The 144,179-nt window shown below is 40.5% G+C and overlaps 5 protein-coding genes and 1 long non-coding RNA gene across 8 annotated transcripts in view; 4 read left to right on the top strand and 2 right to left on the bottom strand.

The window, feature by feature from the left end:
- Positions 1-678: 678 nt before the first annotated feature.
- Positions 679-52,800, top strand: LOC116313558 (leucine-rich repeat transmembrane neuronal protein 4). 2 transcript variants are annotated; one of them, XM_031731301.2, is made up of 3 exons: positions 679-1,179; positions 1,704-3,244; positions 52,474-52,800. In XM_031731301.2, exons 1-3 carry the CDS (start codon positions 1,128-1,130, stop codon positions 52,690-52,692), a joined length of 1,812 nt encoding a protein of 603 aa, XP_031587161.2. In that variant the 5' UTR covers positions 679-1,127; the 3' UTR covers positions 52,693-52,800. The 2 variants fall into 2 exon arrangements, with proteins under 2 accessions (XP_031587161.2, XP_039476468.1); XM_039620534.1 differs by having other exon boundaries at positions 1,704-3,293; positions 52,474-52,502.
- Positions 52,801-98,292: 45,492 nt separating this feature from the next.
- On the top strand, positions 98,293-108,538 carry anapc5 (anaphase promoting complex subunit 5). 2 transcript variants are annotated; one of them, XM_031738019.2, is made up of 17 exons: positions 98,293-99,031; positions 99,128-99,207; positions 99,989-100,098; positions 100,215-100,452; positions 100,537-100,603; positions 101,391-101,492; positions 101,593-101,783; positions 101,884-101,965; positions 102,060-102,152; positions 102,378-102,559; positions 102,811-102,946; positions 103,100-103,174; positions 105,312-105,433; positions 105,531-105,638; positions 105,856-106,003; positions 106,117-106,279; positions 106,387-108,538. In XM_031738019.2, the coding sequence occupies exons 1-17, from the start codon at positions 98,834-98,836 to the stop codon at positions 106,608-106,610; spliced, it is 2,319 nt and encodes a 772-aa protein (XP_031593879.1). In that variant the 5' UTR covers positions 98,293-98,833; the 3' UTR covers positions 106,611-108,538. The 2 variants fall into 2 exon arrangements, with proteins under 2 accessions (XP_031593879.1, XP_031593880.1); XM_031738020.2 differs by having other exon boundaries at positions 98,297-99,031; positions 106,390-108,536.
- A 1,677-nt stretch (positions 108,539-110,215) lies between these two features.
- On the bottom strand, positions 110,216-121,208 carry ggt1a (gamma-glutamyltransferase 1a). The gene is given in 11 exon segments (XM_039621019.1): positions 110,216-111,269; positions 115,787-116,106; positions 116,469-116,596; positions 116,730-116,917; positions 117,057-117,193; positions 117,606-117,755; positions 117,851-118,011; positions 120,126-120,318; positions 120,656-120,745; positions 120,831-120,961; positions 121,036-121,208. Coding segments are annotated over 11 exon segments (1,818 nt in total). The 3' UTR covers positions 110,216-111,122.
- On the top strand, positions 119,349-122,997 carry LOC120443103. Its single transcript, XR_005615140.1, has 3 exons — positions 119,349-119,631; positions 121,905-122,025; positions 122,153-122,997. It is a non-coding gene; the product is annotated as an uncharacterized LOC120443103 (long non-coding RNA).
- A 2,776-nt stretch (positions 122,998-125,773) lies between these two features.
- On the top strand, positions 125,774-139,736 carry lrrc75ba (leucine rich repeat containing 75Ba). The gene is made up of 4 exons (XM_031738024.2): positions 125,774-126,580; positions 129,348-129,476; positions 130,371-130,483; positions 137,397-139,736. The coding sequence occupies exons 1-4, from the start codon at positions 126,299-126,301 to the stop codon at positions 138,001-138,003; spliced, it is 1,131 nt and encodes a 376-aa protein (XP_031593884.1). The 5' UTR covers positions 125,774-126,298; the 3' UTR covers positions 138,004-139,736.
- Positions 139,737-140,777: 1,041 nt separating this feature from the next.
- The window catches only part of LOC116318850 (glutathione hydrolase 5 proenzyme-like), an 8,324-nt gene continuing 4,922 nt past the window's right edge, over positions 140,778-144,179 (bottom strand). Inside the window, exons 10-12 of the mRNA XM_031738006.2 lie at positions 143,107-143,213; positions 142,854-142,964; positions 140,778-142,761 (exon numbers count right to left, since the gene is read on the bottom strand). Coding sequence (XP_031593866.2) covers positions 142,615-142,761; positions 142,854-142,964; positions 143,107-143,213 — 365 coding nt within the window. The 3' untranslated portion in view covers positions 140,778-142,614. The remainder of the gene's footprint in view (positions 142,762-142,853; positions 142,965-143,106; positions 143,214-144,179) is intronic.

Below are 144,179 nucleotides of genomic sequence, written 5' to 3' on the forward strand. Positions count from 1 at the left end.
TGTTTCTTAATCATCTACTTGAAAGAAACACATGTGGTGAACCTCAAAATATGTGCAGACTTACAGACAAAGAAAACTAAGTAGTATAAAGGCGCAAATTAACTACCTCCAGCGGCCAAATGGTTCTTAAATAGCAATAATATTCAAGCAAAAGATAATGGAATATTAAACAGGACTGTGCTGTATAATGACTGCCTTTGCCTGTGACTCTTAAGAATTCATATGTGCCCGAAAAAAAGAGAAAGAAAATCAGGGCATTAAAGTTACATAACATTTCTCCGCTCATTATAATCTTAAATTTGGTGGGGTTTAATTCTAATGAGCGCACATCTTGCGGCACATCTTCACAAATATCCACACAAAAAGCTAACTGGCTTCCCATTCCCTCGCCTATAATTGATATGCAGGCTGCGTTTGTGATAACAATGAAGTCTACTTTAGGTTTTTCCGGTTGCGGAGTGCCACTCTGCGGCCAGAAGAGGGCATCTCAAGTCCTGAAACCGAGCACCGGCGAGCTCCGTAATAATCTAACACCAACATCATTCCTGTTGCTGTACAATTGATTTATTTTTAATGCCACGGTTAACGGCTCTAATCCACAGCAGCCTGCGCCTTTTTCCCCCCCCCTCTCTCTCCACTGTCCACGCCTGAAGCGGGATATAACCAACTTATCGGCTTTGGACCACAGTTTATCCCTCTCAGATTTCTTCACTTGGTCGTTTTCCAGTGTTTTTTCTCCCCGTCTCTCTCGCTCTGCCACTTAACCTAGATTCAACAATTGGCGACTCGGTGTTTAGACTGTGTTTTTTTAATAGCCTCCCACGACAGGCGCTAAACTGTCACTCTGAGGATACGAGCTTGAGCGCATCCATCCGAGGGCTTTCGGGAGAAAAAAAATATGCGTTATCGAGCTGATGTTGTGCGGTAATGTAGGAAACTACAGACGGGGAGGCTGATGCACACCTTTTGGAGCTGCTCTCATCTCCGACAGGTGTGCGATTGCGAGCAGAGCGGATCCGGCTTCGGCGCAAAGTGCCCGTTTTATCCGCGCAGACGGGCGTCCTGGTTAAGTGTCCAACTATTTGGGCAAAACGCCGAGTGCGTCTAAACATGTGGACCGGAGACGCATGCAACAGAGATCCCTGAGCAAGAGGAAGAGCCGACACCGAGCAAATATGGGTATGTATAGCCAAAATCTGTTCCGCAGGGTGCTTAAAGGGTTCATTCCTGCGCAGTCTTTTTTGTCGTTTGCCTAACTACAATTCACTTAGTGCTGGTGTCGCTGGCGTCTGTGCCCCCCTGCGGTTTATGACTGATGACTGCAGGCAGGGGAATCCGAAAGGAGGCTTTTCTCTCAGCAACTGTTTGTCACATTGTGCATCATGCGTGTGGTTTATCAATCACCTTTTCAAGAGCATGACTTTGGCTGATAATAAGTGTGTGTGTGTGTGTGTGTGTGTGTGTGTGTGTGTGTGTGTGTGTAGGTGTGCCATGAATGCTCCAGTGCAAATTAAGTAGGCAGGAAATTACCCCCCCCCCAGCAAATGTCTCAGAACATAGTGATAATATTTATTTGCTCGACTCAAAAATTTTGCACATTCTATTTTCATCTCTTTTATTCCCTTCTAGTTCATGTAGTCTACATGTTCTGTGTGTTACATGTTCTGTGCTCATAAACCTCTCACTTTCCTGTGTGTCTGCAGGACTTTTTGTGCTTTTCAGATGGCTTGTGTTCACAGTGGTGGTGCCCTCCTGGCTGCTTGCTGTTCCAAGCGGCATCCGTGAGCGTCCCTGCCCCCAGAGCTGTCGATGTGATGGGAAAATAATATACTGCGAGTCCAATGCCTTCCGTGACGTGCCAAACAACGTGTCTGTCGGCACACAGGGCCTGTCTCTGCGTTATAACAGCCTGGTGAGCCTTAGAGCCCACCAGTTTGCGGGCCTCAGTCAACTAGTTTGGCTCTATCTCGACCACAACTACATCAATGCCGTGGATGGCCAGGCTTTCCACGGGATAAGGAGGCTCAAAGAACTGATTCTCAGCTCCAATAAGATCACACAGCTGAAAAACAACACTTTCCACGACGTCCCGAATTTGCGTAACCTCGACCTTTCCTACAACAAACTGCAGGTCCTCCAGCCTAATCAGTTCTGGGGTTTACGGAAGCTACTCAGTTTACACTTGAGGTCAAACTCCCTAAAAACAGTCCCGATGCGCGTTTTCCTCGACTGCCGTAACCTGGAGTTCCTCGATATTGGCTACAACAGGTTGAGAAGCCTCACACGTAATGCCTTCGCGGGACTCCTGAAGCTCATCGAGCTCCATTTGGAGCACAACCAGTTTTCTAAGATAAATTTCGCTCATTTCCCTCGCCTGACTAACCTGCGGGCTCTCTATCTGCAGTGGAACCGCATCAAACTGCTAACGCAGGGCCTGCCGTGGATGTGGACTTCCTTGCAAAAGTTGGACCTCTCAGGAAATGAGCTCCAAGTGTTGGATCCGAGCACATTTCAATGCCTGCCCAACCTTCAGACTCTCAACCTGGACTCCAACAAGCTCACTAACATCTCTCAGCAGACAGTGGATGCTTGGATCTCCCTCACAACCATCAGTTTGGCCGGTAATTTGTGGTACTGTAACCCCAACGTTTGCCCTCTGGTGTCCTGGCTCAAAGCCTTCAAGGGTAACAAGGAGTTTACAATGATATGTACCAGCCCTAAGGAGGCACAAGGAGAGAAGGTTACAGATGTGGTGGAGACCTACAACATCTGTACCGCAACTCCGACCCCTATCCCCTCAACGACATTGCCCCTCACAACGGCGTTTCAGCCTGAGCTGAAACCGCTCCCCACGCAGTCTGCAGTGGATAAAAAGCTAACCTGGAACAGGACAGCCTCTCCAACTCCTTCCGAGGCCTCCCCCACCATCCCATTACCAGACACCGAGTACGTGTCCTTCCACAAGATCATAGCCGGTAGCGTGGCTCTCTTCTTATCTGTGGCTATAATTCTGCTGGTTATCTATGTGTCGTGGAAGCGCTATCCCAGCAGCATCAAACAGCTTCAGCAGCGCTCGGCGGTTAAGAAGCGCCAGAAAAAGGCACGGGAGACCGAGCGCTCCTTTAATTCACCACTGCAAGAGTACTATGTGGACTACAAGCCTTCACACTCAGAGACTATGGATGTGCTGGTTAATGGGACAGGACCTTACACATACACCATCTCAGGCTCCAGGGAATGTGAGGTATGACCGTTGCCCTCCAAAAATCCATTTCCACTGCGAGGCATAAGAGGTAAATTTTCTAATGATCTGCAGGGTGAAAAAAAAATTGTTTTCTCCTCTGCTTCTGTCTGTAATAGGATAAGGACGCAAAGGGCAGTGCATGGTGACTTGTTTTGCAATATGCTGGGTTTGTTCAGTTCCATTCGATTACCCAGCTGTTGTTTTGAGTCATGCAATATTATTGCTAAAATATGATACCCATTAGCTGCGAGTGCAGCGGCAGCTCCTCCTCATGGGTAACTTACAGTAAGATGCATTACACGCAAAGTGGCTCCATCTTTCACTCCTGACACAAAACATCTCATTGATGAATCTGTGTATTCTCAGACTTTATATTTATCCAAAACGGCTCGCCGTCCTGAACGAACCGGTGTAAACCGATTGGATCAAGTCACTGTGCAGATGGTCCTCTCCTATCCTGTGTGCTTGCTGCCACAGCTGTAGCGGCAAACGTGCAAATCGTGTGAGTCTTGATGTTTGTTTGCGACTGTCTGAAGTGTGCCAATATTTACAATCACACCAGCTGATTGTAAATCTCATTTTCTTTGCTTTTTTTCCCCCCTAGCCTTTAGCAATTGTGTGCTTAGATTTTTTTCCTCATTAGTTTAACTTACAAAGTTCAAACAGTCGCCACAGGCTGGGGAACACTATGAAGGCCTGCAGCCAAATAAAAGATAAATTATGCATTTGGGCTTGCATTTTTCCCCGGTTTTTGTGTAACGCTGCAGGAGGGGACTGCATTATGCTACTTTTGTTTAATCTCAGCACTATAAAGAAACTGTTTACTCCTGTGAAACTTTTACTCATGGAACTGGCTTTAAGATCCTTGCACTAAAACCAGACTTCCTCCACGTGACGGATGAGGCCCCTGCGTGGCACTAAGGGATCGGGACAGAAAGGCTAATCAATTTGCTCGTGTTTAATTAGGCACTTTTTTGCCCATGTATTCTTTGTTTTCTCTCCGAATGCTCTGTTTCTGTCTTCTTTTGTCCAGCAGCTTTTCTTTTTTCTTCTTTTTCATTTGGCAGTGTGGTTAAGTGTGATTAACAGAACATGTTTTGCTGGGAAAGATGTGGAGTCGCTGGAATCTTTGCGAGCACCTTTTTGTCAGAATAACCAGACATGCTGTTTAGTACGGGAGACATCTTTCTTCTCCATTGTCTGTGTCAGCGCAGCTCGGAGACAAAGTTTTATCTCACTGCAGCACAGCTCATTTTCTATACTCTACATGCACCATGTAAAGCATTTTATAAGATGTTTCACGTCAGTGGATTGTGCTGTAGCACCAGTTAGGTTCTTGCTGTGCCCTTTACTCAAGTCACTGTAAAAAGGCCCGCACAAATATGTTTCATTGTTTTCAGAAATGTCACTTAATACCAGGTGCGCGGGTAGCTAAATCAGCTCTTTGTCAGATTATCTGTGGCAGAGCATTTCTCAAGCGCAAGGGAAGCTGGAGGTGAGATGGTCGGCTTATCAATCTTGTAGCTTTCATGTGCGAATGTGGCGTGGGAGCATTAAATGGCAGACCTAATGGGGCTTCTGCTAGCTGGAATAACTAATAGCCCATCAGAGGTAAGGAGCCGAGACTTCCCTCAGCTTTGTTATTCCTTGCCCTCTACAGCTCAAGGGAGCAGCATGAGTTGTTAAAAATGTAATGGGATTTTTTTTCTCTTCCATTTTTTTTGTTTCCTCTGTGCGTGTTACATATCATGCCAAACACTGCCATGCAATGTAAGAACACATGCTAGAGCCGGACACCTGTGAAACCACCTGCAGGTTTGTCGTGCTTGTTTAAGTTGCTGTGAAAATGTGTCCACTAGATCATCGTGTGCGTTAGCTATGAACGCTGCTGCCATCGTGCTCATCAATAGTGTCATGGGCTATTTGCATCACAATACAGGCAAAGTCTCTTCTGACACACGAGAAGTCTTTTTTCAGTTTATATTGAGAGGCACAGAGTGCAAAGTGGCAAGCGAGATGAAGGTGGGAGAGATGCTGTAAAAGGCTGCCCGAGGACTCAAACCTTCTTCTCAGGAGCGTATTGTAAACGCCAGAATCCGCTGCACTCCCCGCACATTATTTTAGCTATTCCAGATAGCAAGCACTTAAGCTATTAGCTGCATTTTCAATTAGGAGAAAGAGCTTTGTAATTGAAGCCTGTTATCTTCTGCACATGCCCAGACCAACAGACGTGGAGTTAATTTGTTTCTATAGATTTACTCCAGCACAGCTCAGCAGGTTGGCTTCGACACTGCGAACTGAACTCGCAGGCTGTGAATTTTGATGAACACTTTGAACTGTGCGATTCTGTGGTCTTCCTGTGGCACATTATTTAAAATTTAAAAAAAATAAAAACCCTCTCTCTTCCTTGTATGCTATCCACTTCTGAGCTCATAGAGCAGCTGCAGTGGTAGCTGTCCACCCACAGATAATCCCCTGCAAAGTTATTTCAGAAAATATTATGGTGAGAATCCCACCGTCTCAGCCAAAGGCAATTCTTGTACTAGGGTGGAATCTGCAAGCATTAATAAGGTGAGGAGATCCTGCTCAGAGATAATTAAGGTGGCCTGTGAAAAAGGCGAGCGAAGTGAGGAGAAAGAACTTGCCGGTGCGACGGACTGACACCGCTGTTGTCCAAAAGACAAGCTTAAATAATAACTTTAAAAATCAACTCATTTTCCAGCTGGCAGGGTTTGTCAACATTCGGATGCGTTCGAGGCCAGCACAAGCTTCATTCATGCATGAAGTTGTTCTTTTTTCCAGTTAGAGTGTCCCCCTCCTGGTTATATTAAAAACTAATGGCTCCTGTGGACCTAATCAGTGTTTTCCTGGGACGAACTCTGTATCTGGGGGCGCATTTTGTTCAGCAAACATTTGTTTAATTTGTGGGCGCCATAATACGAGCCCGGCCTTCGAAATGTCAGAAATAAGTATCAAGCATGATGGATGATAAACATACACTGTCTCTACTTGCCAAGATGGCAGCTTGCACTTCATCTCTGCGTAAATGCACAGACGGCTGGCTGCCGTCAAGTGAAGAGAGTTTTGACAGTCTTTGGTATTTGTTTCCAAATAAAGGCTAGAGACATCAGTAAAATGGACCAGTAAAAAAAAAAAAGTATGTGTCATTTTTTTAACACATCACTTAGCAAACTACAGGTGCAAGAAATCCTTTGGATTCCTGCATTGATTAGTCATGAAATATGGTGTTCACTTCATCTAAGTCACAGTTACAGACAAACAAAATTTGACTACTTAACTAATATGACTGGAACGCTTTTCCTGTCTTTATTGAACACACTGAAAAATCCTCTACAGTGTCGGGTGAAAAAGTGAGCGTGCAGAGGTTTATTTAGCAATAACAACAAGTTCCATCAGACCTTTGTGATTGATGCTGATGAGAGTTGAAGCACAGTGAGGAGGACGTTGGGTGATTCCACCTGTTTTAAAAACTGTTTCAGTTGATCTGATTACACGGCCCAATTCAAGTCATGCATACTTGGGGACACAGCGTCTTAATTTTACAGCGTCTTCTTTAAAAATCCTTAATTTTGTTGATCCTTTAATGATTCGATAGCCCCAAACCATGATGCTCCCTCCACCGTGCTTCACAGTTCATACAATCACACATGCAGCCAAAAAAAGTTTCAACTTTTGTGTCCACACAACAAAGTGTTGTGTAAGAAACTACAGCTTTGTAGATCAGTGGTTTCATTCTGTGGTGTGTTTCATTCTTATTCGGTGTTTTTCCTATAGTGGACACATGAATAAAGACCTTGCCACTTGTAAACAATTCTGCAGGTGCTTTGCTTTTAACCTTAGATCCCTTTTCACATCTTTCAGGATTGCATGTTGTGCTCTTGCTGTGATCTTTGCAGGACCCTTAGCGAGAGCCGAAAAAGTCCTGACTTTCCTCCATTATCTAGACAATTTGTCTGTCTGTGGATTGATGACCACCCAGGTCTTTAGAATTGGTTTTGTAACCTTTTAACGGCTTCATGCATCTTTATAATGCTTCTTCTAAGATCCGGTGAAAGTTGTTGTGATCGAGGAACGGCTCACACCAACCAGTCTGTCTTCAGAGCAGACTTTGTCAGTAAGCAGTCTTCGTATGGTCATATTTTTAGAGATAGGAACCTCCACAACCCACACTTCAAATCCAATCTCCTTAATGGAAGTAGAGGAGTCATTAATACTGAGGTTACTTATTGTTTCCAGCGAATTATTCCCGAACGTGTTCCTTAAAGACTTTGATTTTGTGTGTTATTAGTTTAGTCAAATTGTGTTTGTTTATAATTGTGATTTAGATGAAGATCAGGGCATATTTAATGAGTAATCAATGCATACATTATTATAATCCTAAAGGATAAAGAACTTTGAGGGTTTACATCAGTGAGTGCACACCCGACTGTGCACACTGATCTAAACCTCTCACACGATAGACAACACAACACTATGAAAAATAAGGCATGTGCAGTATAGCAAATGAAATGTCTTTGTTTTTTTTCCTTTTCCTTAAAAAAAGGCTCTTTATGCCATTAATTTTTATTTTGCTCAGTTGTCTTCTTGTTTGGTAGAATTGAAAATTACTGTACCTGCAAGACTGGGTGGCAATGATCCATGGACACACAGAAGTACACTACTTCGCTTTTATCATACCTGATGATTTCGTGAAAAATGGGCTCCAGTCAACTCCATTAAAACTCAACTGCAGCAAAATGCAGTAAGAAACAGACTATTAAGTGAATTGGCTGTAATGGCTATTATACAACATCATTTTTCAGTGGCCTGTGGTGATGTTAAAAAAAGAAAGAAAGAAAGACTTCTGTGTATGATCAAGAATATTAAGCAGATTTGAGGTGTTGCATTTTAATTCTGTATACATGTACACATTGCATGTTTATTTGCTGCGCATATAAGGAATAGAATTACATATAATTCTATAGAAATACATAGGGTTTTAAAAAAAATGAAAAATTTTTGTTGCTAAGATAAGGCAAATTAATTGCATTGAAACACAACAGAATACAAATATTTTCATGTTTAAATATTTTCATGTTTTATGCTTGACATCAGGGAGCTTCATAATATGAATGGTACCGCTGCATACACTTTCATTTTCACATTGTTTCTGTCATAGTCTGAGTCACTTGTAGTTTCGCTGTGCTTAAAGCAATAAGGTTAGCAAGCAGATGCAGACTTTCTCTATCATGCTTCTACCCTTTCAGGCTGCGTACAGGCAGCCCTACTTTATTATTGAAGGCTGTTAGGACAGCGTGCAGCGTGAGCTCAGGATGAAAAAGGGTACAGTGGCTTTTAATCTTTGTTACATTTAATAGTCTCCTAAAATCAAGCTGGAACTGAACACCAGTGTTTTTTCTTAAATGGTAATGCTTTACCTTACTTAATTACTCCCTGGCGAAAGTAATGTGTTACACTTCTCATTACTTTACTTTCATGTTACTCCATAAGATGGTCTGAAATACACTGTCACATAATCACTAGTTAACAATATAACCCTTAGGCTACAGTCCCACACACTGACACAAATCTCTTCTCTAATGAGGACATACATACGACCTTTCTTTTAATGTTTCAGTGTTTGAACACAAAGCCGACAACACAAAGAAAAGTTGAAAACCAGCTCAAAGAGAGACTTTAAAGAGCGCTCCACTGACATTCTACTATAGGAACATGCACAGGTAGAAATGGAGGCTTCAATCCTACGAGCTCGACTGCCCCTCACTGCCTTTGTTACCTGCTGAAGGTCAGGCTCTGGCTGCTGTGCAATGCATTACATTACTGTGTTACGAAAATATAATGTGATTACAGTAACAGTAATCAGTAAACAATAAAAGTTACAGTAATATAAAGTACTAGTCAGCGCTATTCCAGATCAACCAAACCTTCTCATTTAATGGTTTTTCTTTATTTTCGTGACTATTTACATTGTAGATTCTCACTGAAGGCGTCACAACTATGAATGAGCACATATGGAATTATATTGGAAACAAAAAAGTGTGAACTAACTGAAAACATGTTTTATATTTTTATTCTTCAAAATAGCCACCCTTTGCTTTGATTACGGTTTGCTCACTCTTGCCATTCTCTCGATGAGCATCATGAGGTAGTGAGTTGAAATGGTTTTCCAACAGTGTTGAAGGAGTTCCCAGAGATGCTGAGCACTTGTTGCCCCTTTTGCCTTCACTCTGCGGTCCATCTCATCCCAAACCATCTCGATTGGGTGTTTTTTGGCCCAAACAAATCTCTTCTGCTTGTTGCTTTTACTTAGTTGTGGTTTCTTAGCAGCTATTTGACCATAAAGGCCTTATTCACACAGGGAACTCTGTGTGGCATTTATCTGGGCTCTAATCTGAGGCGCTGTTAACTTGTGATTTCTGAGGCTGTTGACTCGGATGAATTTATCCTCAGCAGCGGAGGTGACTCTTAGACTTCCTTTCCTGGGGCAGTCCTCATGTGAGTCAGTTTCGTCTTAGTGCTTGATGGTTTTTGCAACTGCACTTGGGAACACATTCAAAGTTTTAGACTGACTGACCTTCAGTCCTTAAAGTAATGATGGACTCTCGTTTCTCTTTACTTAGCTGATTGGTTCTTGCCATAATAGGAATTCTAACAGTTGTCAAATAGGGCTGTCAGCTGTGTACCAACCTGACTTCTGCACAACACAACCGATGGTCCCAACCATTAAGAAAGTCCACAAATGAACCCTGACAAGGCACAGCTGTGAATCTAAAATATAAAAAATATTTAGAGTTATTGATCAATTTTTTCTTTGTGATATAATTTCATATATCTTGCTTCATGTATTTGATGTTTTCTGTTTGTTTCTACAATGTAGATATCTAAAAAATCCAAAAATTTATAATATAGATGAAAATGTAGATGTTAATAATGGTAAATAATCTATGTATGATGATGTTTGTGCAAACTTTTGTCCAGATTGGCCCACCTGTTAAGGAGAGAGTACATACAGACTTATATAAATGGTAAATGGTAAATGGCCTGCATTTGTATAGCGCTTTACTCAGTCCCTAAGGACCCCAAAGTGCTTTACACTACATTCAGTCATTCACCCATTCACACACACATTCACACACACATTCACACACTGGCAATGGCAAGCTACATTGTAGCCACAGCTGCCCTGGGGCGCACTGACAGAGGCGAGGCTGCCGGACACTGGCGCTACCGGGCCCAATACACCAATACACTACAATCATTATACCAAAGAAGATAAGGTGTCAGATCTCTATAAATGAAACAAAGTAAATACAGATCATTTTTAATTTTTCTTTTGCTAAAAAGACTATACCAGACTATATATTTACATATATATATTTCCAAACTCTGGTTGCTTAACAAACGTAGAGTCCCATCAAATAATACTCAGTGTTTATGCTGAACCAAGCCATCATCAAAACTAACATCTGCCTAAAACGTTAAAAGCATTTCTCAAATGAACCCGATCTTACTTCACTGTTAGCTGTAAACGTACCTCATTCTGCATTTACTTAGAGACTTCATACCAGCCTCAAATATGCCCGTACAAAATTAAATCTGAAGCACACATAGCTGAATAGATGCAGCGTATCCCACCTCGTTCCAGTCAAGGTTGTGATTTCAAGCTGAGTTAAAATGTTGCAGTGGGATTCATTAGCAAAAATGCACATAATCAGACCTCAGACTTATCTTTAGTAAAGCACCTCTCAGGCTGCTGTGTGTGTGGGGTGAGATCTCCTCATAAAAAAAAATACTCTGCGATATGTATGATTCAGACTTTTGACAGATGTTCCTCTTGGAGGTGTGATGTCTGCTCGGGTGAGGAGGTGGAATACATTACAAAAAAAAAGAAGAATACTTAGCAGCAAGCCGAGGCAACGTGAGATCTGTGTAATAATAGCTTGTAATCTAACATGGACTGTTAAAATGAATACGGCAGTTGTGTTGTTTCATAATTAATCTTAGCATCTCTTCTTTCATCCGATTGATGTTTTCGTGATTTTATTACTCTCATTATGATGTGCTAATAGCACATGTCTCAGCCAGCTAATAGCTTAATCTGGCACAACCGGAAAATATGATGTTCCTCCTCCACGCTCCAACACAGACAATATTGAATTTCACTCTGGGTTAGATGTACTTATTTACAGAACACATGCGACGAACTGCTGTTTGTGTCTCTGGCTAATCATTAAAGATTCCTGCAAAAGCTTTAAAGCCAGAGAAGTGGGAGTCTCCGCTGAGCCCGCACCGAGGAAAACTAAATGAAAGCCATCGTTTTGTTGACCTTCACACCTTCATTTTTAACTGAGGCCGGCGTTAATTGACAACATCATTAATTGTGATATGCACTTGATATTACACGATAACCTAGTCCTTCATTTCACCCCAAGATCAAATGTCTTGTGTGAGCAAATCGGTTGATTTTGTACTACTTTGGCATGACTGAGCCGTATGTTGTAATGAAACAAAGAATGGGAAGTTTTGAAATGGAATTAGAAGCCCCCTTTTTTGCACAAACTAATTTGGGAGTAAATGAAAAGACCACAGAGATAAGTCAGACTAATTCATCCCTCCCCATCACACAATCTCCAGTGGTCCTCGCCTCCTGGAGCCACTCACAAACCATGATGAATATTTAATGCGATATTAAACTTCTCTGCTGTTTTTTTTTCTTTTTGTTCAAGGCCATTTTTTTCATTCAGTAGTGATTAATTAGAAGTATGTTTTGATCAGAGGAGCCTCTTTCCATGGAGGCAGAGGATCTCGCGCCTCCTCCTCTGCTTTTGAGATTCAAGGGGGAGCCCAAAATATAAACGAGTAATTGGTTGGAAAAAGAATATTACTAAATCTTAGCATCATTTCTAACATATTTCCCCTCTCTTCTCTGGAAAGAAAAAATCCATTATTGCAACTCTGATTAAAATTCTTCAACAGCAAAACCTGCAGGGCAGGAAAAAGGTGAAAGATCAGTCTGTGTGAAGAGTTGGTGGGTGGCGGAGGAGGAAGCAGGCTCCTGTTGATGCTCCCTAAGGCCGCGCCTCTTATATCAATTTAATGTACTTTGTCTTTTTTTAACGCTCATGCTGTTATTGACCAAATGAATGTTTCAAATAAACAATTTCACATTCTTTTTTTTAATTCTTCACGATTTTTGTGTTAAATTTATGCTGTTACATAGTGGATGCTGCCATACATGTTCTAATATACAGCCTACTGTGTGTTTTTGTGTGTGTTTCTCTAAGATACAGTATCTTGTGTGCCACTGTGTTGCTACCTTACCTACCCAAAATAACAAATCCCTGTAATAAAATAACAGCAGAGTCAATTTCTTGTGAACAAAGCTCTTTCTCAGCTAAAGTCTTACTGACAGAATAACATAATTTGTCATTTCCTTTGTTTTTTTTTTTTGTTGTTGCTTTTTTTGTACTTCACTTGTACCCCACGCATAAAGCCCGAGCTGTGTCCTTCTGTCATTGAGTGTTGTGTGCTGGGTTATTCTTTACGCTTCCTTGCTGGCTACAGCTGAGGCATTGCATTTGTGGCTCATCCGTCTGTGTCATTCTCTTGAACACCTTGAGGGTTTCTTTGAATTTGGAACAAACGTTCTGTTGGACTCGAGGGTGATCTGTTTAGAATTGGGTGGTGAAAGGTCACTGTGACCCAACGAAACGATGTTTTTGTCTACAAAATATGCTAATTGTGAAATCATTTTTCATCAAATATCAAACAGGATAAAAAAAAGGCATTTTCTATCCACAAGATAAAAGTTCACCTTTGCTGTGATATCATGATGTTGAATAAAATGGCACAGCTCTGGATTAGACGGCTTGCTTCACTGTACAGCCATTCCAGACTTTCATCCTGAGGAGGCTGTGGCTCAGGAGGTAGAGCAGGTCACCTACTAATTGGGCAAGACACTAACCTCAAGTTGCTCTCTCCAATGGTGTGAATGTTACATAGAAAGCACTTACATAGAAAAAAAAAGTGCTAGTATGAACGGGTGAATGAGGCAAGTTGTTTAAAAGCACTTTGAGTGCTCAGTTGGAGTAGAAAAGCGCTTTATAACAACCAGTCCATTTACCATTTACAGGTACCAGGAAGGATTCATACTGTCCAGTTCTGTCATTGTAAGAGTGCTAACTGGCTGCTGTCTATTGATTCATATTCGGTACAGGTGTAGCAGATAAATCCTCCGCAAAAACATCTCTGTGTCTGAAAAATTACTTAATCAGGCGCTCCGTCCGAGTGTCTTTGTTCTGACACGGTCAATTTCATCTGGATGTGGTCAACATAGTTCAGCTAGCTGGGTTTATTATGAGGTGTAGCATTATCTGCTGTAGTTAAAATTGATTTCTTAGTCAATTTGAGTCTAACTGTGCGTTAAAGTGTTTACTATGCTCGCCATCTTAGCTTAGCTTGTTAGATGTCAGCTTTTGCTAGCAAAACGAAGCTAAAGCATTTCAGTAATTTACCTAGTATTTGTTTCTTCTAATGTTATCAGTCCCATCCACTAGCTGCTTACATGCTTCATGATCCGGCAAACCTCTTCGCACACCATTTGCACATTTACTCTCAGCATAAATCAGTTGTAATCCTGTGTCTATTAACAGCACCGATCAGTAGCGCGTTGTTGTTTTGGTGCCTCGGCTGTAGTCATGCTCCGGTGTTTCATCAGAGGACAATCATTTTTCTTGCAAGGCCAGCCTAATAAACCGAAGGCTGTGTCTCTTTTCAGCCTTATCTGAGCAATTAATACAAACGCCTTGAAGGATTTACTTCCTAAAGTAGGTGTAATGCTCCGGTATTGAGGAATGTACTTTTCTTTCCAGGACTCATTTTGTTTGAACTCTTTCATGTGCTTCAACGTTTCCACATTGCTATAACTCCAGGGGGGTACATCTAGTTTTGGTGTCAGACACTGTGAAAGATTGGCCCACAATTTTACACAGGCATTCAACAATCCATCATAAAAGAGAAATTCATTTTAGAAGAAGCAGAGAAACCAATTTCTCCAGTTGACAGCCGCCTCAATAGACCACAATGCAATGCAGCCTCATGACAAGTCATGTCTTGTTTTTTTATTATTTTATTTTTACTCTCCACCTACCTACTGCAGCTGAATCAAGCAACCTGACCCTCAACTCCCTGGCGCTCGTCAAAAGGCATACAGGGAAATGCAGGAAATCACTAGCTGATGTCAAAGCAGATGTGGCAATTTGAGGGAAGTTCAGTACCCGAAAGACAATTTACATCAGATCTGCGCTTCTGGCATCCACAAAACATTACAGATTGATGATACATATCAGTGTAAGTCTATCCAAGGGTGGATTTTTCCATTAAGTCTTCAGTCTGAGTCAGAGTTGAGGAACAAAAGAACTACTTGAATTCCCAAGGAGTCCAGATCAATGTCTCTTTTCAAAGAAAAAGAAAGTATTTGCACATATCAGTAAACTTCTAATAACTTCTCAAAAAATCTGAATCCCATATCGAGTGTCCTATTATCATGGCGTATCTATCAATCAGCAATCACACGCCCTGGATTCCCTCAGTTTAAGCTTCTCCTCACTCAGTCAGCGACACTTCTGCTTTAATAGGATTTGACAGCTTATCTAGCACTTTATGAAAAGTCGGGCACCGCAGACAGAATGAATAATATAACATGAAAATATTAGACATAACATTTTATGCCGTTTTATGGTCACAGCAGCCACGTTAATTTTTCATCGCAGCTTGAAGCAGTTACTGCGTGTTTAGCCCTTCATTTTATTATGATTCATTTAATTAGAGCTATTAAGACAGTTTGACGGAGACGCTGTAGTTCTGCCTACTGTGTCACTTTGATTCCCTTGAAAAGAATTTGAAAGTGATATTTAAAAGAGAATGAAATGATGAAATGTTGACTAGGCACATTAGTGCTTGCCCTTCTAAGTTGTTGGACTGCAATTTGTATCTCCACGCTTCTCTGTAGAGTGACACTACAGTTTCTTTTATCATTTTCTGCTCAGTAGAATTTTGATGTAACGTTCACGTCTACCTCAAAAATAGTGTTTTCCCAGAAACTAAAACCTCTTCATCGTGTAGCTACAGCATACCAGTATGTTCTCACTCTGTCTGATGGGACACGGTGTGTCAGTCAGCACAAACTGAAAATGATGCAACACTTCTGCCATCTTCCTCACTTATAGTGAAATATAAATATCAGAACATTCACAGTGGCTGCGCTGATGTTCAGCAGGTAGGTTTGTCGTGTTTACCGCCTGAGTTACTGATGCGTTTAATGTATATGTGTACGCAGTTTTTATCCGAAAGTAGTTAGTGAAAACAAAAAAAAGAACAAGATCCAAGAGTCATTAAAATTAATTAGCAGGGTTAAGGTATGAAGACACGCTCCCTAGAAGCAAGTCAAACTTTATTTATACAGCACATTTCAGTGTGCTGTGCAAAGCATGAGCTGCCACACACTACATACTAAGTAATATCTAAGTACAAATAAGTAAGATAGATTCTATTAGATAGAAATTGTTAAATAATTAGTACTACAATAAGATCATAGAACCTGTAGGTCCAAAAGATAAACAAAATAATTAAAATACATTTCTACTGAAGCGTCAAATCACAACAGCAGTGGCCTCAAGGTGCTTTTTATTGTAAATCAAACAACCCAGTTTGAGCAAGCACTTGGTAACAGTGGGAAGGAAAAACGTCCTTTTAACAGGAAGAAACCTCCGTCAGAACCAGGCTCAGGGAGGGGTGGCTATCTGCTGCTATCGGCTGTGGGTGAGGGGAGGGCTGCAGGGTAAAAGACACACTGTGGAGGTGAACCTGAAATTAATAATAAGTATTGATTAAATGCAAACATAAGGAAAAGTTACGGTATCTGGACTTAATGTAAGCCATCATGAGAGGGCATATCTGCATTTTAATTCAAATTTTAACTGCAACCCAACATAAAAGTTTCACTAAAAATAGGAATGTCATTTAACCAATTAGGGGGTGTTTTTATAGTGCTCTAAAGCCTTAGATTAAGCACTTTTAACCATTTGTTGTCTTGGTTCTTTGAAACGTGACTTCACAAGCAAGGGGTGGACCTATCCAAGGATAAAAAGACAGAGCATGCTAACTTGTCAATCACAGGTTAGCCACAGACTCTTTTTATTATCTACCTCTGTCCAAACGGAAATCTAATTTACAAAAATAACATCACATTGGATTCAGTAAGACTTTAAAACCCATTGAAAAAGTGTTTCCTGAGGTCATGAATGAAGTGGGACCATTTTCTCATAGACTGCTACCTCCTGCTGGCCATGGGAAAGAATGCCAGTTTAAAGCACCTCTGCTTTGCTTCACTTTTCAGACCCACACATATATAAATATATATATATATATAAACACACACAGATACATCTCTTACATAAGGTGTACAGGCACGCTGCTAGAGTGGGCGTAGCATGTCTGTAGAGAGCAGGGGAGCAAGAACCAGCCTTATTAAACAAATCTATCAAATTTTTGATCAAACTCATATGAAATTTTGCCGAAGCGCACAGCTGTTGCAGCACATGGAGCAAATTGACTCAAGGAATGAAATGTTGCAAGTGTCAGATTTCATTTCGGTGTAATATTGATGTTAAATGCTATGGAGATGTTTAAATATTTGCTGCCGTATAATCTGCTTTGACATGTATTGTGAACAGGTGGAGGGAGCGGAGGGATTCATCTCTCCGTTTTCACTCTGGCTGCCAATGCTTCTTTTCAAATCAAACAAATGGGTCAACCCTTTGTTCCGGCAGAATATTTTTACTTGCCTTATCTAAAAGGGATATAATACACTCTGATCAGCGGGCTGTTTCTGCACTCTAAATTTAAAACGCTTTCTGGATTTGTGTAGGCAGACAGCAGTCAAACATTAACCGAAAAATAAAAATTTACTCCATGCTGGGCAAAATTATAGTTAATTTTTGGTCATTCACAGAAAAGAAAAACAACGCTGTCTACACAATGCAGGATGTGGGGCAGATATTCCTGTTGGGATTACGTGTGCTCCGAGTGAACAGAATTTAAACAGACCTCAGCTGATTTCTGGATCTCTTTCCTTTCAATTCGACATTCCCCAGGTACCTTACTCCATGTTTTAGTACTGTGTTTTTTCACCAACATCCTCTCCCAGCCATGTTTCCTCATACAGCGAAAAGTAAACAAGCCAAACTTAAAGTAGGAAGACAAACTGACAGAAAGAACTTATACTTTTAAATTATATAGGGTGAAACTGCACGGCCATGTGCTGGAAAACAAAATCAAGGCAATAAACTGGGAAAAAGCGTAATTAGCCAGTTTCCTTGGAGATGAGCCAGTTTTTCCATGCCAATATATTCAGCAATCAAATTAACTTGAGAACGACACATTGACATAAAAATTCAATTCTGTTGTAACGTTGGTAGATGGGAGAGATTATGGGAAGAATATTGAGAGCCAGTGGAACTTGGTTTCTAGAGTGAAGCCATCATTTATGCCAATCATCCAACGAACTGAATGCAATTAATGGAACTAATTCAGTTTTGTCAAATGAGCCAATTTAAAGAAGGAGAGCTGAACAATGTTATCTCCTTGTGCACTTTCTGAAAATGTTGAGTTGATTCTGTACAGCCAGTTTGTGTCCATGCACAGAAAACCTGTTTGCTTGTTCACTTTAACTCTTCTCCTTTGGTAGACGGCTCAAAATGTGGTATTATGACAAAAAAAGATTGAAAGATCGCCAGATGTCCATTGTTTGCGCCTTTGAAGGGGTGTTTTAAGCCCAAACCACAATCCTTTCCTAAATACAAGTTTAAAGTGACAGCAATGGAAAACAGTTGAGGCCATCATGTAGCATACATGTCAGCCTATTCTTGTCTGATATAGGACTTTAGGTACTCAGCAGTCCTGGATGTTGCTTTCTGTGTTTCTCATTTCATCATGTGCCAAATGTTTACAGTTGGTGAAATGTCTGGACTGCAGGTAGGTGAGTTCAGCACCCGGACTCTTCTCCTACAAAGCCATGCTGCTGTAATAGCTGCAGTATGAGCTTTAGCATTGTCTTGGTGAAATATGCAAGGTCTTCCCTGAAAAAGACGCCATCTGGTTTGTAAATCTGTTGCTCTAAAGCTCCATAGGCACTAGTGCACTTTCATACCATTAGAGATGCAGGCATTTGTAGTGAGGACTGATGAAAAGTCGGATGCTCCCTCTCCTCTTTAATGCAGGGGAAGTGGTGTTCATCTTATGCAAAAAAAAAAGAAGAAGAAAAAAAAAAGCCAAATTTCTATTTGTCTGACCACAGGACACGTTTCCACTTTACCTCAGTCCACTTTAAATGAGCTTTGGCCCAGAGAAGACATTTCTGGATCATGTTCACACACGGCTTCTTCTTTGCACGAAAGAGCTTTAACCTGCCCTCTTGTAGATGACACAGTGAACTATGTTCACAGACTGTGATCTCTGGAAGTGTTCCTGAGCCCATGCAGTGATTTCCATGCCAGGATCATGCTGCTTTTAATGCAGTGCCCCCGAGGGCCTGAAGATCACAGGCATCCAATACTGAATTTTAGCCTTGTCTCTTGCACATAGAGTTTTCTCCAGATTCCCTGGATTTTTTGATGATATTATGTACTGTGTCTCAAAAATCTTCAAAATTGTGTAGACACAATTCAAAATTGTGTAGACACAATTTTGGGGGAATTGATGAACGTCTGCTCATCTTTACTTTTGACTCTCTCTAAATTCTCTAATCACATTACTGACCTGTTACCAATTATCCTAATTAGTTCAAAACGTCCCTCCAGCTGATTCTTTTTAGTACTACTTACTCTTCCAGCCTTTTTTTGCACTGGCCCAATTTTTTTTGAGATTTGTTGCTTCCATCAAATTCAAACTAAGCTAATATTTTCCTTGAAACAGTACACATTCCCATTTGATATGTTTTTAATGCTCGATTGTGAGTAAAGTCATTGCATGTAATTGGCTTTACATTCTAGCAAAAGAATGAATAATAACAGAAGTAAACAGCAACATAAGACACAGCTTTGTCTAAAATTGTGATCTAAGTGGGTGAAAGTCCTGTCCTACTGAGGTTTGTATCTGATCCGATATCACGCAGGCCATCGACATGACTTTATGACAGCAGCTATGTGGCATTACCATAAATTCAATAGCTGCTGATTATAAACTGCTCAGGAAGTGTCCTTAACCTCCTTTATAAGTGATACATATATTAATACAAATCATTCGGTGACCATGGTAACACATATGGCTGTCAGCATGTGAGCGCGTGGATTCACTCAGATCAATCAAGACAGTCAAAGGTTGTTAAAATGGTCGTGAGCGTGCATCCTACTCTGTTCACTTTGATACTTCATCAGCTCCAGTCAGCGAAGCAGCCGCATGGAGATCCTCTGTGCATGGAAATCCTCTGTGCATGGAAATCCTCTATGTGCTCACCTCATTTTCCTCTAATTATTTTGTTTTATCAGTTCAATTGTTGCTCACAATGAGTTACTCATGAGCTCCTAGTGTCACCATGGAACACAAATTAGAGCCTTCCAGTGCTGCATGATCCGCTTTCAAACCATTTTATTACCGGTCAGCATTACAGCAGCTGTTATAATGTTATGATGGTTATAATGTGATTTTGAAATGTTTTTGAACAGAGCGCCTTGGAAATATTTTGCTGGCCTCTCTCCGCTGCTGGAGCCAGCGTTCTTTGTTCTCTGGAAAATACCAGCACTGGAAAGCACTCCGATTTCTAGGCTATTCTACCGGAGTGAACCCCAAATGTGTTTGTGGCTACACTTTGTTTGGATTCTCCATTCAGTTGCAGCTGCTGTTTCACGTCCGGCATTGTACATGTCCTCCAGTTAGAGAGAGATCATTGTTTGGGTTCACCATAAGAAAACTGAATCTTCTCCATCAAGGCTAAAATGAGGCCCACCGTAGTTAAAAGTAGATTTTGGGCAGTCGTTGCTTCTGACAGACTTACTTCTCCTCATGTAGCAAATAGATTCAATCTCCAGAGTAAAGAACAAAGCGTAGGGCTACGTGTTCTGCAGAGCATCCTTAGTACAGATAGATCTGTAGAGTTTAACCCCGGAGGAGGGGTGTTTTCATCAATTTGAGATCAGGACTTTGTATTGATCCTGCATGCCCGTACATGCTTGACATTACTGAAGACTCCCTGTTTTTGGTGACTCTTGTATCTTAGTCAATCCCTATTTCCATAAAGCACAGAGGTGCGAGCTCACAGCTGTGGCAGAATGGAGAGGTCATGCGCTTCTCTTGCTCCTGAGGCTTTTTGTTTTTTTCCCCCCTTTCTTTCCACCCACCTGTCAAACAGCTTTTCTCCTCTGTAATAGTTTGACTGTATTGCACAGACACTGCCCTCAGTTGCAGTAGATTTCCAGCATTTTTCATTTGTCTTTTTGGTCCCTTTTTACTCAAACCTGATTTCGCGGTGTACTGCCAAAATCTAATGAAACAAAAATGACCACGTTTAAATGACAAATGTAGCCCTCCATATTAAAGCGGCTTAATTCAATCTCAAATGTTTTGCTAAGGATATCATGGAGTGATGGAAACTATTTTCCTGCATAACATTTTTCTTTGCCCACAGTACAATTTAGTGGTAATGGGGTTTTTTTTCTTTTCTCCAGTGTGCCCATACAGCACTACATTTTGTAAAATACCTCTTTATGTTCTAACTTGACATTTCAGTGCCACAACATGCTTGAAAAAGTTGAGAAATAGACTCCATGAATTTAGATGTCTCGAGTGAGCTGAGAACAAGGCTGCTGATATGAATCGTTATGAGCAGCAGCATTTAGTCCAATCTGCTTCACGTCGACCCACATGTCAGAGAGATGCACAATTCGCATTCATGCTGCCTTCGCCTCTCTCCAGAGCACAGTCACACACACACACTGACAATGTATAACTCATCAAGAGCTGCGGAGATGGCAGCAGTCACATCTGACTGCAAAGTCAAGAAAATTTTTTTCATTTCATTGTGGAAATTCTGAACAAACCTTTTATTATGTACTGTCTGTCAGCAGTTTCCGAGTCAGGCGACTGGTGTGTTGTTTTTTTAAAGAACAAAAACATTTAGTGCAAACCCAAGGTCCTTGGAGCAGCCCCTAAAGCTTGTTTGTTGGCAGAAGGGCAAAATGACAACCCATCAAGTTTCAGTTTGTTTGCTAAATGGAAAGATTTTTCCAGGGCCTTGAATTTCTCTCTTGTTCAAGAATGCATTTCATTTTTATAACTGGCTGCACTCAAGGAAAGGCTTCATCAACCTGGGTTCAATGTTACCTGGTAACGTTAAAATGCTGAACAAAAGTCTTGAGCTACTCCTCATTTCTTCATATTTTGCTTCCAAGCACCCCGACTTTCTTTAAAATAGTCTTGAGCAACAGTTCTCCAGGCTTTTTTAAGGTCTTTTAAAGTTTTACTTTGGACATTTTCTCCTTTTTCACTCATTTTCAGTCCATTTCTTGCACATGAACATTTTCACTGGTATGTTTTCTTTGTTTTCTATTGTTTGTTAAGCCACTCTCCTATTAGTCGTTTAATTCAATTCAATTCAATTCAGTTTTATTTATATAGCGCCAAATCACAACAAAAGTCGCCTCAAGGCGCTTCATAGGTACAGAGAAAACCCCAACAATCATATGACCCCCTATGAGCAAGCACTTTGGCGACAGTGGGAAGGAAAACTCCCTTTAACAGGAAGAAACCTCCAGCAGAACCAGGCTCAGGGAGGGGCGGGGCCATCTGCTGCGACCGGTTGGGGTGAGAGAAGGAAAACAGGATAAAGACATGCTGTGGAAGAGAGACAGAGATTAATAACAGATATGATTCGATGCAGAGACGTCTATTAACACATAGTGAGTGAGAAAGGTGACTGGAAAGGAAAAACTCAATGCATCATGGGAATCCCCGGCAGCCTACGTCTATTGCAGCATAACTAAGGGAGGATTCAGGGTCACCTGGTCCAGCCCTAACTATATGCTTTAGCAAAAAGGAAAGTTTTAAGCCTAATCTTGAAAGTAGAGATAGTGTCTGTCTCCCGAATCCAAACTGGAAGCTGGTTCCACAGAAGAGGGGCCTGAAAACTGAAGGCTCTGCCTCCCATTCTACTTTTAAATACTCTAGGAACAACAAGTAGGCCTGCAGAGCGAGAGCGAAGTGCTCTAATAGGGTGATATGGTACTACAAGGTCATTAAGATAAGATGGGGCCTGATTATTTAAGACCTTGTAACTGAGGAGCAGGATTTTGAGCATACAAAAGACACCTAACTCAAGCAGAAAACAGGCAACTTTAAGAGCCAAGTTTAAATCGAATCTTTAAGCGCTTTGTTACTTTCCAGTGAGTGTCTACAGCCATCTGTAAAACACGGTGGAGGCTCTGTCATGGTTTGGGTCTGCATTTCAACTGGTGGAGTGGGAGATCTTGTCAAAGCTAATGGAATATGAACCCAAAAAAGTACCATCAGATTTTGATCCACCATGCAATACCATTTGGAAAGCATCTAATTGGCAGCAGCTTCATTTGTCAGCATGACAATTATTTCAAACACTGCCAATGCAGTAAAAGCAAATCTGGATAGAAAAACATACAGTGGAATACTGTCAGTGATTGATCAGCCTCATCAGAGCCTGGATCTCAACGTTACTGAAGCAGTGTGGCGTCATCTTGATGGAGAACGAAACAAAAAGAAGTCGACATCCAAAAAAGAGCTTAGCAATGTCCTGAAGACTTGTCATTTCTTAGATGCAAGCTGCCAAACAGAATTCAGGCTGTGTTGAAGAATACACGCAGTCATACCAAATATTGACTTCCAAGCTCTTTAAAACTGTACAAACTCGGATTTTATATATTGCAGTGTGTGCAATATTTCGTTAAATTGCTGTGTCTGCTTCCCATTTTTCTGGTAAAATATAAAGATGTGAGGGCTGGCTCAAGACTTTTGTACAGTACTGTACAGCTGCAGCAAGGGCCACTTTAAAACCCATACATACAAATTATCTTTCAGCCATTCTGCTGTCTCAGGACTTGGCTTTAGTGTACATTTTGTGGTGATGGTTCTAATATTACATTATTTAAAGTGGACTACTTAATAGCCTCCTGAATTTTTGAGCAATTATACAGACAAGAACACTCTGACTGTAGTGGTTTGAGTGAGAAACTGCAGAAAAGAATATCCTAAAGTTGAACTTCCTGATATTTCGAAATTACTTCCATTAATCATAAGCCAACAACCATGGGCTCTATTTACAAGAATCAATGGTGCAGTTTATAAGGTCTCTAAAAAACCTCAGCTGGTCCATGCAACATGGTGGAGCAGCAGCAGAACACCGAGCTCTGCTCACATCATTGAACTTCTCACCCTATTATGCAAAGCAGGCTGAGCCGTTCTGCAAAGGAATGCCATTGGGCTACTTATATTGGTAATGGTGAGGTTTAAGTCCCTGATAGCTGAGAGTGAGGCTTGAGCTTTATTTGTAGCTCTGCAATTTCTATAAGTCAGCAGTGACTCAACAGTTTTTGACCACAGTCATTAACCTAACCAGCTGCTCTTAATGATGATAACATCACCAGACATTTAGAGGACTCGTTTCAAAAAAGTGTGGATTTATTTTATTTATTTTTTTAGCTTTTTATACTCTTGGTAAATGAGCTCCAGTTCTTCGTGGATCAATAAGTTATTAGCAATAAATAGAACGAAAGATACACAAAAAGACAAGACGCATTTTTCACTCTCATGCCTCGATCCTCCTCCAGAAACATATTTCTGCTGCTGAGGTGAAGTGCGTTATTTCTTTTGTAAAACAAAAAAGCTAAGGCGCTCTTCGAGGTCAGCTGGGCTCACCATGCTGGTTTATGCAATTACACATTTTTAATTTGCTTACCGTAGCAACTTGTTTGCATTTAATTTGCTGTTTCATATTACAGTGTAGCTGTTGTGCCTAAACACATGCCTACTCACACATTTAGCAGAAATGAGGCTGTATGAGAATCCAATTAGGGCACCTTTTCCCCTTGTCCAGTTGTGCTTTTGCTTGAGTGTGTAATGACAGAATTACTGAACCTTCTAGGCACATTGTTGGATAGATTTTTAATAGGGCTCTATGAAGGGGGCAGAAAACACTGTGTATCTTTGTGGTTTTGGTAAAACTAACCCAGTGTCACAGTTTGGTTCTGTGGCGGGCTGGATGAGTACCCAAAAGCAGGACTCATAAACATGGAGAAGATGGACTTAAAAAGGTGACTTTATTGCGCTGTTGACACTTGAAACATAAACTCATGAACTAGAAACTAAGAACTTAAACACTAGGGAAACCAGAAAACTAGGCACAAAGTAACTTGGAAACGCACAGCAGATAGAGTGGTACGACACACCTAAGGCCAAAGGAAAACACAAGGCTTAAATGCACAGGCAAACGAGAGGATGGGGAACAGGTGGGAACACAGCTGGGACAAATCTGACATAACGAGACAAAGGAAGCAAAGCAGAATACACTGACATAAGGCAACGACTATCAAATTAAAACAGGAGGCGTGACATCATGTAGATGCAGACTTAACATGGAAACACGACAGACTCTGGGACAGGAAATACAAAAGAACTAGACATGGGGCACAGGAAAAACATGGGAACAGAGACTAAACATAGGCTAAACACTAAGGGAGAGAGGACTAAGATCACTGAGAACTAAAGAAACCCAAAAACATGAACAACAGTATTCAAAGAATCTATTTCCAGAAGCTGAAACACAAATAGTGGGTTGCAGACCAAGTACCGTGACACCCAGCTTCATTTGCCCACTTACTGCAGTCTGTTTCAGATGTTGTCATAGGTGTCCATCAGTGACCTCAGTGGACATACCCTGTCAGAGCAGAGAATAAACTACTGCAAATGTTCACATTTTGTAAAGTTAATTTAGGTTTTTCCAGCTCAGCTCTCATAGAGCAAACCCTGCAGAGATCACCAGTCCATCGCAGGGCTAACACAGAGAGATAGACCTGTGTTCGCACTGGTTCACACCAGTGAACCAGTTCGATTTTTTTTAGATTCACCAGTTACCTTAACATTCATGTCTTTGGAGTGAATAAAGAAGCTCGAGTACCCAGCGATACTGCACGCAGGCAGAGGGAGAACATGCCGACTCCACACAGAAAAGCCCCAGCTGGTTCCTACTGTGAGGTGATAGTGCTAATTACTTAACCACTGTGCCTGTATAGATAGATGGATGGATTCTAGTACATTTTGTCCATATAGTGATAAAATCATAACACACTAGAGCTTTACACAGACTCTAACTCCTTTTATTCATTTATTTCACCAGGCAGCTCTACCTATATAATTAGTCTGGAGAGACATGGATGCACACTACAACTTGACTGGGTGGCTGACACATCATCACAACTGTTAGGTGATAACTGTCATTTCAAATAACTGAATGAAGATTTTAGTAGCAGCTTGTAATGATGCTGTAATAGGTGTAATAAGATGGAAACAAGAAGGTAATAATATGCAAATAGCAATTTATTATCACCTGATTAGCAAAGTAATTTCTAAAAACTATAATGGCCAAATAATGATCTTCTGAGTAATATTACATTGAAATGTATGTAATTACATGATAACAGGGGATAATAATGTGGAAACAAATATATGTCTGTGAGGTAAAACAATTACTAATACGTATCAAAATATTATAGTAATAATATGAACCTCCTGACCATTAAATTGTAATATCTGTGGATTTTTATATACAGACTTGTGGTAGTAAACTCATAATAATAAGGTAATGTTGTTTGCTTTAACCGTGGCTCCACAGTAGAGTGGTTTACACTGCTGCCTTACACATGAAAGCTCCCCAGTTTGATGCTGGAAGGAGACTCAGATCCCATTGGGGGCTGCGTCAGGAAAGGCATCTGGTGTAAAACTCTGACAAATCACATATAATGAGCCATCTGCTGTGGTGACCCCATGTGAATAAGGGAGCAGCCAAAAGAAGCTTCATTGATTGATGCTTTGACATATTAGGATACTGTTATCATATTATAATGCTGGAGTTATGCCTGCATTATGTCCTTAGCATTCTTCTTTCCTTGAAGGTAACAGGGTAAACATTATATGTAATGTGTGACTTATTTCCTGGAACCATCTGAACATGTGGTAGTTTCAATTGTAATAACCAGGAATCAGGGCTGCAACATACAAAAATGCCTGTTTCTGTCTAATTCAATATCACCGACATATTAAAGCAAACTCAATTACAAGACGTGTAATTAAGAGATGATAACTTGCTATTTCCATACAGAAATCATTGGAATATTAGCAGAGTAATATGGAGCGCTGTCTTTTGTCCTGTCTTCCTCCCCTCACCTTGAACTGGTCGCGGCAGATGCCTGCCCCTCACTGAGCCTGGTTCTGCTTGAGGTTTCTTCCTGGTAAAAGGGAGTTTTTCCTTCCCACTGTCACCAAGTGCTTGCTCATAGGGGGTTGTCTGATTGTTGGGGTTTTTCTCTGTGTTACTGTAGGGTCTTTAGCTTACAATATAGTCCATTGGGGTGACTGCTGTTCTGATTTGGCGCCATATAAATAAGATTTAATTGAAATTATTGTTATCTCCTTGTTTCCATATTATTACTACATAATTCCTAGGCTATAATAGGAAGTGCTGCCAACATTTTAATCCAATACAGGTCAGGTCATTAGCAACAGGTTGCCAGAGACCACAGAGGTGCCTTAAAATGACTTGAGCCCAAAAAATGCTTACGAGTCAGTTTTGTTACCAATCTATTCATAGATAATCCACTATTCAAAATATTCAGAAAGCATTTTTTCAGCTAGCAGCTGTGCAATAAATATATTCATACCAATATGTATGTTGTTGGAATGGATTTTTTATATTCGATTATTAATAACTTCATTTTAGCACAATAAAGGGACATTGGGAATTTAATGTCTTGCTAACCACTGTATGCGTCATAATTGACATTAACAGGGTTTGTGTGGGGACAGTATTAATCATCCGCACCTACATTTGACTCAGTGTCTGATCTTTATGATAAGAGCATTGTATGGAATAAACAAGACATCTACAGTACATTCACATTGCTAGCACTATTCTTTTTGCCTTTAACCTCTGACATTGCGCTGTTTAACAGCACTACACGTGGCATGCCTCATTATGTAAATTGTTTCCATGGTCACTAATAGTGTCTTTTGTTCGCAACAATAAACTTAGTGCACGTACAAACACATGTAAATGCTTGGCTGAAATTATACGCTTCCTACGCTACACACATGAATGTCATTGCATACACATCTTCGTCACACATACACAGAACCCAGGCTAGACACATTGATGACTCTCACACTGTAGGTGTGAGTGAGCATGACTAAGTGTGTGTCTGCAGTGGGCTGGTGTTTGTCCACACTTTTTTTCAGCCTTCCGCCCAAAGCACACTGGGACAGGCTCCAGCCACTGGACACGGATGAGACTTACAATGCAGCACAATGAAAACAGATGTTTACTGTCGCTGTGAAATGGTAGCGATGTCCAAGCTAGGTACAATGGCATGTTGAGGAGTAAAACATGGACAGGGGAGAGCAGTGTGGCACAGATATAAATTAATGTTGATAAATCACTGAATATAACCTTGATTGATGCACGGGTGGAATGCAGCTAAAAAGGTAACCGGGCAGATTCACTAAATGGTTGAAATACTTAAAAAGAGATTTCGGTGTGCACCACTGTGTGCTGCTCAGTGCTTTGTACATGAAATTGGCTTTATAAGGTTGGTAGTGATCGATCTGAAGATGAATAGAAACCGAAATGGAAGCCAAATGTCTGCTCTGTCTGAGAAAGCGAAGATGAAAACATTTGTGTACTGTGTCCATCATCTCCTGCCGTGCCCACGCTTCTTCACACAGCTCAGTCATGAAAGTGAAGCACGGCCAGCAGAAAAAAAGAAATTGTACCTCTTTGTTAATGGGGCTTTTCTTTGAACTGAGCTAGCAGAATTTACTTGTTGTAAGCAAGTGTGAGATCGTCGGAATGGGGTATCTGAGGATATAGCCTTAAGTTCCATTTGAATAATATATAAGCCATATAAAAGGTTGATGACAATGTCAGGTGTAAATGGGGTACTTCTGTCTGCACAGCTGAGGAAAAAGGAATCTGTTGCTGACACCAAAATATTCATCAGAGATGCAACTGATGGTGATAAAGCTTTAGGCCTGGCTTTTATACAACAGGACTCGAGAAAAGATGAGTCAGTCCACTTCTTTTGTATTTTTCACCTTTGCTAAACATACTGGAGCTCATGAAGAGCCAAGAGTGCTGGGCTAATTAGTCCTTCTGAAATGATTGATATGAAGGTTGTGGACACCTGCCAAATGAGTAAAGCCTAGGATGACTCATGAGCTTGGATTTTGCCTTTAAGTTTTATGCATTGTTGCACAGTACAAAGATGTGAGATACTCAAACAAACTGTTTTTGACTTCACAGAGTCCTTGATGGCATGCAGGGCTTACTTTATTATGATGGCTCATGCAGAGATAAACGGAGTGTGGAATTTTATATATATATATATGTGTACAGTTCTCCCTTAAGACAGTCTGGGGGAGTTTGTTAAATGAAAATGTTTATACATTTATCATATTAAGGCAAGTTAGCCCAGAAATAAAGCCAGTTGCATTCTGTTATTTTTCACATATAAATGAATAAATTCATTTTGCAGACCTGCGTGCCCTCTGCAAGATGGCACTAAATACAAAATCGACCTTGAGAAATGAAAATGTCAAACTTGGAATGACATTTTTTACAGTACGGTGTGAAAAATTTCATATAAAAAAGGAAATAGGCGCAGTGATTTACTGAAATATGCAAATATACATGGAAAAACAGAGTTTGTACAATTCTAATGAGCTCAGAAGTCAATGTTTGGTATGACCACCTTTATTTGTCAACCTCTCTTAGACAAGGTTACTTGTAATTTCTTTAAGCAGTCTTCAGGAATAGTTCTGCAGGCTACTTGAAGGACATTCAAAGCTCTTCTTGACCATTTCTGGTCTCAGGTGAACTGTAGATCAGCCAGATGCATCTCTCAGATCCTGTATCAGGTTTCTTCTGGATTTTTTCCAATTTCTAAGGACAAGACTGTCAAATATTTTTCATCTGCTATAGATAGTTTTCAGCCCTGTCACTTTTACTTTTATCTACCAAGTGTCCAGTTTCCTCAACATTTTTTAAAGGGCACACTCCACACCATGCTGATGTATTCTAAGCTTTTGATTAATTTTCAAAGAAAAACTTTGAGAGACATTCAGAAAACCTGGAGAACTACTCCTCAGGACCACTTTAAAAAAATTATAAGACAGTCTGACTCCTCGAAAGCCAAATATAAAGAAATGAAGTACTTTAACACAGTAATGTGGAGTATATAACAGCTTTCTGTGCAGTCTGGTATTAAATATAACAAATGATTTTAAAATGAAATTTGAAACAAACACTGGAAAAACTTGGACACAGTAGTTTTAATAAGCCTTCATTGACCATTGAGTGTTATTGGTTTAATGAGCTGGTCAGTGGTAAAGTGACTGCTGTAGAGTATGAACAGAGATTGTGAAATGATCTTGGTTTAGGTGAAGTCTAGCATGTAGTGACATACAGTAGCAAAAACATCAGGGACTCAAACCTTTTTGAGTTAAATTTGGCCACTGTCATCTTCGACCAGCAGCTGCTCTGCTACAAACACTCCTGCTACTGGGAATTTCTGTTGTAACCACCTGGACATTTGCACTTGATCACTGGAAGTCTCAACTGTGTCATCTCTTCATCATAATTTGTGTTTCAGCAAAAAAGAAAAAAAAAAACTGCTAGGAGACAAATTTGGCAAGTGAGGTGTGTAGTGAGCGACAGTCATGCTCCTGCTGGTGCTGCTAACCTGATTCTTCACCTTCAGGCTTAGGCACGGTAGACTCTTAACTAAAGCCTGCTGTTCAGTCTGTGGTTTGTATCCAGAGACCCAGTTTTCATCAGCAGTGGTCGTGGGCAACAAGAAAGTTGGGTTGGTCTGATATAGAAGTTCATGTTTAATGTCTGGACTAGTTTGAGAGCCATTTGTGACATCTTAAATGCACATACAGATGATATTGTGGAGAAATCAGCCAAAGATACATCTGGTAAAGTTTTTGTCTCTGAGGTCCGAGAATTTCTCCAGTGCACCTTGTGGTCTAAAGCAACATTTCCCTCTCCTTATATCAAACCGCTTGTGGCAGATGGCTGGCCCTCCCTGGTTCTGCCAGATGTTTCTTCCTATTAAAAGGGAGTATTTCCTTGTCATTGTTGCCAAGTGCTTGCTCACAGGGGGCCATCTGATTGTTGGGTTTTCTCTCTATTATTGTTGGGTCTTTATCTTAAGATATAAAGCACCTTAAAGCAACTGCTGCTTTAGATAAATAAAAAATGAAATTACACCTAACAATGTTTTAGGTTGTAACCTGGAGAAGCTGGGGTATGATTTTTTTTTAACATATTGTATTGCTAGTGAGGCAGTTTGACACTTAAACTGAATAATTCCAATGCAAAAGCAAAGTTTGGCCAAGGTAGTTGGAGTGCTGTGCTGGGAATTCTCTAGAAGCTGTCTCCTTCAGTTGTCATTGTTCTGTTGCTATATTTATTCCAGCACTGAGTCTGAATGGAGCCAGTTATAGGGTTTGCCACCTCTGTGTGATTACTTAAACACAACATTCAGCTTAGTCCGCTCTCCATTCTGCAGTTTTCCTCAGTGCTGTAGAGCATTTTATCGTCTTTACGCTCTGTTCTTTTGGGGAATTTGAAGCTTGCAGCTAGCTTTAATGTTTCGGTCCATGCTCTGCCTCTTGCATGAACCTGGTTTGCTACTCTGTACATATACAGCACTCCCAAAGTTACAGCTGTAAATATTTTAAAAGGAAAGTATTTCCTTACATGTACTCCCTCGCTTTAGATACTAATAATATGCACGTGATGTTATGCACATCAAGGAGTTTAGCTTTTCGTGTGTGGCTTAGTATAAGTATTTGTACTACTACTCGTGTAACATCTGGGCAGCTTGTTTCTCAAACCAGTAATCTCTTCTTAGTGCTTGTTGAGCATCTTTACATGTGCTCTGCTCCGTGTTAATCACTGTGCACATATAATTTGTTTACACCAACATACATACATACACGCAGACTGTATTGAGCTGGCTCGATGACCAAACAAGTGTACTGTATGGTCAATATAAGTTTCACAGTCGACACTGTGCAGAGGAGATGACAGGATAATTACAGGTATGTACGGTTTGCTGATAGCACAGTGGGAAAGGTCAAGGGGTCAGCAGATCAATAGATTTCTTTCTGTCAGCCGTGTGAATATTCATAACAAGGGCCGAGGTGATCATTTGTTCACACAGTGAAAGCAGTAAATCAGTGGATCAAAGATTCATCTTTAATTCATTGTTTCGTTATCTGATTCACAGTTCCCTTCATTTCCCTCGTGGGTGATGCTTCAGATAAACATGCAAATGATCACTAGTTTGCATGCACGTATTTATGTAATTTTTTTGTCCAGTATCGGACATCCTAAAATCTTTTATTTCAATAAAACATTCAACCTTATCCCATTAGGCTGTATTCCTTCCTTTTCTTAGCTATTTACTGTATACTCTCCAATTTTATTTGGTGTATCTGGTTAGCCTTTCTAAGGTACACAGGAAAAAGAAAACATTTCAGAGAGGCCTTTGTGCCCAGGGTAAGGACTAACAATCTCACTGCCCTATAAAATGAGATCTGTGCCCTTATTTGCACCAAGGCCCCACAGCACAATCTCACCACGAGGAGGGAAAACGCCACAAGGCTGGCAGATCGCATCCATGGGCAAGAGGTTCAATTACTTCAGTTGTCATGGAGCAATAAATGACAAATTAAGTGGCTGGCACTGAACACTGCTTGAAGGAGGCTGTGTCAGAATTCTAATGTCAGCTGTGTCTGACAGTGGGTAAAGAGATAGACAGCGAGAAAGAAAAAAAACCTTAAAGTTTGGCGAAGGAGAAAAACAGACAACTGTTTTTCAGTAGGATATATTCTCCTTGACCTTGATTCACGATATTAGGCGTGTTGGCTGCTTTGCTGCTTGAAAGATGGTTCGTGGATGTTTTAATTGCTTTTTAAAAGACCTTCATGTTATTTATAGGTCCAGTAAACAGCAGGGTGTATTGTTTGGCTGTGTTCATTTAGTCTAACATCTTTGTCTGATTATATCCTTTTCAGATGCCCGTGATCTTTGCTACGACAGACTGGAACAGGCATTGTAATCCTGTAATTAATAGAGTCTGCATAGAGAATTTAGACACCGGCCTAATGCAAGTTCTCTGTAGTGCCAGTTTTCATCACGCTGCAAATCTCAATAACTCTAAAGCCACACCAGCAGCATTGTGAAGCTTTAATGAACCTACACACTGAGAAACAAAATCTGTGAATATTAAACGGAGACATTATGCCACTCTCCATGTGTTACTACTGTGAGGTGATACATGTAAAGATTGGCCTGATGGCCGTGTTGCATGAAGCAGACATGAAAGCAGCACACACTACTTCATTAGATGTCAATGCAAAACACAAGACGTCTTCATAGTGTATTAGTGGATGACAGAGAGTACATATATATATGGAGATGTAGGTGACCCACACCTACCCCACATTTGCCTTATTGGTTCAAGAGAAGGAAAAGAAACACCCCCCTTTGTGATATTCGACTGCTAGCTATGAACTACAAGCCAAGTGCGTGTTTATATGAGTTATCGCAAATTACGTTTAACTGATTAATTGCATTTATAGTGTAAATATAAAAATAATTTTGGAATACACTTAGCAGCAAGCACCTGACCAAATAGCAAATTTGAGATCATGATTTACTTTCTTTGAAACTGCTGAACCCTCAACCTTTGGCAACCACTTTTGATCACAAGGCGACTGCACAGGTCAACTTGGGTTGATTGGAATCACTCTCAGATTAGCAAAGGCTTGCCATCCAATTTATAAATGCAGATAGACTGCCAACTCACTGCAATGAGTCTGAGTCATTTTGCTGCAATGGGGGCAACTTGTCTGCTATGTGTCTCTTTGCAGTACAGGAGCTGACTCAACTTGTAGCCAACTGGTTGCATTCTGGTTATTTTCCTTTGTAAAAGCAAGGCTGCCTGCAGAGCGCTTGTGTCAGTTTGAAGCAACAACTACGTGACGACTCATGGTGGAATTTCAAATGAAGTTGTATCTGGACCCTGAATCCAAGTAGGTAATGTGAATTTCCATTTCATGTGATGTAGATGGCAATGGATTTGCAATGGATTTTCAACAGATGGCAGCAGATTTGCAAGTTAACTGAACTGTATCATAAACAGATTACATGCAAACCAATGTGACCTAATTCAGTCAGAAACTGGTGGCAACCTGACTCTGTTTTATCGGGATTTTATTGCTGTTTTATCAAACCAAAGTTGCGCAGACCTGGTGCCCATTTTTGAAGCACCCATTTCAAAGCCAACAAGCCGGCTGGTTCAGTGCACACAGCTGCAATAAATTTTGTTTGCATTGCAGCCTCCAACCACTGTTTCCCCAGTGTGACTGTAGCATTAGCTGTTAAATGCTAAAGACTTAACATTTCTATTGCATTCCATCAGGTAACATTGGGTTAAATTTGTAAACTTGATCGTTCTACTTGAAATGTCATTTGCATTTAGACAAACAGAAACGGCTAAAATCTGATTTATAAATATTGGCTGAAGGATTTAACTGAAGTGGCCATCTAAACAGTTCATTCAATAATACAATGAAGTGAATGTAATAATTTAGTATAAATATAGGCTTTAGTCAGTTAGACAGACTGGACAGATTATTTTAGGACAATATCTACAGAGGTGTGAAAAAATGTTTTCCCCCTTCCAGAATTCCTTTTTTTTGTATGTTTGTCAATATTAGACAAAGATAAGACAAGTAAACAAAATGCAGTTTCTAAATGAAGGTGTTTATGATTAAGGGAAAAGAAATCCAAACCTATATGGCCCTGTCTAAAAAAAGTGATTGCCCCCTAAATCTAATAACTGGCTGGGCCACCCTTAGCAGCAACAACTGCAATCAAGCATTTGTGATAACTGGCAATGAGTCTTTTACTGTGCAGGAATTTTGGCCCACTCATCTTTGCAGAATTGTTGTAATTCAGCCACATTGGAGGGTTTTCAAGCATGAACCGCCTTTTTGTTTTGGTAGACAGCAGAATTCATGGTTCCATTTACCACACAGAATGTCTTTTTTCAGTTTGCAGACTTATTTGAATCACCTTCAATATAAGACATTGTTCAGAACGGCTTTAATGCTCGGCCGAACGACGGGTCTGCCATCCGCACTGCCGAGCCACTGGCTTGCCCGAAAATAAGGATTTTTAAACTAAACTATCATCGGAAGTTTTGAAATTAATGTGATTGCTAAACACAGCGGATTAATGGTCAACCTTTAATCTGCTTAGTTTTTATTTCCCATTTTGAGCAGAGGTAAATAATCAAATGACTGAGACCAAACTGAACCACTAGGTCTTGTAATCAATTACATTTTCTGTCTCCAATCCAGCTGGGCTTAAAGGAGGGGGGTGGGGCAAAAGAAAAAAAAACATAAAATCATTTTATATCACTGCAGGATACAGACAGACCCCGCTGGCATCCTTTACACCCACCTTTCCGTCATCTTATCGCTGAATTTAAATGTATGTTGTTCGGAAAACATTGAGGTTGCTGACCTCTACTCCCTCGCTCCCTTCATTCTCTCCCCTCGCTTTTCTTATGTGATTTATTACTGGCCGTCCTGCTGGGTACATTGCATCCTGCTCAGCAGATAGACAGTGTAACTGAGTCATGCTGCAGCAGTTTTGTCAGGGTAACAAAACATTTGCACTGGGACTGTGAACTTACATCCCCAAGGTGACCTCCAGGGACATCCTGTTGGGCTACTCAAGGTGACAGCTGAGCACTTGAAGCACACTGAGCAGAAAGGGAATGTGCTGCAGTAAAATGAAGGAGGGCATCACACGGATGAGATTCATTCATCTTAATAAAGAGGACCATCAAAGTGATGTGGCTGCAGAGCTCCTAGTTAGACAGAGGAAGAAAGGCAGGGAGACAGAGAGAGGAGGGAAGAGAAGCAGACAGGGCTATGGGTAAGGCTTTCCAGCTGTAAACACAATGTTCTTTCCCCGGCATCATTCCCCTGAATAGAACAGTACCTACCTGTTGGCAGCATACTGGCAGAAAAGCTCGTTTTGCTGAAGTGCTGCAAAGCACATTTTAATTTGACACCCCAAATGCTTGGTAGCACAATTATTCTTTTAAGTGAAAATCTGTCACACTTTCATAAAAATAAACGTGTTTTGCTACTCCACATCAGTGGCTGACATACAGTAGCACAGCAGCGATTCAAAGAAGAGTCGAATCACAAAGGCTGTTACATTCCTGTTTTAAACACCCACGTCTGTGGGGTCTTTCCCATAAGATATCTTCTGGCATACAGGGAATGATGCATTTTATGCTGCCAGCAGTGTGTCTGTAATAAATACCGGGTATTTATCTCAAGCAGGGAACAAACTGGGAAAATTGCATTGCCTACAGATGCTACGGCTACACTCAAGTTCATCATAAAATAGAAAGGCAAAGACGTCACTTATTGATTGACAAGTAATCTCCTGTAAAAACAAAAGCAGAGTGACAGCTTGAGTGGTTTTCCTTACAAGAGTGATAGCATGCAGAGAAAAGTGTACCGCATCACCTCCTACCTCTTCATGCAACCAGCTGCTTCCCCCTCCTGCAATATTTAAGACTGATCTGCTGACAAAAAAGCTCCAAATATCTCTATATTTTCATGTAGACGGGCTCTTTTTTCGTAGGCTTGTTTGTGTTTTGACAGAAATCTGGTCGTTTAGCCCCGTAGAGGATTATGCCTAATATTCCAAAAGCTGTCTTGTGTGTCTACATGACCAATTTAAAACCAAATTAATTTTGGTTGATGGCCCTTTTTTCAGGGGCTTTTATTTGATGGGGCAATGTAGAGTAGATGGAAAAGTGGGAAGAGGGGGTGATTTACATTTGAGCCCAGACTACTGCAGTGAGGACCACGGCGTTCAGTGCGGGGAGAAAAGAGCGTGAAGTAGATTAAAAAATTAAATTTGACATCTTTCATTTTGAATGTGTTCTATTTAAACTGTAATAATAGCGTTCGGGTCTGGCTTGGAAATGGGTGATCTACAACATTCATATTGTGCATATTACTTTGTGCACGTGGGGTTGTGATAAAATCATTGTGCATGCATGTCACGGTAAGTAGAGTTAGTACAGTTGGTCTTACACTGGGATTTTTTACACAGGTTTTATTGCATTTTCTAATGCACACTTAAAGGTCACTAATGAGGTTACACTGTCTTTACAAGAGAAGCCCACCGACTGTGACTAACATTTTCAGAACCACTTTACTGTACACAATAAAAAGAAAAACTTGGTGGCAGCAGGATATTATCTTTTTTATTTCATGCAGCCTTCATGATAAAATCTTGTGCTTCTGCTGTCATGGTTAAAAACAAAGTACACAGGATTTAAGTATGCGGGCATTTATAAAAAAAAGTATGTAAATCCTACAAGGTCCTAAAATTAAATGAATACAACTTCAGATGAACAACAATGCATGACACATTACAGTGTGTCATTATTTAATATTATCTATCAGATACACCCTATGCATCATCTGGAAGAACTACACTTTGCAGCAATATCTTGAAGTAATCATTTTCTGTATGACTTCATCAGTAGCTCATATTGGTGTGAAGGAATCCAGGTGCATTCTTCTTTACTGTATTGGTTCAGTTCATTGAGGTTTGCAGGGATATACACATCTCCACTTTGTCTGTTCAAAGGACATTGTTCCAGAAGTCTTGTGGTTTTGTTCAGTTGCAACTTTGCAAATCTAAGTCACGCTCTCGTGTTCTTTTTAGAGGGAAGAGGCTTGTTCCAAGTAAGCCGTACTTATTTAGTCTTTTTATAATCGTCTAACTGTCATGAGCGTTAATGTTTAACATGCTAACTGAGGCCTATAGAGTCTGAGATGTAGCTCTTGGGTTGCACAGTCTTGGGTTTTCTCTTTACATCTTTACAATACAAAGTGTCTTGTACAGCATGACTTACATTGTGATTTGGTGATATATAAAAAAAACAAATGTAAATGAACTGGATGCTATTTGAACCTTAAGCCTCAGGCTGCATAGTCAGATGGCTGATTGCATGTTTCCTGTTGTTGATTGATCTCCCTTTATAGGACAAACCATTTATAACCATTCAATACAGTTTGTAGCTGGGGAAGTGAAAGATGAATGGATGGATATTTTTGGTAGACCCTAAATTTTACCATTTTTTCAGAGTCATGTTTCATTTGCATAAACATATGCATATGTTCTTTAGCTGGCACATGGGGAAAAATAGCCGCTCCTGTTTCTGTTGTAATTTGGACAAAACAGGCACAAAGTTCTCTGAAGTGGATGAATCATGATACCAAAAAAGAAAATGATAATAAATCCAGATTTCAGAAGAGCTGTAGAGAAACGTTACTCAAATGACACCCACATTCCAGATGTGCCAGTTTGTGTTGTTTACTATCTTGCATGATACATGCAGTATGCCAACAAAAAGAAATATTGAAAAAGGAGAGAAAAGAAGGTTCAGGGGGGTTGAAGTTATGTGAAGAAGCTTGCCTGATCATTTTATGAAACCTTTATTCTTATAAAAAGAGACTGCAAACAAACAGAAACCTGTTTAGAAACAAACTGTTTTTTTTATATGTGGAATAAAAGCAACTCTGTTACAGAGGATTGATCATTTTAAAATCTGAAGCAGATAACAGTCAGCCCATCGGCCGGCTAAGATGAGGTGCAGGCTGCAGAGGTCACACTTCTGTCTTGCTCCATACTTACAGATTTATTTTTATTTATTTATTTTTTATCTTTCAAACTCTTCAGTCTTCAGCCTTAAGTGACAGCAGTGCTCCCTCTGGAGCCACAAAGGGCTTTGGAAAGTTTTTATTTCCACATAATGCAGTAGTGCTTTCAAAGACCTGTAACCAGACTTTGATGTGTAAAATCAGCGGCTATCTCCTCCAAGCTTACGGCACTTTCATCTGCCGCACAGAAATAGAAGAGTTAAATAAAACAAACTACAAACACCATGTGTCACTAGACCCATAAAGACTGATGCTCATCACAGGGAGCGCTATATACTATAGTATTTTATCTCTATCGCAGTCAACAATCACATGTTTATCAGGTGAAGACAGTTTAATGAGAGTGCAGTTATCGCTGCTGTGTGCAGCTGCATGCATGGACAGCATTTGTAATATCCCGGGCTTTTAGGGAAGTGGCATGAGCAGCACCAGCGACACGGCATTAAAACAAAAACCAATCTTTGGGATCAGTGCCGTGGAAAAGACAGTTTGAGACTTCTGAAAGTGGGGCAGAACAGTCCGTTTGTTTGACAGGAAGAAGAAAGACGCTGTAATGCGATTCCATGCAACAGCTATTCTATCACAGAGCTGGCCTCGTGCCTCTTTGCTTCACTTGTATCCTTTAGCAATTTTCACTTCTCATCGACGCAGATGAATCTTTGCTGGGCCTTCAACCCGATCGTCCTAGTGCAGATTGTTCCTCTGTGGAAATATCACAGGAGGCCAACAGCTGGCTGCAGTTCATTTTTTGTCACCTCACTTTTTCAGCCACATCATTATTGAACAAGTCTGTTCAAGTTCAGAGGAGATTTCAGACTGTAGCACTTAAACAGATGGCAGTCCTCTAGGCCTTTTCTGCAGAAACAAAAGACTGACAGAGTTAAACCTAAATGTAATATCTTTTTCCTGCAGTTGTCTTTGTGCAATCAGTTGTTTCCCTGTGCATAAGTTGGTTCTCCAGCCAAGAATGAGGCGTATTTAGAGCAGTGGAAATCTGTGTGTTTTTGTGCATCTCCTTCGGTATGTTCTTCCTTAAAGATTTGATATTAGTGTGAAACTAAAGCGGATATTCACACAATGACCCAGAGCATAAACTATCATGTGTGGCATACAGAGACCCGCATGCAATGGCACATAATCTTCCACAGCATTAAGAGTTAGACATACAGCCTATCCTGTAGAGTTATCACCATGGAAACTGGACAGAAGTGAAAAGCCTATACTACGGTGGATGGAGCAATGGCATGACAACATCCTAGGCCCTACTCTGTGACATACACAATATGGAAAAACTTTATCTGCCAGCCTCTCAGAAATGCAAATCACTGGCCGTCTTTCCACTTTAGCATCCTTTATTTTACTTCAACCTCAGCACTACAGTCTACGCAGATCAACCTGAGCTCTCAGAAGGGGTCAGTCAGGTATTTAAAAAGGGTGAGAGCGGTAAGAGTAATAACAATTCATAAAATATTCTTCAGAAATCCTGTTAAGCTCAATATATCAAACGCTAATGATTATTACCTTGTTCAGACTTTGAGCTCTCATGGTTGAATGCTTCAAGAAAGTCAGCTTTCACAGTATATGCTTAAATCACCGCAGCAACATTTTCTTGGTAACCACTGACTAACAAAAAAATCCATGTCTTATCAAACCAGCTGTCTATTTTGTGCTACTGTACTGGCTGCCCAAAATCTAAGAGCTTCTTTTCCTCTGCCCTTCTGTACTTTTGAAAAATATATATACTAAAGCCACTACAGGGATTTAGATTGGCAATGGATGAAATGACTGTGGAGGCCCATTGTTTTGGTTACAGCCCTCAACTTGACTTTGCCACCTTTGGTAGTGTATGTGTGCAGCAAACATTTTGTCAAACATCCAAATAACAGTTTAGGCTCTAAGTGAAGCTAAAGCATTTTGACAGCGTGCCACCAGTAATACAGTGGAATATGCATAATTTAGAAACCTATGAGTAATAACGCTATGTTTACAAGAGCCTCCGCCACAGAGGCCTAGACACAGGTAGGAGACAGCCAGGCAACCATCCGCTGCTAGGGAAATATGAGCATTCCTCACCTGGTTGCGAGTGATTACTGGAAGCTAGCTGTACAATCAATTGCTAAAGCAGGCCTAAAGACTGGTCATGGACACCTCTCCACCCGTCCACCCCGCTAATACCAGTCGCTGCTGAAAAACGATTTCCACTTCTCGTTTGCGATGCACTTTTTCAAGTTTCACTGTGGTTAGTTAGCAAGTTTTTGCAGAAAGGCCGGTGTCATCCATGCAAAATTCAAGCGTCCAGGGGAACTTGCTAGCGATCAAAGCAATCACAAGGAGGTTTTTGGTGCAGCACCCTCTTTGCTAATCATTGCACACACAGCCAGTAACCTCTGGCAGCCCCTTGCACACAGTTTTGGGAATAGTCTAAGTTGCTTGGAAAGAAAGCGGCTGGCATTCTTCCGAGCTCCTTAGACTAGCATGACCTGGATGCCTGAGATCCTACACAGACTGTTTTGAGAATACATGGCAGGGGGTCCCCAGCCATTCTCCAGCCCTGTGTGATTAGGCTTTTGAAAGTGCGCCACCTGTAATATAGTAAAATGTGGATTATTTAGAAACCTAGCCTGTTGACACTAGCTAACATAAATATACCATTTTATATAACATTTTAGCTAGCTAGAGGCATCTTGCTAAAATTTAGGACCTCAGTTTCATGTTATGATATGTTTGGCTGACAGTTTTTGCATGCAGTTAATGTGGTTTTCATAGCATTTTTTTTTTTTTTTTTTTGCTGTTTCCACTGACTCCTGGCCAGGAAATGTCATGTAATTGAATTTGGCGGCATGTTTCCTTGATTGACAGGCATTCATGCCTCCTGCTTAGCCATGGTGGTTGCTAGCTGTATTCCTCCCATATCCCACAATAATTTTCCAAATTCTGGCAATCTGAAAACCAGCCTGAAAAAGGATCCCTCTATCATATAGTGATTTCTGGCAAATATAAAATGTGCCTACGGTCATTTGTTTAAACAATCAGAATCTTCAAATGCAGAACTTCCAGCATGCGGCTCATTTTCTAAATATAGTCCAGGAGAAAAATGTAACAGGAACAGTTTGCTCGAGACTAATTACTTGCCTTATGGTATTTGTCAGTATTTTCCATAATTAGCGGATAGCTTGTTAGCTCGTCTGCTTCATGCTGTTGTGTCTCCCTGACGATTCTAACATAAACTGGAAAGAAGAGTCAAGGAGAACAGAGTATCATTGCAGAGGAAAAAAAGCCACCAGGAGGATTATAGAAGTATTTTTTTGCTTTTAGTTAGTCTGATGTAGGCCCCAAACCAAGGCTGAGTTTAGGTTTATACCGATCCCCCTTTTTAATCCTTAACCCCAACCCCTATCCTCTCTGCATGCATTTAACTCTAATCCCCAAATTAACCTCGAGCCCAAACCTTCACTTATCCTTTTTACAGAAGTTACGGCTGAACTCTGTGGCTTGTTACTAAATGCAGTCGCTTAATTGGACTATCGGTGTAAGACGTGAGCAAATTACCATATCTCTTATGTCCTGCAGTTCTTGCATATCAGCAGATTCCCATAGAGTTAAGATGTTTTAAATAAGCGGAAGGCAGGACTTAACTGTACACACTGTATCTGTGCAATCTTTCAATCAAACAAAATTTGGCCCAGCTTCTCTCCAGCAGCCATCCGCACAGTCAGTAAGCATTCAGTCTGAACCAAGGTGACTGTAATATTGCCATTGAATACACTAGTCTTTTATATCTTTCTTTAACTTACTAAATAATCTGTGCTTTGCAGCATTAGCTCTGCTTTTCACCTGGCCAAGGCAAGGCTGATAAACTATAGATCCATCAGACAATGAAATAGCTCGGCTGTGCCACACTGAATCCTCTTTCTTTAAGAATTACTGACTGTATGCATCCTGACAAACTTCTTTTTCTTTTGTTGATATAGAGCTTTTTCTAATTTTAGTTACCTCCCTCGCTTGTTTTGTTATTTCTCCAAGATATATCTTATATATGAAGATGGACTTACCTTAGAAAACTGGCATCACATTTTAAGTGAATATTTGCAAATGTTACTTTCTGATACAGAGTAACGTTAGCAGTGTTCACCATGCACTCTTGATTGCACTAACTGATGGAACAGCAGCTCCTATAAATCAGGGGTTCTGTTTTCACCCAGTCCAGACATGACCGCAGTGTCCTAATGCTTTACTTTGTTAACCAGCTACGCTGCTACAGTAGGTGCTAAATTCCTCCGTCTGCACTTTGATGTCTGGAAGAACTTGTAGAGATTTATGACAAAAACATATGAAAGTAGACCAAATCAATCAAACTCCCATCATCAAGACCAACTTCCCCATGCATCCATTCTCCAGAAAAAAAAAGAAGAAAATAATTATTGAAAGTAATCATAGATGTTTTACATTCGTTTTAACTGATGAGTAAGCCTATTGCATTTGCTTTAATTATCACCAGACTGCATTAAAATTTTAGAGACCTGTCTAGCTGAATTAAGTCCAAAGCAATTAAAAGAAATTAGTATATATACCCCAGCAAATCCAACTTGGTCTCTATATTATTTCAAATGAAATAATACCAGCTCTGACTTGTGGCAATTATACATACAAAAAACAAAACAAAACAGCAGTTGGAGTTTCTTGTTGCAAATGATATCCATTAGAGGGTCTGGCATGCTAACAAGGTTTACTTTAGGCCTTTGTTCAAATGGTGAGAAAACCCTCTGCTGTGATTTTTCTTTCCCTCTCACAGCAGTGTATAGCCTTTAATACATGTTACAGGATAAAAGCAGAGTTTATCCTTACTGCATGTGTGATATCAGCTACATAAATTAAATATGAATCTTTAGCAATATTTTATTACACTATATGATGCATCGCAGTTTCAAGTAAAGAGATGTGACCTTAGAAGTGAAATTATTATTTTTTTTATTATTATCATTTTAGAACTGGGGTTTTTTAATGGCTGTTTTGACAAGCAGCATCAGTACATACTGAATGTGTGTGCTTGAAAGAGTGTGTGTGTGTGTGTGTGTGTGTGGATGTGTGCGAATGTGCACTTAGGAAAGTGTGTGGGAGTGTAAAGAGAGAGAAAAACAGTCAACGGGGGAGAATGAACCAAACAGTGTAGCACACATCCCTGCTTAGTGCATGCCTCTCGATGAATATGGATTCATCTATGCATCTACATTTTCTTGGCTTCCATATTCAGGTTACTTATATCTACATATATCAGAAAAGAGTACGTAGTGACTCATAAATTGTCCCTCCAGTAAATAACAGTAAATCTCAGCAGGCATTGCCAACATTGATGAGCAGAAAATGGGATGAGCAGCATTAGGAGGAGATAAATCCCCACATCTGAAGGATTATGGTTATTTTGACAAATGCAAAATGCTTTTCAAATAGAAATGTAATTACATGGTCAATATTAAAGTCAGCAGAAGATGATCTTTCTGGAATTCTAGCACACGCAGTATCAAATTGTAAAACTATTAGTTGCCTTTCAGATGGAGGTCAACGTCTGCTCTCCTTATTGCTACTAAAGCCCTATATGGAGGGTGCTAACCGCCTGCTATCTTGTTCAATATATGTTACATGATTTATGAAATGAAACGTTCTCCAAGGACAATTTAGCCTCTGTCCCTTGTATGCACATTTCTGACCTTCATAACAACGCATTTCCGCTGCTGTACCGTATGTCCTGCTTAATTAAGCTTACAGACTACTTGTTATCAGCTTCATGTCGGCAATGCTCATCCTAAAATTATTTTCCAGTTCATCCACGGTAAGCAACAATCAGAGAAGGGGAGTCTTATGGCCATTAGGATGCCATTCAGCAGCCTTGGGTGTGCAGCCTAATAGACAGCAATGATAATAGAGGCTTGTCTGTGCTCTCTCACCGCAGCGTTGACCACTGAGTGAATTATCCAGCTGACAGAGAGCAGCAGCACAGCTCGGGCGGCGGATGTTGTTAATATGCCAATGAGAGCTCATGCCTCCCGTGCCAGTCTGAGGCATGCTGGCATGGTGCAGCTGCCTATCACGCAAATGGGAATTATTTAGCTGCAGCTTGACCTACATTCAGAGCAGTGCAAAAGGGGGACCACCTATGCGAATGTTTTCATTAGCATCACAAAGCTAATCGCTCGGGAATTAGAATTAATTGCTGTGTACTGTTCAGATCACTGGCCTCTTTAGCATCTGCTGCAAAGTGTTTTCGAGTGGGTCAGCAGAGCGCTCTACTGGAGAACTGTGACATTTGTAATGCAACACCAAAATCACGAGAAAGTCTGAAGTTACACTGAAAGTTTATGATGCTAGGAGGCTGCTTAGAGTCAGGACAACGCTTTGAGAAAATGAAGCTCCTGGCTATAGACAGCTAGCTTAGATGAGCATGAAGACTTGCATAAGGGGGAAGTCTTTAAAGCCCACTGATTAGCATGTTATAGCTTGTTTTGTCCATACAAAAATCAAATGTTACACACTGTTTCCAGTCTTGGGATTAACTTTAACTTAGAAATTTAGTAGACAAAATCCTCTGAATCTTCTTAAAGAGTTTCTTTGCATTTACTAGTTTGATTTTTTTTTTACTAGCTATTATTATTATCATCATTATTATTATTTTTACCATCCTGTGGCACTTGTTCGCTTCACGCCTGTATTAAAAGCCAAGACATGCATGTTAATTTTGTTTTGTTCATTTTTCCTGTTTTCAGCGCCTCGAGGCATTGTAAAACCTACACAGGTTTTTGTGTTTTTATTTTCTCTTTTGAGCACATTGAGTAGACTTATAATGAAATGCGCTATATAAATAAAGTTTTCATTGCCATTGTCAATTTATTATATTTATTTTCATCATATCACGTAAGTAGTCAGAGGGCAAAAATAACCAAAGAAATGAATATTAGATGCATATATTTATTCTACTTTGCAAGACACATATTCATTGCACGAGACAACAAAAGGCAGTTACAGGCACTATTAGCCAAGCAAAATTTAGTTACAAACAACAACATCCATATAACATAACAAAAGACGGAATGGCAACAATGTACATGTAACGCAAGTTCAATGTTCATTGTGAGAGCAATTGCTACACAAAACATATATAATTAGTAAGAAGACAATTCACAGACACATGTGAATGTACTGGTAATGTTTGAGATCAGCTGCTATACATAATACATTTAATTTGTAAGGACTAGAGTGCCAAAAAAATTCTAAAAGCTTTTTAGATTTTGACAATTCTGGTAATCTAGATTAAACTGACCATGTAGGAGGAGTTGTGGAACAGACATACATACACTAGGATTATCATAGTAATATTATTATTATCATTGTATATTTTGCTGTCCCACATATAGTAGATTTGACCTTAAACACCATGGATTATAGCGAGGAACAGAAAGTCTTCTATCTGAATCGAAGTGGTAAAGCAAAAAGGGCTTTTTTAAATCAACTACATTCATAATACCTTATTCCCAAGAACCATATTCCTGATGTTTCTTTGAAAACTGTAGCTATTCCAAATATTTTGGCATCTGTGTAATCCACTCTACATTTCATTAGCAAGACAGTGCTAACTTTACAAAAGCACTAGATGTCACACAGACAACTTAATACCACACACAGAGCAGGTCTTGGGAGAAAACGGCCGCAGGAGCTGGTAGTGAATAATTTTTCATATTGCTTGAGGTGAGGATTTTAGTACTCATGTTTTGCTGAGGGCACACACAAACTGTAGAAAAACCACACCCTGTAGTCATTTATTTCCCCCAACTTTTTGTTTAGGTAATTTCTCCGTGTTTTGTTTTTTCTTACTTTGTCGTTTATTTTTTTTCCTCGTTTCTGTCTCATCCAAAAATTTCATTTTCTCTCTTATCTGAAGCGTTAACCACTGCTCTTTTTTGTGTTATCAACACTCAATACCCAGTACACAACGCCACACAACTAAACTGAAAGAAAAGAAAATAACCTAAGAAAAAAAGGCATTATTGTTTATTCTAATAGCTGTCACCACTTCAAGCCCAGAGCAATTCCCACAATAGTTGAGAAGATAATTTCTTAACACTTTAAACTCTAGAGGTTTTCAGTGATAAACAATGAATCATAGCTGAGAGGAAGATGTGGGGGAAAAAATAGAAAATAAATACGGGATGTAATAACCCGAGGTATAAATGTACCTCCGTACAATATAAACAGCAAAGAGTACCTGAATTAAAGGTGTAGTTTAGGTAACGGCCTCTGCGGAGGACACTTGTCGTGTTCGCTTCTCCTGAAATTCACTTCAGGGTAAATAGGTCAAGCTGCAGTTTAAACAGTTAACATAAAGTGAAGACAAGATCAGGCTGATGCCAGATGTCCGCTCTATTACCTTGGCCGGTAGCCAGTGACTCACTGAATAACAGCGTTCACTTGTCAGGAGGAAAGAGAGCTATTCTTAGATGCCTATTGTAATCAAGACATTTGAATTCATTTGATACTTTTCTGCTTTCGTAGAGCACAGCTAGATTGGAAGGGACTTTAGGAGCCGTTAAAGTTGAGGAAAGGTGACGATCATTCCTCAGGCGAAATCCAGCTATATGCAGCGTTCAGCTCTGTTGGCAAATGTCCAAGCAGAGGTAGCCAATGACTCACCTCTGTAAGAGCTCCAACTATAACAGCCAGCGTTTCCCCAATATTCCTGATTAAACCTGAATGCTAAGTCAGCTTAGATGGCCAAAAAGGGTTTTACTCTTTTCCTCTGTGTAAAGACATGAAACTGATCCTGTTTTAGATCAGCGCTTCGGAGATATTAAAGATGGCCAGTGAAGAGCAGGGAGAGGGCTCTGTGCTCTGTGGAAATGGAGCCCGATGTTCCGCTGACCTCACAAATGTTCTGTTTAAACACAAAACAGCATTTATCCCAATTTTAATGACCGCCAGCTGCAGCAGCTTCATCAGACCTATGAAGGGAGATGACATTAAGTTAAGTGACTTTGTTTTGACATTTTGTATTTGAGTTATTATTGGACGCTATTATCCACAGAAGCTGACAATGGGTGAAAGAAAAGCTGTTGTCTTTAACAAAAACAGCAGAAGAGAAAAAAAATCAGCTGGTTAATTCAAAGTGGCGTTAGACAACTTCCCCCGCACTGCTCCCCCACACGCCGCTGTCATAAAGTGACTGAAAACAGAGGCAGGTTTTTTTGTTTTTTCCTTTGATGTAGTAGAAGTTATGTCAACTGAATATCAAGTCTTCCAGCTTCCTCTATTGAATGAATGGCTGTATGAGATTCACATTTTCAGGTTTTTCCACTTTCCCTCTTTGTCTTAGTTGCCTTCCTTTTTTCGTTGCATGTTAAATTCAAATGTTACTGCAGTTGGTCTGATGCCTACCATTTTAGCAACATGGAGAAAGCTATTGTTAGCTACTGGGAAACAAAGCAGTACCTCTTCTGCTTTGGCAATTAAACCTTCTTGTTTCTGGGAGACTTTTTACCAAGCAGCAGGGACAGTTGCTCAGTGAAAATTCTGTTTAGGCCTCAGTTACACCAGCCTAGAGTCTGTTTGACGTCCCCCTGGAACCGTGATTGTCACAGTCACCCATAGTTTGCATGACTTTGACTTGACTGCAAGCATTTGCTAATTAACCAGGGAGCAGTAGTGAAACAACACAAATCGAAAAAGGAAAATATTTTCTTTCAAAGTAAAAGTCTTACTGCTGAAACCAACAGGATTTTCAGTTTCACTATAGCTTTGTGAGCAGGTAAGTATTTGCAGACAGGCCTTTTTCTTTTAGTGTTGCATGGTATAACTCTTTGTGACTACAGTAAGCAACTTAATGCAACCGCTTGTCAATCAGTTGGGGAATACATATTTCACCAGCTGATGAAGGTGTCACTGCACCACTGTGGCTTTAGCAGCTGATTTCACAGTGCCTGCCAGTAGCCTCCAACAACCACTCACAGTCACGGAAAACTTATATTTTCCTAGCAAATGGTGGTTTCTGAAACAGTTGCCAAATGGTCTCCAGGCTTGTGTGACTGAAGCCTTCTGTAGCCTGTTAAAACCCAGATTGCATTACGCTGTAGCCATTCACTCTGCAGTCAACATTTATTTCATAACGACAAGTTAAAGCTAAACTGCCCATTTAGACGTCAGTACATTGTACACAGATAGTGACCTTTGAGTTAGAGGACAGCTGTTTGCGTGGCTCACAGCATGGTTAGTCATTTCACCTGTTTTGTTCAGACTGAAATATCTCAGCAGGATTTCCTGATTTCTTTCCGGTTTTGAACAGTCTGTACGATACTGGATAGTAGACATTAATTTTCCCAAAATACAGATTGGAAAATCTTTGGTGACCCCTCTAAACTTTAATTGCACCATTAGGTCAGATTATCAGTTTGCTATTTCATTGCTTTATGGCCAGGTACATGTAATAGTACTCCAATAACCTCTGTATAGTGCCAAGTAATACATGTTAACTAACATGATAAACTAAACAGATAAACAGTGAGTTTTAATCCTGCAAAACCCCAGAGAGGGTAATCAAATACACACATGCCAAGGAGGTTTGTAGCATTAATGTAGCATTTTTTCATTTTAGCTCACAACCATGAGCACAAATGATTACATATTTGTCACTTTGATCACTAACAATCGTTAGTGATAAGCTTTCAGTTTCACAGATTTTATTCAAAGTGGACATCCTGCATTGAATTTCTCTTGCTTCACCGCTGCCTGAGAGTATATGCCCTAATGTTTTGCATTGTTTTAACACATGGCGCTTTATGGGCTCGTGCAGCCGCTTAGTCTTGTTGAGGAGTTCATATGAGAGGGTGCCAAAATATAGGGTAGAGTGAAAGATATTCAGTAAAAATCATTAGGGTGATTCATACTGTAAGTGCGAAATCCAAGCTTCCACTACTTGACGTGTCACATCTCACTACTTCACTCACTGTTTCAGTGAAAACTATTCTCAATGATGAGTGTTTAACAGTTACAAACGGTTCTGCTGAGCTTAACTCTGCAGTGTCTGTAGAACGCCCACTATAAGGATTCATAGATGAACTGTATAGCATGGTAATGTGTGGCTTTATTTCTACTTTTTACAAGACGAAAGCCGTAGCTATTCCTGATGGTCATTGAAAAAATACTGTGGAGGGGCTTTAATAGAAAAAAACGGAGCCCATGAAATGGAAATCATAGCCGGATTTCTTGGCATTTCATCCCACGAATAGAAACTTAGTGAGTGCACTTTATATAAGCTGTAGTAGGTGACAGTGTGAGTGAAGTGCTGGAAAAGGCTGCAAATGATTAAAGTGTTTGAGGAGGTGGCAATAAACAACAGGGAAAAGGTTCAAATGCAGCGTGGTTGTTTTGAAATTGTTGTGGGTTTGTTGTAATGTATGTGTTTATTCTAATATGCCTATGTGTTTTATGATGGGTGGCATATAATTACCTATGTCTATGGTTTTCACTGAGGCATCTCCGCACTTGCTGTACCACGCTGCACCCTCTGGTCAAGCAGAAAAATGAATCTGACTTTGGCGCCATTTGAATGATCACTAAATTTTATATCCCGCCCACAAAGATGCAACTTTAAACCTCTGTATAAAGATTGACTTGTAAACTCATACACAAATTTAGACTGGAGACAGTGAATAAATAATTCTATCGGTATGACAAAAGAGGAGTCTCTCTCAATGCTTAGGTTTGCATTTTTCTTTTAACTATTTGCATTTCCCATTGAACGTCACAAATCCTTCACAAGCCCCAAACTGTTTAAGAGGTCATAAGAAGCTTTCGGGGTGGCTGTGGTGCCTCGAAGGAGATAGAGCGGGCTCTCCGCTAATCGAAAGATCCCGAGGTCCTCAGTGTGCATGTCGAAGTGTCATTGGGCAAGATACTCAGCAGCCCTCAGAGTCTCATAGGTGTCCGTGAGAGAGCAGTGCATGAATGTGTGTGGAAATGGCTGAGTGTGGCTTGTAGTGTAAAGCACCGCGTAGCGAGAAAGACTGAAGAAGCATTTTGTAAATGGTGCCCATTTACCATTTCTCTTTCAGGTCTTTTTGTGATGTCTGAACTACTGATGCTGTTAACAATGATGAGACCTATATGATTATAGCACTATTCCTTTCTAAAGGTGTATTTATTTTGTAATTACAGATCTGTACAGGTCCCTGGTGGATAGGCGCGAAGGCCAAGAAAGCCTTTTATAGTCTCTGCAACTGCAGCTCAGTTTGTTTTATGGTACCTTTGGATTTCATGTGGAATTAACTGGTGAAGTTAAACACAGGAGGCAAGAAAGTGTTGTAGAGGCAAAGGTTGTGGGTGCTCTGCCAATTACTTCTGCAAAGAAGGAAAGGGCTATTGGTTTGACCAGCTAACCAGGAAAAATTTATATCCACTTCACTGCTTACGTGTTTGACTTTTACTATTGTAATAATTGGAGAAACAAGTTCACGGTGTAGCCTTTCCCCTTTGGCAGTCTGTACCGAGAACTCACAGATCCGGATCCCCTCGCATTTACCTCATTTTGCATTCAGAGCATTGTTGTTCATGAATTTTTTATCGAGTCCTCCGTGTAGTGTGCAAAGTTCAGCTGTTGAATTAGACAATGGAGTGTTTTCAACTAATCTTCCCATTAAAGTGGAGAACAAACCGAGTCGTATCGTTTCCGAAAAGGAAAACATAACCTTTAGAAAGCCATTATTTGAAATTTAAGGGTCTGAATGGTGACGGCACTCTGAATCTTGACCCAGCGAGATAAAGAGAAACCTATCTGAAAGCCATTTCTGCATCAAATCAGCTTTAAGCAAATCCTTTTGTGATCCAATAAAATAATCCAAGACAGCATATTTTACAATAGATGTGCTGCCCACAACTAAGATTACAGCGAACTGTGATTTTTCTCACAAGCACTTTGAATATATTCTCCATTCTTTATCCTACACGTGAGGAAAGATTACATTGTAATGACTGATAATGGGATTTTATTCCTGAGGATATTGTGAAAGTAAATGAAAAAAAATGGTGTTATGTATGTTTACATGAATCTAGGTTTAGAAGAAGTATTAAAGCTGAAAGTTGTTTTGCACGTGTTCTTTCTGTTGTTATGTGAATGTTTCTGTAGACTGAACAATCACATACAGTGGGGGAAATAATTATTGATATGAATATATACTGAATTATAATAAGAACCAAACAGTTGTCACCTTCTTAAGAAACTTCTTGCTGATGGTGTTGTGCAGGTCTATAATCTATAATCATTGACAGCTCTTTGGTCTTACCCATAATGGTGGAGTGGTTGGTGACGCTGTGTACAGCCATGCTTTATATAAATGATGTAAATATAATGAGTTGAGATCAAGAGTATCTGTAATTTATTGATTGATTGATTGTAATTGAAGTTTCATATGGGCCAATCTATCAGAAAATTTTGGTTGCATTGTCAGGAATCAAATACTTATTTCACTCATTGACATGATCGTTAAAATGAAAGTACCATAAAAATTATTTCTTTTGATCGTTTTTACACTTACAAATTCAGCAGGGGATCAAATAATTATTCCTCCCCACCGTGTGTGTATATATATATGAATATACATTAGGATATTAATATCAATATTGCACAGGCTCTGATGCAGCTTTATCTCGTTTAATTGACAGAATTCAGACCGCAGTAGCACGTAAAACGAAGAGGGGTCTTTGAATCAGCAAAGTGCTTGTAATGTAATAAGCACTCTCTTCTAAATGGAGCCTTGACTCCATTTAAAAGAGGGCAGAAAATATGTGTGCACTCTTGCTTAAGGCTTTCATCTTGCATATAAATCACTCCTGAAAGTGGGTGTTTGAGCGCCACAGATTTCAGGTCTTGGGGCGCATGCTGTATTACCGGCCAAGGCTGCATTAATGACAGAGCTGTGCCATGGCAGCATGAAGTAAATTAAGCCAATTCCAAATATTCTAAGGATTTTTTTTCTTGCTGTTTTAAACGCCTTACCCTTACATGTGCTTCTTCTTTCCCTCTACTTTCTGTTTCTGTCTAGGTACCGCGGCAGCTGAGTGCTCTGACATTGTACAGGTGTGAGCAGTCGGTTCTGGATTACTGCCATACCCACCTGTCGCTGCACCTCAATGTGGGCATGGAGCCCTCCACTCAGGCGCAGGGAGGTCCAGGGCCAGCATTGTACCAACCCAGCCTAATGGCTGCCCTCCCCTCAAAGCCTGTGCTGCCTTGCCCCCAGACCCACTCCCACCACCACTGAGCTGTGCACACCACGAGGCTCTGTCTCCAAACGTCAGCTGCACACAATCACAGAACTGCTCATACGAAATAAAAGGCTGTGTGGGAGGAAGCTGGGACTGGTAAAGAAGCAAAGGAGACAATTAATTTACTGCAGAGCATCCTGGAACCAGGGTAATGAAAATGAAAATATTTCTCAGTGGAAATAAAGGGGTGCAGCAGTTTTGATTAGTGAGCTTCTGACCTATCTGACCCTCAATGTCCTCAATTAGCAAAGGAGGCTGAACTTCAGCATGACTTTCTGCATTCTGCTTTGCCTCTTGAGGAGTATTAAAGATAATAATTTCATGATTTGTTAATCTTATTAAACATATTTCCTTGACTTCTCATAACGTGGACACCCCTCTGCTGTGCAGGTAAAGTAATCAAAATGCAAAACGTTGTAAACAGAGCAGGGGGAAACAGCATGATAAGCAACTGAGTAGCTGAACAAACGAAAGCTCGGCCAAGCTGAAAGGGTTTCTACTGTTTTGGTTTCTTTTCTTTTTTCTGATCATGCTGTCAGCCAGAGGTCTCTCTCAAACTCAAGTCCCTGTAGCGTTTTTCATTTCGAGAAATGAGCCTCTCCAATGAAATTACCCAAGACAAGAGAAACAAGTCCGAAAATAGCGGACAGTAATTGTTTTATAAAATGTACAGCCCACACATCTTGCTGGCAGTCAGTTTAATTTACATGGTGACTTTTGAATTGCTTAATGATTTGTGATGTTGATCACGTTCTTATTCATTTGAGAAATAAACAGAGGAAAAATAAACACCAAGTACAGAGCTCGGTGCACTGGGACGTTCAGATGTTTACTTTTCATCCTTCATTTAAATCACTTATGTGGCTAATGGTTTTTGGTTTTTATAATGTGTTATTCAGCCAATTATCTGATTGTACACTTGCATATCTACACGTGTGCTTTTTACAAAATGCTACAATATAATATATGGCAAATAAACTGTGGTAAATGACCGGAAACAGTGTCATTCATCAAGTTCAGCGGTATCAACCCAAACAACTGTCTGCTGTACTTAGCCAGCTGTGTAGGTGGTTTAAACTGCAGAGCACAGAGCACAGCACAGGCAGGACTGTTTGATAATGATGTGTGTTTGGTTTTTGCCTTATTGATCAAGACCCTGATGGTAACTTCTCTTGCTTTTCTTCTTCTGTGACTGTGTGGTATCTGATGTGATACAGTAAACTCGACTCGCTGAACTCATACACTTCTAGGCTATATTGCTTTCAGGGAAGGAAACCGTGTACAGATCACCCAATTAATATCCTGAATATTGTTCAAAGCAGCAGTTCTATGTTCTTAACATAGACACAATTTACGATGAAATTGGTAAAAGGTTATTGTGATATAAAAGTATACATAAAGTTTTTCTGCTGGGAATTGACCGTTAGCTAAACCTGTCCAGTAAACAGCAAACATCAAATAATAGTTTATCTACAATAGCTATTTGCAGCAGTCCTGCCGAGCTTCAGATTTCTGCACATTTTGAACTGCTAACCTGCAAAATCAACACTCACCATTTAAGGAGATTATTAAGTATATGATGTAAATGTTAGCATGCCCAGCTTACAGCAATAAGCAGTTATAATACAGTTGTAATAGAATAGAATAATCCTTTAATTGTCCCACAAGGGGAAACAGTTTTACACACAGTTTTACCTCTGAGGCCAATGAAAATTAGTTGACTAAATTGTTTGGGGTTTAGCGTCCTACAACTACCAAGCTCACTACACAAGTCCCCAGAAGTTGGTCCTGAATACTGATTCAGCATATTGCAGAGTAATATTAGGAGCTCAGTCCTTTAATTAAATCTACGCTACACGCCTAGCTAACTATGCCAACCGGCAAAAGGAGTAACAGTAAACATTTAAATAAACACAGGAGGGGCCGCTTAATCGCATGCACGCTATATGGACAAAAGTATTGGGGAGACACGCCTCAATGTATTAATTCAGGTGTTTCCAGAATTTTATACAGGTGTATAAAATCAAGCACCTAGCTATGCGGGCTGCTTTTTAAAAAAAAACATTTGTGAAAGAATAGATTGTTCTGAAATGCTCACTGAACTCGAGCATGGAGCTGTGATTGGATGTTGCCATTGCAAAAAAGTCACTGTCCAAAAATTTCTGGCACAACTTCACCTGCTTCCAAGGTGCATTGAGAAGGACAAAGATCTGGTGGCGTGAAGACTCCAGCGACACTTGAAGCACTATAGAACAAATTTATTAGCTGACCAACGCGTTTCGGCTTGTGGCCTTCATCAGGGTCATCACAAAATACCAAACAGTTTGTGTTTAAATAAATAAAGAAATCCAAATGAACCAATCACACATAAACAAGCTGACCAGTCAGCATTTAAGGGGGTGGTACTAGCCAAGGCATTCTTATTACCGACACATAACATAGTGACATTTTGTCGCGTCCCGAGGCATCACATGGGAACCCAAAAGGTAACCTTCAACGTCCCTATGATACGTGCCCGATTGTGGATGGAATTCAATAGAATGACGCTCCTGGCGGTAACACACATTCCTGCCGTGTATTCGAGCCCTAGCCCCAATCCTACCTTATCCCTAACCATAACCATAACCTTAATCATATCAGATAGTGTTTTCCAAAGCGATTCATGATGAGAAAGTAAAATAAATGTACATGTGCAGATTGAATCCAAACAGTTCTCATGTTTCGTCCTGTTTCCGAACGCGTAACATATTGATGATTTGTCACAAAGTGTAATATGTTACACTTTGGGAGTGAGAACGTGTTGTACTGGCTGACTGGTTGGCTCTGGCTGAACTTTCAAAAAGATTTAAAAAAATTATCAACTCCATAATAAAAATTTGAACTAGTTAACAGCAATTATCATTACAATAAAAGGTTTTTGGTTTTTGTTTCTTTTAAAAAGGTCTTTGAAAATCTAATTAAAAATATAAAAACAAAATAGCATAATTGGCAGAAACTCATTAATAGACCTGCTTTCATACCTGTAGGAAATAAACTCTTTAAACAAAATATCCAGAATGCTTCATGGTGAGCTTTATTTTTTATTGGCATTGACGCATTTAAGCCCAGTCAAAGAGGTGATAACATTAACTTTATCAGGAAAAAGAGAGATCTACTTTAAGTTTTTATTATGGAATTAATAATTTTTTCAATTAATTTTTTTTAAGTTCCTGTGATTGCTATCTGTAACTTTTAACTTTTTCTGTGCACCTTTGAGAATGAACTACTTTTGGATATGTGGGGTGATTTCCCCTTTAAATTTGTAGTGGTTCAGTCCAGAGCCTATTTGGGCTGTGGTTCAACCAGTCAGCCAGTACCGCCCCCTTAAATGCTGATTGGTCAGCTTGTTTATGTGTGATTGGTTCACTTGGATTTCTTCCTTTATTTAAACACAAACTGTATTTTGTAATGACCCTGATGAGGGGCACAAACTGAAACGCGTTGGTCAGCTAATAAAGTTATTCCATAGTGCTTCAAGTGTCGCTGGAGCCACCAAAAAGTCACTTGTGTGAAATTTTTTCCTACCTATAGATTTCATAAGTGGTATTATTGCAGAGTTACAGAGTGAGGTTGCCAAGTGCTGAGCTGCATATTGCGTAAAAGTCTCCAACACTATGCTAACTCAATAACTGCAAAGTTACAAACCTCTGACATTAGCATCAGCATAAAAACTGTGTACCAGGAGCTTCATGATATAGCTGTTCATGGCCAAACAGCTCCTGTAGGTATAATGTGTACAAGGTAGCTCTGTCCATTTGTCCACATAGTGTATATGTAAATTTTGGTCTCCTGTTTTTGAGTTAAAGAAGAAAAATGCTTAAGTTTAAAGTATAATGTTGACTATGTTTGAACTGCATCTAAATTACATTTTAAGAAACTCATCAAAATATTATATACCTATTAAATTTTTACTAAAGTAGTTTGCTAGCAGCAGCTATGAAGATCTATTTATTTTAGCTGGCCAAGCCATTGCTTGCAGGGGCGTCTTGTGTGCATCCATGTGAAATTAAGAACCCAGTGAATGAAAAATAACAGCGATGATTTAACAGTAGATTAGCCCCTAAACTCTAATGCAACAGTAATGGATGGGGATAGGGCTTAGCAAACGGTCAATTGTTGAGAGGCTTTTTGCAATATTGATTTAAAAAAAATGTTTTTGAACATGTGACATCACAGATTAAATTGTACTGAGAAAATTATATTTATTATACATTTTGTTTTCTATGTGTTTGAATAGAAATGTCCAGGGATGTACAATATTCTGTCATTATCAATACTGTATCCATCTCCAGTCATGCATAAGCTGTACTCTGAATATTTTAACGCTGATTGTATAAAACAAGTCATCTGGCATCATGATGAACAAATGAATGACGCATTGATTGTGTACGGCGGCACACGTGTATGTCCGATTTTCAACAGTTCCTCAATAACAGACATTTTGACCATGCTCCGCCTGGTGTTCCTCTGTTAAAAAAAGAAAGAAAGAAAAAACAGGCAGTGCAGAAGATATATCTGCTTATGACAACACGCTCTGACACACGACAGATTCATGCTGCTTGAGGATTTACTGCTCTGTAGCCTCGCACACGGAACAGTTTAATGACACTGATAGACTGCGTATACTGCACTCGCTTCAAGTGTTCAGAAGAGCGTTGAGAGAATCAGGACAGTGAGGAGCAGTAGATGCAACACAATAGCATCAGACCTAAGCGTTTGCATGGATTTACACTAACAGGCTGATGACTCATCATACTTCAACCACCACTGACAACCACCTCTTGAGCAGCTCTGTCTCTACAACTTTACCCGCAAACTAGGAAGATAATTATCACACACTTCACGTCTTAAATCAACTGTGTGACTCACAGAAAGGGAAAAGAGCAATACAGGATATTTTAAAGTTTGGAGTGTGTAGAACTAGGAGGGCTGATAGATGATTTTTACAGGTCACAAGAAGATTTAGGCATGTGAAAAAAAAAAAAAAAATCTTTTTCTAATATAGAAATGTTGTCATCTGAAACCTTGAAACGATTAAACTTATATGAAAGTATTGACTGAAATAGGCTGAAAACAGAAACACTCAACTGTTCCCAATTTTGTGGATGCACACCGAAGCCAGAAGGCCACTAGAGAAAATCATTCTCTTTTAAAAGGACAATGCCGATGCTTTCACCGTACAGGAACAACCACGCGCTCCTTGCAGATGCTGACTGGCTTAATTTCTTGGAAATGAAAAGTGCCAAGGCGATGGTAACATTTTTGTTTTTGTTACTTACTTTTATCGGTTTGGACAACACGTGCGTCCTTCTGACAATCTGTTGGCACTTTCTTGAAAAGCAGGCACAAGCTATTTTCTCACCTCTTCTGAGCTGTCAGACTGAGGTAGACAATGTAACACTTTATAGTATATGGGCTTAAAATCCCTTCATCCCTCATCCTGTTCCATTGATTTCATCCAGCGATCATATTTCCGGGGGGTTCAGGATGTCGTCGAGGGAGATTTCCACATTTACAATTCTCATAAAAGCACACTAAAGTAAAGGGTAGAGAGAGTGTAAAAAGTTACGATAGCTTCTTCATTCAATCTATTTTTTATACTGGTTTTTAAAATCGCCCCAAATAGCTCTGTCGACTTGTTTACTCAGATGTTCTGAAATCAAATAAAATTGGGCCAGATGTTTTTGCTTTTGGCATATTCTAACCTAAATTCCTCTCGTGGATTCTGAGTGGTTGCTGCAACACAACAGATTAGAGAAAAATTTACCTTTTCAAACTGTAACAGATGCACGGATCATCTCGAAGTTGCACAGTCAAAAGCTATACATGCTTTTGTTTGTGACTGTTCTCCAGGTGTATTTCTCTTCAAACAGGGCTTTGTCTCACCCACAAGTTTAGGATATGTTTGAAGTATTGAAGGATTTGAGGTCAAACTGAAGTTTCTGTCTGTCTTCAGCCGCTTGCACGTTGCCCCGTCATTTAAGAATTGTGTTGCAACTGCTGGCGGGCAACACAGCTGTGAAAGCTCTTGATTTCCCCGGGGAGTTACATTGCTGCTACGCTCACAGTTTGAGGTTACCTTTACCATTTCAGAAGCCCAATATGACACTGGTATTTTTTTAACAAGATGCCAAATCACAAGGCAATTTGACTACGTTCCTGATACATTTTATGGTCAAAAGGTGTAGCCACTAATGCATCCAAGAACTAGCAGCATTGTTTGTCCCATTTTAAGTTGCTGAATACTAATTAAAAATCTTTGGTTTGCACATGCCTTGTAAAGGTAGCTGCCTTTTACCTTATCTATACAGGGAGTGCAGAATTATTAGACAAGTTGTATTTTTGAGGAATAATCTTATTATTGAACAACAACCATGTTCTCAATGAACCCAAAAAACTCATTAATATCAAAGCTGAATGTTTTTGGAAGTAGTTTTAGTTTGTTTTAGTTTTAGCTATTTTAGGGGGATATCTGTGTGTGCAGGTGACTATTACTGTGCATAATTATTAGGCAACTTAACAAAAACAAATATATACCCATTTCAATTACTTATTTTTACCAGTGAAACCAATATAACATCTCCACATTCACAAATATACATTTCTGACATTCAAAAACAAAACAAAAACAAATCAGCGACCAATATAGCCACCTTTCTTTGCAAGGACACTCAAAAGCCTGCCATCCATGGATTCTGTCAGTGTTTTGATCTGTTCACCATCAACATTGCGTGCAGCAGCAACCACAGCCTCCCAGACACTGTTCAGAGAGGTGTACTGTTTTCCCTCATTGTAAATCTCACATTTGATGATGGACCACAGGTTCTCAATGAGGTTCAGATCAGGTGAACAAGGAGGCCATGTCATTAGTTTTTCTTCTTTTATACCCTTTCTTGCCAGCCACGCTGTGGAGTACTTGGACGCGTGTGATGGAGCATTGTCCTGCATGAAAATCATGTTTTTCTTGAAGGATGCAGACTTCTTCCTGTACCACTGCTTGAAGAAGGTGTCTTCCAGAAACTGGCAGTAGGACTGGGAGTTGAGCTTGACTCCATCCTCAACCCGAAAAGGCCCCACAAGCTCATCTTTGATGATACCAGCCCAAACCAGTACTCCACCTCCACCTTGCTGGCGTCTGAGTCGGACTGGAGCTCTCTGCCCTTTACCAATCCAGCCACGGGCCCATCCATCTGGCCCATCAAGACTCACTCTCATTTCATCAGTCCATAAAACCTTAGAAAAATCAGTCTTGAGATATTTCTTGGCCCAGTCTTGACGTTTCAGCTTGTGTGTCTTGTTCAGTGGTGGTCGTCTTTCAGCCTTTCTTACCTTGGCCATGTCTCTGAGTATTGCACACCTTGTGCTTTTGGGCACTCCAGTGATGTTGCAGCTCTGAAATATGGCCAAACTGGTGGCAAGTGGCATCTTGGCAGCTGCACGCTTGACTTTTCTCAGTTCATGGGCAGTTATTTTGCGCCTTGGTTTTTGCGACCCTGTTGACTATTTTGAATGAAATGCTTGATTGTTCGATGATCACGCTTCAGAAGCTTTGCAATTTTAAGACTGCTGCATCCCTCTGCAAGATATCTCACTATTTTTGACTTTTCTGAGCCTGTCAAGTCCTTCTTTTGACCCATTTTGCCAAAGGAAAGGAAGTTGCCTAATAATTATGCACACCTGATATAGGGTGTTGATGTCATTAGACCACACCCCTTCTCATTACAGAGATGCACATCACCTAATATGCTTAATTGGTAGTAGACTTTCGAGCCTATACAGCTTGGAGTAAGACAACATGCATGAAGAGGATGATGTGGACAAAATACTCATTTGCCTAATAATTCTGCACTCCCTGTATTTGTTTTAGTTTAGGTTTTACTGAGTCATGACTCGGTATTCAAATTAGTTGCAAGGTTTTTATTAGCTTTTAGCATCTGGACAGTTCAATTGGACACCTGCGACCTAAGTATTTGTTTGTTGTTCTCAGTGAATGCACCAGTGTTAAACGGGAGTTGAAAACAGCAACAGCTGAGCCTCAGCTAAAGAGCTTGGAGGTATCAGGTTATGCGTATAAACAACAAGAGCCAGAAGATGGGATAAATAGCTTATGAGTGAGAACACCGCAGATGTCATTTTAAATATGAATCGTCTTTGAATGAATAGGAAAAAACAGACAAAATAGAATACCTAAATAGTGATAGTTATGTTAAGGCTGGTGGTCTGAGTGTGGAGGATCAATGCAAGGACAGGAGAGGAAACCCACAATATGATGCAACTAAAGCTGCCCAGAATACAAAGTGTAAAAGTGAGAGAAAGATGAAGACAGAGGCAGCTTGTTGGAATATGAAAGTGATGTATGTATCCATCGAAATCGTAAAACTCCTGATCCAGCACTTCTGTTAGCTAAATGTAATGTACAAATACTATTATGATGTATAAATAGGACAACTACCAAAATTAGATGTGCAAATTAATCTATTTTAATTTACATGCACAAAACATATGATATTTTATTGGTGAGTGCCCATGGTATGAACCACGCTTAACAGAACTTCTAATAAAGCTGTAACCTAAACTATATGGACAAAGGTATTGGGCCACCTGTAGGTACCTTTACATGCATCTACACCTCGGAAACCCATGCCACGAAGCTCCCGATGTACCATTTTTGTGCTGACGTTAATGTCAGAGGTGGTTTCAAACAGTAGTGCATTGAAGATGTTAATGCACTGTGCACTTGAGCACTCTCCTACCCTGGTCTGTAACTTGTAACTGTAACAGGGCTCGACACTTAAGTGGCTGATTTGCTGGCTTCCTAAATGCTTCCACTTTGCACAGTCCACAGGTGATCATGGAATATCAAGGAGGGAAGAAATTTCATGAAATTACTTGTTGCAATGACAGCATCCTATGAAAGCAGCACAGTCAAATTCAGTGAACTCTTTAGAATGACTTATTTTTCCAAAATTGTTTGTAAAGACAGACCATGGGGATACGTACTGATTTTATACATCTGTGGAAACGGTCCTGAAAATTCCTGAATTTAAAGATTAAGAGATGTGACCCAATACTTTTGTCCATCTAGTATGCTTCTAATGTGCACAGCTATTGTCTATGATAATAAAATGATATCGTGTGAGCAGCAGCAATTTTTCAAAGTGTCTTTCGACCCTCTGCTACTTTTGAAGAAACTTAAAACTACAACTCCTTCCTCCTGTTCTCCCCAGCCTAAATCCTCCACCCACTCAAATCTTTTCTGCATTGTCCCTTTCCCACTCTGGCCTTGTTATGCAGAGAGAAGAGACCAAATCCTAATAAAAAATGCATTTTCATCACTCGAAATAATGCTACGCAATTCACATGAGGATGTCGCATTATTGGTCGAGGCTTTAATATCTAAATCCAATATGCAACATAGGCTTTTCCTTGATTCGACAGATTTCCTGCACAGAACAGGGCTTCAGCCGAAGCCCAAGTGGGAAAAAGACACACTGATGCACTAAAGACAGGGTTAATGCAGGAGGAAGCCTGAGTGGAAGCGCATTTGGTGACACTGGTGATTGAAATGCACGACTTCCTTAAAAAATGTCAGTAAACAATGAAATTAAATTTAAAAATCTCAAGCTGTAGCCACAGCTGTTCTTGTCACTGAAAGCCAGGATAATACATAGTCAATTGCTCCTATTTAAATAGTTTCAGACTCGGTCTCCCTCAATGCCACATTCAGCAGTGAAAATACGAATCAATTATGGTAAATAGAGCCATAGTTAAGCTGGTATTGTGCTGTGTGCTTTGTATTAAAGGCTGACTGCCACTCACTTTACCAGGCACATGCTCTCCTTAGGATTATACTGGCAGTATGTGAATGTGAGAAATCTCCATCAAGTTCATAAATGTGTGTAATCTAGTTTCACATTTAGCTGCAGTTCAGATGAAAGACAATTAGGCCAGCTTTCTCTCTACATTCTGCATACTGGTGAAATCTACACTCTCTCAAAATTGCTGGTTCAATGCAGGTAAGCGACTACTGGGACAAAGTTATACTCTTATTCCTAAACTTGCACTTACCCCTTTTGCTGATCAGGGCTTTTAAAGTATTGGCAGCATGCTACAAGCCTGCCTCATTTTGCTAGAGAAGTACTAAATAATGTGGGAACACAGCCTGCCTTAGCAGGTTAATGTCATCGCATGCTGCTGCCTTTTACCTACTGGAAGGACTGATGAAGTGGCTTGTAGAAGTACTTGAAAATCCAACTTGACCGCACAAATCAGACATAAACCAAGTTAGTTTTGCTTATAATCCTAACCTTGAACTACTGCCGTGAGGCAGCTTCTTTGTTCTCAAGCTACGTTTTTGTAAATGGCTACAATGTCTTTAAGTGTTGCAGATTGTGTCACCAGAAAATGAAACGATTCTGTCAACGTATAATATTCCTGTTAGTGAAATCGTGGTTTGTGACCAGAGTATGGACCTTTCACTCTGCTGCAACCAGGCTCACTGTCTCCTTCACTCTCTCATTCACCGACTCTCATTCACTCCTTGTCGGTGGCGCGTCTCAGCTCCCAGTCCAACTGCCGCGTCACGCAGTCAGGCACAGAGAGACCAGCAGGCTACCAAACTAATCTTTGCAGGGAGCAGAGTGAACCTGACTGAACAGTTCATGTAAGGGAACAAAACGTTCATGAAGGAAGACGTCAGTTTAGTGGAAGGAATTCCCAGGAGTACTGGATGGAAGCTGGAGACATTCGTTTAGCTACAGTAAATGGAAAGAAACCATCATGAAGCATTTTGTATTAATTATTTAGAGCTTTAATGGCGCATCTCTGTGACCATATTGTGTCTTAATATGTTGCATTTCTGGTTAGTCTCCCTTGCATAATAATTACACTGGTCACCATGCTCTGCTTGGTGCACAGATTGGTATTTGTACAGAGGAAAAAGGTTGCTAGGCAATCCACTGAGATCTAAGAAAAGGTCTGTATGAGATGTGGCGAAGACAGAGAGCTGGCAGTTGCTGGGTAAATTGCAAGTAGACAATCAAAGTCATATCACACTGAGCTCAGGAGCAGAATGAGAGGAGCAAGCCGCTGAATGAAGCTGTTTACCTCCTGTCCTCGCGCACAGCAGCAACTGGTTGATATAATCAGGTAACCTGAGCAATTAAGTCCACTCCATAAGACTATCAGTGACGGTCTTCCTTATTTAGGAAAAAAAATAGAGTTTTATAACACCGCTTTCAGGATATTGTCTGATTACTTCCATGACGGACATAGTTAGAAAGGGCTTAGGATGTGGCTTTGAGCAAACAGCTTTGATTTTTGAGTGAGACAAGAGAAGGAAGTGGCATAATTGGGTTCACACTCTGTGGAGACTGGCTGACTCCCAGACCTCCCCACCCCGTTTCCCGAGCATCTGAAAAACACCCAGAATAAATAATGGCCTGTTGATGAAACAGTGCAAAAGTCTTACACCTGACCAAGTTCACCCCACTGACATGGCACAAAAAGGGCCAGAATGAATTCAGCCTGTCTTTCAACTTAATACACAGGTGTAGCTGGGTGCCCTGTGGGGGACGGCGGGATTTATGGCTGGGAAGACTGTAGCTGTCATGTCCCTGCAGCAGCGGCAGCAGCACCACCACCACTGCTCAGCATCTCTGCCAAGGCGCAGTTTACTCTGCCAGCACTAGCCTTGCATCCCAATGAGCTGCATGCAGGAAATGGCTAATGTTACAGCCTCTCATCATGTATCCTGGGATATGAGCTCAATTAACTCAACATAAGCACTGTCAATGGGGATCAAAACAGATACAGGCCTCGTATTCAGCCGCATCCATAATTACAGTTTATGTAACAAACTGGGAGCCAAAAAGAAAAAAGAAAGCGGCACAGGACCTGTGTGATTGATAGCTTTGATGTACAATTTCTTTGTTTCACACCTCTCCTTTTTGCCTGTAATCCATCTTTAAGTGACTATACATACGGGCCGGGGCATTCAGGGGGATCTCGAGGAGCCGGGAATAAAACCAGAGGACGCTCCATCAATTTTAGCTTGCTACACTGATTTACATCTCAGTGGCAGGAGGCAATTCATGACTTGTGGAAAATCCGGTGTTTTCCCCCCATTTTTCCACATGACTGGGAATCTATCATGGCAGATCTAATCAGGAACTTCAAGAAAGGTTATGGAAGGTTCTCTTCTGATCGCGTTCGATCGGGAGTTTGTGTATTTAATCACAATTAGGGAGGGAAGAAGAAGAAGTAAAAGGGAATATCTGTTGCTGTAAAAGCTGTATTGACAATTTTAGGTCATATGAGATTTGGCACTGGAAGGCCTTTGTAACCAGCCAGGATTTCACTCATGACTTATCTCTTCCACCTGGCAGGAGGGAAATCCATCAGAAAGTGTCTGCGATCAGCATCGTTTTAAGCTGTTCTGTATTTAAGCTTTTGTCCCTTTGAAACCAGAACCATGTCTTTGTGTATTCAACAGGCTAACAACACATTTTCCAACTCATTTAGAAATGAATGATGAATTTTTAACAATTGAATATGAACTTCCTTCTACTTTAATATGGCTTTATTGCCACATGCTGACATTATCTGACTGGCTCTGTAACACAGTTCAGAATAAAAGCTTTTGGAAGAGAGAAGCTGCAGATGTATAGAGCAAATTAAATGCAACACATTTACAATATTGTTCTTGGAGTACAAAGAGTAGCGAAGCTGCTACTCGGTACTATTATCCATTTATAAATGTGTCATTAGACTCGAACGAATAAGAGACACGCTTTATTTGTAGCCAGAATTCCAGTGTAAAGCATTTATTTATTTCAGGATATGAGGCCGTTGCCCGCCATTCTCCTGTTCTTATTACATTTACTCATTAAATTAATCTACAGCTTATCTCCTGTTTATTATGTCGAAGAGAGCTGTACAATTAATCTAGAACCGCCTGGATATATAAAAAAGAACTGCCAACGAGCCAGCGCGGCTGGAGATTATTCTTTTAATTGCTGTTAAGTCCGGCCGTTCCAGCTATTGGTTTGTCTTCAGCGCCGTCCCGAGAACACGAATGTTGCATCGCTGAGTAGAAATTAGCTCTCCTTAAAGAGAGACTGTTTAAATGTTGTTTTCTCATCTGTCTTTAGATGCCGGGGCATGTTGTTTGCTTGTAAAGCCCAGGGGCATTGTGTGTACTGCAATGAACTGATTTATTAAATTGTTTGCCTCGGAGCAGCCACAAATATCCCCCATATTACAGGGGAGCTGGAGACTGTTGACTGGTGCATCGGTGCCACAAAATGATAAATTGCATCAAGAGCAGCCAAGAAAGATCCCTCACACATACACAGTAGCTGCCCCACCCCTCCACGACACAGGAGCCCAGACACTTTTGATTCTGCATGACCGTACATACAGGGCTTAAAGAGTTTCTTGTCAGTTGAAAGAGAAAAAAAATGATGAAGGGACAGAAAGTGTCATGAGAATGCTTCTTTTTAACCGTCTTTCCTGTCACACGTGCTTACTGTAGACTATATAGGGGATTCTCTGTCTCTCTCTCTCTCGACACACACACACAAACAGAAGATTTCACATTTTCACAAAGACAGCCTATTAAATCTTACATGTCGTCTGTTTTCTGTAAGTAATTGTTTCATATAACACAGGTTCTCCTGATGCTACCAGAAAAAATCTGCAGCTGTCCTGGGGTCTGTCTGCTACTGAGCAGTTGTTTTTATTTTTTATTTTTTTGCAGTGTAGTGGGCCATATTGTCCTGCCGGTGGAGGCAACTGCCTTGGGAGAGTATTGTTGCCACGGGGGAGGGAGATGAGGGGGCGTCAGTGTGCATCAATCTTTAGGCAGGTGGTGCATGTCAAAGTGGCATCCATTTGAATGTCAGGACACGGGGCTTTCCAGCAGAACACTGCATTGTAATGAGATGATCATTATTATTGATATTGTCTCATTTTTTTAGGTGTTGCAATCAGTGTATGTGTAAGTAAAGTGTAAGGTTCTTTTTTTCTATTTCACTACAACACAGAGGGAAATGTTGCATTTGTGCACTCCACTATTCACTTGCACTATTATAGCACCAGTATGCACTGGTAGAGAAAAACTACATAATACATATTGTAGTATATCCACCACACATGCAGATTCTTGTGCAATTATTACATTTTACTAACAATACACACTTTTACTTGGGAACTATTTTTTTTAAAGCAGGACATGAAACAGTGTTTCTATTTCTGTAACAGCTGTTAAATTACAGAGGATGTCAATGCATCAGCTAACACTTTTAATTTGACTTTTTAATTGCAAGATATTGATTTAGTTAACAAGAGCAAATTTAATGATCTATTTTTTAATAAAGCAGACTGAATCATTTAATTGAAAAAAAAAAGTGCTTTATAACAATGTGGTGAGAAGAATTATGGTGGAGCCATATGTTCATATGTTGGTCTTCTCTAGTGAGAAGGAGGGAGAGAACATGTCCGTTTTACTTGACAGGTTTCTGTGCTGCTGTGTGTAAAATGCAGAAAATATGGATGCTGTCAGTGTGTCCTAGTTCTATAGTGCATGGTTTTTGTGTAGAGTGTACACAGCACAGCTACCACACTGCGGCGAGTCGACTGTTTATGTAGCTGCCTTACAAAAAATATCAACGTGCTCGTTTCACATGAACAGAAAATGGTGCATTGCATGCATTGATTGATGTCAAACTGGAACTTTAGAAAGCCACAATAAATTTATAGGATTTTTATTCACTGTGATTTATAATTATTTCCGTAACATTTCAAAGGTGGGTGAAGCAACCTCGAGTCTGGCATTTTGGCCGTCACCATGGTGTTTACTTGGTGCCAGAAAGGATCATCTAGGAGGAGGGGGTGGATTGCTAAATTATCGGCTAACTTTGTGAGCAAGATGTATTCATAGATGACACATACCTGTTAATTAGTGTCTCTTCTTCTTGTTTCAACTGCTCCCTTTAGGGGTCGCCACAGTGGAGTATCCGCCACCATCTAACACTATCTCCAGCTTTCTCCTCTGTCACACCAACTACTCCTATTCTCCTTCACTACATCAGTCAGTCTTCTCTGTAGTCTTCCGTCTTAAACATCCTTTGTCCAATACGTGCACTATCCCTCCACTATCTTAAGTATGTAAAGTATCCCTTTCACTCTTGCTGCTGCCCTGCCCTGCCACTAGTCTCACCCTTACCTGCACTCTTTTTTTCACCTGTCTTGTGCACTGTCTGTTGCTTTGGATGGTTGTCCCCAGGTATTTAAACTCATCCACTTTCATAACCCTTACTCCTTGCAGCATCACAGTTACGCCTGCCTCCTTCTCATTCACGCACATGTATTCTGTCTGGCTTCTACTGACCTCATTCCTCTTCTCTCCTGAGCAAACCTCCACCTCTCCAGGCTCTGGCCTGGATGGATACAATTACCCCATAGCAAGTAATCCTGTGTGTCTGAGTTCCAACTTAGTGACTCAAATTAGCTGAGGTGACAGGTAACAGACAGCTAGCAGCTACAGCCACCTGCATCAGCACCAGCCTGACACTCAAAGTGGCCACACCCTTAATAAGTCATAACTTTAAGCTGTGATGCAGTTTAAACGGATCAGATCTCCCGGATATAAGGCAGTAAACATGTTTATATCTGCTCTAAAGTTGGGCATTTGAACACTGGACTTTATAGTAAATAACTATAAATAAGATTTCTTGTTTCCAGCTACTTTGTGAAGCTCCTTTATTGCTTCCATTTATTTCAATTTTGGGACAATGTCCCAAATACTGGCACTTTTTACTTATTTACAGATTAGGAGAACATTTTTAGCCCCCCTATGAAATGATTTGTTAACAGAGGAAGGGACATAGCATTTCCAAATATACTAGTTTGGATATATTATTTCTATTCATACAATAACAGAATTATTATCATTATTATTATTATTATTATTTATTTTTTTATTTTTTTATTTTTACCAGGATTGGTATTATCAGCCCCCTGAAAAACAGACTTTTTATTCAGACATAGCACAAACCAGTGCTGTGCAAGGATGCACTTTAACTTTGTAATGTTCAAAGCTTGTATAATCAAGTTAAAACTGAGGGTTACCGTCCAATTTACACACAATATAAATGCTTCAGCAAAGGTTTGAGCTGTCACTTGAGAAAGCATCATGCCCAAAACAAAAGAAATCAGTTTAGACTGATTGAATTGTTTAGACTGAAGAAGAATTGTTGATGCTCACAAGGCAAGAAATGGACTGTGATAACAAACAAAGCAACAAAGTTATCCCAGCACTTCCAAGTGTCATGATGGGAGGGAGAAGTATCATCAAGAAAGAGAGCCACACAGAACAGAACAAGTGTGGCAGAGGTAGGAAGCATTTCAAGCATTTCTGTAAAGAAAATTAGTGAGAGATGTGTCTAAAGACCCAGAGCAACTTGCCAAGACTCTGGTGATTCACTTAGCCAAGCTGGGAATTGTAGTCTCAAAGAAGATGATCGCTAGAATCCTGCACAGGAATGGACTGCAAGGGTGCTGACCAAGAAAAACTCCACTTCTGCAGAAGAGACACCTGCAAGCCAGACTGAAGTATGCTAAGGACAAGCTGGCCACACAGGCGCTGCTTGTGTTTGGAGAAAGACTGGGAGAGGCGTACAACCCAAAGAACACCGTCCCCACAGTGAAACATGGTGGTGGGAGTATTAGACATGTGGTGATGCTTCAGTGTATGTGAAACTGGGAATCTTGTCAAGGAGGAAGGAACCATGAAGAAAAAAAGATATGTGAAGACTGATAGAAAAAGCAGTCAGCAGCAACACTGACTCTGGTTTGTCATGTTGTCTTCCAGCATGAAAACCACTGAAAACATCCTGATGAAGAACTAGCTCAATACATCATAACATTACTGACAGGCCTCCACAAAGCCCTTTGAAAATCTGTGGGGTGAACTGAAGAACTAGATCCATGCCAGAAGACCTTCAGAGACGACCGCAGGCAGTTATCCAGCAAAAAGAAAACACAGCTGGCTGTTAGCATTAAGGGTGCTAATAATTTTAACCCTGGTAGTTTAATTTTTTTACACAAAAAATGTATTTCTCTGTGCAAAGTAAAATAATGTAAGCATCCAAAACAAAGCTAGGATTTTGGGGGAAAAGGTGCTAACAATTCCTTGTTCTGTTTAGCAGCACTTGGGAAATAATTTTTTATGAGGTGGGCTAATAATTCTGTTTGTCTTCTACATTGGACAGTTTATAAATTTAAAGTTGCGACTTTATAACACAGAATTAAATGAAAATTAATGCTGAAAGTAGGATAAGGACTTTAACATGCTTCTGATTAAACATTTGGAGGTGATAAACAGTTGTCTCTATGCTAGATTTTTATCATATAAATATATGCATTCATAGTGAATTAAGAAATTCCTAATGCATAAACTGAATTGCGTGTGCATGTATATGTATTGTCAGCATGAGCCTTTGTAGTGCCTGAAGAAGAGATCTGTGGATGTGCAGTTCATAAACACTGCACGAATCAGCATCAAAGATGTCAGAAAATCTCAAGGATTACCAATGTGTGTCCATAACAAACCCAGTAACTGTGAATTGCTATGATGTTTGCTCAGGTGGCTGTTAAACCAATGTGTTCCTCTCACACGGGTTGTTTTTCTCTCCAAGCATACACTTAAATAAAAGTATCCTGGGTAACCCTTTACATATTTTCTTAACTGAAATATGAAATGAACTCTTTTTAAACAATGGAAACCTGCATTCTTTGCTATCAGAGGAAGAAAATCAAGGCTGTCAGTCCTTCTCAAGTCTTGTTACATTGTATCATCTATTAAAATGTTCCTACACACCACAGAACCTCTCACACCTGTCAGCTCCAGAGATCACCCACACAATCTCTGCGCTTGTCGGTCTACCCTGAGTAACAGCTCATCAGCTACCAGGATACGCGGACAACTACTACTCCTCAAACACGCACAGATTCGCTGCCTCCGCCTCCACCGCCCGCTCACCACCCAGACCTATGCACATCCATCATAATTATGCACAGCAGGAATTCAAATAGCTTGCCTTACTTCAGAGCGGAGGAACACTGGACCAATTTCCCTCTACTTTATGCGGCACAAACAAGACATGGAAATCTATTTTGGTTATGTTTGTTTATTGGAAATGCTTTAGTTAATTTGAAAAATATGAAAGAAAATGTATTTGTGCTTCCCGCGGTTCCTTTATCCATTTTCTCAAGCATCAAATGTAAAAATAAAATGAAATTTGAATTACTTGGAGCCTATATTCAGATACCATGCAAACCCATCTCCACTATGTTTCTGTCATAACCTGTGTGCGATAAGTCACCTTTTCTGTGACATTTTTCACTCATCTAAAGAACGGCTTCAAGCTGTGCCTCCCTGCCAGCATCATATCCACTTTCTCAATTGCATCCGAGACTCAGTTGACCTATGGGCAATATACATTAATCTCCAACTGGTGCCACGCAGGCTTGTGTGGCCTCTCCCTGGGTGTACGTTATAGGGGTTGGAAGTAAGGAAAAGAGGGAAAGCAGAATAAAGAGAAAGACGGATGCAGAATCAGAATCAGCATTGCTGTGCAGAAAATAGGCCACGCTCTCTGCTCCGGTCTGTGTTTGCTGAACAGTTTCATTTCTTTTAGAATCCATTTACTTAATTACAGCCCATTTGGACTGAAAATGAACAAATGATTTGATTTACAGGCTTCACAGACCACCCTCTTCAGCTGGTTAAAGGACCCTATGTTTTCCCGGTCGGGCTGAGTGTGTTTATGTTTCATGTGTTTTGCACATGGCCTTGAATATACAGCTCTGTTTTAGTGCAGGGGATAACAGGATCAGCCTAGTGTAGACTAAATGCAGCTCTGTAAAATTAAATCCGTTTGGACTGTGCAGTTTATGCGTTTGGCTACTGTGACTACAGTTCTGCGTTCAAGCCTTAGGGTGACAAATTTGGCCACAGTGCATCACAGAAAACAGCCAGTAATGAAAAAACGGATTATTGTGTTTTTCTTCAAGATGGGATTATTCTCAATCTAAATTAGTGCTAATCCACGTTGATGACGCGATGCACGAGATGCAAATTTTGAGAATGCTTTAGATAAGGTCATGTACTTCTACGCCACAACAGACATATATAAAATAAAGGAAAATGCTCACTTGATGTAACCTTAGGGACAAGGAGGGAACAGAGAAGGAAGAAAAGTGGGGAATCGTAAACGTGAATCACAAATCATAAAGTTTTAACTCCTTGAAAGTGGAAGGTTGGATGAAACTCGGGGGAGATTAAGTGAGATTAAAAATGCTTAATACCTGGCAGCTCATCATCGGGCAGCTTTCCATGAAGCTGTGACACGAAAGGTGACATTGACACAAAGAGCAGAGCTGTGGATGACACTCATGGAGTGTCATGGAGGAGCAGGGCTTTTTTTTTCTTCTTTTAAGTCGCTGCAAAAGTGGCTAATAAAGAGCAAATATGTTGATTATTCAACTGCTTTCCTTCAAAAATACACTCCTAAGTCTTAGCTGATGTATTTGGTTCGAGCTACACAATTGTGGAGTGTTCTCACTTAAAACTGCGTTTAGTTGTTTTATGAATGCTCGGTGAAACCTGTAATACCAACTATACTTCAAAGGTGTCACTGATCTCAGTGGGTTGCACAGTACCTTCACACAGTGTAAATGCAGCCTCTATATCTTACGGTTTCATTGAATTGGCCGCAGCAGGCCCATGTTCAATTTCCTCTCGCAGTAATGTTCCCTTGAATTAAATGGGTTTGTGAAATTGCGAATATAGGAAACCATTTTGGAGAGATAAAATTATTTTGGTACAGTGAGAGCAAAGTGAGTATCCTCTTCTAAGTGATTTCAGGGGTACAAAAATCAATAGCTCTCTAGTTGCATTTCTGCCAAGTTGATGGAGGTGGTTGAGTGCAGGTGCAAAGATAGATCAAGTTGGAAATCAATCAAATCCGAAACATTCCATTTGAAAGGTGAGAAATGTAGGGCGCTGAAGTGAGCAAGAGTCAATTTTTGAAACTCTAAAGGTTGAGTCGTGTTGGAAAAGCGTGTGCCACCTTGTCTAGCAGGGTAGGGAGGTTACATTTTAAGTCACAGGTTAAGTTCAGTATCATTCATTGTATCCAGGGGAATTCTTTAACAAAATTAAATATTTGTTTGTGTGTTAATGTGATACCGAGGCATTTTTAGGACTATAATGGGTTTTTGGAGATGTGTTTAAGTGCTTAAAGAGTATGTAAATTAACCAGACGCTAAACTGCCACACATAGAAATGTAATTTTTTTTCTCCCAGAAGTCGCAAAACAGATTGCTTTTTCTCCTCTTCTTTTTTTCTCTTTGTTTTGATGTATTTCATCCCAGAATATTGCCTTACACTGTGCTGATTTCCTTTATCACTAGACGTGACCTTTCAGTGGGTTGAGAAAAACACCAGCACTTACCTGTGAAATGTCACAGTACTATCCTGGATGTCTTTGTAATTGTATTTTGGGGAGGAAAAACAAACAAAAAAAAGTAAAAGTATGGTAAGCTCAGTAACTTGCAGGGTAGCAGGAAGTTTTGTTATGTGTGTTCACACGTACCATACTGTTCAAAAGACTTGAGCAACCCTTAATTTCTTTGTTTTGTTTTTTTGCTTCAACGAGCCAGACTTTTCAGTCATTTTTTCTAAATGGTCTTTGAAAAATAATTCTGGAAATTGGCTGCTTTTTCCAAGGAATGTTTTTTCTTTGTTAAGCCACTTAAAACTGAATCTTACTTCAAGCATAAAAAAGGCACAGTACCTGACTCAAAGCATGAACCAATGTTGTGCCTATACATAACAGACAAGGTATTTTGTTTCTAGCAGCTGGTCATCAAAAACATGGATAGAAAAACAGTCTGACAGGTACAGAAGAGTATTTTTGTACCACAAAAGAGCTATTAGGTGAAAATTTGGCAAATCTTGACATGTTGTGCAGTTTGTCCTTAAAAAAATGTATTGAATCAGGAGAAGTGGATGACAAAAGAAGAAGTGACAGTCCTAAAAATGAAGTACAGCAGGTGAACACTATCTGAAAATCATGTTCTTAAGACATAGGAGGGGAAAAAACCCAGCAAAGACCTGACACAGGACCTGAGAGACTCTGGACCCGAAGTTAGCCCATCTACTGTTTGCCAAAGCCTCATCAGAAATGGCCTCAGTGTACGAGTGGCTGAGGGGAAACAGGGAGAAAATGCTGAGATATGCCAAATTACACATAATTACAAAATTGCACTGAATCAGTGGAAACAGGAGTTACGGGGGGATTAATCCAATTTTGACATTTCTGGCTCAAATAACTGTAAATATATGTAAGGAGTAGGTCTCGTGCAGTTTGGGGGAAACAATGACTTAAAAATAAGCAATACAATAACTCGCTTTTTGAGCTCCAGTAGATTTTTCTTTGTGTACAGGCTGTGATCAGCTGACCTGTGATGCTACCCCAGTATACACTGCTATTTCTGGATTTAGTGAGCTGAATTCAACTAGATCTAAGCAGGTGTTATGTGAGCTATAAGGCTGATTTACAATCCCTAGACAGTCTAAAAGGTGAGTGAATGTAATCAGCATCACTACCTTAAATATAAACTAATGTCTGAAAAAAACCTCTCCCTCTTCTTCGGTAGTGCTAGCTAGATGCTTAAGTACTATGACTGCAGCTTTATTTAGATCTGCACTATGAACACATCACAAAGAGGAGAAGGGAGAAAAGGATGTGCTGAAGGTGTAAGTGGGCTGTGAGATGTCAGTGACGGCATGAAAGCTGCAACACGCAAAAAATATACTCATTTGACAAGAAACTATCAGATTTAATTGCTCAATAAGTGAAAGTGCTGGATCATGCCAACTTTAACACCTGTTTGTAACCATTCTTGTCCGTCTGGGTTACATGAAAATATGAAAATTGTGTCCATTTACATAAATCAGAAAAAAATGAGCTGAGAAAAAAATTCAGAAGATCAAAATATAAATTCAGTTTGATATGTTGCTCTTGTAGTCAAATCTACATGTTAAACATTTAATAACATTTAAAAACCATCAAAAATGCACTTTCAGTTCTGGTCGTGCAGGCCTGTACGTGTCTGTTTACGTCCCTCTGTGACAGTACACCAGCAGTTTCTAAAATACTCAGACTAGCCCATCTGGCACCATTAACCATGCCGGATTCAGAGTCACTTAAATCACCTTTCTTCCCCATTCTGATGCTCAGTTTGAACCTCAGCAGGTTGTCTTCCATGCCTAAATGGGCAGAGTTGCTTCCATGTGATTGGCTGATTAGATATTAGCACTAATGAGCAGCTGAACAGGTGTACCTAATAAGGTGGCCAATGGGATATAAATGAGACTCTTGTTGTCATGATGAGATACTGAGACACTGAACAGAGGGGAATTTACACTAATGAATAAAAACATAATTAAATTTATGGATTTTGTAACACCACAAACCGACCTATTACAATGTTCAGAAATCAGAAATACAGAGATTGTAACATTTAAAAAGATCAGGCAGCCCAGTTAAGAGAAACAGCAAACAGAGCAGGACATGATGTGTCTATAAGTGCTGTTTAAATACATGTTTGAATCAGTCAGTTTAAATGACATGATTCAATGTTATGTTGCCATATTGTTTTTAGTCCTAACAAAGGTCTGTGCCTGATGTCGGGCATCACCACTTAGTTCCTGAGGTCAGAGATACTGAACCAGTATGTACATGACAGCAACGAATAGCTGTTTGTGGGGGTAGCCATAATTGCACCGATAGGACTCATTACCTGTCCTTCCCAGGTGAGATTATCAAGTCAATGGTCTTGAACTAATGACCAGAACATTGAGCACAGACCTCTGCGAGCTGCTCGTTGCCTGTGCGGCACAGAGAATATCAGTCTCAGATCGAGCACCAATGAGCTTTTTCTGCAGCTTACGGCTGCAAAGGTATGGTCACATTAACAGCATCTCTAACAACAGAAAGTGAAAAATAATGACTCACAGTTACATTTTTAATCATCAAGACGCATTCTTTTTTATCAGTTGTGTTATAAAAGGTTAGGCATGTATATGGATTTGAAATTTTTAGAGAAAGAAATAAAGTGAAATGTTTCCTTTACTCATAGGAGAATAAAGACTCTGCAGTCCCACTCAGCTCTGCAACAACATGTAACCTGATGGGCAAAGTTAGGAAACAGGTGGTGAAACATACTGAGAATTTTCTACCTAAGAGCCGCACTCTGACTTAAGGACTAAAGTGACAAAGTGAATATTGGACCTATATTTGCCATATATGGAAGTCTGTAGGGGTCATTTAAAAAATGAAGTATATGTCATAATAACTGGATTCATCTGCATCTCATCAGTGTTACTATTGCATAGTTAGCAACATAAATAACATTAAGCATACACTAAATCTCAAAATGATGGTTCTCTGTCTTCCAACAATTGTGAGTGCATCTTATAATAACAACTTACTGCCTCATAATTACAACTTAGACTCTATTTATGAGATACTATATCATATTTATGAGAAGCTTTTTAATAAGTCTGGCACAATATCTCATAATTAAGATTTAATTACAATTTACAATTTTTAAATGCAGATTTCAACTAGATGACAAGTGGACAAACAATTACAAGAGCATTAGCTAATCTATAATCTATCTATATATCTATCAGATGCATGGATGGATAGATAAAACAGTTCAATTCAATTCAATTCTATTTTATTTATACAGCGCCAAATCACAACAATAGTCACCTCATGGCATTTTATATTTTAAGGTAGACCCTACAATAATAAATACAGAGAAAAACCCCACATCATATGACCCCCTATGATCAAGCACTTGGGCGACAGCGGGAAGGAAAAACTCCCTTTTAACAGGAAGAAACCTCCGGCAGAACCAGGCTCAGGGAGGGGCGGGGCCATCTGCCATGACTGGTTGGGGTGAGAGAAGGAAGACAGGATAAAAGATTAAAAACAATATGATTCAGTGCAGAGAGGTCTATTACCATATACTGAGTGAGAAAGGTGACTGAAGAAGAAACACTCAGTGCATCATGGGAATCCCCCAGCAGCCTACACCTATAGCAACATAACTAAGGGAGGATTCAGGGTCTCCTGATCCAGCCCTAACTATATGCTTTAGCAAAAAGGAAAGTTTGAAGCCTAATCTTAAAAGTAGAGATAGTGTCTGTCTCCTGAATCCAAACTGGAAGCTGGTTCCACAGAAGAGGGGCCTGAAAACTGAAGGCTCTTCCTCCCATTCTACTTTTAAATACTCTAGGAACAACAAGTAAGCTTGAAGTGCGAGAGCGAAGTGCTCTAATGGGGTGATATGGTACTACAAGGTCATTAAGATAAGATGGGGCCTGATTATCGAAGACCTTCTATGTGCAAAGCAGGATTTTGAATTCAGTTCTGGATTTAACAGGGAGCCAATGAAGGGAAGCCAATATCGGAGAAATCTGCTCTCTCTTTCTAGTCCCTGTCAGGACTCTTGCTGCAGCATTTTGAATTAACTGAAGGAGACATCTTGATCATAATGAATTACAGTAGTCCAGCCTAGAAGTAATAAATGCATGAACTAGTTTTTCAGAGTCACTCTGAGACAGGATATTTCTAATTTTAGAGATGTTGCGCAAATGGAAGAAAGCAGTGAGTGTTTTGCCTGCTAAAAGTTTTTAACAGATAGGTAAAAGTTTTTCTTTCCCACTGTGGCTTGCTCATAATGGGTTGACTGATTGTAGGGGTCTTATTTGTAATTTAGTATGGTCCTTACCTAACAATATAAAGCATCTTGAGGAAAATCTGATTTGGCGCCATCTAATTTGAATTGAATTAAATATGTAAAACAGGCTCTGGTAGGTAGAGGCTCTGTCATGGTTTGGGACTCCATTTCAGCGAACGGTGTTGGGGATCTTGTCAACATTGGTGGAATTATGAACTAGATTTTTCATCATGACAGTGATCCCAAAAACACCGTCATTGCTGTAAAAGCATAGCTATACAGAAAAATACACAGTGAAACACTATCAATCAAGGATCGGCAGTGTGGGATCATCTTGACAGAGAACAGAACAAAAGGCAGCCAACATCCAAAGAAGAGCTTTGAAATGTCCTCGAAAAAACCTGGAGAACTACTCCTGAAGACTACTCAAAGAAATGACAAGAACTCTTGCCTAAGAGAGTTCAGGCTGTGCTGAAGAATAAAGGTGGTCATACCAAATATTGACTTTCAAGCTCTGTAGAACTGTGTAAACTCTGTTTTCACCTCAAATATTGTAATTACATGTATTGCACATGTTTCAATAAATCTCTGCACTTATTTCCTAGCAGGGTGTAACTGGAGATCTTTGCACAGTGCTTTATATATCACTTCACATTTTAAACCTTGAGTTTTATTGTGATGCTATATAAAAGCTTGCTGTACAGGGGGAAAAACCCAAAGTAAGTAAATTCATAATACAAAATTCCCAGTGGAAAGTTCTCTCCCTTTTAGACATCAGAAAATCTAATAAAAACTGTCAGTGTTAGTACTGCACCTAAACAACTTTTGTACTTACTTTGAAGGCACTGAAGGCACTGCATTAGCTTTAAAAAGAAAAAAGGGAGGATTCAAGTTTATTCAGTCTTGCACATCTATGTGCTGTCTACCAGTGACTTAATGCTTTTAAGCACATTTGCTAATGGACTGTTGTTCAAATTAGACATTGCTCTTTCCTTTAGATATGCTTTAAGATGCTTTATAAAAAAAAAAATTCCTTAAATATCATCTTACATGTTAGACTATCCAAGCCCTCACCCATGGTGCCTGGTTTCATGAAGGAGTCCGATGTATGATGGATGATATGAAAGATACAAAAGAGCAGCTTTTGTATTTGGTAAGGCTTTAATAGCGCCACATCTGCTCACCTCAAAATAAGAGAGAACCGTAATCTCACACCTGCTGTTTGCCTTTGCTCAACTGCTCTGGCAGATAAGTCTCATGGACTGGCGCACAAAATCCACACATCCAGGCATTTACGCATACACACAAACTGTCAGTGTGAATCCAGACATCTGAGGACAAACATCTGGAACTAACGCTGAAGGAGAGTTTCTCTGATTTGATTGAATTATTTCTGCTTCCGAGAAGAACTCGGTAGACATGTTAGCGGGGGGGGGGGGGAGAAGGGAGTCGACTCGGCATCTGCAATACATCACCCTGAAGCAGCAGTACATGAAGTGTAGCTGTCCTGCTTTTGAGGGCTAAAATAAATATCGTGTTTCCAAAGCAATCCTGTTAGCACTGCCGAACTCCACTCAAGATTGGCAGACGTGCAGACTGGTCTCAAAAGCAGTTTGAGGATTACCCAGCTCGAGCCTTATAGGGACCGCACTTGCCTGGCTGCTGCGTTTTGGCCAAGGCCGAGGATTTCATATTCAGAGACGGAAAACATGTCAGTCTGTTCACAACAGCGAAACAACTGTGGCCTGTGACATTCTCAAACTAAAATCTGTGTTGCGCTTGCCACACACATTAAACGCCGATATGATGAAAGACCGAAGAATAGCAGCAACTCAATACAGCACGAGCAACATGTGCCATCCAATTGTAGTCAACACTCTGGGGGCTCGCAGTCTCACATGGCTTCTGAAGGCTGTCAGTGTTTGATATTTACCCGTATGTTTACATCTGTTCCTCTTGTCTGTGTGGGTATTAGAAGTTTGTGTGTGTGTGAGCAGCTTGAGACCCACTTTTCACATGTTGTTCAATCTAGCTTGGTGTTGCCCAGAGAGGGGCAATAAGTGGTTCAGAAAGCAGTCAATATCGCATCCAAGGCTTAGGTTGACTCATAATTCTCTCTCTCTCTTTTTTAAAGTTCTTCCAGCACTGCTGAACATCGCGACTTTAAGTCATTAAAGGTAAAATGCGGCTGATGAATTATTTCCCCCTCATCGGCTTGCACGGCATTCATCAGAAAGCAGAATACATTAAAGCTAATTGAGCATTTTTGCCATTTGGGCTGTATTAATTGAAAAGCCATCACTGCCAGCCATGCACCAAATGACCACATTAACTGTCAACATTATGTTTGACATCCTCCTAGATGAAGTAGTGCTTGGGGAGCTCTCAGTGGGCTCTTAGAAACACCACGCGAGGGAGAGGAGCCACGCTTAGCTCGTGTGTAGGTGTTCGGGTCCAAAGTCCAAGAACAAATTGCAGCTTCTTTGCGTCACTGGCGCTAATCGCCGATGGATTGATTTGCCGTGTCATCCAGGATCTGTCTCTGTGCTTGCGATGAAGCAGCACAAACCTTCGTGATGGATTGTTTGTTCAAATGGCATCAAAACAGAAAATAGAAAACAAGCCCTCTAGTCTATTTAAAGACGAGCGCTTACAAGCCGGTTTTCTCTGTTTGCACCTCATTTCTGTTTGCGTTCTATCTATCGTGTCATATCTCGCGCCCGCAGGATGTTTTCACCTTTGTTGTTCCTCGGGTCTTACCCCGCTCGAGCATTTGAGCTTGTGTTTCAGATACGGTAGCCTGGGGAATAAAATGCAGATCCCTGTCTCCTCTGGAACTCTGTGCACTCAGTCATGCACAGCTTGTGCAGTGTGACACATGACGACAGGAGTACTTAATTTTAACATAAAGGTATATGCCAGATCCTTCCAGATACTCTTTGACTTGAGTATTTGTTCAAGGATTCTTTGGCATTCTGCTTTGTTGTGTGCACTGGAGGCAGAATAGCTGAAACGCTCTATTTAGAATTGCTTACTTTCTTTTCTTTCTTTCTTTCTTTTTTTAATGCTTGAAAATGAAATCAAGATGAATAAGCATCCAGACAAGAATTTCTTGACAAACAGCAAAAAGCAAGTAAATCTTTAAGAATAAAATGGAATTGTTATTATAAGTCATAGCACATTAAACATCAGTCTTACCCCAGTGATGCAGTCAGAGCAGTACAACACTAAATAAATACAGTACAAAATAAATAAATAAATCAAATGTTCCACATAAATCTTAGAGTTAGGGGGGAGTGGGGGCTGTATAAAATTAGAATATACCACACTCTGCTTTTTATCCTGGCAGCAAAATACTATGCACAATATACTAAAATCCAGTGTCTGAAACAGTTGAATGCATTCGAACATAATATATTTAGCGACAGAGGCTTATAGTCATTCTGTAGTGTGTGATGTCTTGTGTAGGTGTGTCTCTGGTGTTCACTTAATCTCACCTCCTGGAGCTGCCAAATATCCCCAGAGAACCCTTCATCTGAATAGGCCTCAGAGACCTGAGTTCGTGCCTCTGATTAGGCTTTCTCTGCTGAACCTAATTTCCAAGTCGGCTTCGCTGGTAATGGTGAACAGTAACAGGAAAAAATGGTGCTAATATTGTACATCGAGGTAGAGAACTTGAAGGAGGAAACATTGCCCTAAATTATCAGCAAGTGAAAGGCTTTAAAAAACAAACAATTGCCACTCCTTGCATTCCTTTTAAAAGCAGCAGTTCAATTCAGTTTTATTTATAAGACATCAAATCACAACAGTCGCCTGAAAGCACTTTATATTGTAAGATAAAGACCCTAGAGTAATACAAAGAAAACACCAACAATTGGATGACAGTCAGGCGCTTGGTGACAAGGGGAAGGAAAAACTCCCTTTTTACAGGAAGAAACTTACAGCAGAACAACCTGATCTGAAGAAGCCCTGACTATAAGCTTGATCAAAAAGGAAAGTTTTAAGCCTAATCTTAATATTCGAGATGGTGTCTGTCTGCTGAATCCAAACTGAGGGCTGGTTCCGCAAGAGAAGGCCTGAAAGCTGAAGGCTCAGTCCCCATTCTGCTTTTAAGTACCCTACGTACCGCCGGTAAGCCAGCAGTCTGGGACTGAAGTGCTCTGTTGGGGTGGAGTGGGGATGGAGCCTACACTTGGAACACCTGGTATTCCCAGATGGTCTCCAGTGCAAGTACTAACCAAGCCCGACCCTTCTAAGCTTCAGAGAAAGGATTAATATCTCCTTCTAAACTCTGTTTTTATTTATGCTAAAGATCCAGCATGTTTTGTGCTTGCAGGCATCAGTTACACTAGAGTTCAACTGATTAAAAAAGGAAAAAATTGTGAATGTAGTCTTTACTTTCTTACACATCCAGTATTTAGTATTTGATATTGATTATGTGTCAGTTGACTGTGCAGAATGTGAATGAGGCTGTGTATAATACGAAAAGTTTTTAAGGTCCCCACTTGGGCTTATGGTCCTGCAAATGTACTCTTTTCAGTTTTATTAGCTTCATTAGTCTAATTTCCTGACACAGCAGTCAGCTGCTTTTTTCTGACCTATGCCAACTGGCCGGCTCCAAACAGCAGGCGCTGATCAGGATCATCCCTGACCTTACACTCGCCCGTGACTCATACTAATAGCTTAACTTGCATGATTTATTGTGTTCTTTAATGCCAGATAAAGCTGATGAATAAATAAATAAAAAACCAAAAAACAGGAGGATGCCATCGTGGGCTAATAGACTTGCTTAAAACTTCAGAAACATAGAGGTCCACAGACAATTTTCCAACAGCCAGATTGTAATCCTATTATATCAGGCACTCTGCTCAGACAAATGAAATCATCTGCTGCAACTGGAGGGAGGCCAAGTTTACATAAATAAATTAGGAAACAGATTCACTTCCACCCCCTTCAGTGATTGCACCTGGATTCCCTAAACAGAAAACAGCATAATTTAACTGATAAGGGCCTCTAAATAAATTGCACCCAAATTATATTTGAATCAGAAGGGTCTTTATGTTTTGTCCCTTTAAACTTTGCAACGTTCTATTTATTGTATGCAGAAAGTAATTCAGAGATAAATGTTCTTTAAAATTAATCATGCAAATTTATACATTTTGAGCTGCAATTACTCCAAGTAGCCTCGGGATTTGCTGCAACATTACTTGAACATACACAAGCGACAGACAGCTCTGAGCGGAGCACTTAACTTTGTTTGAAGCACTAATTATTGAAAAGGGGTATTTTGCTCCAGAACAAATACCCTTGAGGCTAAAATCCACAGACTGTACATGAAACATCACTCAGTGGGTTGAGAAGTCCTGTTCTAAAGCTTCGACTTCAGTTTATAAGTTTGTCTGTTGCCATCTTAGTTTATTGAAACCAGATGTGATGTGTTGTGTGAGGCTGGAGCTGACTGAGAAACAGATGGACACTGCACACTCATACTGAAGTGGCTATAGCTTGCCAGTCACAGTGAAAAAACAAACAAACCCTGTTTTATTCTTGATTTTGTTCTAAATGGAAGCAAAGTTTACCAAATGAACACTATACAGCATTTGATATGTATGAAACGAGCACACCATAAACTCTTTAGGAAACTATTTATTCAGTCATAAATCAAATGAGCTGTGGAGTTATTTTCTTCTGCACAATCTGATTTCCTTTTGCCATCAGTGGAGTTAAGAACTTCATTGGCATGTCTGCATTTTCAGATTTAGAGGCTATGCATCACTTAAATCTAACCTATAGTGAGTGAGTTCTCCTAATCTAACTGATTTAGAAGAATTTTAAAACACACCAGACGATACATAAAACATGTATGCTGCCACAGCAACATAACCAATTGGTTTGTGACTTTACCTCTTTGGCTGTTGCCATCTTGATTTTCAGTAGCCAGAAGGGACCATATTTAAACTTAAAGGTAGCCTTATAAACTACCAGCTGCTTACCAAGCTGCATTTGTAACCTTTCTGGCTGAAATGCACAGACGAAGAAACCTGCTACTGTCACAGTCTGGCTGAAGCAGACTGTGTGGAATGAGGAGGTGGACCCAAGAAAGCATGGAAGCAAACTTCATATTAACTGAAAGCGAGCAGTTTATTAAAGGCTGGTTTTAAACATACCAAACAAGGGCCAAAGGCAAAACTAAACACTAATCTAAACTGGGTGAATTAAGGATAAACATAAAAAAGGCATGAAGACCTGAAAACATGACATGACAGGATACCAGATGATCAGACAAGGAATGAAAACACACAGACTAAATGGACACAGGAGGTGATCAGGGCAAATGGAAACACATGGGGAAACAGCTGACTGGAATGAACATTATGACACCACAGAGGAAGTGAAACTAAACACAATGAACATCGGACACCAGACCTTTTCAAAATAAAACAGGAAACATAATGAGACGCAGAAACACCACGAGCTTGACAACATAGGACACGCAGACATGAAACACATGAAGGGCGAGGGAGACTTAAACACAGGGGTTGAAGACACAAGGGAATCTAACAAACAATGAACTATAATGGCAACCTAGGCATAATAAAAATGAACTTCAACATAAACCATAAACATCAAAATATATTAAAACTCAAAATGCTGGGTGGGTCAAATGACCCAGCATCGTGACAACTACTTAGCATCAAGAAACTGACTAAGAAAATACTAGAACTTTGCTCAACAAAACTGTAGTGCAGACTTCTGTGCACATTATTTGTCAGAAGCATATCAACAAAAACACCTCATACCAACTGTCAAGCACAGTGGTGGAGGGGTGACAACTTGGGACCTGAGCACCTTGCAGCCACTGGGTTGACCATGCAAAAAATATGTGAGTCAAATATGAAATGTGATTTTTCTGTCAGCCAAAGTCATGTAACAGGCCAATGATCTCAAGTACAGCAGCAAATCTACAGCAGAATAGCTGAAAAAGAAAAGAATCAAGGTGTTTCAGTCAGGCCTGCTGAGGCTTGATGTCATCCATCGTGCGATGTTGTGCATAAACAAATGTCAGCAAATCTCAATCCAGTTAAGTAACACTGTAAGAGGAAAGAAGAGTGGGCCAAAGGTCCTCCACAATGATGTGAGAGAGAGTCCAGTAGAAACTTTATTTTTAACATAACTGTTTGTACCAGCTCATCTCTTAATCAAAGGGGCCACACAGCGCTAAACCTTACAAAAACCAGACGGGTATGCCCCACCCCCAAAATGAAATGTGCAAATGTTGAAACACTAACCTTTAAAGAACAAACAATTGGCTCTAGATGATTTAGTAAAAAAAACAAAACAAAACAAAAAAACACAGCAAAGATAATGAATAAATTAGTGAAATAGTACAATTAATAGAACGCCTGGATAAATGGTTTACAAATATATAAAGATTTAGACAACTAAAAAAGTATTGAAAAACTGATAATGAATAAACTGCTGAACGTTCAGGATAGCTGAGCTGAGCTTTGTTAAAAGTCTGTAATTCTATCCACTTTAAATCCAAAATGTTAGAAAACCTCACCTCACAGTGACATTACGTATGTGAACGGGGGTCCAATCTTGCAAAATAGATCCACGTTGATGCACGGCATTAATCAGCACGCACACTCTTGCAAAGTGTCAAAGAGGGAGTACATAACAATGTCTGAAAGAGTTAATTAGCTTGAAATTCAAGGTAGCTGCCTGTTTCAATGGCGAGCTGTCGCAGCTGAGGCTCTTTAAGTGAGGATGGAGGGCTCGGGCTGTTTGATCACTTGTTATCCAGGTGCACTGCTCCAAGGTTGGTGCGTTATTGCATCTCGCCTAATTATGTAAAGTCAAAACCAAAGTCTTTTCACTTCTGAATTCATTAGGGTTGACAAGGACCCTTCCCCGTTGCTATTGTCGGTAAAGTGACACTATAAAAATTCCGGGACTGTATAACAACTACAATCCCTGTAGTCTTGTCTTGTTGAGCTTTGTTCAAAGACCTTGGAAGTCAGTGAATGCCCTTGATGGCAGGGTATCAGGCTAGCTTTGGAAAGAAAATAAAGTTTGCTCAGTTACTTTTGCTGAGTTCCTCTTTCATTTTTCAACTTTTACAGAATAGCTACCAGTTAGCCACGTTTTAACACATTTACTTGTCTCTAGCTGTATAAGCGTATGTCCTTGGAGAGATGAGTAGGTGTGCAATGATAGGCTCTGCTAGCCAAAATAGCCAGTTATATATACAGAACAAGCTAAATCGATGAGTGCAAATTTGAATTAAGATAAAAAGGGAAACATTTCTTTATTCTGGGCCTGAACATATGAAATGTTGAATCAAAAAACAGGAATTAAAAAGAGGGCTTCACTGACACTGAGAATTCCTATTAGAAGACAAGAAAATTAAAGATCTTTCATCAAAGCCTGAGATGACAGCGCTGTATCATTCACTTCTGGGTGTGCCTTTTTTTTTCCTGCACGAACCCCAGACTAATGCTTATCTGCAGTTCTACACTGAAATGCTTGAGTTTTCTCCATTTATTTAATCTCATTATTTAGAGCGCCCATGGAGAACAATTTTTAACAATGAAGGAAGAAAAACGCAGCTCCCTTTATAGTCCCTTGTTGCACTGGCAGTTTTCCTAAATTCAGAAGTGGATTTCATCTGCAGCGTAAACACTATTGTAACTGAAGCACTTGTTTTGTTCCATTGTCCTGCAACAGCCAACTATATCAAATGTGAAGTAATGATCCCAAGTGTATTACATTTTAATGGTGTTATTACAGAATAAGAGTACAATTAGTTCATCAGCAGAAGGAGGAGATAATTTCCAGCAGCTCAGCTCCATTTAATGGCAGTCTCAGGGATGCTGGCACAGCAGAAAAAGACCTTGCACCGGAGGACTGCAACCGTGGATGGCATTTCGAAGTATAAACAGCTGCTTTACATATATGTTGTGACTGAGTAGGCAATTTACCTAAGGAGTCGCAGAAAAAACTGATGTAGGAAAAAAGCTGAAACATGGTGATTATCTAAAAGGACAATGTATCTACTTCTTAATTCATGAAAAGTGTGGTAATATGACATGAAAAAAATCACTCCCAATCTTTAAGTGTATTTAAGAACATCAATTACAAATACAGTGAGCATTTCTGCAGACAGTCTTAATTCGTGTGCTGCTGCTTAACAGCCCATTATGCACTGTAATAAAAAAGGGAAGTTGGTTGAGATCAGATGATATATGGCTTCAGTAACCCCCATCCCACGACATCAATTATTCGTTGACACTTTCACGGTTGTTGGACGATCCTTAATGAAATCCGGCGGGTCATCCTGGAGACTGGACAGGTGAGACAGTATGTTATCTTGACATAAGTCATTTCACAGATGAACACGATGATGTCGGAAGAGTCAAGCTGGGAAATACTCCAAAGCTTTTATCTGTAGCACACGACACTTTTCACCGCTGGAAATAATCTGTTTGGTTTAGTGTGCCGCCTGGGTAGGGTGTGCAGGTGGCAGCGCAAATAATGCCCGCTGTGAATTCACTGAAAAATTACCTGCGCTATTCATACATGGGCGCTGTTGAGCATAACAAAAACTTGCATCGGGAAGCTGGCAGTTTGAAGAGTTTGAAGATCATTTAATGTTTGATTCAGCTGCGTGGACATCTGCATTCTTACAAAATCAGACAGTGTTAGTCTAGGATGGCAGTAACGTGTGAAAATGTGTATAAAGACGAGATAAACATTGTTGATAGCTACAGTTTTTCCATCATGGTTTTTTTCACCAGCAAGAAGATCATCCTTACGAAATTTCATAGAGCATTACTCGGTGTTTTTATTTATTTATTTATTTTTCTTCTGACAGCCTGACCTTACATAAACTACTGTCTTGCCAATCACACATACAGACAAACACACAGATAGATAAATAGCTTTTTATGTTTTTTATTACCCTTTATATAACCCTGCCTTAACTTTTATGGTTTTCTTATTGACAGAAAGACTTTTTATCAAAGACGTATTATACCCAGAGGTGCCACTTGCCACTAGGCAATTGCTTGGGGCCCCAGACCAGTGGGGAGCCCCAGAGGGTTGACAGACTTCAAAAAGCAGCAGTGGAAATGGGCAAAGTTTGCAGTGACAGTAGAAGAGGCCTGATCTCCCTAAAGGGGCCCAACCTGACTCCACTTGCTCCCATTGCATGTGGTGTACACAATCCTGTTTAAGTAAACCTAATGGCAACAAGGATAGACACTTTGAAATAATGAGGAGTTATCCTTTTGGGAGTGAGCAGGAAATAAGTCAAAAGAGGAAGAGGAGAAAAAACAGCCAGACAGTCTGTTTTTATATATTTTGTTTAGGGGTTTTTGTTATCAAAAGTTTCTTCATATTTATTTTTAAGGACATTTATATTCAGATTATCTGAACTTTTGATCATTTTTTTTCCATTAAACATTTTGCAATTTTTATCATATTCTTATAACATAATGGTGATGAACTGGTTAGAGAGGCCACTTGTGAATTGAATTGAATTGAACAGGATGTGGTGTTGGTCTTTTTTAGAGCATTTTTATTAAAGTTATCTTGCAAATAATAAAAGTCGCTGCGCAGTTAACTGTATTAAAAGCCCACTCAAGATCATAATTTAGTCTATGTTTCTTATGATTTACTGATGTAGGCTGTTTTTTATTTCCCTGTTTCTGTTTTTTTTAGATGCTTCAGTGGAGTACAGTGTTTATCTGGTTAAATGCTTGTTTAGCAAGAAAAGCTTCAAGTTTAAATGTAAAACAAAGTGCATGAACGCTATGAGTGTCATTCTGTCATTTCAAATCAAAATAAAGACTGAGCTGAAGTCCAGCTGTGAGAATCTTGACAAAACTCGAATCGCTTTGACTTTCACATTCCTGAAAGAGATTAGCATCAGTGCCTGAGCTGCTATGGTTGCATATAAGAATGCCTCATGTTTACTTCTCCTACTGCTTTTAAAATTGCAAGACAGGAGATACTAATCTGACTCAAAGTTCTTTTATTACCACGAAGCATCTTGTAGCCCTTTGATGTTGCTGCCTTGTTCCTGTCTCCTCTTAAAAATGATAAATGGTTTTGCAATGTATTATATAAATTACCTTGAGTATTGTGAGACAGGGAGAGAGCAGATCTGTGGGTGGGAGCTGGATAAAGGTGTCCTTGAGGTATTTCATGCAAGAAAGATTCACAGTGAATTAAAACAAAGTAGACTACTCCAAATAGCAGTTATGCTTCCAATGATTTTCCCGCACTTTATCTCATGACTCATTTCCATAAACTTCTACGAATACATGAAATGTAGAAATAGGCTGTTTTGTAGGCTTTTATCCTTTGAAAGAGCAGATAAATATGAAAAAGGTCTTGCCTTGGTCTTTAACCATCATTAGAAGTTAAGAACAATCAAAACTCAACATCTTCGTACTTTATGAACTTTATGAAAGAAAGTCCCTGGAAAATATTTGGCTTTGGGCTATGATAAAAATGTGTTATCATCAGGGTTAAAGAGGGCCAGAATCCTCCTGGAGCAGTGATCTGGCACTTTCAGTTAATGTGTAATTAAATTTGATAAGCAGGTTAAGGCATATTACTGCTGAATGAGTTAATTTTTCCTGTGCTGAGCCTGGTATTGCTTCCAGTATCTCCACACGGAGACACTTGCTCAAAAATAAGAAAATAAGACACCCTGCAGCCTGCTTACACCATCATTACATACTTTTTTCCTCACACCTGTGATGTGTTCATGGTGCAGACGTAAATTTCAAATGATATTTAAATAAGAATTTAACAAATGTCTGGAAATTTGTACAATTTATCACAAAATGTGTATTTGAGCTAAATGTACAGTCGTTATATTTACCAGGAAAAAAATGTTAATGTGTGACACAGATAGATGGAGGAAAATGTAAGAAAGAGAGGACAGGAGATTAAGGAGAAAGGTTATTTTTAAAGGCGAGGAGCACTCAGCATGTGAAATTTTATAGACAGGAAATTTAACTCTCATGTGCAACGTCCTCATTTATTTTAAAGTTTTAAAATCAGATATTGGATCGATTCATGATGTTTTGCTGGATTATATTTTAGTGACAAGTCTTGAAAACAAATTCTAGTTTTCTTTAGTTTGCAGTATTGTTGCAAAGTTTACAGTGACGCACTGTGCTTGACTGCATACACCTAGGGTATTGTTACTATGTTACATCAACGGTAGAAGACATCAATTTATTTATAAGGTGATGCTGATTAGATTCAGTCACAGATGAACATGTTTGGCAGTAATCAGGCCTCAGCTTTCCAAAGATGTGATACAACACAGTTAATTTATGCTACAACTTGTATGAGTGAATCGAATCAGCATTGTCGCCCTAAATATACAGTAATGTCTTCTACCTTTGATGTAACCTAGTAACAGTACCCTAGATGTATCCAGTCAGGAAGGACACAAACACTTTTTCACACCAATGTATAGTTCGCCTAACATCTGCTCATTTAATCATTCTTTTCCCCCACACTACACCAGTATGCCCAATCGTTACCCCACCTACCCAGTCCCCACTCACACACACTCTCTCTCTCTCTCTCACACACACACACACACACACACAGTAGGCAATTAGGTCATGAATTTCAACTCACGACCTGTCAAACTGGTTTAAACTGTGGTTCTGATTATTTTTAATGGGTAGGGATAACTCTCTCGTTTCTACTTACTACATATCAACCAGCTACCACACTTTTTAACTCTTCCTTGATAAACTTTTTGTCTTTTGTCTTTGTGTCTTTGGCTCCTTAGACCATTGTTTCAAATTTAGAAAGTCTTGAGGGATGGCTATTATGAGGAAAGGAAGCCCAGAAACTTTACCAGTGGGACACATCGTTGTGTGCCTCAACTTTCGGTCTTCTCCTCAAGCTAATGCGCCATTTTTTTTCCTTCCTTGGTTAGGTTTAGGGATTAGAGATCTGATCTAGATTATCATATTAAAATTTGGGACACATCGTCAGTAGTTGACCTTGGATTCATCGGGTGTTTCGGCCATTATCACTAGACACCCTCATCCAAGGAGGCCCTGCCAGGGTTGATCAGGCCCCGGACTGTGTCTCTGGGTGAGATTTCCTTTTCATTTTGCACTTACAGAACCTTAATTAGTATTATTTTATGCTATGTGAAAAGACAGTGTTTGCAGTTCATATTCCTTGTGTTACATTTTTGTTAATCAGAGTTTCTAGTATTGCGTTGAAAACAGGAAAAACCTCATCAACTGTCATTTTTCCAGTATAATCGGTGCCAAATTGCATATGCTGTGGTTTACACGTTTGCCTAACAAGTGAAACATCCCCAGTTCGATGCTAGGAGGAGACACAAATCCCTTTGGGGTTGCATCCTGTGTAAAAATCTGCCAAATCAGACATGCAGAGCTACCCGCTGTGGCAACCCCATGTGAATAAAGGAGGAGCCAAAAATCTCTTTTTTGTTCTTTCAAGGTAACTGTGAGAAATTGATAGAATTTATAAAGATTTAGCGAACACCAGTGACAAACAAAATGACATCATGTCATCAGGCATCTGTCACAGTCCCCCGTGTCCTTTCCAGTGTGAATCCACCATCTCTGTTTCTCTCCTCTACTTGCCCTATTTTCCTCTCTCTATCATGAGTGTGGTTGACTGCACTTACCTCCTCCCAGAAGTGGGCGTCGCTGTCCAGGACGCCTGCTGCCGCACCTGTGTCTCATTTGTCATTCACCTGCAATATTTAAACCTCGCTCTCCTCTCCACTCATTGCTAGACTGTTGAACTACACAGAGCAGTAGTGTTGCACAAGCCTCTTAGCTCATAAATGGTTTGCAGCACGTCTGCTAACCTTACCTGCTTACTTACCTCCTCTGTCCTCATTTGATGCAAATTCCCTCTCAATGTGTCAGCTTGCTAAAGAAAGCTCACTTGTGCTCAAGCCTGTGGAAGTCGGATTCAAACATACAGGAAGGTGGATCTGAAGAAATCTTGACTTCACTTGACTGGAATTTTTGAATTTAACATTCCCTAAACTGAATACCTGAACTAACTACAAATACTTACCTGTTGTGTAATCATACAGATCTTCACTGAAAGTGTTTTTTGAACTTTTCTCCAGCTCCTCCAACTGAGTCTTCTAAGTAAACCACAACAGAATCCCTGTAAAAAGAGCATCCCAGCTGTAAATAGGTTTATATATTTATGCTTCAAAAGCCAATACTCAGAACCCCGCTGTTCTGATCAAATAGGGTTTAACGATGTGTGCATGTTTTATCTTGATTTGAAAGCATGGTCTGAAAAAAATAGTCACAACTAACTGGTCAATGCAAAGCAATTAGATTTTTTTTCCTGCTTAAAAATGTCTGTGAACTTTTTCAGTAGATTTCAGTCAGCCATCTAGGTTTATAGCTCAGTCACGAACAGTGGCAACTGTTACAAGATATTTTCGTGGTATGAAAGCACCCACTCACACACACACACACACACACACCCACACAAACACACACAGATACACAAACGAGGACAAACAAAACAGGCTTAGCAAACCAAACACATTTTCCGGAGAAGGAAATCCACAAACACACACAAACAACTGACATGTCTCTCCCTGTGGATACCTGACGTGATGAAACAGGACCAAATGCACTGCTGCAGACTTCACTCTGCCTTTCAAGCCTATATTTCAGCACTATGGACAGTACTTTAGCACCCTGGACAAAGGAAGTCAAGGAAGCGCTCAAGGTCCATTCAAAGAAAGTAAATCCCTGCAAAGAGGCTGAAATAGGTGGTTATTGCATACATGGAGAGCTGAGTGTCACTTACGGTCCAGTGAGCCGAGTGCCCTCTCACTGTAGGTCAGTAAGCTTCAGGTAAGTTTTGTGTCTCTTCCCAGATCCATTAAACCATCAAGTTTCTCCCATATTTTTTTCTTTCATTCATATCAGATTTTTTTTTGTGGAAATGACACAATCTAATGGAAATCTGCAAAGGTGTAAAAATGAGGAAAGAAAGTAATAAATACACCAATGGTTTTAAATTCTGAGCCTCCCATATGATATAAGTAGAAGTGATAAAACCTAATATTCACTGAGTGTTCGTGGAATATATTTTTATTCAGTCTCCTCAGTGTGTTATTAATGTACAAGTCAAACACCCTCAAGAAATCATAGAGGGCATGACCACGTCTTAGATGAGAAAAGGGAGAGAGAAAAACCTGCAATAAAATCGAAGTAAATCCCTCTGATGCCATTTGGCAGACGGTTGCTTGATATACCTCAGGCTGGATATTAAAAATCTCAGATGGGCTGTCCAACTGACAACTTAATCCATTTAGAGACACTGAGTAAGCAGCAGGAAGCTGAGTCAGGGTCAGTGTACACAGAGGTCTGTCATTTCTCACACGAGGCACAATAAGTTTAGCTTGCTAATCTATTCCACACGCTTACCAATTGCACAAAAGCAGCGGCTTGTTTTGATAGCAAAGCGATTTAAAGGTGTTATGGCACGAAAGCCTGCTAAGGCTCGAGGTTACACAGGTTCTTACAAGGAGGAAAAGCCACAGCATGCCATCAAAAAAAAAAAAAAAAAAACAGAGACAACGAGCAACTTCATGTGAGAATATGTTATGCAAAATCCTTGAATGGTGAAGAGCAGACACGATATGACCTTTTGAAAACAGAGCAGTTCAATATGTTAATTAAGGCCATGTTCAAAGCTAGCACCAGATTGCCCGGGGGGCACGGCAGTCTTGGTGACTTTCTTTTTAGCATCCTGAGGAAAATGGAGGAAGGTGAAAATGGAATACAGTGCGGTGGCTCTGTTATAGATGACATGTCATCAGAAATGACTTGCATTAACGAAGAGGGGGGAAAAAATGACAGCCAAAGTAACATCCTGCTCTGTGTTGTTGTGATTTAAATGATGTTTTTCAGCCATGAGAGATAGCATAAAACTAACTGTATACTCACAGCTTCTTAGTATAGCTTCTGCCATAGAATTTCTACATAAAGGCGACGAACAGCTCAGAGAATAGCTGCATGCAGTTTAACATTAAAGAGATCTTTTGTCTGATAGTGTTTGCGAGCTAATATCAAGTTTTTCATCAGATTAGTTTTGCATGCTGCCGAGCTTGTCTATAATACTGACGCCGTGCTGTCGATTAATGGCTTTCTTTCATGAGGTTAAATGAAGATTTTGGTGGTATACTTTGACATTCTGGGAAGATTGTTTACTGTGAAACCTTAATACCACTCAAACAGCAGACTGAAGAAACACAGCTGCAATCACCATCATCCGACCCTTCTGATAAGGGTTTAGACAATGAAATGAAATGAACGGTTATCTGATCATCAAGATTTTTCTATAAATTACATTTGCATACCAGTTTAGTGACAGATACCAGATTCTAATGAAAAAGTGTAATGTAATCTGTCTGAGTTCCAGGATTTTTTGTTAATAAAGCCACGCCATGTTGATTCCACCCCAATTTAATCTCTGTCTAGTATTGCTACATTTTAATCACTTGCTGTTATGTAAGGCTTTTAAATATATTCAGCATGCCATAAAGATTTGAGGAACTCTATAACAACACTGAATGTGCTCCGGCTGAATAAATCCAGCCTAATGCAAGCATTTAAGTTCAGTACCCAACATGTAAAAGGTAAGAGCTGTTTTTAAAGCTGGGGAGAAGGAATCATTTCGTCGCAATAAAAAGGAAGCTCTGTCAGAAAAAAAACAAACCCTCTTAGTACAGCAAAAAAAACTGCAGGAATTTCTTAGAATTTTATTCCTGGAAAACATCTGAAGCGACATGTGCGTAATGTCTGCTTAATGGCCTAACAAGGAAGCTACAACTCTCGTGTTTCACAGACTCGTGAGTCTAGAAAATGGACCAACTCCACAGGTATCTTGGATTCTTTGACTATTTTGGCTATTTTGAAAAAGAAATTGAAGGTTGGTTATCTTTGATTTTTCTAGTGAGACATCCCAAGCATATGGACCAGTGAGCCAAAGCTTGGCTCAGGAGTTATGTCTGTAATTTTCTGGATTGGTGTTGTTTACATCGTAATATCTGACAAACTAGTTAGAACTGGCTGCGAAGACAGCAGTTGCTCTGCTGTAATGTGTACTCAGCACATGTAGCTGCGGATGCCACTTGATGAGAGAACATGATGTTCTTGAAAATGAATAAAATATCTACCTTATTAAACTTTCTCTCAAGGCTTCAGATTATGTGCTTTCACTCAGTTTTAGTCAAATGACTTGTGTGTGTTGTGTGCAGAGACAGCAGCCAGTTAGCAAAGCTTAGCTTAGCCTGTTTATGCTAATTAGGCTATGGATACCGCTAAAACGGAATTTGTAAGCATTTACTCTTTTTTCATGTACTAAAGCAATAAGATGAGTAGGTTAATTTGTGAGTCATGAAGTCAGAATTTTATTTACTTATTTTTTTGTATTTGCGCTAACTGGCTACTTAGCTTTAGATTTATCATATGAAGAAAGTTTTGCTCTCATCTACTAAGTCACCACTTTAAAAAGGTGATTTAATTAGATCTGTTGGTTTCCTAAGGTTAGTACAACAAACTTTACAGATAAACTTTAGAATGAACTATCATGAATTCAGATCAATAATACTCACTGACAGGAGGTGTGTTTTGCTCCAGGTAATTGTTCTGACTGTATTGCTCTTTTAATATGAGCTTTTCCAATACCTCACAGATTTTTCAGCTATTGCTCAGAAAACCCAAAAGTTAATGGCGGATTCTCCAGCCCAGAAGAGAGAAGACACGACACAAGTTTGTTTGCGCTCTTCCTGAATATCAAATCCCACAAAATGTGCAGTCATGCAGTTGGTGAGGTTTGCTTACAATGACTCATGTATTGACACAGGCATTCAGAGCCAATTTATTTAAGCTTTTCAATAATATCAACTCTGACAGGTGTTATTGTCTGTCTACTGACTTCGTCTCAACGGGATCATGACACTGAGACATGGGAGGGTGGGGTGGAGTGTAAAAAAAGGGGGCACATTCCCCCTACTGCCTTTCTCCCCTTCTCATGGCAGTTCCTGATGAAAAGAAATTTTGAACCAGTCTGCAGAAACTGGTAGACCATTAGTGCCCTCTTCTGGAAGAGGCAGCCCAATATATAGATATGTGTCTTTTTTTTCTCTAGTATTTTCATTATTCATGTTAATCTTCTTTCCCTCCCAGTTTTCTTTTCTCACACAGTCTGTTCACAGCTCTACCAAAAGTGCTTCCTTTGCCCTAAATTAAACAAATAAAACAGATTTAACAGCAGTGTTTCTGCTGGAGGTCTGGATTTGTACAGCTTCCATTCAGTCAGCGCTGCCTGTCATATTAATCTTTCATTAGCTAGACAGTGACAAAGATGCTATTTCTTTTACTGCTGATCAATGTAAATTATAAATACTTAAATCTCTCGAGCTAAAATACGCAGTTAGTAAAAGAATAGCATTTTCATAGCCAGTAAGAACTCCAGAGTTTGACGCATAATGTTAAGAAACAGCAAAGTTAAACGGTACTTTGGGATTTACTGACGTAAACGTGGCCCAGTAACAAAATCAGGAAAGTCATTTTTTAAACTTTTACTCACCAGTTAGCTGAAACACTGGTTATATTCCAGCTAAGGTTCACTCCAACACCAGATGACCAACATATTGCTGGAGGATGTGTGAAGAAACAGACAAAGCCCTCTTTAGCACAGCTCTGGGGCCAAGAGCCTGCTCCAGTGTTCCCAGGACTGTCATAGCCATCTGCCAAATAAGACATGTAATGTAATCATTTGAGAACAGGCTACTCTGCTGCATTTTAAATCCGCTTACATTAGGCGCTGTAATAGTTATAGTGAATTTTAGATACACATATGCTACTATCTGCAAATAATGACATTGTACCACCATCACCACCACCAACACCAACACCAAATGGTTAAATGTGCTGACAAGTGCCACCTGCTGCTTTTCAGCTAATCAGGACCAAATTATGCTGCATTTTGCATACATATCAGGACAGCTATGTTATCTGATTTTGTCCCATTTCATAAATGCAAAGAATTATAAATCTGACATATAGTACTATGTAAAAGACAGTCCTCGTTGTTTTTATATTTTGGAAGGAAAATGGTAAATACAATTTATTTGCAACGTGTAAATACAAATACAGTATACGAGGAAAACACAAAGTTTAATTCTAAGACTGAAAGTCAGTACCTCCTATAATCACCTTTATTCTTCAACACAGTCTGGACTCTCTAAGGAAAGCTTTCTTACCATTTCTTTAAGTAGTCTTCAAGAATAGTTCTCCAGGCTTCTTGAAGGACATTCGAAGCTCTTCTTTGAATGTTGGCTGTCCTTCTGTTCTGTTCCCTGTCAAGATGATCCCACATAGCTTTAGTTGAGCTTTGGGCTCTGGGGAGGCCAATCCATGACTGACAGCGTTTCATTCTGTGTTTTTCTATGTAAACCTTTTTTACTGCGCTAGCAGTGTGTCCAATTTTTGTGAAGCTTGGGTCCCGTGTTGGGTCTTTGCTGGATTTTTTCCTATTTCTTGAGGACATGACTTTAAGATATTGTTCTTGTGTTGTATAGGTATTTAAGCCTGCCACTTTTTTCCTCCGCTTACAAGAACACACTGCAAAGCACGATGAGATATGCCTAGTTTTCAGCTAATAGAACACTGGAAATCACCTAGTTGGTGAAAAAATTCTCTTTTGTGCAAACTTTGGCATTTTTCATAAATTAAAGAAATGGAAACAAATGATGTGTTTTTGTGACAGGCTGTGAGTAACAAAGTGCTTAAAGATACAGTTTAAAATTTGTTATTTGCTAAGATGTCTGTTAAGTGTAGACTAGGGCAACCAACTGTCCTCTTTTTTTGCACTTGTTGACTTGTAAAAGCCTGTAAGACATTTTTTATTTCACCATTCATTAACCGCACAGAGAAGGCATTGTTTAAATATGTTAACGTTTTCTTTAAGCAAACAGTATTATTAAAGTTCTTAATGACTGGGCCAAGTGTCCTGTTTTTTGGAAATCAAAATATCGTCACCCTAGTGTAGACACAACACAGGTTCATCCCTTGACTTAGGTGCCATTTTATGCTTGAATGCTTTATAGTTCAGTGGCTTAACAAACAAACAAAACAAACAAAGAAAATCAAACACATATTCCTCTGAAAATGGACACTGAACTGAACTGAAAATGAATGAAAAATCAACCAATCTCCAAAGAAAAAGCTTTAAAGAATTACACGAAAGTCTGGCTCCTTGCTAGCCAAATATAAACAAATGAGGGCTGACTCATTTTTGCACAGTACTATAGTCAGACTGGAAATCAGTGACAAAGTTTAATATGTTTTGTTTTTAATGTACAGAGAAATTATCTGACATAATGTATCCTCTTTAACGGTAAACCAGTAGGCCCTATATGCCACACACCTCCCCTATTTGAATTTGACTTCTTTGTGTTTTTATGTAGTCACTCGTGTCGCCTTTGGCAGAATTTCCAAGACTTATTAAAATTTAAAATACTATAATATTCCATATTTCACTTTGAAAAGTTTTTCTTGGCCCCGGGGATCCGAATTCAACTACCAAGACCCTAACATATGAAAAAAAAATGCATATTGTTACCACAGGGGGCAGTGTAGAGTCATAATGATCCCTTCAGGTGACGACTGTGAAAGCGAAGGTGTGCTTCAGGCTACAGTTACGAGAGTAGCTTCATAAATCAAACGGCACCTCGTATGCTGTGTATTGTTGTCTGTACTCAGAGTTGTTCCTTTAACGCCATTATTTCCCGTTTTGTCACTGCCGCCATAGCCTTCCTTGAAACATGAAAATAAAGTTTTATTTAAAAACAAAAAAAGGAACAGTCTCTATGACGTATTTTTAAGGCGACAGAAGGAGGGCGGTTTGAAACCAGAGAGGGAAAATATTTTTAACACGTTTAAAATACGCCAAATTTACTCATAAGATAAAACATCTGCGTGTTGCCATTTAAAACAGTACATCTGCAGGCTAGCCGTGCATAGGCTCTGATGTATTTTTACTTTTCAAACGACTTAGCTAGCGTTACATTAACTCGGTACGCCCGGTTGCTGGCTAACTAGCTAGTCACCGCCGATGTGATGTGCGGCTGCCGACTATCGTTAAAATTCCTCTCTGTTAAATGTTGACCGAGCGCACGTCAGAATCGATGTGAACGCTTTGAAGATGGCGAGTGTGCACGAAAGTTTGTATTTTAATCCCATGATGACGAACGGAGTCGTCCATGCTAACGTGTTTGGCATTAAAGACTGGGTGACTCCGTATAAAATCTCTGTGTTAGCGTTGCTGTATGAAATGACTGCCTCCAAGATAACACTGCCAGAGAGAAGGCGACTTAACAAGCTCATCCTCCCCCTACAGCAGGTTGGTTTTTATGAATGTCGGAAACTAAAACTACCCTAGAGCCTATCCACCTTGTTGTTGAAGCATTGTTTACCTTGGCTCACTGTGATCTACCAGGGTCCAGACCTGACTCTCGGCCAGTTCCTGAAGACTGTGGAGGAGTGTTGTCCACAGACTGCATATGCTGTCAAATTGAGGTAGAAATCGATCTTGTTCCATTTGATTTCATTCTACCATTTGTGAAAGAAAAAAGATGATGCTTTATGTTCACATGTAAAAATCTACACGCCAATGTCCTACTCAGTTTGTTGTGTGGGCCGTAATTAGCTAATTTTGATGTAAGTGGGCAGTGTAAAGAAGTTTAACGGAATTTTTAATCCCTGATATATCTGAGTATAAGGAAAGAAGTGCAATTTTAGCAGTAGCGCTCAATTTTTCTACATGATAAAGGAATGTTCTAGTGAATTAAAAGAAATCTGTCAGCACAACTCTTTTGGCTTTAATTGTAAGAAATAAATGTGTAAAATGGAAGAATAAAGCTTGGTAGCTCATTGCCCAGATGGCCCTGTAAATATAAAAAAGAGGATTTGTTAGGCCATAGAAAAAATCCTTTTTATTGTGGCTCATTGTAAGAACTACAAAAGAAAGAAAGAAAATATTCAAAAGCAGATAATGAAAGAAACAGGATTTTTTCTCTTTATCTGTTATATCATTACTTTTGGTTTAATATGAATGACCATTGCTGAGGTTTTTATCAGTAGGAAAAGCTATAAAACTTAGAAAAATACAGTCAAAAGTCCCACATTTGTGCCCTCCTTCACATATTCCAAAGCCATCCATTGGGCTGAATTGGAGTCTTTGCCATTTAAATTCTGGTCCCTGGGCCTTAGATTTCACTTCCCTTGGTGTAATATTAAAACGCAATAAAGTTTAAATGCTGATGTTGTAGTGGATCACAGTGTTGTTTCTCCTTTAAAGGCTCCATGAAATGGCAGATGGAGAGCTGAAAGACATGGAGTACTTCTTTTCTACTCTTCCCACTCCATTCACAGCTTTTGATACCGAAGCTTACAAAACTAGTGTAGTAGGTGAGTAATTTGCACCTTATTGCAGTCCTGATTATAACTCAGTGAAAATCTGATTTGAGAATTGTTAAAACTCATTGAAAAGTATTGTATTAAACAATATTTTCACGCCTTTTCAGGTCTTTTTATGCGACACATGCTTCTGGCCTACAACAAGCTTTCTTTCAGTCAGGTTTACAAGCTGTACAAATCCCTGCAGCACTACTACCACAGTCACTATGCCAAGCCTATGGACGGCCAGGTGCCGGCCTTGGTCGCAGACGACTCAGAGATGGACCTGACCAGCATTGAGGATACTGTAGGTGACAGAGTGGACAAGGAGGAGCTGGACACCCCACTGCACGAGTCAGAGCTTCGGTGAGTGAAAGTGTTTCAGCTGTGCCCTCAAACATTTTGGCATTGTTGTTTTTGAGTGGCGTCACCTCCTAATTTGTGTTGCAGAAGTGACAATACTCCAAGCAGAGGTCCCCTCTCACAAAAACAAGCAGAGTACTTTCTTGCCAGACAGGTGAGTGTTGATTATAAGTGGACATGAAACACTACATGTATTAATGCTAAATTAAGCCCTACTCTAAAAACTACATTAGATTTAGCTCTGTCTGTGAAGCCAGATTTAAGAAATAAGTGTTGAAAGTTACTTTTTTGTTTGGCTGAAACAGGAAAATCCACCTGTTAGTCATGCTCGGATGTGTTGATTTGCTGATTTATGTTTGTAGCTAGCATAAACTAATCTAAGTCTCTTAGCAGCAACCAACCAAGCCAGTGACGTCATGTTCTGCACTGGCACTAGATGGTGCTAAGCATGCTCTAAATACAAAGTTAAGGCTATGATAGTTTTTTAGAGTAGGGCTCCATGGTGTAAAGTAGCCGTGTTTCATGTCCACTTTAAGGTGGGACACTACACCTGCGTACACACTGTAAGCAATTCGCACATCTCCTTGAAGATGATTGCTGGTTGCTTGCACACAGTCCAAGTTCCAGTTGCATAGGTGACACCTTAATGTATTTGCTAGCAGGTCATATATCAATCAACAGTATTCTTCACTGTCATTGGTAGTTGTCTGGTAGGTGAGAAGGGTTTATCGTGGGCCCCACCCACTTCACGTCACCAGCACATTTTTTAACCATGATTAATTTAAGTCGTCAAGCTTTCTGTGGCCTCATCGTCACTGCAATCTGCTACCAATGTGTATACAGCTTTAGAGTCTTCATATCAACAGATTGAATGCAATAAATACATTTTTAAAATTCAGTTATAGTATTTACAGACGCCATGTTTAAACTTCTTTCTGCAGGCATACCTACTCAAGAATGATGAGAATAAAGCTCTAAAGCCCGCTGCTCTGCAGGAAGAGCTCAACAACATGCTGAAGTTTAATCCTGACTTTGCTGAGGCGGTAAAGTTCATCTCCTTAACTTTTCCTTACTATATAAACAGATCAGTCAGCGGGTCGGTGTCTCCTTCATTAGCTCTGTTTTCTCTCTCTCTCTCCTCAGCATTATCTGAACTACTTGAACAGCATGAGAGTCCAGGACATCTTCCTGTCGGCCCACAGTCTCTTACATTATTTTGATCGCCTCATCTTGTCTGGAAATGACGGAAAGAGCAATGGGGACGAGGGCTACGGTCGAAGTCTCCGCTACGCTGCTCTTAACTTGGCAAGCTTGCACTGTCGCTTCGGCCATTAGTGAGTACTAATGGAGGAGTTGGAGGAGTCCAAGTACATGGACAAGTTCCATAGAAAAGAATAAAAAAACAAAGATGTTTTCCCTTTTCTCTCCTGTTAGTCAACAGGCTGATCTGGCTCTACAGGAGGCTATCCGGATTGCCCAGGAGTCCAATGATCATGTGTGCTTGCAGCACTGTCTGGTACAACGGTTCCCACTTCATTATCTTCACTTCAGTGATTGTGCCATGATGGATTGTTAATTACGTCTGAATCTAACACGCTCTCCTCCATCAGAGTTGGCTCTACACACTGGAACAGATGAAGGGTTCTGACAGCACTGTGCTAACCGAGGATTCAGTAAAAATGGCTGCCCATTTCTGCCTGCCAGTGAGTGCAACATGAGGTGTCACATATGAATTCCTCTATTAAAGTGGTTTGGATCTTTATTATTTGTAAATTGCTTTGGCCCAATTTTCATAAGGAGGTAAATTTCTCAGAGAATGCTATGCAGAAAATAATTGGGTAACACACGAGCAGCAAAATATTATATTTGCTCACTGAAATTGACTTATTATTAGATTTTAAAACGTTATTAATCCTCTCCATTTACAGTATTTGGCATCTCTGGGCATTCAGTCATTGGTCCAGCAGGGGGCGACACAGGGTAAAACGGCACACAAGCTGATGGATGCCCTGAAGGACACAGACATTCTTCACTGGAAGCACAGTCTGTCGGAGCTGATCGAGATCAGCCTGGCTCAGACTACGTCCATATGGAGGATGTATGGAAAGAGGTCAGGCTCTTCACTTTGCCACCGTAACACACAGTTGCCACTTCTGCTCACTTTTGACTGCATACTAACACGCCAGCTTCTTAACCATTCATATTAAATCAAATCAGTGAAGTGGCTGAAATGCCTGATGTTGTACGCATGGATTCATATTTTGGACAGCCAGACATCTCCCGCACAAATTCGACTTTTCAAGTGCAGAAAAACATGGTTTTTTTGTAAGTCATTAACGCGGCCTCCTGCGTCTCCTGCAGCACGATGTCTCTGCAGCAGGCCCAGCTGCTTCTCAACATGAGCAGTCTTGAGCCAGTTAACTTCGGGGTCCAGCAGAACAACACAGAGGCCTTCGCTGTGGTCCTCTGTCACCTGGCCGAGCTACACGCTGAGCAGGTAACGCGTTTGATTTCATCTAGTCTGCCTGCTGTCTGCCCTGCTGTTGCGTATCTTAGACATTAAAGAAAAATTGACCAGGTCTGCTTTCGTGTTCTTGGCTGTAGTTCAAAACATAACTCACGATCTCATCTATCTCTGCTTGTGTTGCAGGGCCTGTACGGTGCCGTTTCAGAGATTATTCAGCATCTGAAAGAACAGTTTCCTCCTCACACACAGCATGCCAAGGTACATTCTCTGAACCACACTGTGCTTCTCAGTGTGGTTCAGAGAGGACAAAGTCGAAAAATAAGAGTTTTAAGTTTTCAGACCCAGAAAAACTTGTTCCAAAGCCTTGTTAGATATTTTTATTTTCTGGAAAATCACTGACACGTATCACAGAGTTTACTTGCTACTTTGTACATAAAAGGCTGTGCATGAAAGGTGGACATGGGCAGAAAAATGCCTGTATTTTTTCAAATGAGCCCACAGGAGGTGACGACTTCTGTGGGGGGAAAAAAAGTGTGATTGTAGTTATATCTGTGGGGAAAATATCGCTTTGGCTCACTTGATCTGTGACTTTAGTAAATGCTATCATGGTGTGTTTATAGAATGCATTTGCTGGTTTCAAGTCTTTCTGAATATAACGAGATTTTCTTGCAGTTTGTCCCCTTTAGTATCAGAAAGGGTGATGAAGCTGAGTATGCTTTAGGGTGGGCTTCCTCGTGTTAGATGCCTGCACTGTTCTTTAAATTCTCAGTCACATCCACCCGTCACTTGTCACGTCTGGTTTAAAAATGTCAAGGCAACAGCCAAAATGCTGGCTCGAAGCATTGAAACAGGAGCCTGCTTACCAGATGATGGTGTTATGTTGACTACCTCCATCTTTTTTATGTAGTCTGTGCTTTGGAAACAAAAAAGGGAAACAAATATGTTCTTTCAGCTTCTCAGCTTTACCATTAAATATGAGATTTAAAGTTGGATGAACTTCACCAGCCCACATTAATAATATAAGTCTAGCCTAAAGCGGAGAAGGCAGATGTAGTTACTCTGATTTTTAGCAGTAGTTCATGTGGAGGATTGTTTTCCCCATGATAATTATATTTTGCATCCTTGTGTCAAATAGCAAACTAATTACCATGTGTGTCACTTTCAGAATTTTTAATTAAAACAGTTGGGAAATAAGCTCTGGTCGTGTTTACTGATGTAGTTCTCCTGCTGTAACAACAGTTGGCTGTCTCTCTGTGGAAGACAGAATATGCTGTAGTTATAATTGTACACGCTGTTTTAATTTAAATGTAATATGCTACCAAAATGTTAAAGTAACACCTAATAATCAGAGTATAAGACAAAATTATTTATACGTCAGGGATTTCAGGGAGTCCAGTTAAGAAGAATAAAGCAGTGCAAACTCACTTTACCTGCTTTGGTAAAAATGAAAGTGGCAACAGGTGCAGTGGAAAGGCAAGAATTCCCAAAAAGGGAATGGTTTAGCCGGTTGTGGCCCCAGGCCATTGCTTTCTCTTTCTCCCTCTTGTGGGATTTTTTTTTTTTTTTCTCCATAGTTTTTCTTTGTTTTTCTTTTCACTGTTAGTAGCATGGCTCAATACCCTCAGTCTATTCAGGTTGCAAGAGTAGTCTACCTCCTCCAGGATGGTACAGTGCAGTGTGCAGAGTTTTGGGAATGCAGTGGATATCAGGGTGGTAAAAAGGCATGAACCCAGCAGCAGGACCAATGTCCCCTTCTTTATCCAAGGTGGAACAAAAGGAGCCCTACAGAATGATCTGCCATGGGCTGTCACACGTTTCTGACAAGACACAAATGGACTTCATGAGGGTGAATTGAGGGCCTGACGTCCTTTGTGCTCACAGCCCAGAACGATGCAGCTCAGTTGGTATTTGCCGGAGTAAACAAGAACGGACTTGTCTGTTACTGTTATCCTGTTATCTTCTCAGATTATGTTGGAGGCATCAAAACATTTTCTACAGTGTTTCAGACATTTCCATGTCTGACACATTACTCGGTGTGAACCTCATCTCATCTGTGAACAGAACGGGGTGCCAGTAGCAGACCTGCCTGTTCCCATTCATTGGTGTTTGCCCAGCATTCACTTTTTGTGGGTTGTCTTATTGTTGCCTCTCTAGTCCTCTTTCATTTGCACCAAAGCAGGTGAAATGAATTCACAAAGGTCTGTGCTTCCTAACTGGACAGATTAATCCCCAAAGTTTAACTCACTTTGTGTTATACTCTAATGATCAAGTGTTTTACTTAATCTTTCTTGAGCCGTGTAGAATTAGTCAAACAAACATTACAGAGTTAATTTATTCTGTAATTCATGGTATAATTTCATTTTAATGAAATTACTTTTCTGTGTCCCAAATGCAGCTCTGGATGCTGTGTGATCTGAAAATCCAGTTTGAGAGACATATGAACGAAGGGAAATATCACTTGGCAGAGCCTCTAGTCACAGCTATCACTGCGTTAAATCAGCTAGAGGGTCTTTACAGGTAACTCAAATAAGTGAATCTGCAGGCCTTCTTATAACATTAGCTGCCCTATACACTTTTCATTTGAGTTGTACAATAACTGTGTGCTCTGTGACAGGAAAGCTCAAGTTCTGAAGGCTGTCAACCGCAGCACTGAAGCATACCACATCTTACAGCAGCTGCAGGCTCGCTGTGAGAAGACTAAGTGTACAGAGATGGTTATCAGGTAGGACCCGGTTTTCTCATACTGTCACGCCTCCATTCAAATTGAATAAATGCACTTATTCTACTATCATTTATTTTTATTTGTCCAATCAAACTTTTTTAAAAGGAATTAAGTTCAAACTATACATCAATCTATAAAGATATGAAGATCCCAACATAAATGTAATTTGGGATTTATGCTTCAGAGATCACACAAAGTCATTTTATGTCTCTTTCAGAGTGATGCTGTCCACTGCTGAGCTCCACTGGGAGTCATCTGGCTTCTCCACAGCTCTTCCTGTTCTCCTGCAGGCCTTGGCTCTAGCTAGACAGCACCACCTCCAGTCACTGGCCTCGGAAACCATCCTTCACCTGGCCTTCACTCAGGTCAGCCGCAGCATTAAAAGAGACTTCACTTAGCTGTGCAAATACCAGCTTGCGTTAGTGCAAAAATCGCCACAGGGTTTATTTATTGCATTTGTTGTCTCTCGTTTCTGCAGCTGATGTTGGGGGTTCCTGAGCAGGCTCTGAATGTGCTGCATGAAGCCGTCGAGCCTATTCTGGCCCACAGAGCAGTCATGGACAAAGGTTGTGCCATGCTGCTGGCAGCCCGCTGTCAGATGGCGGTGGCTGGGTTCAAGCCAAACAGACAAGGGCAAGCAGGTAACACGTTGTTCCCCTGACACACCACCTCACCACACATATTGGGCCTCTGCTCATAGTGCTGCACAGTTTTCATCTACATTTGCATACTGCTGTTTATGTCCCAGCAGATTTGCGTTTAGCAGCTTCGGCTCTCGACACGCTAAACGAGGCCGCCGCCTATTTCTCCCAGCTGAACTGTAAGGAGCGGCTGCGGGACGTGCACTATCTGCAGGCTCAACTCCACCGCTCTCTGGGACAAATCTTGGAGAGCAACAAAAGTGCCATGCTCTTCCGGCTGTTGGACCAGGAGCTGCAATCGCCAGCACCGCCGGTCTCCATGCGGCTCTAAACTGCTCCCACTGCCCCATCAACAAAAACTGAACTGAATCACTGCAACTCACCACTAGATGGTGCTGAGTCTCTGTCCTGTGTTCTCCTAGACTAAAACATTTCATTTGTGGCTGTGTTGAAAGAGAGGTGTTTGTGAAACCTTTTGCACGAAGTACCAGGATGATAACTAAAAATGTCACATGACAGCAGCCATGAATTAAAATGAGTTTCCAGTACAAGAAGAATGTATCCATTGTTTCTTTACTTACAGATGCGAATTTGATGGTCCTAAATATAACATGTGCTTTAATGCCTTCCACCATAGCAAGTTAGTCTGACAGAAATACATGTCACGCACCTGTGTAGGTTTAAAAAAAAAAGAAAGAAGAAAAGTCAAAAGTTTAGATCAAAAGCCGACTCGTGGCGTCCTGATGCACCCGCTGCGTTTTGATAAATGAGGGTAATATCAGAGTTGGCGAGGAGATTAATGCATTCACTAGTGTGGATGATCCCGATTTTGCAGGAGGAATGCTGATGAAGCCAAAGGCCATATTAGGAAATCATATCAACACAGATACTGTGTATATAAATGCCACATTTTTCTGAATTGTTTGCAGCAGTTATGTTGATTTAATGTGTTCTGCCTGATGCGTAATACATTCATTATGTCGTGTGCTTCCTTAAGGAAAATAATTGGCTTCATCTTGTTTAATTTACATTTGGTCTGGCAAAGGTAGTCACAGGAAACACCTGCAGGAGGAATATCTGTGGTGTAGTTTGGGTACAGTTATGCATGTCTTTATCTTTTAGTGTTTGATTTGTTTTCTTTGCAGAAGTCACAGAAACTGTGTGCACACGCTAAAGTTCTCAGTCGTTGTGCTCGAACCCCAAAAATTCCTGTTGAATGAGTTTAAGTGGCGTGTTTGTCTTCCTGTACTTCAGTTGATAAACATTTCTAGCAAAGGCAGCCTTGTTGTCTATACAAATACCACAGTGCTGTGGTTATTGACACAGAGCCATAAAATACGTGTATTTACATGTTTAGCATAATTGCAAGTGTCACCGAGCAGACTTCATGGACCAGTTCCTCAATTTAAAAAGTGACAGTTTGTGTTATCATAGAGATTTGTAGCATGTGGCTTTCAGTGCATGCTTTTTTACCAGGTCAGAGCAGAGCAGTCTCCAAGAATAAAGGTAAATTTCACAAAAGTAAAACTAATAAACCTTTAAAAAAAAAACTTGTTTATAAGAAAATGATGCCATTTCTCCTTTTGAGTTATTTTCAGTCCTTTGCCTTAAAAGCCACACAGGAAAAAAATAAGTATCTAACTGATCCACTAAGCCTTAAATCTTTGTTCATTGTGTGTGTTCTACTACTCTATGTATCCATTCATAGTTTGTATAGTTGCTATATATAAAGTGGTAATAGAAGCAGTCCCTGCACCCCTCCCCCCACTCTGTATAAGGCTAATAAGTTGGCAGGTTTTGCTTCTTACTGATCTAGTGGAAATAATCTAACTGAATGTTGCTTTTGAGCCCTGTCAAGTCCCTGAGTGCTTTCCATCTTGTGAATGCCTGTCTAAGGTTCATACTTGTCTTACTTGCAATTTCCGTGACTCTCTTGCTTTGACGACTTTGCCTCCCCCAGAAGGGCATTAAAGAAGGCAGATACAGGTTGCAGGGTTACTCCAGGTCCAGCATCCATTATGGAAAGCTATCTTGAAAACAAAAATGCTTCTTTTTTTTCTGTTTTCAAGATTGCACCATTACCTTGGGAAATGTTATTCCCAGTGGGAGACAAAATTTTATTGCTAAAGTCAGGACAAAAGGGAGTCAGTCTGAAGGCTGATGTTGTCATTAGTCTACAGCCATAATGCAATTGACATGTAATGTCTTAGCACAACCATCCCATCTGTTTTTAGTTGGTTTCTAGCAAGTCAAAGAAGGTGTGCAATTAAAGAAAAAAATAGGGGAAAAAAACAACAGTAAAGTACAAATCCCTGAAGATTGTACTTCAGTACAGTAACAATGTATTTTCACTTCATTGCTTCCCGTTTCTATATAAAGACCAATACAAGAAGTTTGTGAAGGATATTCCAGATTTTTCCGGGTCTCTTGTGCTGTTAATCACACCAAATGCAAAGTGAAATTTCCCATTGTCTACTAGTATTTGGTCATGTTGGAAACCCTCAAATATTCACCCCTCACAGCACACAGGCTGAGGAAGAGTAGAGCTGATAATTGGAATCAAGCTACTGAAACCTCTTTTCACAAATTACTATCCTTACTGTTACCGTCCTGTGATTTCACTCACTTTTCTCCAAGTCCTTTTCTTTTACTCGTCAGCTGTATAAGGCTGATGGGGTATTGTTGTCACCTCACCAGACGGGTGTGTGGCCTGAACACACAATAACTGGACAATGAGGCAACATAGGCTTTTCAAATTATACCATAAGTGCATTTGCTAGGAGCCTGGGGGCTGGCACTAGCTATTTGATTTTTGTTTTTTTGTCTATCTAAAGGAGAAATTGAACCTTATAGTTCTACCTACTTTTCTTATTATCAATAACATCAGGAGACTCTATGTGACTCTGATGGATTGTTGCATCATAGTATTAAGCAAACCTTTTGGTATAGCTGAAATATTTTCACTTGCACACAATCTCACATCAAAGCATCTTGTTACACAGAGTTTGCATTTTGAAAAAATGTTGCTTCGCATTTGGTTTGAATGCACCATTAGAATCTGTGGATGCAGCTTGCTAGCCAAGTTTGCTATTAACTAATAACATAGAAATACACCCATGTGTGCTCATATGGTAAATTCTGACCCCCACATTGAGCTAACAATACCAACACTGAGGCTCTCTCCAAAACCAATGGCTGACAACATAGTGTCAGTCTTTTATATTGAGTCTATGGTTTATTAGGCAGCTGTAATCGAATGACTTTAAAAATGGCTGTTCAGTTAGTCCAGAGTTTCAGACTGAAAAGTCTGAGCAGCTGGAAGTTTGGTGCAGATATTTGTTGCCATCACAGTCCTTGTTTCACTGTGAGCTTCATAGTAAAATCTGTCAACAACTACTCATAATTTTCCCAACATTTGGCATTCAAGCATATTTTCCCATTATGATGTTTCAGTAACTCCAGAGATCCTCTTAAAACTTAGGCAAAGTACTTGAATTTGTTTGTAACCTCTGTAACTACTGACATTTCCATGAGGCTCAGCTGTAATTGTTGTTTGTTATTTTTTGGCAGATGTTATTATATTAGTATAATGCACCAAGAGAAGCGTAAACATTCTATCTCGCTCACATTAACAGGTCAGTATGAGTGGCATTTAGCTAAAGAACAACACTATAGCTCTATGTGCTTATAGTAGTTTTCTTCAGGTCTGGATGTTGATGGTTGTTGTTTGTTTTGTTTATTGATTAGACTAATATATTTATTAAAAATGAAAAAGAATTGATGATAGCGCTGGTATACAGACAGACAGATTCTTAGTAACACTGAATTTTGGGTCATTCTGACACTGAATCCATCCTCTGGAAAGCAAACTCTCACTAACCTGTGATTTCTTGCCAAATATCCCAGTTCAGAAATAGCACAGCTTCTGTGGTAAAATATAACATCTTTGTTCAAAATGTTTAATAACAAGCATGGCAACAAACATGGCATATGAACAATGCATGTTTAGAAAAATATATCTGCAAATGTATTTTTCAGAATACACTATACATCGACTTAACCTCTACTCGATATTAAACATTTACAAATCAGAAGTGATAGTGTCACGGTAGAAAACAACACGGCCAGTTTCCTTTTGAGTAGTGTCCATTTCAGGATCAGCTTACGTCAGGAGAAAGATGTAGGCAGACATTTGAGTAAAACAGGCAAACGACCTGAGATGTCTTCATGGTATACCTGCTTGCAGCTGTTATTTTTTTAAACCCATGCTTCTTTATTTTCCCTCACCAGTTTCACATAAACAAACCCTCATTTTCCAAACAAATTGTCCAGTAATTAACAAGAGTTTTTCCTTACAAAAGAAATGATATTACTACACCGACAACCTCCAACTTCTTGTTGAAACCTATGAACATTTCTTAATATGACATTCCCAGCGTTGGTTTATATTTGGATGTTTATAATAATGATGTGTCATACATGAACTGAAATGAATGTTCAAATGGTTTCTGCTTCAGTCCTCAAATACAACCCTGACCAGTATCCAGTAGTGATGATACAAGAGTCAAACTAGATACAACCTCTCATTTTACTTCAGAACACAAAATTAATGCCAAAAAAAAGAAATGAAGTAATGTTAAATAATTGAGTAAAAGAGGTATTGAAGTGGAGTCAATTTCCATGTTTGATTAAATTAATCTCAGAGAAGGCGCAGTGGCTGTGTCTCCGTAGCTTAAATAATCCTTAAGTCTTCAGTGCAGACACCGTTTCATTGTGATTCAGTCCGAGTGTCTTTGAGGAGACTGTCCCGCTGAGGGGAGCTGAGAAGAAATTGCAGGGATGCTCAGTATCCCGCTGGATAGCCTCCTTTCCTGGGGTCAGACTCTGCACAGAGACGCTCTCCCTGCCGCACCACAGCCTGGACCACAGAGTCTGGAGTCCTTAGCAGCTGGGTTACATGGTTCTTCTGGACCAGACCCTCCAGGACACTCTGGCATAGTTCCACGACATGCAAAAACATAGAGAGATAGTCTTGTGTAGGAGTTTTGGCTTTGTAATGCATAGCACATATGTGGAATAATTTTTTACCTTCCTGACTGCTGGCACATGTGTAAAAGTCAGTGTGCATAAATCTGAAACTTGGTTGAGATGAGTAATATACAAAGAAACACTTGATTCCCTTTCCCTATTATCAAATCTGATTGCTATGTGTTTTTAACCCTGCTAAGGGGATGTCTAAAACTGTGTAGACCTCCATAGTGTCCAGAGGATGAATCCTTGTGACTCTGGTGATGCTATGGCTTTTCTTTCAGTGCAAGGTCTGATGACCAATTGCCAATTTAGGGAGACTGAAGGCCTCACAGAAAGAAAAGGAAATAAAAAATCAAACACTTTCATGCCCGAGTCATCTTAACGGTCAGAATCCTCGGAGGTGGGCACAGAGGAGGAGTAGCAACAATCTTTCACTCTAGCTTCTTAATCAACCAAAGATGGAGACAGAGTTTTAATTCATTTGAAAACCTGACTCCTAATCTACACCCTAATAAGAAAAATCAAAAAACATTTTTATTTTTTGTTAAATTTCATCCATCTCCCCATCCATTCTATCCGATTTGTCAGTGTTTTTATCTGTTTTGGTGCTCACTTCAATTATAGTGGGTGATTTTAACATCCATGTAGATACTGAAAATGACAGCATCGACACGGCATTTAATCTATTCTCTCAAAATGTAAATGAGACCACTTTTGATCTTACTCTGACATGTGGCACAGAAACTGGACATTTGACTGTATTCCCTGAAAACCCTCTTTTGTCTCATCATTTCTTAATACATTTAAAATTACAATAAGGAATTACACAGTGGGGAAAACGTTTCATTACAGTAGATCGTGGCTGGGGCGATCGTGGCTCAAGAGTTAGGAGTTCGCCTTGTAATTGGAAGGTTGCCGGTTTGAGCCACGACTTGGACAGTCTCGGTCGTTGTGTCCTTGGGCAAGACACTTCACCCGTTGCCTACTGGTGGTGGTCAGAGGGCCCGGTGGCGCTAGTGTCCGGCAGCTTCCCCTCTGTCAGTGCGCCCCAGGGTGGCTGTGGCTACAATGTAGCTTGCCATCACGAATGGGTGGATGACTGGTTGTGTAAAGTGCTTTGGGGTCCTTAGGGACTAGTAAAGCGCTATACAAATACAGGCCATTTACCATTTAGATGTCTTTGTAAAACTGCTGTAATTAAGTTTAATATCTTCAACACCGTGTGCCAACACAACACAGAGCAGATACCTAAACTCTGCTCCCACAGTGGTTGATTATTTTCTTACAAGTGTAACATCCTCACAGCGTACAACTCTAGATAGTGTGGTTCCTCTAAAAAAAGAAAGCATCAGATCACAAGTGCTCGACTCCCTGGTGTAACTCACAAATGCACAATTTAAAGCATGTAACTGTCAGCTGCAGAGGAAATGGCATCTCATTAACAACGAGTTTGTTGCTCTGTTTTGTAAAAAAAAAAGACTGATTGATCTTTCTGAGTTAATTTCAATAATTACTTCCTATAAACCATCGACCTGTCTATTAGGACCCATTAAGACTGCTCAAAGAAGTCTTACCGTTAATTAATGCTTTAATCTCAGATATGATCAGTCTGTCTCTGTTAAGGGGCTGTTAATGGGCTGCATGTGCTGGCAAGTGTCACCTGCTGCTTTCCATCTAATCAGGACCAAATGATGTAGTATTTTGTGTACATTTCAGGACAGCTGTTTTAGTTTAATTTGTCACATTTGATAAATGTGAAAAAAATAGATGTAAAACAGCTAACAGATCATCTGCAGAGGAATTGTTTATTTGAAGAGTTCCAGTCTTTATTCTGAGTTCGTCACAGTACACAAACAGTGCTAGCTTCTGTATAAATGATCCTTTTTATGGCCTGTTTGACCTCAATGCAGCATTTAATACTGATGTCCATAATATTTTATTACAGAGATTATAGTGCACTGTAGGTAGGTAGGGATTCCTCCTTAGACAATAACGTTAATTTTGGTGTTCCACAAGGTTCTGTGCTGGGATCAATTCTGTTTACATCATATAGGCTTCCATTTCATAACATTATGAGAAGGCATAGCATACATTTTCATTGCTATGCACATGATACCCAGCGTTATCTATCCATGAAGCCAGATGAGACACACCACACTGAAGGAATATCTTAGAGACCTAAAGGTCTGGATGACCTCTGGTGCTAAATTCAGATAAAACTGTGGTTACTTGGCCCTAAAAATTTTAGAAACATGGTCTCTGACCAGATACAATGAATGCCATTATCTTGGCCTCTAATTACACTATGAGGAATTTTGGAACAATTTTTGAGCAGGATAAGACCTTCATATATTAAACAGATACATCAATGTCAGGACTCTGTGCAGATCAGTTGAGTTCTTCCATACCAAACTTGCGCATGCATGTCTTTATGGACCCATGCACTGGTGTGCAGTCATGCAGGAACAGGAAGGGGCTATCACTAAACTGCTTCCACAAAGTACTGTTCTCCTGGCAAAATCAAACCCATACTCGTCCATGACAGAGAAGCATGATTCATCACTCCAGAGAACACTTCTTCACTGCTCTAGAGTCCAGTGTTGGCATGCTATATATCACTGCATTCAACACTTTGCCTTGCATTTGGTGATGTAAGGCTTGGATGCAGCTACTCGGCCATGTTAACCCATTTCATGAAGCTCTCTACACGCTGTTCTTGAGCTAATCTAAAGGTCACATGAAGTTTAGAGGTCTGTAGCAACTGACTCTGCAGAAAGTTCGCAACCTCTGTGCACTTTGTGCATCCGGTGACCCTGCTCTGTGGTTTTATGTGACCTACTTCTGAGCTGATGTTGTTCCCAGTCACTTTCACTGTGTTATAATACAACTAACAGTTAACTGTGGAATATTTAGTAGCAAGGAAATTTTACAACTGGACTTGTTGCACAGGTAACATCTTGTCATGGTATCACACTGAAATTCAGTGAGCTCCTGAGAGCCACCCATTCTTTCACAAATGCTTGTTGAAGCAGTCTACATGCCTAGGAGCTGGATTTGATATACCTGTGGCCATGAAAATGATTGAAACTGGAATTTAATGATTTGGATAGGTGAATAAATACTATTGGCAGTATAGTGTAGGGCTGCTTTCTTGCATTTCAACAACATTTGTAATATAACATCCTGTCTCAGGGTGAACTCTTCAGTGGAACCAACTCTGTGTTTGGATTCATGAAACAGAAAACTTCTGTACTTCTAAGATTAGGCTTAAAATTTTCCATTTTGATAAAGCTTATAGTTACGCTGTAATAGCCCTGGGCTGCTGAGGGCTTCCCACAATGAATGGAGGTTTTCTTGTTCACTTACTTCTACACCACTCTGCATTTAATCATTAGTTATTATTAATCTACTGGCTCTCTTTCATAGTGTGTCTTTTGCCCAGCCTTGCTCCCCTCACCCCAAACCAGTCACAGCAGATGGCTGTCCCTCCCTGAGTCGGGCTCTCCTGCATGTTTCTTCCTGTTAAAAGGCAGATTTTTCATCCAGCTGTCACTAAGTGCTTGGCCATAGAGGGTTGTCAGATTGTTGGGAGTTTTTCTGTATTATTGTGGGATCTTTACCTATAATATAAAGCACCTTGAGGAGGCTGTTTTTGTTTTTTGGCACTTTATTTAAAAAATGATTTGATAAATGTAATTGAAATGAATTGTTTTCACTTTTTTAAGGCTAAAAAACCTTTTTTTAAAGGAGTGCCATGAAAATCAGTACACACGTTCCTACATGAGGAGGATTTGTTATAGCTCTAGTGACCCTTGTGTTTTGAACTTTGAACTGTTTTTCTAGTCAAAGATTCATTCTTTATACTATACTTTTACTACATACTATATACTTATACTATACTACATTCTATTATACTTGCCACTACACTCAGGTAAGTAGCCAAATGCTGCACTCTAAAACAATAAATAACTATTGTAAACAGTATACCATCTAAGTATGAGCACAGCAAATTCATTCTCCAAAATATGCATAAACATATTGCGGTGGGGTGTGGTTTGTGACTAAGCTGCAGAGGAGGGGTGGAGCAGTGGGTTCAGGGTGTATTGTCAAGGGAGGCTGAGTCACACACCTGACCTCATCATCTTATCACGCGTCCCCTATTAAAGATGTTGTTGAGACTTGAGGAGGAGGCTGTGTGTGCTACAGAAGCAGGACAGCTGGAAAGCTGCAACTTGGAAAACTGGTCAATAAAAGAGGTTTAAAAACTGCAACGCTGCTGTCGTCGGATCCTCGTTGTCACACATATTTTTGTACTTTTGTGCTTGATCCCGTTTTAACATTTCAGGTGTTTTCACAGCAATTTTTATAGTTATAGTACACTACTGGTCACATGCATGATACATTCATACATGCACATTCTTTGCTTATGATACAACTGTAATACTGCTAAGCTATTTTGCTGTCTGTGTGACCCACCTTTTCAAAGCCCTGCTCCACTACTGTCATATTTGGGTTAAGTTGATTGTGAAGTCGTGGCTCTGTCACGGCTTTCTTTAGGTCATAGTTGAAAAACAAGGAGTTGAGGATGACCTGTTTTTAGGTAAGAAAAATGACAACATGTATGTGAGGTTTCACATACCCAAATCAACATGAGGGTGATGCATTTGAATGAATTAGACTTACTAATGCTGTGGCTGTGGTGATTTTTGTGCCCCCGGATGCTCCTACAACCATCTTCACTTGGTTTTCTTTGTCAAATATGATAGTAGGACACATGGAAGACAGCGGCCTTTTGCCTGGAAACAGATTGTAAAAAGGAGGTGGATTTTATTCCCTGATAGTTTTAGCAAAGTCATGCTGAATGTCAACAACTCAGCTCAATCACATCATATTCTATTTGAGATGCCACAACAAGCCGTGACCCACAGACCCACAGAGTGAGAGAAGAGATTAGCTTATTGTATGGCAGCAAAACTGGGATGAGTAAAAGGCCCTCCTCTGAGTCATCCTAACCAGAGGAAGAATCTAGTAACACACCTATCTTTGAAAAACATGAGGCTTAATTTAGCAAACACTGATATCCATCAACACTGACTAAAGGTCACTGCCTCACAGGAGATTAGAGAAGTACAAGTGTGATAACTCAATTCAGCCACACCTGGTTGAATGAAGTTGTTGGGCGAAGGGGGGATTCCAAACCCATTGGTCATGTATGGAGAGCTGAAGTCATCCATTTCATCATTAAAAATGATCCCGGTAGATCGAGACATGACTTTTGAACCAAAGCTGGGGAAATAAAACCATTTTTTTTAAACCTTCACTCAGTGCGCTACATTGTAGGGAAGACTGTTAATTTACATGCATGGCTTTTGAGAGGCACATTTACTGACTTGATGTCAGCCTTGTCAGAGAAACTCACTATAGATTGATGGTGCTGGTTGCTGCCACAGCACTTCCATCCTCAGCAATGACTGACAGATGAGCTGTCCCGTGGTTGTCTGGAACAAAATACTCAGGCTCATAGTAGCTGTCTGGGTGGGTCGTGTCATCTGTAATTTTGCTCCTTATGCCATCAGCAAAGTAGTCTGAGGTCATGTTTTGGATTAGCTGAAAAGAGCAAAACAAGTCAGTTGAAGAGTAATCCCATTAAAGAGTTTCCAGGAGACAATTTTATGGCCACAGTGAGAAAAATTATGCTGTAAATGCTCAACAAAAGAATAAAGAGGATTATAGCATGAGCCCTTACATCAGTAATGTTGAGATACCGAGGGTCCCCCAGTCTGCTCCTCTTGGCGTAAGCAAAACGAAAAGCCTCTACAATTCGATGGTACGTCAGAGTTTTCTTCTCTGCTGTAGAGACGCTTGTGTCTGAGAAGTTGTACCCTGCAATATATCCACAGGAAAAATACATCTGGAGCGAATGACAGTCAGATGACAAATTTACTGGCCTGATCTGATCTTCTCTGTTATTGTGCTAAAAGTCAGTGGCATGTTATTAAAAACTGCAATACAAATAGAGTAAACGTGCAGGCACGCACCCCTCCAACTTCATATATGAACACATTCAGTGCTCAATTTAAATGAATGATGCCACTTTTATTTTGAAGCATGGCTTAATGATTCTCTGCCTGAGCAGATGGAGTGTTGATGGTAAATTAAATTTGGCAGGCAGAACTAAGCAGCAGCTCAGTTTTCTACTTCCAAAGAAGGGAGAGAAACATTCCAGAGACAACCCGGGGAAACCTGACATCCTCTCTTCTGCATGGCTGCACAAACACTCAGCCAGGCTGCTCACCATCCACTATGTTGAGTATGAGTGCCAGCACAGGGCCACTGGAGGGGGCATCTGGGACATGTATGGTGTATTCCCCGACGTGCAGCTTCAGAGGGTTCTCATTCAGCACGGGCTGGTACTCCAACAAATCTTCCAGGGTGATGATACCACCTGGAACCAGTACAGAAGTGTCGTGGTGAATTCAATAGGAGGAGTAACAACTGAAGCATCTGAAGACAACAGCGGATGAGGATACAGCAGAGCACCTGCCGCCTGGATGTCCTCAACGATGCTCTGTGCCATCGTGCCGTTATAAAACACATCAGGCCCCTCTTCTGCTATTCTTTGGTATGTTTCAGCCAGCTTTGGGAATCTAACAATATCATTCTCCTTCAGGATGTTTTTCTGAGAATCACAAAACACCTCGCTGAGAGAGGGAAGAAAAGAAAACATGTATTAAAGAATATTAAAGCAGAAATTGAAACCTTTAAAAAGAACTGCTGTGGTAAACAGCAATGCACCCGATTATCAGAGCAAGATAAGGGTGCAGAAATGAAACACAGACACCACCGAGTAATATCTGAATAATTCTCACAAAGTGGTTTTTATATATATATATATATATATATATATATATATATACAGTGTTGGGAAGGTTACTTTTAAAATGTATTCCATTACAGAATACTGAATACATGCCCCAAAATGTATTCTGTAACGTATTCCGTTACGTTACTCAATGAGAGTAACGTATTCTGAATACTTTGGATTACTTAATATATTATCATGCTGTTTACAACTACATGAATGTCCTATTGCTGTGATTTATTACTGTTACTGAAGGTCCGCGGCACCGAAACGTAGTAAAGGGACCTCTGGCTAATACGTCCGGTTCCCTGTCGGGCTGGTAGCCGAAAACTAGCTTTACTTTGTTGTCTGGGTCAACTTTGCTTGCGGGAGACAGAGAGAGGCGTTGAAAGGCTGCTCCAACGGAACTTATTTTTTCCGGAGGAAAACACGAACACAGTGTACAGTTGAGTCTTAATAGCTTACTTACAGCTGGGCTCGTCAGGCACTCTTCTTGGCTGCAGTGGTTATTATTATATTTACATGCTTCCAGCTCCCGTTTTTGCTCCGTGACAGCTCGGACTTTTCCTTTCTCTCCCTCCCTCGCTCACAGACACATAACGGGTATGGCAGTCCATTCTCCCTGCAGCACGGACTACACTGCCCATCAGGCTACATGCTTTAGAGCTATGCCTGTAGCATTCTGCCTTTTAGCTTAGCACAACAACAACAACAAAAAAGCGCTCTCTCACCCAGGAAACACGCAGAGAGAGAGCGTCACCCTGTAACCATGGCAACCGTAACGCTGCCGCCTGGAACAACACAACGTAGCTGTCAAACAAACCCAAATAATCCTGACCCGCGACAATATGAAACAGGGAAGTACCGCCGTGTAATCCATTTATTTCACCAAAGTAACTGTATTCTGAATACCACCTTTTTTAAACGGTAACTGTAACGGAATACAGTTACTCATATTTTGTATTCTGAATACGTAACGGCGGTACATGTATTCCGTTACTCCCAACACTGTATATATATATATATATATATATATATATATATATATATATATATATATATATATATATATATATATATATATATATATAAAGGCATTGTTTGACACGGAACACAGTTATTATAGATATTTCATTTCTCTCTAACATTTTGATTCATTTCGATTTTGGTACCTCTGTCATTTCTGCTAAAGCACGCCTGTTATGCTCATTTCCATGTTCTTATTCTTGGACTCTCTAAAGTAGCTTTGCATGATTCACATACACCCTGGACAGAACTAAGAAAAATGAAAAGCCAGTCTGTGGGAGGGCTAACACAGAAAGACAGACAAGCATTCACACCTACGGGCAACTTAGCATCAGCAATTAACCTATCCCTACTAACTGCATGTCTTTTGACTTTGTGAGGAAGCTGGAATACCCACAGAGAACATGCAAGCTGCCAGATGGTGGATTTGAAGGTAGGACCTACATCTATGGAGCTCATTAATTCAATCTAGTTCATTTAATCTACAAGCAATGAGTTATGCTTTTAGAAGAATTTATGTGTTGAAAATGTTTCTGAAATCTTGTAAGCCACTGGCTGAGACTCTAGGAAGACTTTGTTTTTATTTCAGTGAAATAAACAGGGTCAGCCATTTATTTGGCTCGGTGTCTGGGGTAATGATGAGGCATTTATCATTAGATGTGCTGCTGGGTGGGTTGCTTTACCTCCAGCAGCAGCAGATTCAGACAACTGTTTTCCCCTGTTTCTGGTTTGATGCTGAACTAAGCTAAGATAATCTACTACAACATTGTATTAGGCGACTGGCTGTAGCTTAATACATGCTGGCATAAGCATAGTATGTTTTTCTCCTCTAACTCATAGTAAGAGTGAACATATTTCCCCAAATATCTATTTCTTTCGGTTTACAGTGTATTATTAAGTATTCAGATATGAGGATATCACCCTCACCACATGTTGGCGTCTCCTTGAATGGAATCCTTGCTTTTGAAGATTGCATGAGCCAGGGCTTTTCCAATCGGAAATCCGTCACGAGCCAAGGCAATGCTGGGCTCAAACAGCTCCTTCCATGGCAGCCGGCCATGCCTTTTGTGTGCCATCTCATAACCGCGGATCTCTCCCGGAATGGCTATGGACAGTCCACCTGTCACGCAGAAACAGCAGTACCACTGATTTGAATTTCACAAGCTCTCTCTTTCTACCCATTCTCTGAGGGAGGGACCACCGTGCTAAGAGACATCAAGATAGTGCGAGATATCTATCGATAAAGAGTTCTCATCCCAGAGCTTTTAAACAGGGGCAAAGGAAGGTGTAATAAGGTTGTTAAGAATGTGAGAACATCTGACAAGAGCTCGATGGACTCTAAATCCCTGTTTGATCTTGGGTAGCATCAACAACCTTAGAGAATTAAATGAAATCTGGTCTACATTTGGCCAATCAGCGCCCAGGAAATACTCCAGCAGAGCACAGCAAGGTGCTACCTGTGCGAGAAAGCTTAGTGTTGTTCCCAAACATGTCTTCAGTGGCGTTCATGGGTGCAGTCTCCCTCGCATCGATGGTTTCCACCTTTCCTGTTGAGTAGAAAACGAGGACTGATTGATCGGTGTCTCCTTGGATGTCTGTGCTGGCAATTTCTAACTAATGAGGCACGCTCACCTGTGGAAGCGTTATAGATGACAAAGAAGAGCCCTCCTCCGATGCCCATGCTGTGAGCGTTCAAAAGGCCAACGCACAGCAAGGCAGCGATGGAAGCATCCACAGCAGAGCCGTTTTTCTTCAGAATGTCCCTGGAAACAAGAGAATACACTTAACAGCTAAGACGCGGACAGAAGAGCACGGCATCTGCTATATGTCGTCTTACCTCCCCACTTCCGAGCACTTTCCAGCATCAGCAGCCACGGCGGCCTTTGAGTAGAAGTGGTCTGAAGTGGGAGGTGTGTTTTTCTTCCCCAAACCCATGAACACCCCCAGGAACAGGCTCACTGCAGCCACCAGAAGGACCACCAGACCAGCAATCAGGGACTTCCCAACCATTTCTCTGCCGAGGGGGGGAGGGGGAAATCAGCACACCTCGGAAAGACACCGGATTCTTCAGCTCAGAAGCAACAGTCTTCTCCTCCAGACATCGCCTATCATTATTTTTTAATTGGGAACCAAACATTTACATACGTTTAACAATCTGAAGCAAAAAGAACACCACATTTTTATTTCACTCACCTTTGGTTTGTTTGTTTCACAGACTCATTGGAAATGTTGGACAGAACAGAAGGAATGAGCTGACTCTGACTGAGCCTTAGCAGTAATGACAGTGTGTTTTATATAACTAACTAAAGTCTCCGCTGATGTGTGCTGTGTCATCTTGGTTTGTAGGTGTGACTTCGCTCGGGTGTCACACTGTGATTCTGATGAGCAGTCCTTTCATATGAGCCATGCTGGGTTTTTTTTTTTTTTAGTGAGAAGAAGAAAAATAAATGTGTATATATATGGAGAGAGAGAAAAAAAGGCATAGAGGAAGATGAGAGGTGGAAAACAATCACCATCAAAGCTTTCTGGAGTGCCTACTGTGTGTGTGTGTGTTAGCTCTTGGGGATGTTGGAAGAAAAACAATACGGTTTTTGACATTCTGACAGAAAAAAAAAACACATTTGCAAACATCCACATTCAATTCTTTAAAAAAAATCTGAATTTGGGTGCTGCAATCTATTATTTTCATCATATTTCTCTCTCCAGACAACAGCTGCTCTTCCCATCATTCATCACTTTGGAGTGAAGCTCTCAAGTTTGTCTTTCTGGTGCTCTATAACCTTCCATTTCACTCGGATATCAATCTGCCAGGTTTGCCAAAGTGAAGGTGAGAGTGATCTGTTTACAGATGCAAGCAGCATTCAGCTCTGACTCGGGGCTCTGTGTGATTGGCTCGGCCGGCAGCGTTGCCATGCTCAGTAACCGTGTCACATTCTATTTGGCTTTTTCTGCAGGCGTCCTCAGACCGATTAAGATGCCTTCGCCTTCGCCCGGGAGCACAGGTCCAAGCTGGCAGCGTCGGTGACGGTAGCTGCTGAACAGCAAATACCCTTCTGTGGTACCTCGGCTAATCCAGCGTGCACTCCTGTTGCTGGGCCACACTGATAAAGCGCTGTCAAAGGAGCCTGTGGTCTGCTGCTGCTGCTGCTGCTATGATTGTCTCTAAATCTAATTACTATATCCTGTTCTGGATCTCCCATGTTCAGAGCCACCCCAAGAGAGGGGGGTTTGTTCAGCAGGCAGAGCTGATTTATAGCAGAAGAGAGCAATTACATTTCTGTTTAGTTACAGATCACAGAGGCCTTGCTTCCTTCAGTTTTAATGCAAACGGCGCTGTCACTGCACCGGGGTTGTTGTGTGAAATATCAGCTGGAGCTCTTTTCATATTTTTATCCGTCAGCTTAGAGGCTTATAGGTTTCGTTCTGACTTTGCTGGGAGGGATGCACTAACACTACCCACCATGTTTCCCTCCAGTTGTTTTTTGTACAATAAAGAGGGAGGCTTGTTTATTCCTGTATACGCAGCAGCAGATCTGATGACACGCTGCTGTTGTTCCTCGGCGACAGGTGAAACGCAGCCTGCAAAAACACTGAGAGCAGAAAGGTGATGTAATGTGTTTTTATGGGCGGCTGCGGTCCTTTTAATGATAGGGACGCCACAGACAGACTCCGGGATGTGTGCTGCAATTAGGAGTTGGTAGCTAAGCTGCTTCTGTTATAGCAGCACTGTACAAATGAGGGAGAACAGAGGCCACCCAAGCTTTTTTTGTTTGCAACCTCTTACAGTGTAAGTTGTACATGATCGGGTCAAATTTAAGACAGTGCGCAGTGTTGGGGGGGGGGGATTTTTGACTGATTTTGTGAGTTATAGGCCAAGGGGTACAATTTGAAGTGAGGGTATCGCTGCTAGGTGGAGAGCGAAACTGAAGGCCACAGCCACTACTTTAATATGCCCACACAACAACAGTGAAACCTGATGGGTGATTTGTGCACAAATTAAGAGAACTGGAGTTACATTTTTTCTACACCAGCTGTTTTTGGATATATGTATGAGGACAGGGAGCATAGGGTGAGGTGTGCAATAAGACTGAAAGATGGGTTCAAGGTGGGAGTGAGAATCGACTCTAAGACACTTCTTGTTTGGAGCGCTGATGGGCAGGCTGATAGATGAGGTCAGGCAGGAGTCTAAATGGACTGTGATGTTTGCAGACAGCTTTGTGATCTGTAGCGAGAGCAGGGAACAGGTGCAAGAGAGCCTGGAGACGTGGAGGTATACTCTGGAGAAAAGAGGAAGGAAGTTCAGCAGAAGCAAGAAAGAATACATTTGTGTGCATGTGAGGGAGACGAGTGTAACAGTGAAGCTGCAAGGAGTAAGGATTATGAAGGTGGATGAGTTTAAATACCTGGGATCAACCATTCAAAAGCAACGGACAGTGCACAAGAGAGGGGAAGAAGAGAGTGCAGGTAGGGTGGAGATTAGTGACAAGGGTGATATGCGACAGAAGAACAGCAGCAAGCATGAAAGGGAAACTATACAAGATGGTAGTGAGACCTGCTATGATCTTTGGTTTGGAGACAGTGGCACTGACAAAAAGAGAGAAGGCAAAGCTGAAGATGCTGAAGATTTTTTGGGGTGTGACGAAAACGGATGGGATTAGAATATCAGAGAGAGAGCTCAGGCTGAGCAGCTTGGAGATAAAGTCAGAGAGGCAAGGCTGAGATGGCTTGGACTTGTGCAAAGGAGGGATAGTGAATATATTGGACAAAGTATGTCCAAGATGGAGCTGTCAGGCAAGAGGAAAAGAGAGAAACCACAAAGAAGTGAAGGACATGCAGAGGGTTGGTGTGACAGAGGACGATGCTGGGGATAGGGCGAGATGGAAGCTAATGTTCACTGTGGTGATCTATAGGAGAAGAGGCCAGAAGAAGAAGAAGTTGCTTATTAAATATGAGTCATCATAATATAATTAGATGTGACAGTAGTAAATGGCCACAATAGAACATTACTATTGAGCCTACACGGATTCAACAAGCAGAACAAAAGCAATGGTCTCAGTTTGCCAACCCCAGAAAACTGTCTCACTTCAACACTGGTTGCTACTCAGAGTCAGCATCCTAACCACTAAGCTGCTTGGGGGCAAGCAAATTACATCACCGTTTCACTGTTATCCTCTTGTGCTGCATGATTTCTTTGCTATTTTGACCATCACCTGTTTTTTTTTTTTACTATTTCATTTGTCATGCTGCATCATGTTGATATTAATTAGGCTGCACTTCATGAACATCTTCAGCTAGAACAGTTATAGATTAACGTGCTTTGGTTTGTCAAGACAGAAAAGGACAACAAATACTGAATATTACAATAAGAAAATTCCCCATATTGTAGATAATGGGTTGATGCAAAGCTTAGAAGAGCTTTAAAATAGTAAGAACAAATTTATGTATGTGTACTCACTAAATTTGTCCCATTAGACCCTCTCTGCCTGTTAAATGTGAGTCTCTTTCAAACCCTTTCTGTTCAGCTCTAAGAGCGATAAACCCGCTGACACTGTGAAGCTGCAATCACACAGGATATAATAAAGCTGACAGAGTAGTGCTCCCCGCGATATGTAAATTGAACAGAATCTGTAAAAGCGGTGCATCTTAATCATCACTAGACCCCACCAAAAGTTGGCCACTGGGTTAAGAATCTTTTTTTTTAATGTTCATTAACTGTTTCTAGGTGCAGATTTAATTCTCTTGTCACAAAAACTTTGCAAACCTGAAACAGGAAAGCAGAATGACCATTTCATTTAGAGCAAGCTGTTCAATTGGGTCGCTTTACCAGCATTGCTCCGAGAGTCAAGGATCTGACAAAACAAGTCAGTGCCGTGAGGATGCTGCATTAAATTAGGGGCACCGGTCAATCATAATTACAACCTCTAGAAAAATGTGCAGCTGGGCCGGTCCACAGCCTGGGAAAATAATTATTAGAGAACAGATCACAGCGCTGTGCTCTCCACTAAACAAGAGTGAGCCTGAATCATGCCAGCAAATAAGGTCAAGTCAGGATCAAAGTCCTTAAAGCCACAATGATGGGAGCTGGGCTAGAAATAGAATAGGTGTGGATGGGGGGTGAAATAACTGAGAGCTATCTATTATGTCGCTGGCTGCACCTCAGGGGCCCCCCATTCACCGACCTCCGTGGAAATAAATAAAGAGAGATGGCAATGTGACAGAAATACGGGATGTGGATGTTTTTCAGTGAATTCAGTGACTTAGTCAAGCTGTGATTGATGCAAACTGGAGCTGACAGCTCATGCAAAGGCCGAAAAACAACAAGACTGCCAAAAGAGAAATTTCAGATTTATACCGGGGCCCATGGCGAAGCACGTATTTGAGCAGCTGGAGCTAAAAGACAAACTTTCAGGTCTTCTGGGGGATAAACCGAAGACCCCCCCTAAGAGAAGAAAAAATCAAACTGAAAGTGGCACATTCAGAGCATTTTTTTTTAAAAAAATTCCCTTTCTTTCAACCATTCTTTTGCCTACATTGGTCTCACAGTTTCCTCACGTGCTGCATATTCTTATGATTTAATTCCCTTTTTTGCAGCTGCACGGGGAGGAGAGGGAGGGGGGCTGAGAGGGGTTTATGGCTGGGAGGAGAGACGCGCAGCAGGCACCAGATGCTGCGATTGGTCGGACTCTCCACGTTGCACAAATCTAAACAGCAGCGTAAAAGCAGACACGACCGGAGGATGAAGCAGCCTGAGCATCTTCATCATCATCTGAGCTTGGCGCACGTAGCGCACGGTGGCGGCGACGGAGAGGAAAAACAAAGCGAGATATACTAGCGCGTGACGGGTGCACGAGGCAACGATGATCGTTTAGAGCGTTCTAAGATATTATGTGGCTCTGCAGCGGATCCCCAGCCATCTGACAGCCAGTCGCAGAGCCAGACAACACGGCGCTGTTGTATTTTTTTCCCTCTACCATCCACTTAGGAGCATCTGCTGGAAACGGAAAACTGGAGCTCATCATGGGATTGTCCTTTTGGTAGTGGTGCTGTCTGACTGTGTCAAAAAAAGAGAAAGAAACAAGCCAACAAACAACAACAATACCATGGGCTCCAGACTGAGCAGGCAGAGCAGCCTGGACAACGAGAATTTCTCCAAAAAGCGACGCAAGCTCCTGAACAGCGCCGGAGAGAGCGAGAGGGGAAGTCGGGGCGGCGGGGACTTTCTGTTTGCGCTGATGCTCAAATCAGACAAACTGCCTGGGATGCTGCGAAGGACTAACCACAGCCCGTACATGAGGAGAGTGGCGTGGATCAAAGAGATCCAGAAGCTGCTCCGTGACCGCAGGATAGACCAGGCGACCGACGTGCTCAAATTACTGAGGAAGGTAAGGAAGGAACCTGCACAGTGCACGGTGAAGTCGAACGTTGTTTGCAAACAGCAGCGCTGCCCTAAAGCCTGCTGTGGTGCTGATGCGGTTATGCATTGTTTTCCCATCTCACAGAGACCGATGAGGGACTGTGTACGTGCGTGAGTGTAGTCTTTTGCATGCATATCCAAAATGTAGCGGTGCCACAGGTGCACTGTAGTGTTCTCCTGCAGTGTCTGCAACGGCCTCTGACCTCTGACCTAGGCCCACATTATTCGTTCATTTCCCTTTGCTGTTACTATACGCGTGTGTGGGCTCACTCCTTTGGCCGCTTCCTCCTGAAGCATTTGTTTTTTATGGAAAGTAGGCCACTGGCAGAGCACTGTACCTGTGACACAGTGTTTCAGTGGCAGACACAGCACGTGACTCCCCACTCTCTCTCACTGTGGCTAAACGTGCTCAGTGTTGACATTAGATTTGAAAGGATTACCTACCCACCGAATGAGGAAATGTTCAAACTCCACACTGTGTCATTGCATTATCTCAAATTTGATTTTCTCCTGATGGGTCTGGATATTTCCTGAAATGCAGAGCACAAATAAATCTCCACCCCTCTCTGCATCTGTCCTTGTTTCCCTTCCTTTCTAAAGCCAGAGTTTCACCTTTTCCTTAGGCTGTTCTAATGTGCCCATTAGAGCGACCTAGCACCTCCATCACTCCCCACTCTTAATGTCTCTCTCTCACTGTAATGGCCTGTGCTCCAGCAGCAACAATGAGAGCCCTGGAGTCCTGTGTTCACCAATACAAAATATTATTCCACTCCAAAAGGCTTTATTAACTCTTACCTAAAGAAATGAAAATCTAGGCCACTGTCATTGCTTTCCTTATTTATTTATTTTTTTAAATATTCTATTGTGTGCGTGTGTGTGTGTGTGTGTGCCTATAATCATGTGAAGATTTGGTATTTTTGTCATTTTAAAATGAGTTGAGGAAACTAAATCAATTACCTTTAAAATGCATCATCATAAAGCTATGAATATATTCACTGTGATGATTTGATGTAGTTTTTGCAACATTAAGTAGGACAAGTTTTGTACACATGACCTCAAATGTCCTACACTCCACCATACTGGATCTTAATCAAAGGGCTTCTTTAAAGCCTCTTCTCGCCTGCTTTAGCAAATGTGTAAAACACTCGTGAAAGGACATGTGGACACATCAAAGATACAGCAATATCCTAAGTGATCTAATTTGTTTGCTTGCCCTTAGGGCTTTCCTCTGTCTTTTAGCTGCCGACCAGTCCGGTGTTAATTACTCTGAAGCCTTGACACAGGAGAGAGCGGAACCTCCTTAATCAAGCCAAGGAGATAAACTGGCCTGGCTGGGCTCCATGACAGCCACATCACAGGGGACGGGAGGCTCACTTTCCCCTAAATGAGCTCTACTTTTATTAAATGATCCTCACTTTATCCTTTTTTTTTCTTGGAGCATTTGCAGGGAAGAAGATATCAGCGAGATTCTGTTCTCAGAATTAGCGGTGGAGTTAATTGGTGTGTAACAGCGAGCTCTGCCGCAGATAGGAAAGAGATCTGAGCTTCATTGCAGATATGAGGATGGATCCATGGCTTGGTTTCACACTCGCACGTGACAGTTGATCAGGCATGAACACTGAAGGGAGATATTTTTACACCTCCTCTTTCTTAGAAGTCTTTCTTAGAAGAGCAAAAGCAGCTTCTCCTGTGCTTTGGGTTCAGTCTGTGTTTACTGCCACCCTTGTTAGAAGGACTGCCGGGAACGTGGAGCTGCCAAGCCTCCCACTTCAACTGTCCTTTACAATCAATGCAGATTGTGTTTGAGGAAGGAAAAAAAAAGCGGATGTGTCTGAATGTGTGTGCGCGCGCGCAGGTGTGTGCGTACCGTATGTAGTGTCTCAAAGGCTTTCTTTTCTCATTAAACTTGCATGGGCTGCACAAGTGCTCGCCATCATAGATTGGCTCATTAGGACCTTGAGGATGGACATGTGGATGAAGGCGAGTTGGTACGGTTCAGCGCGCACAGCAGCACCGCTGACTGCTGCTTGTCTCATCACTCTCGAAAGGTCATCTGACGTCTCCTCTTTTTAGTTGGTTTGATTTGTTTTTTTCGCCGCAGATCCTATCGGATTCATCATAACTGCGTGCAAGCTGCCGTGACAGCTGCCAGTTCTGACCTCTTTGCAGATGTATTTACGTGCAGCACAAATGAAATGTATTCAAACTCCAACATATTGAAGTGCCACGGCAAGAAGAGAATTATAAATGAGGAAAAATAGAGACACTGAGATATTAAGTGCAATTGAAAGTTGTTGGGTTGAGTTGTTTTTTCCCCAAGTTTTAAACGACCAATGAAAGTAGAGCATGTAGAAATCAGAGGTTTGATCTGAGGTATTAACATGAGGTCAGAGAGAGTCAGGCGTGGGTTGCTTTGTGCAAACAGTATGCACTATGGCATGTCAAGATAAGTGCCACCGAGGGGTGATATGTTCAAACACAGCCTCTCCCCAGTGACTCACCCCCACCTACATTTCACTTTGCTACTGTAGATGAAAACGCAGCCCGTCTTCTTTAATGAATATTTAAAACAAAACGCTTCTTTTATCGTTCCATTAGGAGTCACGATGCCCTTGACACAGTAGGGACCTGTTTGTCGGTCTAAGTCTACATTCTTAGACCCCTAATTGTGTATTTCTGCAACTGCATCTTGCTGGGTTTGTGATTCTTTTTTGTTATCTTGTCTTCTTTGGTAGGATCTGGGTTTAGAAGGCACATCGCTCAACGACATCTTGTACAAAAACGCTGCCTTCCTCAATCTAGTGGATCCCATCTCACACGAGCTGCTACTCAGCCTGGCTCGAGAGATGCAGTGTCCTAAGAAGGTCAGGTTTCTTTCCCTTTTTTTGCATGTGTGTGTGTCCCTGACAAGCTTGGTGTTAGCGCTCTGCAAAGGAAAGCTTTCTCCTAAAAACATTTCCCTTATGAATTCCTTTTGTGAAGCGCTGTCTACTTAAGAAAATCTCATCCGAGGATGTTATTGACATTCCTACAGACAGATGCTCGAAAGAAATCCTGCCAACACATGTTACTCTCGAGGAGCTAGAAATAGCTGCTCAGTAAGAATCCTGGAAAACCGCTTAATGCAGTTTGTTAAATTTTTCATACCTGAAACTCATAAAGCCGGAGTGACCTGACAGTGCTGGCAAAATTTGGAATAAATCAAAATAGCACCTTGAAACAGAATAAGGCTGAATTTTATGCACAGATGGGAATGTGTGATTCAGCCTGTCTGAAAAATCAAAGATGAAAACTGAATTATTGTTATTGTTATTTTTATGTAGGCAGTGGTCACCAGGAGCCACAGCATGATTAATACATTGAAATTATCTGGGTTTATCAGTAGCTGTTGTATCTCACCTCTCCTCACTACTTCCTGTGTTTTGCTTCCCAGTGCATGCTGCATGTGATTAGATTTTCTTGCTCCAGCAAGTCAGGTAAATTGTGTTTTGTTCAGGAGTAGCTCAAGGCTTCAAGAGTAATAATAAACCATGTTTTTTCTGCTCAGGTGAAATATGGTGGAGCTACAGATTGATAAGTTTAAAAAAAAAAAAAGAATCGAGGCAACTTGGCAGGATTTAAAGCCTTGAGAGATATAAAGAGCTGCAAAGAACTGTTTTTCTCTTTTACTTCCACAGGCAGAAAAAGCTGCTGCCTTAGTACTATTACTCTCATGCTCTGTGTTCCTTTATCAGCACTCTTTCTGTGCTCGTCTACAGGATGCAGACACCATAAAGTCTTCTGATAAGATTTGCAGACAGCTGATCTATCACCTGACCCCACACTCAAAGTGGTTGAGGCAGAGCATGTCCAGACGGAAATCCCAGGCCTGGTAAGCCCTTCTGTCCAGACATTCAGTCTGTAATAAATCAGCCGCCGCACACACAACAGAGAACAGGGCTCGGCTCCATGTCGAGCAGTAGAGATTTTCATCTTTGTACCCGACACTGAAATAGGACGGAACTGGCCACGGGCTGACCTGATAGAAACGTTAAGGATAACCACAGCTGTCAATCATATCTGAGAGCAGTGCAGTGGATTTGCATCGCTACTGGCTTTTCGCTCTTCAAAAGTGGCAGCAAACGTGTCCATCTGTGTGCCAAAAAAAGCTGGGAGGGTTGTGCTAAAATGTAATTGTAGCCATTTTCATGAAAAAGTACATTGCTTTTGATGTGCAAATGATGAATAGAGAATTAGGTTGCGCACAAATAGGCTTTTTGTGTGTCTAGGTGTTGCTTGGTAATCCTATTCATGAACAGAAAAAGCCTATCATAATTGTTTCTCGTGTAATTGCTTATTCTACATCTGGCTACACACTGCAAATAATGGATTAATTTTAAAGAGATGAAAACAATCTGAGAGCTGAAAACGAGACGATGTGAGCTCAGCGAGATCAGACGGGTTTATTGCGAGTCATTCGGAGGTGACACGCAAAAACTGGAAGAAAAGCTTATGTAGATCAAACATTTCACTGTTGAGCTGCACAAGCAGGTCTTTGTTGTCCTCGTGGACATTTATTTCAGCTTGGAAGAGGAAAAAAACACGACTTTACTGAAACTGACAGCTTCTCTGAAAATGTGTGGAATCATACAGTCGCTAAATTCCGATAGCTAAATGCTCTTTTTCACTTAGTCGTGTTGTTGGCTTTGTAAACCTGCAGTGAGACGGTCTGACGCTGGCTGAGACAGCAGGAGCAACATGAATCATTAAAACAAGAAATCCACCCTAAAACAGAATATTAATACAGCAGGTGTTGTGAGCTCTGACAGCTTCGCTTGCTGTTGTGTTCATGAACAAATACCTGTCAAGGCTAGAAAGAGATGAGACAGGTCCAGTCTGCTGCTGACTGTGAAAAGGCAGCTCACCTCCCGAACTTAAGTTTTTGGAGACAGCCTACTTTTTCCAGTTAAGAGCTTAACTGATCATTTTATTTCTGATTCAAATATTCATAAGGTCATTTAGTGTAACTTGTATTGCCTCTTGGGAACTCTACTAGTAGTTTAGCTTAGCAATTAGCTTAGCCTGCTACCTGCTAACTACTAAATAACTACTAAAATTAGGCACAAAGCTTGACTTTGTTAGGTATATTTGGGGCATCTGTTAGCATCTGTGAAGCTCACAAAAATCAAACCATATAATTTACTTTTTCTCTAAGATATAAAGTAAAAAGTGACTTAACCTCCATAGACACGCTTCTTCAATTTTTAACACTATTGTATAAACAAAGCCTAGTACAAAAAAAATTATGTGCACTGTGAACAAGGGCTGTCCACCACTCAGCTGTAATACAACCACAGGAAAAAAATGTGTATTCCCCAAGTAAATTGCAACTGGTTGCTGGCTGTCGCTGGATAAGATCAGTTGCAAAGATGGTCATGCACCAAAACCCTTCAGCAACCACTCACCCGCAGGTCAGGGAATAAATATTCTTTCCCTTATGACTAGTGGTTGCTAAATGGTTGCAATCCAGTCTCTAGGCCTTTGTGACCAGGGACAATCACATGTCTACAAAGCCTTAGTAGCTAATTTGCTTTCGTTGAGAACTATAAGATGGTGAATTCTTATAAAACTTAAAGCTTGTGAATATTTTTTACAGTATCTAAAGTATGTATTGTACTGTGTGGCATAATTTTGTGCTTGTGTTGTAATTACTTGCCTTGTAGGTACAGAAAATATATATTATTACATTATTATTGTGGCCAGAAGAAGAAAGTAGTGTTTTTAGGGAATGGCAGCTTTGAGTGACAGCTGGGTGCTGTATCCTCTTGTTCAGACTTCAGTCACATGAAAGAGTCGACTTTGGTTTGTCCAGTTCATTGAGTACAGATAATTCACAGTCAATTACAGATGTGCCTTGCTATCCAAGCCAGCTAGTCATCGTTGGCTATAAACTGTAAAAAGAACCAAAAAACCCCCCAAAAAACAAAAAAACAATTGAGCTTCTGGATCACAAAACTGAAGCCGATACAAAATCATTCGCTAAACCTCCATTCTTTCTAAAGGTCAGCAGGAGGCGACTCCTCTTTTTACTAAAAGAAGTCCAGCTGTAGAGAAGTCTAAGGAAAAATTACCTTTTGACGCCCTGATTCTTACTAGTTATAAGTCTTCCTGATCATAATTATGATCTAATGTTTATTATGTAAATCATGTTCCACATAAGAGTCAAAAAGAAGGATAAAGCAGGATATGTGTGATTAATAATTCACTAGCCTATGACTATCCAGTGTCTCTTGGCTTCTCAGTTAAATCTGACGCTTGCTCAATTACATCTGGTTTTAAAATGCATAGATGACCCAGGCAAAAAACATTCAGCCTTTTCACAGTGGCTACATCCATCTTTCATATACAGTCTGTGGCTTAAACTAGCAGCTCTACAATATTACCCCCTTGGCCGAAGTCCAGTGCTAAACCTAAGGCAACAGAAACCAGTACTTGTTACTATGTCCATCTTTTATAAACAGTCTATCAACTTTAAGTGTTAAAAAACATTAGCACCTTGGTTTTTTTTGTCAATAATTAAACAAAAACATATTTTGTTTTTTAAAAAGTGAACTTCAGAGGTGCAGCTAGGCCTCTGCTTGTGTTCTTGGCTGTAGCTTTATAACTATCACACAACCATAAGAGCATTTTTGTGGAATTTCCAAGTCTATCCTTTGTCAAATAAGGTTTTATTGGTCTAAATTTACAGAACAAATAAACCAAAGAAAGTGTGTCACAAATAAAAATTTAGAGTGGATTTATACTCCCTTTGTCTTCCATCTTTGTTCAGCTGCAGACAGCTTGGCTCCTCTGTGCAAGAAATAAAAAAATAAAAAGCAACAAATCCACTTCTGTGAGGTTTCTCTCCACTCAGAGGAAACAGAAACAGCTCAGTCCTCTTTAATGCCACGGGACTGTTCATCCCTTCATTATCTAGCATTAGTGCGGCACACGCAGTCCTCTAAGTACTGTACACACTTGTGTGGCTGAAATGCCACGCTGAATTAATATCTGAAACTCAGTAATCCCATTAATCTCAATCTAATCTAATTAGTTTATTTAGGATTGGCTAGAAAACTTTGCTTCTTTTTTTTTTTAAGTGCAATGAAAAAAAATGGGCTTGATGGATGCAGTGACCCAGATACGCTACTGAAGTGCTCTCACCTTAAGGCTAAATTCATGTCAGTATAAAATTTGCAGACACTTTTTTTGACCTTTTCTCTTTTTTGACTTTTACAAAAGTGTTTTTCTTTCCCATAAGCTTTACGTGACTTAATAATTCGCTTTTGTTTTCTCACCTAACACTCAGAAACAGAATAACCGGGACTATCATTTAGTTTTTAGGCTTAATCTGTGTTTTATGGTCATTAAAGGATCCTCAAAAGCACCACGAGTTCCCTCAAGCACTTGCTTGGGGCTTGTAGGGAGGGGTGTCAGCCGAGTCTGCAGCGATGTTAGGTAGGCGGTACATGTCAAAATAATGTCCACATAAACGCCAGGATCCAGGATTTTACAGCAGTCCATTACACTGCAACGAGATATCCAGAGTTATCCACTTTCCCTGTCAGTGGCTTTAATGTTGCGGCTGATTGGTGCATGGGAGGGAACTGCCTTTAGTGATACGGATTGTGAAGTGTGAGGTTGAATACCCTGCAGCATGAAGGACAATGCAGTGCTGCGAGGGATTATGTGCGTGTGATTTCTATCTATAGTGCACGCCGACCTCATCTGTACGTCTTTATGATGAGCGTGCAGTGGAAAATATACGTGACATCAGGGAGCAGATGTGACGAGACTGCTCATCTCGTGCAGATGGGCTTCACCCACCAGAGGACTGAGATGAATAATAGAGAAAAGTTTGAACGTAAATGACTCGACAAAAAAGACAAAATGGCGTGAGTAATGCAATAACAGCCCAGAGGAGAGATGAGGAGAAAACTGAACTGCACGTTTAGAAAAAACTGTTTCTTCATTTTTTAAAAATGAATATAATCTCACCTCCTCTCAGCAAGCTTTAGAATGAATATTTACTTTAATAAATCTCAACAGTGATTTGATTTGTGCTTACTGAATTAGAACGCGGCCTCATTGCATTAAATCGCTGACACTTAGAGACTGATGAGCCACACGTAGAGACAAGCGGTGCACTCTTGGTGGGAATACTTAATAAATGGCACCACAATGTAAAATTAATTGATTTCTTAACTATGTAAAGGGTGTTTATTAGGTTGCTTGTTTGTGAATATGCATTGTTATTAAAGGCTGATGTCATTACTGTAAATCCTTACTGGATTCAGTGTCCATTATTATTTCTTTGGGCATCTACTTAGCAACAGATATTCAGCATCATACCTCTGCACTGTTTCTTAATTTAAATAGAAATTGTAATTTAAACTGAGCCCTGATATTCATGTTCTTGAGGATGTAAAATCCATAAGAAAAGCCATCTGCTCAAAGTTATCAGTAGCGCTCATGTTTTCTGGTATCAGATCTTGACGCAGGATGAAAGAAGCTTCCAGTGTGTATGCCTCAGACATACTTTTTTTCGTTCAGACTGGGCTCAAAAGCCTGTCTGAAAAGGAAGGAGCTGTGTGATCAAAACCTATTCACACCTGGAGCGAAGCCTCTGCCACGGCCATTAGGACCTTTGTGCCTCTGGTTAAAATGAGGTTTCTGTCATGTAAAAAAGGCTGTGAGAGACAGAAGAGAGAGAAAGGACTCTGGCTCACAAGATTCTGATAAAAGTGCAGCATGCTTGGCATATTTCTTGTCCTCTGCACCTGATTAAAACTTCTTTTTAAATCTTGGTGTTATCCGCAGATTTTTGGGGTTTTTTTCATGAGTTTTTTGATCATCAGCCCATCACCTGCTTTTAAAAAAACGGAGCTGTGCATGCCGCTGAGGGCACATCCATTTTCAGCACCACAAAAAAAACCCCACTTGGGTGCATAACAAGTGACAGGTGCGTGTCACAGTAAGTCGCAGGGGCGCTGGGAATGCTTTAATTCACTCTGACACCAAATCAGCTTGGAGGCCACTTCAGTAACAGCTCAAGTTAAGCACACTGCCTCCTCTAGGGCTGGGGTGAGGAGGTGAGCGAGGAGTCGAGCGCTTGTAAATGTAAGCGACTGCAAACAAAGGGGCAAAGGAGCGTGCAAGTAATTCAGAAATGTTTTCGGCACCAATGCTAGCTGCAGAAAAGGATCATAATATCGCCTATATTTAGATTCGGCTTCAAATCGTGCTTTCATTATGCAATGTCCTGAAAGGATTTTGAAGATATTCCAAGGGTTATACTGAGTCTGCACTGAAACAGATAGAAATCCTGGGCAGAGAAGTAATCATTTAAAGCTTCCCTGATTGAATTTCAACTCAGAAATCCCCTTTAGAGACAGAAAAATCAGGCAGAGGGACTGAACTTTTAAAACATGCTATAAACGTGTTACTTTGACAAGCATTAAAGCATCTGCTGAGCTTAAACAATGTTTGTCTGCCTTGTTTATAGCAGGAGGTGTTGTAAAGTCACTGTAGTCAGATCAGTGCATGTTCGTGTGAGCAAATTAAACCAATGTGCCATCAATTAATGTCTGTTAATATCAGAGTTACTGCACTCATTTCTATGCCACCAAACTCACTGCAGTTTTCCACTGCGCTCAGTCGACCTTTATGAAAGTCCTCATACATAAGGTGCTTTGAGGAACCTGGCTGGCAGGTGTACGTCTACATGTTGCTGCATGAATCACTGATCCACAGATACGGTACTGAGTAATGCTGACAAGCCACAGTCAGAAGCCAAAAACAAGATTGATATCAAGTTTTCCTTTATCAGTTCCTGATCGTTTATCTGTGACATTATTCATCACCTGCTAAATGTTTTTGGCTACTTCAAACTCACGTTGCATGTTCTTGGCTCTCAAAGAGCCTGTCAAAAGCTGCTGTCTAAAAACTTCAAACAAACAAAAAAAGCAATAGAATCACAGTTATTATGGCACAGGCTACTTAATGTGTGAGGATCATATTTAGCTTGTAATTTATTAAGTGTTAGCTATTTGCATGAATAGTCATTCTGACGTGATAATTTATTAATGGCGATCAGTGGGAATTCATGACACATTATTCATTGCTGCATTCCTGCAGCATATGTTTTGTGGCCTAATCATGATGTGTTACAGACATTCATACACAACATGTCAGTAAATGCCACGGCTCATGAGAAGATTCTGTTATGTGTAGCAAACTGGGGACGTTTTGTGTGATTCCATACTCCTTTGCTCAATTGCACCAAAATCTATCATCAGGTGACACGTCGCTGACTAACAACAGAAAAGAGACAAAGTCATGTCTTTCTTTAGCCTCGCCATAACTGAAATGGCCAGATATATTCAGATTAGTTCCTCCAAAGCACTTCATAATTTATCTCTGCAGGGGGAAACGGTTGTGACCTTGCACTATAAGGAGCCCCGTGCTTCTGGCCCGCAGAGCTTTAAGCTCAAGCTGCTGGTTCGCTCGGATGTTTTGGCTCTTCTGTTTACACTAGTAAATCCCCATGCTGGAGTCTCTGTGCCAGCCTTCCGCTCAAGCTGGACCAGTTACCCCCCCTCCTTTATACAGCACAGGAAACACAGCATAAAACTACTGCTTTGTTTTTGTCATCAATGGGGGAATCATTCAAAGATCATTTCATCCTCCAGCCAAAAACTGTATTTCTGTCTATGTGCAAGAGACATCTAAGTAATACCACTCTCTTCTCTTCATATTCCCAACAGTCTCAAGACAACCCTACAGAAAAAAATGTCCAGCGACTCCGTCGACTTGTCTGGCATTCCTCTCTCGACCCGGGACGTCCGTCAAGTCGCCTTCTACCTCCAAAACAACAGAGACAGTGTGGTGGCTGTAGACATCAGCTTCACTGAACTTGTTGACGAAAATTTGAGGTTTCTCCTGCCTTTCCTCGCCTCGCTGCCCAAACTCAGCACCTTAGCCCTCAATGGCAACCGCCTCACCCTGGCTATACTCAAAGACCTCACCGAAATGCTCAAAGACCCCAAGAAATTCACCAGCCTGGCCTGGATCGACCTGGGGAACAACGTGGACATTTTCACCATGCCTCAGCCTCTGCTAGTCGCGTTGCGCCGGCGCTGCAGCCTAAAGAGCAGCCTGCCGACGATCTACGAGTACACGGAGGGTCAGCCCTACTCCTACCACCTGGAGACTTCCATTGAAGAGCCCAGCCACTATGAGGAGGACTTGGAGGAAGACGAAGATGGGGAAGATGATGAGGATGATGTGGGGGACAAATTTGAGCTGGAGCCCTGGGGGTTAGGAGAGAAGCGGCTCTCCAAAGACTTTACCCTTCACTACTGTGAGAGGTGATGGGGTTGTTTTGTCTCCGAGGTTCTTTCAACTGTGGTTGAAACGTTGTCCCACAGCACTCCGCTACTTCCTTCGCCTTCTTGCCCTCACACCACGAGCCCAGTTACCCCTCAAGACATGAGGGAGACCAGTGCCCACATTGTGAACTTCTTGTCCTGACACAGCTACCAAGCTATTCCTAACCATCTCTGAGTTAACCCACACAAGATAATGACAATGAAGCGACAGCCGCGGCGGCCATGACTTACTGTGTTGGTGGATGGTGCTCTTGGGAACGAGGTGCGGTTTCATTGGAGGGGGGCTGGAAGAATTAACAAACCAGTGCTCTCTCTCTTTCTCGCTTGCTGTCTCTCTTTCTCTCTCTCTCTTTCTCTCTGTGACAGTGGCAGCTGAGAAGCCAATCTTGAGGAGGTTTGAGATCAGTTGCTCAGATGGAGGAGCAGCATCCCGGCGGTAGCTGAAGAGGAACTCGAGCCAGTTTGGAAACAGTGGGTCCCTCCGGGTTTCTCTACCAGGACTGAGTCTATCTCTGGCAGGCAGGGCCTAGCTCCACATTGTGTGTTCTCTGTTAATCTCTCAACAAAAGCTATGACACAAGTTCAACAGACTATACAGCCGACGACCCATCACGTGACGCCCGGCAAAACTGCTAGGTCGACTTTTTGCGTTTTCCCCCCCTTTCCAAATGTCCACTTGTGAATACCCACGCACACCCTTGTGTAGATGTAAATGAGGACACAAAACATGGCTCTGTTGTGTTTCCACAGGCTATTTTTGTGCACTTTTCGGTGAACAAAGCAATCTTAGAAGACAACAGGTAGGACCAAACAATGGATAGCTGTCAATGATTGTTTTTGTACTCGCCCGAATGCTCTTATTCCCCTCTCTGTGTGATTATTGAGATGTTGTGCTCATCCCCACTGTGTGTTTCAGTGCATTTGTGACACCACAGCCAGCTGTTCGTGCGGGCCACTAAGTCAGAGCAGTGCCCAAGCTGCCCTTTCCTACTGCCGTGTGTCTCTACAAATATGTTGTCGTTCCCACTTATTGATGCTGTACTTTAGTGGTCCTGTGTTTTCTAATCAGACGCAGCCATGACTGTTATCTATTGGTTCTAGTCTGCTTGTAGTAGCACATGATGTTTAAGTTAGACTGACCGAAACACTGCGATGCACTTTAAGGCAGTTTTTTTTAATATATATTCCAGTTTCACCATAACATAGACTCTGTGTACATCGATTATAAGCAGTGATGCAGACAGCTGAAAGTATACCTGCGGACGGGGAAATGACGGCTCCTGATTGTTGAAACAATCATTAAAAAATCACCACCAGATATATAATAAATGTTTGCTGTGTGTTATATGTGTTTGTATCTGTAATTTGTCCGATTGTTGCTGTAATAATTTGTGTTATTGTTTCAGTGTTTCGTCACTTGTCCGACTCAGTAGTTACAATAACGACTATGAAACTGAGCCCTGCGACCCCGCTGTTAGCTCGAGCAATAGAGCAAAAGGGGATGCGGCCAATGGGATGACGCAATAAAACAGAAACTAAATCAGTGAATGTAGTTCAGAGTCAGAGCGGACACCTCTTTTCATGTCGAATGTTTACTGTGAGTGATGGAGAAGGCTGTCCACCTGGTTCGTAGTTTGTTTTCATGTGTCAATGTCAAACTCTTCCTTGTTGTAGCCTTTGTGTATCTGTCTCATGCCCAACACTGACTGCCAATAAATGAACCGATTCAAACTAAGAGCAGATGTCGGGTTTTATTTTAACAGTCAAAGTACACACCGAACAGCTGGAACATCTGGGTCACCAGAAGAGCCCGCACCTGACCCCCAAAAAGAGGATTTATTTATTTATGCAGATTAGTCTGCAAATAGGGCAATCAAAGAAATCAGCTCAGCCCGTGCTGTTTGGGATTGGTTATTGGAGCGTCGTGCTTGTTTCCCAGCCAGCAGATCATCTGCGCTGCTGTGAGCTGTCAGGGAAATGCCTGAACTGCCACTGTTTGCCAGGGAAAAGCAGGGTGGTCATCGCATGAGGCCCTACCCATGATCCTCTCCTGGCAACCTTTTGTTCCTGCTGCCAGACATGGTAATGTGACATTTGCCGCAGGTGGCTCCTATAAGGTCAGGGCACAGTGTGACTGTCACACCCCCCGAGGTCCAAATACCATGTGACGGGGCAAAGCAGCCCACCCTAAAAATCACCAGGATCTTATCATCTGACCTTTTCCCTTCAGGATTGATTTATTTTCCTGTGTTAGGAGTAAAATAGCATTTTTATCTGTGTTGCTGTGGGAATTGATTGCGTGCCGTAGGTGTTCACTGGAAAGTGCGTCTAACTTTTGCTCAGCAAACATCTCTGCTTTATGTATGAGTCACCGTTTGATCGGATTATCTTGTTCCAACTGCTACAATGTCCCCCACAAAAAATTTCAAACTGATCTATGAGAAACAACACAGAGAGGCTGCACAGGCTGTTCAGACTACATTACGGTGCAGGGGAATGGATTTACAGAGCACACATCAATAACAGTGACCTCAGGTTGGAGGGAGAGACCAACAGCAGAAGGGCACATTGGTACATCCACAAAAAAGCCATTACTGCCCAGCTGTCAAATATCGACTGCAACCAGAATTTATTTTTTCCTTTTGTTTACTTTATTTTCAGCTGTGTATTCATTTTTTATCATTTTGGTTTTATAAATAAAAATAGAAACTAGATTTTCAATGCATCTATTACACTTTAAGGTAAAATTTCAAGTACTGACCATTCAACCATTTATTATAAAAATGAGCATCTTTGAAGATGTATCCATTACTATTATACACACAGGGAATATATTTTGCACAAATGCAAATTTTTCATTTGATATATGTACATAAAATAAACAAAGCAGCTCATGTGCAAAAGGTAAAAATGCTATGCAGCTATTTATGTGTCAGACATAAGAACCTCTGTTCCAAAAGAGAAAACAAAAACTAAAGTTAAGAAGCAAAAAATATTTAGTATTTCATTTTTTTTTAAAAGAATTTTAACCTCCTAAGACCTAAACTCTTTCATGGCATGCATTTTTAATTTCTCTTTGCTATTTGGGCTTTTTGGGACCTGATGAATGTAAAAAATTACCTGATTTTTTTTTTCCTGCTTTTTGTTTTTGAGATAAATTAGATCCACATAAGACGACATTCTATTTAAATTTTGATAGAACAGTGGAAGTATAATGTCCTCGTAAGTGGATATCAGGCTCTTGTAGAGGAAAATTTTGTATTTTGGTCTAGACAAACCAAAATGTGATGTCCACTGATGTGGACGCCAGGTCCGAGGAGGTTAAATTGAATGACTTTACAAATGATGCCACACACCCTGCAACCACATGGACGAATGTCTCAATTTTGGACAACATTATGAATTAATCTCTGTAGTCTGTTACATCTAGATTTTAGGAAGTTGACAATGACAATCGCACCAGTGTTATTTGGTTTAGTCTATTTAGCTGTAATTGTGAGTTTTACAAAGCCTGTATACACAAGTGGGACGCGGGCACTGTGAAGTTACCCACTACTTTGCAGTGTTCTATTTCTAAAGTCTGTCACCATTTTTTCGTTTCATCCATCTGAACAATCATGTGAAGCATAGTTTACAAAACACGTAATCTATAAGACTTAAAAGCAAGAACTGAGCCTATAAATCCACCACAATCGAGCCGTTTTCCCACAGGTTTCTCTACAACTGTCTCTTGCTGGCCCGATGCTTAGAAAGAACGCAGGTTTAAGTAATTTTAAACTATGCGCTTCTTTCACTTCTTTTATCTACAGTCTATGTGAATGATCGTTTTTTTTATTCAGTCTTTTGGTGCCATGTCCAAATTTTTGGGAAACATATTGGCATCGAACAAAGAATATGTTTTGAATAGCTGCATGATTGTGAAATTCTGGACTTACATCAACATTTAAGAGAAAGATTTGGCTGTTAAATATCAGACCAACTATTATCCTAAATTGGCTGATAGAAATTTAGATAATGAAATTCAATATCGATCAATATATCCCCAATAATTTATAAAATATAATTTAAAAAATTCAGTTTTTATGATGTATTTGTTTTCTTTGTACTCTTTTGGGCTTTATGATTTAAACACTGAATTATTTTATCATTAAACTCAGTTTTGTTATACACATGCCTGAAACACAAGTGTAGTATCATGTACCTTACATATGTATCTGTTACTTTTACAACAGAAAACCTGAAAGCAATGCCAGAAAAGAGAGAAATGGCAGAAGTACCAGATGGTAAAATGTGTACAAATAAGCAGAAGAGTGAAAGGGGGGGTCAGGCACAGTCATGGATAAGGCTGTTGGTTCTTCTTGTGCAGCAAAATCCATCATGTTACTGTTAGAGTCAGTTCTGTCTAGAGGCCACGAGTTCAACTGCAACATGCTTCTGTAGGTACTCAGCTGAAGAAGACAGATAATCAGCATCTTGTTCAATGATTTTCCAGCAGGACAGACACCATCTGCTACAGATTTTGTGGTTTTGTGGCTGCAAGAATTTGTATAACCTTAAAGTCATGCTATCAAACTAACATCCCTGGCTTTTGGCCTCAGTAACCAGCTGCTTTGCCTTTTTTCCTTTCATCAGACCATGCAGAGATGCAGCTGTCCTCCTTTTCCACAGCGTTAACTACATTGTAGAATCGTGTTGCTGGTTGATGATTGTGTCCCTTTTTCTTAAGAGCCTCAATTACATCCTGAAGCACAAAGAGGAGAAGAGATTCAGATGGAACAAAAGCAGAATTTCTTATTGTGCTATCATTTAAATACACTGAATATTTACACGTACCTTTTCAAAGTTGGGTTCAAACTTTACTGCATTTTCAGAGTCGACATAAACAACTGGAGTATTAATTGCATCCTTAAGGCTCTTTCCAAACCAAAGGTGGTTCATGAGCGCCTTGGAGAGAAATAGTAGAATTGCAGTCTTTCAGATGGGAAAGTGATGATTAAAGAATGGAAAAGGGTGAAAACGCCTCTGACTACAATGTTTACTCTAACACCATAGACGGTTTGCATCATTTTATCTCCTGGACACGTACCGAGGCCATTCCAGTAGTGATCATATTCCCACCAGTCGATCCAATCACCAGTGTCTTCGACTGAGACTTCAGCAGAACTGGAGCCATAGAGGAGGGAGGCTGCTCTCCTGAGAAATACAACAAAAGCCTTGAGTGACAGCACAAAACTACAATCCACACTCATCACTGTTAGGAGAAAAATGATCACATATGATTTCTTATGAATGATGTGAAGCAGAGGGTGAAGGGCATTTATTCAACCCTGACATGTGTCATTTACTTTTGTTCAGCATCTGACATCAGACACTGATGACAAAAAATATTCTAAAGTTCAGCCTAATACTTCAGCAGGCAACACTAATTAAGTGGATATCTATATATAGAAAGAAACAAAAACGGAGAACGTAACGTCGCATTCGCAGAGGGATGATGGAAAAAAACCCATAAAAATCGCTGTATTAATAATATTAATAATCGCTGTATGTGTGGCGATGTTTGTGCAAAGTTTTGTTCATATTAGTCCACCGGTTAAGGAGCTGATAGGGTACATACAGACATATATACATAAATATGCTATAATCATTATAGTAATCTGCAACCTAACTAATTGTTTTGAAACTGTGGAAATTTCTCTGTATTTATGTAACTACATCATAAGTCTCTCCTTTGGGCCCCAAACTGTCCCAGTGACCTAGATGAGCAGCTGGCTGGCACTGAGATTACCTGATTTTGAGGAATATGTGTCTTAAAGTTATGGCAGCCTCATCTGAATCTTTGACATAATTGCATAAAATAAAAATATGTTGTGTCAGGAAAATAATTTCAGAACTGTGAGATAAGAATAGGTTACAACAAGATGTGTTTACTTAGTTTATCATGTTTATCTTGACGTAAGGTAGGATGATGTTTTTGGGGTTTTTTTATATCGTGCTTCTGAGTCACCCGTTACTCCAGTTTAAAACTGGTCTCACAAGATTTGTCTAACAATGAGGCAGTGTTTCATTAATCCCACTGCTGAAAGGGAAAGTAACAGTTACCAGTAAAAAATAAACTCTTTGTGCCATTAGTAAAAAGCCATTGAAAAAATGCCTCCT

This window comes from Oreochromis aureus, linkage group 12 (assembly GCF_013358895.1).
Source record: "Oreochromis aureus strain Israel breed Guangdong linkage group 12, ZZ_aureus, whole genome shotgun sequence".
Taxonomy (NCBI): domain Eukaryota; kingdom Metazoa; phylum Chordata; class Actinopteri; order Cichliformes; family Cichlidae; genus Oreochromis; species Oreochromis aureus.

Excerpts from the sequence above, each read along its gene's own strand:
- lrrc75ba (XM_031738024.2), top strand. The coding sequence starts at position 126,299 with ATGGGCTCCAGACTGAGCAGGCAGAGCAGCCTGGACAACGAGAATTTC. Across the intron at positions 126,581-129,347 it reads TGCTCAAATTACTGAGGAAG|GATCTGGGTTTAGAAGGCAC; the intron begins GTAAGGAAGGAA and ends CTTCTTTGGTAG. Across the intron at positions 129,477-130,370 it reads AGATGCAGTGTCCTAAGAAG|GATGCAGACACCATAAAGTC; the intron begins GTCAGGTTTCTT and ends GCTCGTCTACAG.
- anapc5 (XM_031738019.2), top strand. The coding sequence starts at position 98,834 with ATGGCGAGTGTGCACGAAAGTTTGTATTTTAATCCCATGATGACGAAC. Across the intron at positions 99,032-99,127 it reads TCATCCTCCCCCTACAGCAG|GGTCCAGACCTGACTCTCGG; the intron begins GTTGGTTTTTAT and ends GTGATCTACCAG. Across the intron at positions 103,175-105,311 it reads CTCACACACAGCATGCCAAG|CTCTGGATGCTGTGTGATCT; the intron begins GTACATTCTCTG and ends TCCCAAATGCAG.
- LOC116313558 (XM_031731301.2), top strand. The coding sequence starts at position 1,128 with ATGCAACAGAGATCCCTGAGCAAGAGGAAGAGCCGACACCGAGCAAAT. Across the intron at positions 1,180-1,703 it reads CCGACACCGAGCAAATATGG|GACTTTTTGTGCTTTTCAGA; the intron begins GTATGTATAGCC and ends GTGTGTCTGCAG. Across the intron at positions 3,245-52,473 it reads CAGGCTCCAGGGAATGTGAG|GTACCGCGGCAGCTGAGTGC; the intron begins GTATGACCGTTG and ends GTTTCTGTCTAG.